Below are 144,179 nucleotides of genomic sequence, written 5' to 3' on the forward strand. Positions count from 1 at the left end.
ATACACAAGCTTAATGTTATTCCCATCTGTTTTTTTTTATTTTATTTTTTCTTAAGGACTATTTTAGTAGTTCCTTTCTGTATCTACATATGTACTTAACGTGGAATGATTTCAAATAAAAACGAAATAAATCAATTTTTATGTTCGTGGTGTTATTATTCTCTTATTGCTCCCATTGTTGCTTCTACGTAGGCACGGATTTTATTACGAATAGCATTAAAGTAATTACCTAATGCCGGGACAGTTTTATGGGTCAATTTTTTCGAAAGAGTCACTCGGTTTATTTTTACAGTCTAGATTAGTAGAGCACCATAGGCTTTGCATACGCGATGTCAAGATCACGGCGGCGTAGAGGCGTAGAGCCGCACCGCCGCACCGCCGCGGGTGACACACCACCCACTGTCCCCCCATTCACCCATCCCGAGCCACCCTCCGCCAGCTACCCCCAAACGTTCGCACCACGCATGCTCCAATTATAATCTGCTTAGGGATGTCTTTTGTCGAATAAAATTTGTTTAAGAAAAATTAAAACATTAAAATAATATTAGTGTTACATCTGTGTGCCGAACGTAATGTAGCACGACATAACATCCGAATGGTTTTACACTTACTGTAAACCCATTCGATTGGTATGATAGAAAGCGATTGCTTTTCACGTCAAATGGCATATACAGCTTAGAGAGCTTCTTTCGAAGTACAAGAGCTTTCATGTGTCTAGCGCGGCGAGTGACAGGGTTAAGCGCGATAGCCGGCCGTAGTGGATAACTCGATAGGTCGGAGCGGAGAGAGGATAGGGCGGCATTATCTGGCCGTAGGCTGCGCGCGCAGTAGCGTCGCGAGGAGGGCTTCAAACGGTGCTCTGAGGGCGAGCCGGCCGCGCGTCCCTCTGCCGCACTCACTCCGTGAAACACGCTCTGTGCTCGGTACGCTAGCCGCACGCCGCTCGCCGCCCGCTGCGGCCTGCCCCGCGGTCACTGACCGATACCACCAATCGCTACCACCGACCATCCAATATACCACCCGACCGGCTGACGCGAGTCTTACCCTTGCCATCAGGTAGTGTGTGTAGCGTGATCCCTGCCGTAGACCATACAATAACCGTGCTTCCGGCGGTTTTGTTTTTTCTTATCGTTCCCGGTATTTATTGTTTTCTGTGTGCTTACGGACTGACACGCTCAACCGGGCCCCGTGGCCTATACCATTCACGGTATAAGCGTGATGTGTGACGTTTAAAGGACTGCCTGAAATCACCTGAAATTTCGGTATTTATGAGATATGTTGATAATATCAATTATACAAAGGTTTATTTATGTATAGAAAAAAATCTTATATATTAAGTTTTATTTGCAATATCGTAGTATGAGCTCATGCCATAACAGTTAACAGAAATATTGTTAATCGCTTGGAAAATCTTAAAGTCGTAAAGAATTAATTTATCTGCATCATAATTTAATAGCATTTTTCTTCTGCTAAGTTTGTAAAGTAAAAACATGAAGGATGTCAAGCACAGTGACGACAGCGCTTTTAGAAATTTCAATTTTACGTGTCAAATGCTTTGGAATTAGTTATGGTTTTGAATATTGCTTATCAATAAAATTAAACTGACTTGTTAATTACTCAGTTTAATTAAATTTTAAAGTTTTTCGAGGGGTTTTCCGATCTCGATATATTCCTGAATTAAATATTGGTGTTTAAATGTGAATTTATTATATTTTAATGAGATTATAATTTTACCAATACATAATAGTAAGATGTTTTATTATTTAACGTATTCTTACTTCATTTTATCTTTACCGTATTTTAGTACTCATTCCAAGAAAAAATTATAAAAACAATTAAATTCTATTTTAAAATTTTTGTAACACAACTAGTGCGTGTTTAAATCAATTTATTTTAATTTTCTTTTTAAATGTTTCGATATTCACTTTAATACATTTTACGAATCTCTTGTATCTTTCATTTTTTCGTATTTCGTAAATATTTTCGTAATAATTTTTTAATTAATAATACAGTCAAAATCTGTTATAACGACATCGAAGGGACTACTCATATTGAGTCGTAAAAACCGATAGTTGTAACAACCGGTGACAGGTATTAATAGGAAAGATATGTATATAACATTCAGCTAGGACCTTTGATTTTGGTCAATTTAACCGGTATGTTGTTCTAAACGATGTCGCCATAAACGGTTTTGACTGTATATATATAATGTATAAATTATTAATTAAAAAATAAGTAGAAATGTTATTTTAATTAACAGAAAGTATTTTTTAGCTGAGTTTATTTTTAGCTCGGATATAACAAATTGCCGGCTTGCGCTTGCAAGATATCCGAACAATCTTGACCTCGGACCCGGCGTCAATTATGTTCGACTTGTTCTGGCAATTATATACTTCGTCTAAATTGCTGGAAAATTCGTCAGTCATTATAGTCACAAACGTTATATCACGTATGATTTTAAACGCGTCTTCTCACGCTTATGTTAAAACGACTTTTTAAAACTAATCACTAGCAAGAATGACTTAAATTATATAATGATTAAGGTAATAATAATAAAAAATAATAATAAAAATATTTCAACGTTAACTTTTATGAAACATGGGAAATTTTGAAATTGTCAAAAGTTTTTTTTTTACTTACTTATCGTTTGACGCTGTCCTACATCTAAATGTCATGAAACCACTACATTATCCAGTGTACATGAGGTCCTTCTATGCTTACAACTTACTAATTATAACATTTGCGATTTTAAGGCCACGTTTCCTGGTATCATATTAAGTTGAAATAGGAAAAAAGTTTAAAAAGTGAAACGCTCATTTGTTTTTTTTTATAAAAAAATCACCTTCGTCTTGTTTAAATACTAATTAAATTGGTCCCTGATTGCATATATAATTTGAATAATATGATGTGATTTTTATTTGAGAGGCGATGTTTAACAACAAAACTCCTAACAGCGATCCACTGTAAAACAAACATTTTTAATACAAACTGAATATCATTATTCGTAGCATCTTAAATTGCTATGTAACTTTTTGGGGGAAAGGAAAAGACTAAGAAACAGAAGCTCATAGGTTCGAATATAGTAACTCTTATAAATAGAAATTGAATAAAATTGAACGTGAGCTTAACACAATATGTAGACAATTATATTCGTCACACGAAGTACAAAAATAAAATGACACGCACGTATTGTTATTGCCGGTACTGGCCTAATGTCTTCGGCTAATGCAGCGGTGGTCCGACAAGAGGACAATTTCCGGGCGCGCCCTTTCCCCACCTTCCCGCCATTATGCCCTAGAAACAATTCCATGACCATAATAATCATTAATGACACCGCGGAGCTCACCTCCACTATTATCATAAGTTCAGATTGATTTACTTTTATCGCTTTTTATATTTTATTCCGACATCCACGTTCTATTACAATGTTTGTTTTGGTTACATTACTAAATTAACTATAATTTTAATAAAAATACTAGAAACAAAATTTTTTGAAAAGAAATTACAAAAGCTAAAAATCTGTTTCTTTTTTATCTGTACGAGATTAAGCGCATAGAAAGAAAAAAAGTTCGTTGACAGATGGAGGGCTCGATGACAAATTAACTGTTAAAAATAAGGTGTCAACGGATGGAGGAAAAAAACATGCATAAGAATTTTATTTTCTTCACTTCTAAACTTATATTTCGCGAAGAAGTTGTTTTGATGCAGTCCAGTCTATCGCTTATAGCGCGCTCGTTCAAAAAACGAGCAAAGCATCGCCCGTCGGATGTAATATAACTGAAAACGTTTGATCTTATATTTCTTCATTGGCAAATTGTCGGTGCACTCACAAGATTATTTATTGACTTTATTTATGGAGTTATTTCAAAACTAAAATGTGAGCAGTGGTATTTGTGGCGGGTTTAATTTTTATTTTATATTCTATTGGTTACTATTTGATTTGTTTAATTTCCGGACATGTATATTTAATATAGCTGTATAAATATATAAAAAAGGAAATGTAATTTAATGTAACGTACTAACATACATAAATGAGTAAATTGTGCATACATTTTTTAAAAGAAACGTAACAATGGAATACGAATATAATACTGCAAAAAACCTTACTTAAATTGCAAAAAGGGTAATTAGAAAGATATTAATAATGTTAATAGTTCAATATCGAACCAAAAATGGACCGCAATTGTAATCAGCGAACCAATGAGCTATTGTATTTCATTACCCAAAGCAATTGTAACTGAATTCACTCATCATACACAGCAAATGATTGATGTTGAAACAATGGGCCGCGTCGATGAGTGGATCTGATTCGCACGCGAGCTGCGATCTGCAAGCATCACTCCCACGACAATTACACTAAATTATGTGTGCGCCAAATCATATAGTCCGAAATGAGGCATAAAATGTTAGCCGAGCTCCGGCGTGTGTAATTGCCCGACGAGCGACGAGAATGCGGCGAGTCCTGCCACAACCTCCCTGACTCTAAACTAGGAATAAAGTGCTCCGTGAGCGTTGTCCTTAACTCGTTAATTACTCCCGGAAACTTAATGTACGTGTTGCAAATTTCACTAACTAATGCAGACGACACAAAAATTGTCATGTCGCTTTAATTCCGCGCCACTTCTGGCACTCGACCGAGTTTAATTGTACCCATTTGCATGTAATGTACATTTTAATTAAAACGTGGTTATTGGAACGAATTATTTTTTGTGTTCGAGCTTAAAAGCTTTATCATTTTTTTTACATTAACTATTATGATCTACTATCAACTTTATTAAATTTACAATAGTAAATAATGGTCAAATAAAAAAACATTTAAATACTAACGAGTAACATTATAAGTTATACGTAAGATAGAAACAAATCGTATCTACTATTCGCTTTCGAGCAATCATATATAAAACCAGTTCTAGGATTAGTAAAATAGACGAAAACATTTGTAATAAACAAGTATTGTACCCATAATTTGAATTGTTGAATTCTTTGAGTTTCGAGACAAAAAACTTATTAACTATATATATAACTTAATTGAACTGGAACTTTTTCAAAGTGCAGTCTTAACAAAGAGTGTTGTAACACTCATCTCCTCGAGGCATCTATTAAGACAGACAGGAATGGTTTCCCACAGGCACAAGCCGCGGGCCGCACTCGCCTCGTCACGAAATCAATATCGTCTTTTATCTTATGAAACGTGCTCCATACGCGTACACACACACAGATGCGTCGCCAGGGCTGCTAACGCTAGAATAAACGAACAAACATAAGCCAAGATACCGATAATTAATCCAAACTTCTCTCCAACATTTATTTGTTCCTACGCTCTTTCAAACTCCTGGCATTTAATTAATGTCTAATCTTAAATTTGATATCAATTTCATCGTATAAATATTTGAATTAAACTAGTTTACTACTAGAAAGACTTGCAATATTATTTTAAAAAAACTTTCCTTACATTTTATCGTCGACGCCGAGAACGCAGATGTCAAATGTGAGAAGATTCATTGACATTTTTTGTATCCAAGAAACGGAAACCTTTACGCTAATTAAAATAGCTGAGTAATTTTTTTGTGACGCATTTAGTTGACGGGTGTCGAAATTTATTTGGGACAAGAACCGAGATTAATTTGGTTCGTAAGAAGCGGGCCGTTAATGTTCCTATGAACACTTGTAAAACATATTTATTAGAGTAACTGCCCTCTCGAGTGAACTACAAAGATCTTATAATTTAAACAATGCAGCGTTAATTGCTCCAGTGTTATTGCTTACGTTGTTTGGACGACGTAAACTGAGTTCGAATTGTTAACAACCAATAACAAATCTATTTTAAGACGTGTGACTTGTGAAAAAAACTACGTAGGAGGTGAATGGATGTAAATTTTTGATGTTATTCCTTTTTAACAAAAATTTCAAATATAAATCTTCTCGCATATCTATAAATAAAAACTGCAGACATACATGAGTGGATTATTGTAGAGATAAACAAAGTGGTGTAGCTGGTTTGTCAACTGGCATAATGATAGTAAACATGCTGTCCTGCATAACTATATTTATAACCTTTAAATAGATTACTCTATGGATTTCTTTATCACACCAACATTACGCGAATAACGGTAGTAGGTACAACAAGTTGAAACGCAAGAAAAACTCCCTCTTCAGGTCTCTTAGAAATACTCCCAGATGTCTTTGCCATGGGAAAGCATTCGTTTGCAATGCCGTTCCCTTCCTACTTGCCATATACGGCCCGCCAGCAATCAGAGCAGACATAGAATTATATTTCAATTCTGAAATCTATCTATAAGTTGTTATTTCACTCTTTATTACTTTAAATCTAAATAATACAAGGTTCAGGATACAACATAATGGATTAAAGATAAATCTTAATAAGTTGAAATTCATGTCGTATCACATTTTGCGTCGAGTCGACTTCCCGTACGATTCTCAATTGCTGTAATCTCTTATTGATCTTTGCTATTCTGCAATAAATAATCCTTAATACGACGTAACATGACGCTTAGCTGAGATATTTGAGTTCTATTCAATTTTAATATAGTGATTAAAGTCTTACCTTTACCAACTGGATCAATGATTCATTTTATGTCTTTGCAATAGTTATTTGAAATGCTTTTATCTTTGATGTAATTTACGACTGATCTTGTTATTTATTGACGTTAGGAACACTCGCTTGTTTTTAAAGTATATTATTATAAATAGGAAGGAAACGGTCGTACATCAAACACCTCCGATATCATATCGTAAGTGTTATACGATACACACGTATACGTATTACCTGCAGTTATTGTAAAATTTGTGAAATTACAAAAAAAAACACATTTTTTGTTTTTTAAGTTTAATTCGTTAATTGACATTGTAAAACATTTAAAGACTATTATAAGCTGGCAAATTTGTTTTGCCTTTGCGAATTTATATGACCTTGAGAAAAGTTTCCCTTCGTTTGGGCTTTAAATTCCCTAATGTTTGTCGAAACATACTGAAATCTGGCAAGAGATGCTTAAATCAATTTATTATACAGGTACTCGGAGACACTTCTACATCGGGCGTATTTACTTGCTTGTACATAATATATGTATGTACATATATATAAAGATTTGCGTAGATGTTTGCAAGACGTATGGGAAACTCTAAGCTTCTTTTTTATATTCTCATTCTGCACACTTTCAAGATAATTCGAACCCATAGGACAGGTATTAACATAAATTCTTTGCTACCCTTTTCTATTTGAATCACATTTTTTTAATTCAACTTTTTTGTAATACGTTCATGATTGACCGTGAAGTTTACTGTATCAGACTTTTAAAGGAAATCCTAGATCATAAATAAAAATAGTGTTGGGGTGACGCGATTCAAAAGCAAACATTCCAGTGAAAAGGGTAACGGGTGCACGTATTTGTCGTCAACAATATATGTAAGTGTAATTGTTTGACATGCAAAGCGCTGACTGAGATCAACCAGGCGCTCAGCACCGGCTCGGCTCGGGTTGAGTTGGGGGAGCCAAGGACTATGATATGCAATTTACGTTAAGCCTACTCTACTCGCGGAGCACAAAAAAAACAAGCGACAATACTGACGTTTTCTGAATATGTTTCATGATTCAGAATTCAAATGTCAGCAAATGTCCTATTTCGGTACAATAATGTTTTTTTTTTCGTTTGAAACAAGAGCACGGGATGAATACGTAATGTTGCGTATGACAAAGTTATTTTGCATGTTTAACATATGAATCTGAACCGTAGTAAGCGTTGTCCATACTCTTTTCGAATCACGTATTGAAACAACGGTATTGTTGATAAATTTGTCATAGTAATTAAATATGTACGAGTATATAGTCTTATCGAAATCAGTTCATATTTCAATGGCACACTGGGATATTATTATAACAATAACCATTTTTTTTTAATCAATGTATACCATAAACGGAAGCTTCAATATGCTTAACGCGTTTCTTTGAAACCTCTAATCCCTAAAACCTCTCTATTCACACCTCGCACAATACGTTCTTGAAAATTTATAAATTTAACCGCATCACGCTGTTGTACACGTTCGAGCGCATCGGGCTTTTTTCATTCTGTTGCGTCAGGTCTATTACTTACATATTTTGTGTGCTTTGGTATTTTTTGTTCCCCGTCTAATAACTCGGCGAGCTTTTGTGGCACCTCGGCGCGGGCGCAAAAACTACAAAAGACGAAGGGTCGCGCTCTCGGTGCGGGACCGAGTCAAAGCTCGCACGTTGCACGACGCTAGCGCGCAGCGAGCTAGTCGGTCGGTATTACTCAACGGGGCAGGTCACATCGGGACTCGCTCGTATCTGCACATCGCGACTCGCTCTCAAATAAATCGGTTTTCAGATCAACGTTCCAGTGTTGAATCAGATATGACGAATACGAATATTTAAGTGAGATAAGACTTTAAGTGGTGTTTAATTTAAGAACTGTATAAATGAACGTTCAAATAATAGTGTAATAAGATGTGACAGAGGGGACGCGAAATAAGTGAGATGTTGACTGCCGCGGTCAATATCTAATCGTGTAGTGGACTAAGAAACTGGATACTGTCGAAAAGATGACGATGAAATCGCTGAAGTACAGCGAAAGGGACGAAATGATGGAGGGCTTCAGCCCTGTCCCACCGCCACTGCCGCGGCGCCAGCCCGTCAGGAATATCTACGCCGAGCCCTTCGTAGACCCTAGGTAAGTGATTCTTTATTCAAATAAATTAAACACATTTTCTACTCTCACACACAAGCTTGCTTTTCAAACTGAATTTATCACGCCGTTTATTAGATTTGTTATTGTTTTTTTTTTACTATTTATCTTGATTGCAATGTTTTATTAGCTTTCTATCACATTCCACTAGCTGTTTATATTTCTAGATAACAAAAGAGATTGGTGCGATGCTTTGAACATTTATACGCGACATAAATTATAGAAATCAAAAAAACATTAGGCAGCGGTAAGATAAAGCTTGTAGCAGTCATCGTTAAGCCATTCACGCAATAAATTACAAAGCTTTTGATAAAACCGACGACTTTTAAAGCTCGACGTGCAACAAACGCACGCTTTTGAACATACAAACCATAGAAAACTACTAAACTATTTTCAGATGCGCATTAAATTGATGTTATATTCATACAGAACACGAATATTAATTTCCAATCAAAATATCATAAATTGGATATTTTATTCTAAAACTTTGCAATATAAGAGGCTGTTTATTGGGTCGAATAGGTGAATCAGTTGTACTTGTTTACCTTTACAACCCCAACTTTGTCCACCCTCTGACTCGACAGCGCAAGGCTCCTCTAGGCAATAATAAAGTGCCCGAAGCCAGAAAACATCATATACCGCGCTATTGTAAATACAGGCGGCATAGAAACCCCACAAACCTTCATCTAACATTATTATTAAAGAAACTTTTAAAATTAATTTTCAAGACCTTGTTGGGGTTCTCCTCGAAGTCGAAATTGTAGTTATTAAAATATGTTCAAGATATTGTCTTGTATACCTTATCTTACTAAATATATGTCATATTTAGAAGTTATCTATACTGTAAACTATCTTATTTATAGAGAGGAAATATTTGATTGTTTGTTTCTTTGCATTGAATAGGCTCCGAAACTACAGAAGCGATTTGAAAAATTCTTTAACTTTTGGGAAGCAACACTAACCCCCAGTAACAAAGCTTATATTTATTTTCTTTTCTTTTTTAAACTGCTAGTCATTAATAAAAAAACATTTATGCATAATTTATTTCTAATTTAATAATTTAGAGTTCAAAATAATACTCTGTCGGCTACTGACTGGATTTAATTCGGAGGTACTTTAATTGGTGTGATAGTAGACTCAATACGTACAGTTCTGATATAATAACATAAAACAAGACCATTTGAAAATGTTACATAAAAAGCTACATTGAAAAATATGTTTATTCATTCTTGTATCGAACACAACAGAGAATGACTGGCATTAATGTTACAATAATAAACAAGAGTATCAATACACTATACAGTTCAGATTATGTGGTAATAGCGGTGAACTAGATAGGGAAAGAGCGGATGTTCGGTGCTATATTCCACCATAAATCATATTTTTATACTTGGCCCGAGCCACATCGCCAGCGGCACACATTCGGCAGTTACAGCCATCTGCGACACCCCAATCGCCGCTCGGCTTAATTTGGACAGATACGGAGGGCAAATCCCTTATATTAATACAACACAAACTGATGCAAAATATCCGCATTATTGCCAAAAAATACATTGTTCCCTTATTTGAGGCAAAACGGTTCCTTTGTTATTACACTTTTTACGTTCCGTATACGTATACGTTACAAAATTCATATATAAATGCAATTATTTGATTTATGTCCACTTATTTGTACTTTACAACATAAATGATTAAATAAGAAGGCTGTCTAAGAGTTTTCTTAATTGTGGACAACCTTAAAGCACAAAAAGGTTTTCATTTGAATATCTTTTATTAAATCTATCAAGTATATCAAATATAAGCTTGTAAAAGTATATAATTGCGTACATTAAACTGAAAGGGTAGTCAAACATTCACAATTCCGCTTAGATAATGATAGCAATTGGACACGCTAGCGCAGTGATCGATAACGGAAACTAAAAAAAATATACTCCTCACCGCTACGAGCAGTTTTATAAAGAATGTAATTTCCTTTACAATGTGCTAACAAGGCACAACAAGTCAACTGCATATAGCGACGGTTAAGTGCACGCAACAATGGGAGGCAGATAGCATCGTTTGGTGCCCCTAAGTGTTCGGCGCGCTTCGGCGCACCAACAAATAAGGAAGTGCTGTAAAGTGCATGCCCTTACCCCTCATTAATACTTTTATTTGGTGTAAACAAATAGAACCTGACAGTTAACTCTTTGGCTAGGCACATATGCGTTAGGTGAATGTACACTTAAAGCTATAAAAGTCTAAAGTTAAAGCTTTTATTTTCTATCACTTAAAAACTTAGATACAAGAATCATCTTAAGGTAAATTTACATATATAAATTATAAATTTATTGTTTTAGTATAAAGTCGGAATAGTTATTGAGTAAATAAAAGTTGTTATTCGAAAAAACCTTCGAATGTACTTTCATAGTCAGCTATCCGTAGCGCTCAAGTTTGTGAATAATAAAACGGACTCGCAAAAGTTGAAAAGCAAACCAGATTCACAAAATCTTTTGCTTCGTATATTTTAACTTTGAAAATTTTCAAATATCCTTCGTCTTTGAGAAATACTCCTTAAATCAAAACTTGCTTATTGTTTACATTAATTTATCTTTTAATCTAATTAGCATATTTCTTATATTTCCACTGAACGGTACGATGTTTGCCATTTTGTACAAAAACTTTCTAGGACATATTCAGCCTAATGACATCTAAAAATTATTGTACATGATGCTGTTTAGATTACATGTGTATTTTTTTTTATTGCTGCGATTTAGAAATCCAACCGCGAGGGTCTTATATCCCACTGTACTCGTTCTCTCTTTAACTGAGGTCTCCACGGTCAAACCTGTATACATAATTTCAAGCAAAATCTGTTCGAAGCAACAAAGGGACAAGCCGTAACTTCGATCCAAAATAAGAAATCGAATGTTGTCTGCCTTAAATATGGTAATCCAAAAAATCGAGTAGACTAAAAGGAATTGGCGAATGAATACCTTATTCAAAGGCGGGATTGGAATAAATAAAATATTGAAGCACGTATAAAGTTTACTTTGTATTCATTTTCTTTTTAATGTAACTTGTCCTTTTTACAAGTTTTATTAATATTACTAAAATGGATTATGAAAAAGACTAAATAAAAAAGTAAGAACCTAACCATATAGGAATAGTATTGGAATATTTTTTTTAACAATTATAGATTACCTCAATTCTCAGTTTTATAAAGTACAAAATTAGGTCTAATACTAATTCAAATATCTTACAAAAACATTTCAAAGGTGAATTAATTCATAATTTTATTAAAATATTTAAAAACTTAAACCTTTTTTATCTTACGCAATATCCAAAAAGCAGTTTATTCAAATTGAAAAACATTATTAAACGCTAATTGAAATACGATTGAGAACTTGTATTAAATCATGTGTATAATAGAGTAGCAAATACAGGCTTTGCAATCATTACCCACGCACTGGAATGATAAAGTCTATTCAAGCCGCCAAACTAGTCCGTTGTTAGATTCAGACAGAACAGTAGTGGTTAGGTAGTAATTGAAGATAGTTAGACGCTTCTAATTTTGCGCAATATTGCCAGCATGTTTTCAATGGACCAGACAACTGACAGTCTTTAGGAGCATTTTGACTAAATTGTGTTCTTCTCTAGGGATACTTTGAGTTCTTAATTAAATTTTAAATGTATCTTTCTGCAGACAAAGGAGATAAATTACAGTTGTAACAGTTCAGTATTATATTATCTTGTAAAATTTAAATCAATTTATCTGATTATAGTAAAATCCGAATTATCAGAAAATGTTACTTTAAACATTATTTCGATTAGTTATTGTGATAGATACTTAGAAAATATATTAGTTGATGTAATTTTAAATCATAACTTAATCAACGAACTTAAAGAAAAAGCTTTTAAGTGAGCAACGAACAGACCACTTATACCCACGCTACTTGACTAAAACTTGATCCAATTTAGATTCTAAAAAAAACATCTCCAGTATAATAATAAGACTCTCAGAAAAGTGTATAATGTTTGATATCTCTCTCACACTGCTTTCATTTATTAAGTTAAATTTACTCTCTAATGCTTTTCAACGGCTTAACACAGTTATCGATTGTTCTGTAGCAGTGCCCATCTTTTTATTAATAGGCCAAATAATTAGAGGAAACGCCCCATCAAGGCAGCGCCGTGCCGAGCTCTTGTGCGCACGATAAAAGGGGCAGTGATGTTCCGACGCCGCTCGGTACAAACCACGCACTGGTCGCCACAGGAAATTCAATTATCTTCTTTCAACTTTAATGCACAATATCGACACAATCATTTCATTTAGCTGAATCTTGCCGCTTCAATCGTTCATAATTGCCTCCACCGAGCTTCACGATTACGTCGAGACATCTGGTCTTTGTTAGTGTCGCCCACTACAAAAGTTGTGTACTAAACTTTGAAATATATAGTTCATTAATGTCTCATAAAACTTTAATAAACTTAGTTTACAACTGTAATATTATTTCTATATTGCTATGTTACAATTTGGTAATATTGAGTTAGGCATAATTGGTTTAATTAAGTTGTGAAATAATCATCTAAAAACGCATTTTTATTGCTGTTAATCATTTTCTAATAATACTAAAGCTGTAGCTAGATATTTGTTATTTACTACCTCAGATACTATTTGTAAGAAATTTCGACGCCATGAAATACACGTGTGTTTCTATTTTCGGTTTGGAATTTTTAGTATAGATTTATTAGGTACTCGGCGTTGAGTGAACGGGAAGGAAACTTGCACATCAGGAAAGATATTCGGAAACGTGTATTATGTCCATTCTGGAGCGCAGCCGCCCTACATTTCAAATATTTCTATTGTGAATAAAGGCTTGTTATCTGTAACGGGACGTTGGACTATATTTTATGCAGAATTTTTTGTTATGGAAAATACAAACTTACACAAATGTTTTCTATATAAGCGTATAAAATGTTAAGTAATTAATTTTTACGCAATACTACACAAACAATTTATATTTTTAATTCCGAATAATAATCAAAATAAATGTTATAGGAAATATATAAGGAAATTTAACGATTAGTTTTAGTTTTACTATGTATATTGTGGTTAAGAAGAACTGTGTCATTATATTAAAATAAAAAAATACAATATAAACAAAATCCCTCGGATTGCCTTCAAAATAATCATAAAAGCGTGACGTTGTGTTTAGGGCAAAGGATAATCCAGGATTGTATACACAACTACCCCGCTGTCACAAAGATAGACATAAATCTTTCAAGTTGACATCGATCGACAGCGTCCTGCGTTCCGGAGCTATCAGCGATGTTTATGTGTTTGTGTGTATACGAGAGTACACGGTACACGCACACACAATCACAAAACCCACCAAACCCTCGCTTATCTTCTTATGGTAGTAAACAAACCACTTTCGTTTGAATAATTCACTCGTGGAGGTGAGGCCGCGTGAATACAATGACGACACTGTAATAGTTTCCGTTTTGAATAAGAGATGCCCATTGTCTCCGACCAATATTGATTGGGTTCGCCTCTATGCGCTACTGATGCTAGCTTTTGTAATCGTCTTCCGTTGGAACATTGTTTAAGATTTTCGTGTCGAATATTCAACTAAGCCCCGCAATGGATAAATATGTATGACGTTGCAGGCCTCTCTGAACAAATCAATTTAAAACATCTTTTTCCATTATTATTTATGTATTCAAACAACCTTTTTTAAGAAATAATCATAATTTATGTCGTTTTATTTTCGTATAAGTCAGCTTTACAATTCAGGTTTTACGTTATCGATAATTTACTGTTAAAAATGACCACTTTTAACATACGAGTATGTAAATAAATTACTTTCATTTATATGTCAAAAGGTCAATGAAATACGAAAAGAAGGAATGAAGTAAGTAAAAAATACGTCTCATTTGCTATGATTTCATATAAGATGCCATTTATAATATTGTTGTTAGGTGGTCTCAATTTCAAATCTTGAGGACCTAATATCCTTTTTTGAACAAAAAGTATGAAGAAAAAGTTATCCAAACTTCTCTTATTGAACTTGCAATGTAAATTCAAGTCCCTACGGATTTAAGATCATTGAACGTATTCTTAGAAAATAATGAAGTTCTAAATATAGCGTGTAATATTTGTATATGACAGGCGACGCATACTCAATGTGTGGCGGTGACATGTCAGTATATCTATCACAGGAATCAACGTCGCGCGGGATATTTCGGTGTTACTGGCACATGGTAGATCACCACCGGACGCTTATCGGCACAGGGTATTTTAGCCTAACCCGTTTCAAAAATAAACAAACCGCCCTGCCGCCGTCCGAATAAATACAAACCTCGGTTTGACACCGCCTCCTATAAATAACTGTAATGAATAGGCGGCTGCCATGACCGCGGTAATATGTAATGTCGACATATCCTCACTTGGATTTATTTCGTTCCTAATTTGAATATTTATGTATCAGAAGTCCATACGCAGTCTTACTCCGCGTCGTGTAAACAAACAGTCCTAAAAGCTGTGTCGTAAAAAAGCGGTCACGAAACGATCCCATGAATTAATCTAATTCCGGGGTACTGGGTTACATGGGGAAGCACAACATATCAGACAGGAAGTTAATATCGTATGTAAGGGACTACTTAGAACACTCCATTCTGTCGCTTAAATCGATCATAGTTTTTAATTTCTGTTGTAGAACCGAGATAGTTGTGCGTGTTGTTCGTTCGTCTCCGTATCTAGAGATGTTGACGACACGTGGCAAATGATATTTGAATGATAATCAATACAGCGTCCAATTGGTCAAGTGAAGGTTCGTTAACAAGTTTTTGAGGAATCGTATACCGCACTATCGCAACGAAAATACTCGGTAAAGTTATATAAAGTTGAAAAAATAAACTTTTGTTGATATTGATACTTCGAGCATCCTCTAAAAGAGAACAAATTAAGAAGTAAGCGGGTATGTGTAAACGCTTACCGATAAACTTATAGTTGATATTGGATTCAATATGGGTTGGGTGTTTATTGTTATCTTACAGTTCCATTTTCCGTGCGCATCAGTCCAAGGGCGGACCACACAGGATGGATCCATTTGTCTAAGTTCCATACTCGAAAGATAACAAACGCGCTGCACGCTCTCCGCTGCACTTATCTAAACACTCGGCCCGTAGAGAACACAAACAAAGCTTCGCCCTAACTTACTTTTTTACCACGAAACGCCTTTTCTTTTTACCCTTTAGGAGTTCGCGGTACCGCGTGCCTCGCGTGTCGAGTGCCTTTGTTTCTGTCCGGAAATTCATGCATTTTGCCGCAATGTGCAGTTAAGGGAAGACACATAGGTACGATACCAGGGAATGTCTTTTTGTTGTTTTATTTACGAACGTAGCAAGCACAACGTACAGGTTAAAAATAAAATACTTTTCTTACAAAGAGCAACTACACAACTGCGATTTATACATATTTAAAAACCAAAAAAGAACATATAAAAATTATATCACAATATTTAAATTAATCGACATTCAACTTTAAGAAGCCCAAAGTCGTTCTTAACTTACTCTGAAATCTTAGTTCGAAACCCGATAATTATATATACAGCTTTCACACTTGTAATAAAAACAACAACACAGACAAGTACCTAAGAAAACGTTGGAAATTATTCTAATAACAGTTTTGGTCTTGTCCAAGGTACACGTCATCGGGCGTGACTAACGAATGGCTTGCCCTACAGACCCTAAATTCCGAGTCGTAAGTATCAGTGACATCGACAGAGCCGACACAGACTACGAACATTACCATAACTCCACCCGACCCATAAACGTAATTAGAGACACCAATAACATCCGAACGCTCTGAGATATAATAATCTGTTTTCATTCCAAGGGTTGACGATTCGAAGGGAACGTTAAATGTACCTATACGATCTATCAAAACTTATTACGACTACCTATCTTGAATTTTAAGTACGATATCATCAGCATTTAAAATATTTTACTAGTAACTCACCTATTCTTTGATGAAATAATATTAATCAATAGATTTTCTCAGAAAATAAAAGTTCAGATGTACATCAATTACATATTTTTTCGATCGAAATCTATTTAATATCTTATAATAGCCAAATGCCATTGAATATAATTGAGCATTAGAGGGCGTTACAGTCGATACCTTTGTAAATATTCAACGATCGAGCTAAAAGATCCTTTTTTCCACTAAAGCAACTGACCGACGAGTTTCGTCGTGTCACTAATATTTTTATAAGCAATGTAATAATAATATAAATAATAATATGTGTCGTAGTCTGACATTAGAATATTCAGAATGGCTAGTAGTTTAGTGGAAAAAATCTAACCTTTGCAATACAATCGCTGCGTAGAAGGTGACCAATGACCCAATAACCATTATCTGAGACACATTCGAGCGTGCAAATAGTTGCAACATTTTTTTTCCTTAGGGAACTTTAAAATTTAAATAAACGAACATCGCTTTGGCCCTGGAATTAAATTTATTTAAAGGTGTCGACGTTGGACAACAAACAATTTTAAATATTACAACATTTTACTAATTAATTAACAGTCTTCTCATTAAATTTTAGTGGAAACTACTATTTTATTTGTGTGAAATTTTTAAAGATTTATTGAATTGAAATTAGATTAGATTAGATTACAAAATTGAATTTAGGGTATTTCGATGTTATGGGGCGAACCATATTCGTTCGTGACTCCGACATGTAATATACATTACAAGAATCAATTACCAATTAATTGAAAACAAACCGTCTATACTAACCGCACACCCGTTGTTATAATAACCGTCAAAAATATCAGAAGGGCGTTTTCATTTGTGAAATTATTTTAGGTAATAAATTGCGGGTTCATCAAATGGTTCGTTTTAATGCCGAAATCGAAACCGAGCATGCTTCGGTGATAAAATATAACAACTCCGTTACGCTTCATACTAAATTTCATGAGCCATGCAAAAATTGATATGAGACAAAATGTGAAGAGGGCTTGATACAGATAGGGGATTTATAATGTGGGATACGGGTAGTGTAGTGTGAACTACCCTGCTATCTATTGATTTTGTTGTGATCTTATATAAAACATTTACGTAATACTTTGCCTTTTTTTTCGAAATACGATTGCAAATACTTTTGATCGGTAAATAAATATTTAATAAGTGATTATTCTGATAAATTATTTTTCTGTCTATAAAAGAATTGTTAGCAACTCTTTTTCTCAATAAGTAATTTTGAGTTTACGTTAGTTAATATCTTTTTTTTTAGATAATGCAATTTTTTTAAAAAAAAGTTTTTTTCTTTAGGTTTAATTTCCTTTTGTTCTGAGTCCTCCACTTATTTAGCTCCTATATCGTCAATACACGACACTGCAATTTTCTCGTAATGAGCCATCGTCAGTAGCGTACAATTTCTACATTCACTTTATTTTTACGAGTGTCTTCAACTCGATATGAGACTTCTTACTGCATTTTTATTGTAATACAAGCTTAGTTTTGAATGTCAACATCATTATATACGGACGATAAAGTTTTATTAGCTCCACAGTGACATCGAGTGGGGAATACGTCTGAATTATACGAACCTAAATTACGTACACTAAAATTCCGTACACTAAAATGAAGTCAGTCAGCACTGGGAATTCAAATGAGATAAAGCCGCGCAAATGTCTTATTGATCGCTGTGAAATGGATCTTATTTGTCATTCATTAAGCCCAAATCGAAGAGATGCTGGTAATGGGCCCATTTATATCTTTAGGTAAGACTGCGGGGGAAATAATGAAGTCCATTACGATTAATTCAAAAGATTTCTTATACATAGTATTGACTAAACGACGCTTGACCTCTATCCCGTGTGATACTTAGCGATAACGAGCTTTAAGAAGATATTCGAAGGGCAAAAAAGGCGTGAAGGAATTAAACAAATTCGTAACACTTACCGTGGGTTTCTGAGACCAAATTTTCCGTTTAAAACATATTGTTTTCTGTTTTGTCAAAGATAATACTTAAAAATAATCTGCATTACTGACTTATTAGTATTATAAGCACGTGACATTTAAAAATGAAATTTTTCCTTCCGCTATATTGGTACAATATAAACAAACCAAAATTGAAAATGTTTTCTCGACCCGTATCAGATATGTCTAAAAGCTAAAGCGATCCATTATCGTTCGATGCGTCGTTCCTGGTGGGAGGGATGGAATGTGATAAAATTTTTCAATCAGGCAACCGCCGAAAAATATTTACTATGTAACCCGAGGCAACAGAGGAGAGGACAATATTGTGGAGCGGTGTGCGATAGGCGAGCGCCCGCGGCGTCGGCTCCGGCACTCTTCCTACTCTTTGCGCCTCTGTCGAAATAATATTGAATCGGGGTGAAATACGACCGGCCAGGGGCGCCACCGCTGCCGCCTGCGAAACGTTTTTCCGTATCGCTGAACAATGCCGACAGTTTACTTTAAGACTTGCAATTCTCACTGCGACGAAACAGGTTAATGGATATCTATTGTTGAATCAAATCGTTTTGATAATTCTGCCCACCACCGTATTTCTTGATTTTTTTTCTGCAGTATTTATTTAACTTTTTAATAAAAAAACTAAACACACTTAACGGCTACATTCCTGCATTATAACTAACAAGTGAGTTGTAGTTGTTGACTCGAGTAAGACGAGATTAAGTGCTGCTTTCTTGACTTCTAAGATTAGGGGAATGCGCTTGCATTTTTTTCATTTCTTAAACTCTTTTAATACAACACCAATTTAATTTCATTTTGTAATAATAGGATGTATAGTATTTATTTTCAAACTACCGTAGAGAAATATTCGATAAATAATTGTTAGGTAAACGTAACCGTCAGTTGTTGCAATTGGCTGGCGAACCCCTGCCACGCAGGCGCTATTGCTCTAATGGAAAATTTATCACTATCTGCGCGTGAGCACAATTATTTAGACGCGGATCCCCGCGGTCTAGGACGGCCGGTAATTGGCCGCTTATTCTGTATCGCGTCCATTCATTTGAAGCGATAAAGCTGCCGGAGGCAGAACACGGTGGTAGCTCGATGCCATCAGATATCACAGTGAGATAACAATATTTAGTGCGACGCTGTAAATATGAAATACCGCAACCATTGAATAATTTAAGGCTCGTTATTTAAAGTGATTTATAACGAGCGATCGATATCGGTTCGCGTTTTAAAATTATAATAGATGTAGATAACTGCAACGTACAAACTTGTAGTTCGTCGGTTAAGGTGAAACGTTTTCATATTTTTTTAATGTTCGTATTAAAGCTCATATAGAAAAGCAAGCATTTGCAAATTCTAATATTTGTTACCTTTTGAAAATGAGAATGTCATGAAAGGTTCTCGAACATCAAAGCTTTGAATTTCTATAACACATCTTTAGCGACTACGTAATAAGCTTCTTAGATGATGTATTTCCGAGAAAATTATATTTGCTAAATTTAAGCGAGCGGTCGCGCAGCAGGCACGAGCCACTCTCCCATTCATGAATCAACTTCAACATTACCTAACGTGCCCCGAGCTAAAACAAACATCAGGCCCGTGAGAGTTATTAATAAGGAGGGAGTTCAACGTTTTCGAGAGTGCAACGTACAGAGAGCCCTTCGACTCAACTCCGCTCAAATGCAAATTTATCAAAGAATATCTCATGTCACGCATTTGTTGATATCCGCCTTATGGAAATAGACCTTCCAACTATGCGTACCTGAATAAATTTCATAAATACAAAGAATAACATAAAAAGCAACACAAAACAATATACGCACGACCTAATAAATAATATTTGTATGTAACGTAATAAACCAGGAATTTCCCACGAGGAAAAACATGATAGAGAAAGTAATTCCCTTACAAATGTCACAAGTCAATGTTTATACGCTTGTACTTTTTAGTTCACTTCGTTACTAAAGTCTGTATAATTTTTGTTGTTTTGTAGCTTCGTGTTTCATCGAACGGGTTATAAATATATTATCGATTTTTAAAAATTACTCAGCTATTAACTGGTTAAAAAAAGTATTCCGGGAACAAGATTCCATTTAAAAGGTCATTATGACTAATGTATTTTGGTAATCAGTTGGGTGTGATCGTGGACGGCGCGCGGCTCCGCCCATCTTCATTTTTATCCCATTCTATTTTTAATCGTATAACAACATGAGGATGATATTAAAATAAAAAATCATATTACAAAGATATCATCAGACATATGTTAAGATAAATTTGAGACTGCAAATTGTTGGGTTTACTTTTATATTTATTGTAATACTTATTTAGTTTATTGTTTACCATCAATGTGAAAAACTGCACTGAAGAAATGCACAATGATATCTTTTCTCTTTATATTGGAACATAAATAATGAATATGAGCATATTTTGACTCATTGAGTAGTTAATTTTTTTATATTACAATAAAAACATACGTAATTGAAGTAGCTAATGTTTTGTTTTCATACCGATATTTCAATTCAAAGTAAACTCGAGATGAACCAGTAAACGAAAAATAAACAATACCCGATCTGTTATTCAATTTTTTTCCATTGCAAATCTGGAGTTTTTCCCAAGCGTACGCTTCGACAGTATTTGATCAAAGAAACACTGGCTCGTGGAAAAATATAACCGGACTGGTCGTGTATTTTCAATCCTTTTTTTCTGGAATCATTTCTCTGTATAAATTGGGCCAACAATATTTTTCAAACTTAATTAAACATAGAGTAAATATTATTTTATATATCACGCTTCTTCAAAAACAATCAATAAAAATATGCAAAAAAGATCTCAGTCTCGTCCTTAATAATTAGGTTAAATTCTCCTTTTTTTTAATCTGTCGTTTGAAGACCGTGATACTTGAGACGTAAAGAATAGCGGATACCGATCGCAATCTGCCTACTCTAGCAATCCTAGATTAGCATTTTAACGGGCCACAACGATCATTTTATCCTGCCCCTGGTACAACGCAAATGACCGAAGAGGAAATTGGCAGAACGGGTCCGCTATTGTTATACATTACGTTTTAAATTGGGGGCTTTCTTAAATTTACACCCATGACTTGCAGCGCAGGGGTCGTTGGAACTGCCATCGATTGATTTATACGCCGTCGTATCCTCAGTTATTTGGTCGCACATGTCGCTGTTAACGTAAAAGAATGCCATTATTTAAATGTATTTCTCGATACTGGTGTAAGCGATTGCCGCATTGTTGAATGCAATAGTACGACAACCATCGTAAAATTTAACGCTTCTGTAATGCTTAGCAGTTATACGTTTAACAGTCAGTAATCTTGTTGTCTTGGATATTAAAAAAACTTTATTTAACTTATTTCATTTGTAATTTTTAATTATTCAAATTTGTGAAAAAGCTTTTGAGTTTTAGTCACATGACGAGTGTCCGGAATTTATTACAATGTATTGTCTATGCATCTTATTAACATAACTGAATTTTCTCGAAGTACGGAAATCTGCGAGCATTGTTTAAATCAAATAAAACAAGACTGGATATTCACCATTTGAAATAGCATACAACAATAATAACAGGCATAAATACAACACTTTAAATAGCATCTGTCAGCTGTTACTTACTGTATTGTTTATATTCCGAAGAACATCAAATAACCGTGTACTAAATTATCAACCTCCACAAGATCATTTTAATTGCCCTCAATTCCTTTATTCCCAATTACAATGCGGCATTTTAAAACGCGAACAATCGACAGCGTTCAAGGTTGTTCATTGTCTTCGTTCAATACAGGGCAATTAGTTCGAGGACTCAAAGCTCCACCATAATATTACAATGTATGATTCATTTTAATGTTGATAGCATCTCCAGAGCTCGCCCCTCGCACTAAATGTAGGGGGCGGACGTAGAGTCGGCTGAGGTAAAAAATAAATAGGTTGCGATACACGTGTGTATCGGAGGATTATACTTTTTCGATATAGTTTAATTGAAATTCTTTAGTTGGAATTTCACACATTGTAATTGATTATTATCATTATTTTGAACTTCACGGATAAGTATTAATGTACATCGTTCAATGAATAAAGCAGATCTCAACATTTATATTTATTTATTTATTAACTCTTATTGCTATTATAAATTATACAGAAAAATGACTAAAAAATAATTGTGATGACTGAAAAATGACTAAAATGATGAAATAATCATTATACTAATCATATACTGAGTTATATGATTTTATTTGTATTATTTTATGTATAAACTTTAATTTAATTAAATTAAAATAAGGATTCACGTGACTGTGCAATTATTTAATTTAATGATATAAAAAGGTATTTCATATTTCCTGCTAAAAATATTACCATACAAAATGCGCATCACGAAATTAACTTAATTTGAATTATTCCGACGTAATCGCTCTTAAGGTAAAATCGTCTTTCTTATTGGCTCATGAACGCGAATTCTAAAGGTATAAGAATTATTCAACTTGTCCTTGTACATTTGAAGCCTCCTTAACTTTTCTGCTGTGGACTATAAGTGCGAACTCTGGCTTATTTATTAATTACGCAATTCATTCAGTCTTTTCAACTTATTTTTCTGAATTAAAGTAAAATTATTATCAATTTTTATCAAAATAAATAAACTTAGATAAAAAGGATATTTTAAAGCTCTTGATATAACATAAATGGCAAAAGTCAACGTTATACGTTATACCGGAATCATCGGAAGCTATTTTTACAAATAAAACATAAATAAAAAGCTCTTTTGTATAAAGACTTGCAGGTAATAAATATAAAAGTCTTCTTAAAGGGACTTCAAAATGCTAGGCATTTAAAACAAAGCTAGCGGCTTATATCGATTCATTTTTGTACCTAGGGTTCATGGCAATGCATACACCCTCCCGGATCAGGGAATGCGGCATCCCTTACATAATATATCTATAACGAACCGCAACAATGCTTTCGAGTCTTTTGGCTAATTTTATGTTACTCAATATTTATTTTAAACCGTATATTCATATATTTTACATCTCTATACTATAAAAAAAATTGGTTAAAATCTTCACAAATAAATCGAACATAAATAACTTCAACACTAATTAATATAACTATATAAACATCGCTTAAAAGCTCCGTTAAAATAATTAATTTTGAAAATTTAACAGCATTTATAAAATTTTAATTACAAAGATTAAGCGAAATCTATTACGACTATGATTGATATTTAATCTCAAACAACTTCATAAACAGTCAATTCTAAAGTTCGTTGCATCATTTACATTCCATTTTATAGAGTTTAATTTCTCCGAGGTCAATGCCGTCCCCGATGTTTGACATCAATTAAACTTTGAACGTTTAACATAAAAATAATTATGTAATTTATTAACAACGTCGAAGCTGTATGGAAATAATTTCAACACACCTCCAAAGCTAATCCGTAGCAGCATGAACGGATAAAATAGTTGTTTATTTCTATTCACTGCACACCTTCTGATCCATTGGCGACGTCGATTTAGTTCTAAAAGCTTTGCTAGTCTCCGCAAACCTATATTTAAGTACAGAAAGCAATAAAAGTACACGATGCCTTTCATTCCAGCACGACCGTGCGAGATAAATGGACGGTAACACCGCTCAAGGAGACGCGTTCTCACGGCCCGTGCCCGTGCGGTGCCGCACACTTTTTGTTTACCAGTTAGAGGTCGGTGCATCCCGTTCCGATGCCTGATGTTAGATGTGACCGTTGCACGCGCGATTACCATCACAAAAACTACACGATCGAGCGAACTCGCACACGAACGAGTTCTATCGCTACCTGCTCAAGTTTGCTCCTTTTTTAGAAGCCATTTCACTATTTATGATATTACATTACTGTTGTTATCAAATGAAAGCTTTTTGAAGTAGTATGCAAGGATTGTATGACAAGTATGCTCCGGTTGGTGTAAACTGGTCGAGAGCTCTCGCGTTAATTAGACGTGGCTCTCGGCGCAGAACACCTCTCCTCATTATTTACCGCTTCATTAAGAGCTCACTTGCGACCGACGCCTGTCAAAATTTGAACGGACGCCCGTCGGACGCCTCTTGAAATATAGTCACATTGTTCTGCAATAGTGACAGTCGGCGCCGCTAATTGTCTTCGAAAATTCTCTCATTCAACAACACACCTCCATTGACGAATAACTCGTAAATAGAATAACACCGTTGCAAAGCAGAATTGAGAAGTAAGTTATACCAACATCGTACTTAACATAATGCGAGTCGGCAAAGAAATTTCCTTGTACAAAAACAAAACAGTTCACTTTGGTAATACCGGTAACAGGCGGAAATGATGTCCGACTAGTAATGACGCCCACGCGAAGTAATCAACAATAAAAAAACCAAAATGAGGATGGATTTAACGAAATCAATTTCGTTTACAGTTACAAATGATTCGTATAATAAACTGTTAATCGACATTCTCCGATTACAGAACTCGGATTCAACTAACTGCAACAATATTATATTAATCAAAACCCACGCAAATAAAATCAACAAAGAATTATATTTAAGAGAAAAGATAGTCATGATTTGAATTAAATAATAGGTAATTGACGAAAGAGATGTGATGAAAAAATTTTATACATTCAATTTATATACTACGTGATTCCGTCCACGCGGAATTAAATAAAACTTAAAAAGTAGCCTATGTGTTCTTCCAGACTACATCTGTGCCAAATTTCATCGAGCCCTTCCGGAGATACCTTCAAACAAACATCTATCCAAACGTACGCATTTATAATATTTAGTAAAATTTTGCATTTAAACATTCCCTGTCAAAAATATCTTATTTTGTAACGCTACATATCTAATTTAACTTTTTTATAACTTTATTTTTTAATCTTTGCGAGTAAAATGTTCAAACGTCTTTACAATAACCGCTACTGTGATTTCTTTTTACGATTTCTTTCTTTCTTCTTGTACCTCGGGCTTCTTTCAAAGAAAATTATAGTGTAGTGGGTCCTCGAAACAAACCCTTTGCGAGTCACGCTCCGGCCCCGCTAAGTTCTGGCCGATTATTTCTACTTTCTTATTACTGCCAAGGCAGGGGTTATTACGTTAGCGTCAGTTGGTGAACGCTTCGGACAACTGATACACCATATGTTGACTGCCTTTAAAAGTTTAAATTTAGCCATGACAGCGAACTTCGGCTAATTGATTAATGACCTCTCGGGGCGGACGTGTTTGAAGGGCTTCATCTTTTTTTATAGAATCCAAATCTCTAATAATGATACGTTTTGATTGTCTAAAAGGATCCATAATAATAAAAACACCATATGGTCGAAGACACAGATTCGCTATGCAACAGTTGTTCGTAATCTAACCTTTTTTATGTAACCGCGACAGGTTGTTGAGTGAGGATAGGAAAGGAAATTCCAGATTTTTATTCCGATACTTGTATGGAACTCTAAAAACTTTACAGCTATGCGGCGCGAGTGTGGGAATGGATTTGATATGTTGATGATGATATGTGTTAAAGAATGCTTTGTGGAATGATTGAAAGACTTAACATTTCTTTATTATTCAATGAATTATCTATGAAGTAAGTAAATTATTTAGAAAAAACATAGATTCATTCTTTTTTATTTATAATCTTTATCATTCATCTATCTATCTATATATATAAAAGGAAGTCGTGTTAGTTACACTATTTATAACTCAAGAACGGCTGAATCGATTTGACTGAAAATTGGTGGGCAGGTAGCTTAGAACCAGGAAACGGACATAGGATAATTTTTACCTCGTTTTATATTTTTTATTCCGCGCGGACGGAGTCGCGAGTAGAAGCTAGTTTATAATATAAATAAATCACGTAATCCCAGTAGAAAAAAATCAAACAGAAACATGAAGAAGGAAGGAAAAAAAATAATTTAAACATGATACACTTTATTCGCAGCTTGAATTTCCAGAGCCGTGGACTGAATGAAACACCTAACGAAGCCTGGGATATTTCATACGTCACAGTGAACGTACATTTACCTTACTGTGGATTCTTGACAGCTCTAATTAAGTATGCGGTAATAATTTATTACTGGCTGTATGTTAACTCATTCGTTTTTAAAACGGCATATTATAAAGAGAAGTGACGTAATTAAGCTCAAGTTGCGGAAGGTCATTTTTTAAATCAAAATAAAAGTTATGGTATAAGACCACAAGATTTCTTACTTATGATGAATTTAATATTAGCGCTATCTATTCTTCATGAATACACGAATTTACTTTGTAAAAATAAGAACTAAAACATGCATTCATGGTTACTAGTTTACTGTCTTAATAAGTACTTTAACATTTGTGCAGATTGGTGAATATGAATAAACAACTAACTCTATCACGTTTGTTGCAGATTGGCAAACGCGGGCATGGCTGGCGGCATGAGCGGCACGCTGGGCAGCGGGCACTGCCAGCTCGCAAACCAACCGCTCGTTATGCCGGTATTCCCGCTGCGGGCTACGCAACCTAGCCCAGTGCCCGTATACTCCCCCTCTCGCTTCCACATCGACAAGCGCTGTCAGCATCGCTGCACATGGAAGTGTCTCGCCATCGCTATGATCTGCCTTTGTGTCATCTTAGCAGCGATGCTCGCTTACTTTATAGGTGAGTAAAATAAACATCAGTTTCCACTGCCAAAATCCTACGAAAGCAAATTCTTGTCACTCTTATTCTTTTTAGAAATATGTATTATTATTTGTGAGGTCTTATTGGAATAAAAAAAATCATTAATCGAAGCTTTGATAATAAAATCTATACCAGTAGTTATTGATCCTTCGATAGTTTTAGATCCCCACTGCTAGATCAGACGGCAACATTTTTTTTTTATTAATACAAAAAATAACATCATACAAACTCCCTTTTGCATCAAACAAATCCTACTTTTTTCTTATTTAAGTACAAAAACAAATTCTAATCTAAATTATATATTTGAATTAATGCACTTTATAAATTGCGAGAAACATGCCGTTCGTTTCAACGTAACAATCTCCCTCTGGATTGAAATTTAATCTCAGCTGTCTATTGTTATTTCAGTACATTCAGATATTTATTTTATTCAATGTGACTAACGCAATGAATGAATAAATTGGTTTGTTAATATTTTGTTTAAACAATATTTTTTTTCTACTAAATACTACTGAATTTACTAAAAATTCTTATTTGTGAAGTACATTATTATTGGTTTTTTTTTTATTTACCAACTAACAGTATTAAAATAACATAATTCTCAAAGGTTTCTAGACTATGACGTTTAGAAATTAGAATTAAAACTGTTTATAACAGCTCCAAAAAAAGTTTATATGTGTTGAATGATAATTATATTAAAATTACGAAAATTATATTACTAAGAGAGTTGCACATTATTTTCTTTAGTTTTATCATGTAAGTATATGTACTTGAAGTACATTAGTGTATAAAATTTAAAACCCAAACTCCATCGGAACTATTCAACTATTTGAACCCCCAACTGTTAAGTACAAGCTACCCAATAGTATCATAATTATGAACCCTCAACGAGTAAGTTAATCTATGTTCTAATACAAAGCCACAAGAAAAAGAACAATTTATCTAAGTTCATAAAAAGTCAGCGGGACGTCCGAATGTAAATCGTTAAGGTGTTCCTTTAATAACTCACATCCAATGCCGATCAAATTATACGCATTATAAATCTCTTTTAATTCGTTAGCTTTAGTGAGTGGATTCCGTTTGGACTGTCATTATTAATTCCTTTTAGACAATGTCATCATTATTGGAAACGACTGGTACAAAAAATACATTTTATAGGACGTAAATACAAAATTGATTGAGGCTGACGTTGTTACGCATTTTTAGTAGCAACACGATGATAAAACGAAAATCTTTAAAAATATCATTTAAAAATTTAGTTGAAGCGCAATACAATAAGATTGGATTTAACATACAGTATATTCTATAGGGAATAAAGAAAATGCCTTCAAGAGATAGTTGAAAGCAATTTAAGAGCTACAAATATTAATTTTATATACGCGAACTTTAGATTTATAGTTAAAATATTCGAGCATTTTATTTAAAAGCTTAATCCACTACAGTAATATATTTCATTGTACCAACACAACATATGTAAATGAGTGGATTAAACATCGATGGTGCAACGAAAATGGACGTGTGGCATTAGTCTCTCGACATACTTTGTTTAGGTTTCAAACCGGCGTATAAAAAAAAACTATTCAAATATTTAAACAAAAATAATATAAACGACGGCTTTCGCTTATGTGTTAGCGGGGTAATAAATAATCTTACACTTCCACGTCGCATATCATTTTACTAGGGATATATCAGGCCCGGCCTATCCGCGAAACGACCAATCATAATTTACGTATACCATACCTAAAGCTCCATAAATCGCGAAAGTAATCCTATCTCGATTTAACCCAGAATAACTTTTTATTTGCGACCCGATAAAATATCTTGTACGCAGGCACCGCTTTCATAACCGAGATGACTTTTTTATTTGATAAATAAATAACACGTATATCTTTACATGGATTTTGCGTTTAAAATTTATTGCAATTGAATATACTAATTACTTTGAAATTACTTAATCACAAATTACATGGAGCTTGGTAAAAACATAAGAAACTTTTTTTCGATTTTAAAATTTATACGTCCCAATAAGTTTACGATTACTTACTTAGTATCTCTTTCAGGATTAGGTTTAAGTCTTTTCTGTTACTGACTATTTGTAATAGTTAGGTATTCAAATAGTTTCATTTTTATGAAGAGAAATGGCCGTATCCACCTTTCTTTATATATCAGCTAAGTCCTCTTCGATGGGCCTGGTTTATTCATAAAACTATTTCTGTATCTAATTCAGTTGACCGCATGCGAGTGTTCGTAGCGATAAAACTTCAGACCGCAGACACGTTTAAGAGGTCGCAAAAATAGCATCAAAGTCGATTCCGTCCGCAACAGAAGTGATAACTACATCTGCCCTACATACGAACACTGTCTATGCCACAGAAGCTGTTTACTATTAGAACTTGAATGAAGAGACTCTCTACTAGGTATCCTTTAGGATATTCTACTTAACTTAACTTACAAAAGAAAGATTTAATAATTATTAATCTTACTATATTTATACATTTATGTATTATAAGATTACTACTAAAATTAAAAATAAAGGGCCTTACCATAAAAAAATTTAGACAGTGGTTAAAATACATTTTAGCTTAAATCCTTTTATACCGTGACTAGTACCCGGCGCTGATTTTTGACCAATCATAGTTATTGAAACATTATGCGTGGACTTGCGAAATGAGATTTTTATCAATAAATAATGAAGTGTTGTACCAAATGCGTTGTGATGATACAAATTTATGGTGAAACATATCACCATGTTGACGTCAATAATATCAATCAGGGGCAGTCAAAGGGTTAAAACACGTGTTTAATTAATCAATGTCAAACAGTATTTTTGGAGTAATATAAAAAATATTTAGTTTTAATTTCTTCGAGTCGGCGGAGCTTTAAAATTACTATTTGTAAACGTGTAACTCTTTTGTACGCTCATTTTTCAATTACGTCTAAAACTCTAACCTAATTTGAAATTCAAAATCAATTTCACGTGTCAGCAATTTTTATTCTGCATTTAAAAATAGAACGAGGTATAATGCATATGGTACGAGTACGAGCCGGCGAAGCCATTTTATCACGACGTCACGCAAAGCTCCTATTACGTAACTGCGGAACCTTCAAAGAAACAATGCGCTGTGCTGCGAGTTACGACCCCGCTACATGCTGGAGAGATATTTTAATTCCATTTCTAGCAGAAAGGAAACGAGTTGTAACGTTTAGAACTTTTTCTTTTCCTTTGTGCTTTATAAAAGAGATGGTCAAGTAGCCTTGTGGACCTCAGTATTTACGCACTCTTTGAAAATAGTAATTGGCCTCTCAAGTCCATTGTGGTTGACTCACAATTCAAAGAATAGAAATTGTCACTGTTAAACATGCAATAGTTCATGTCAAATAGCCATTTTGAAAGTATAATTTAGTATTCCATTGATACAGAGAATTCAAATAGTTTAGTGGCTCGTCAGTTGGGAAACTACACGTAAACTGTTCGTTGACAGGATTCTAGTGGTCTTGTTCAGAGTCAACTTTAAAAAAAAATCTGATTACTAATTTTTATGATAAATACATGTTCTAGGCTAAGCCAAATGCCTTATCATCTTATGAAAATTCTTTATATTCAATTAAAAAAATATTTCTCAAAGCAGACGAAAGCTTTAAATTTTGCCATGAATGACCAACGTCATTCAATTACTACGTTTTCATATAAAACATGTATGAATTAATTTATTCATTCGCACTTGCACATTGGATTCAATCAAGGGTCTGAATAGGATCGGACCCAGTACCTCAGAGTTTCGTTTGCCAGCAGCAATGCAAAGCAAATACTCAAAACTGAAAATGGATGTTATTTGTTTTGAAAACTGTTCGGACGTTCGAAAGTTAACGGAATCCATTGGATATGCTAATTGAATCAATTTTGTGCTGCAACCCGCATGCTAAGGCGGGAAATTGCACTTTAAGTTCTTATTTGTTCCGGAACAGATAAAAGCAAATTTACTCTCGCCATTAAAGCAGCGTGTTGTGAAATTCTAGTTTATCTTCTCTTAATTGTTAATTGAATTTTATTTAAATATGAATTTGCGAACTGGGTGTTACTTTCCACTCTGTACACTTTTTGCCTTTATCTCATTCATTAACACTTTCAAATTTTATTTAACTCTCTGCTTTAAATATTCTGGCTTTTTTATTTATACTTATGTAAGTAACTGACTATAAAAACCATAAACACGTGTTACAATTGAAAAGTACAAAACGTAGTAATTTTGGCAGATTTTGGTAAAATATTTAACTAACGCAATGATAAAAATAAATAAGGTTAAAAGAAAAAAACATTTTAGAAATAAGCTTATATTATGTTCTTGGTAATTAAAATAATTTAAAAATTATCATAAAAAAATCGAAGTGTTATATTTAAACGAACCCAAAGTCGATTAAGTTTTGTCTATTTATTAAGAATTTCATATGGCCACTTTCCAGCTCCATCATCAGACCAGTGTTATCATTATATTGCATTGTTACGCGACTTATAACTGTATGCAAAATTTCTACTCTATCGCTAACCAAGAAGTGGTTAAAATTTAATTTGCAAGATTTGATGACAAACATTGCGACAGGTGTAACTCAATATAAGCTTGTAAAATAAGTAATGAATTACATTGAATTTGACTTATGAACACATACTCATATCACTTAAAGTAAATTTTGGTTGGAAAAAACTTTATTTATTATAATTTTACAGATTTGCAAAATATATTGGTACTGAAGGCCACGATAAAACGCTTGTATTAACATTACAGTAATTTTCTTTGCATACCAGCGTATTCAAATAGTAAAAAATATGTTATGTTAGCGAGAACATAGCATGTTTGCAACTACAGTTTCAATTTAACTTAACCCGCAGCGCAGTTAAACTGTTCCAACAAACACCAAATAACGCGCCGCCGGCACGCCACGGGAACAACTTCCTCACTTTCGGCAACTCATCGTCGGAAAGAAAGGCTTTTCACACACAAACTTACAACAAAACAATTGCACACGTTGTTTGAACGTTATTAATATTGCTTACTTTGTAGCGTATACACTAGTTGGAAGAGTTACCTCTAAATCAAGTGACACGTTATTAACTCGCAACTTTTTCTTAGGGTTAAGACTATTTTAGATTGTTTTTAATGTTTCTTTCAAAGTGAATGTGAGCAACGACATTGTGTTAATGCAAGTATCACTTACAGTCGAAACCGACAGTAGTACTAAACTATAGTCAAACAAGGAAATCTGGCCCGGTGAGAAAGGCGCTACTAGGTGTTGTTATACTTTCTTGACGTAGAAAGAAAAGCGCTAGTGAGCCCACCGGGTCAGATAACGTTTTCTGTCTTTATTACCGACCCCTGCCGACGTTCGATTTAATTTGTTTTTTTACAAGTCAATGTGTAGATATAAAAATTTATGTAAATATCATTATCAAGTGTTACGTCTTTGTCATTTTCTCTTATTATGCAAATAAACGTTGTTAACGAAACTTGGGGGGAATGCACTTAATTATAAATATCTGATAAAATGTTTGGCAGGTGCAATGCCACTGGCAGCAAGCCAATTTATTTTACGATTTCATTTATTTCGACTTCTTATTTGCAGTCCACAATTATCATATTTCTGTTAATTGAAATTATTCTATTGAGCAATAAATTGAATGAAGTTTTATAAGTTTTTTTTTAATATATACATACGAAATAACGTAGATTTCTTCAATAACGTTCTAGTTGTTTTTATAAAAGATTTGTGCAGCTAATGAGATTTTTCAATTCGAAAATATAAATTATCAATTCCCCCTCGAAATGGCACTTAACAGCAAAAAGTTAAATAAACCCAATAAAACTACGCAATCTCACATTTATCTAAGGTAGTAAATGATCTTTATCTTATCTTTTCTAATAAATTTCTCTCGTAATCAATTACTTCGCGTATCGCACTAATACAATTTATATGTTGAGTTTAAAGTATGAACAACTTTAATATATCTCTTCAAAGTATTATCCAATTAAGAACGAAGCTAAACTTGGCCGGAGAGAAAGTCCGACTTCGGAATGGAACATAAAATGGAACATTACATTTTCTTCGTTTCTTTAAAGTAATGTAATGAACCGGACCGGAATATAAGGTGTCTTAAGTCAATGGCTCTTATCGTATCGGATCGCACTTCGTTTAGATTCCCATTAAATTATAAGAAGTCGAGATAAGGTATGCATGTCGTATAAACTTTGAACCGGCGGCGACGTTACCGCTTCAAAACGGAATTCGTTTTTCTAATTAAATGAATTATGCCTTTATGTAATGTCATTTAGATTTAACAGTTATTAGGAAGTAGATCGATTTATAAAGAAGTTACTGTAAAATAAATTTTGTTTATATAATTTATGTAATGTACCGTTTATTTTTTAGTTTGGTCTGTATTGTTTTTTCGCATTACTAAGTAAAATAAAAATTGAAGTCTGGATTATTTTTTACGAATCCCATTTTTGTAAAGCATTATAAAAAACGTATTCGTGTTATGTACTTTGTCTAAAAAGAATATAAATTTTACAAAATATGTATAGTTAAAAAAACTGAAGTAATCTTCCAATCTATTCTCATCCTTGTAACTCTTATCTGATTTTAAAGTCACGAAACGCTTTACGGCTGTAAACTTGTTGAATTCATATAGAATACCTAAAACTTTGTGATGAATCATAAATATGGGTTTATTAACCTTGAAATTGTACTGTTTGAATATCGAATTATACCGTAGTATTGAAACAGAGAACCGAAATACAGAGCAAATATTGCATTGCACGCCTCCGGGCGGGCGTTCCGGATAGATTGGTATAGCGTTCCTGTAGTTTATAATCCAACATAAATCTACTCTGTTTCACTGGTGCAATGAAAAAAATGCGCACCATCTGTTGCACCCTTCATTGCGTACATGGTGTTCAATAAATGGGGAACATTGTCGCGTCAAAATTTTTAATGTAATTGAAATTTAGAGGGCCCCAAATGTTTTATTAAAGCTCTTTCTTGTGTTAATGTTGAAACTAACGCTTGCTATTAGATTTGTAATCAACATTCCCCGTTCGGCATAAAAGTCAGAAAGATGACATAATGTTGTCTGAAACATGTTGACTTTTAGAGCTCAGCAAAATGTTGTCTTTTCGATAACTTTTATTAACTATTATTATATTATTATTAACTATATCTAGAAAATGTTATCTTTCTGATATCTTTTTAATGATCTCTAAAAGATGGCGCTAGATGGCTCATAAGAGAGCTTTATGTTAACTTTATGTTAACTTTATGTTGATTTTTTGGTTATCATTTCTGATATCAGATCTTGAATAATGTTAATATTAAGAGAACTTTATGCTATCTTCTTGCCGAACGGGTCGTATAGAGACGAAGAAAAATCGTTTGTTAATGCGCAAAGTGCATTAGACATGAAACATTAATCTCGGACGCGCAATGCAACTGATTAATTGGGGCTGCTGGTGCCCATTTACTTTGTTTTAACTTTTTATTCGCTTAGCAATTAGAACGCGGGATAGATTCTATTCATGTTCATGTTTTAGAAATTCATGTTTTAGATTTTAAATTGTTCGTGTATTGTTTGATTGTTATTTGGTCAGTGTATTGCTTCGAAATTGTTCGAAAATCCCCATGCGTGTTTATATTTGTTTGGTACTTTATAACAGCATAAATATTGCTTTTGTTACGAAGTAAAATCTTTAAATCCAATTTTCGCTCATAACTAACATAAACGAAAGTGTCCACGCTTCTTATAAAATAGGGCAAGGCGACCTCGACCCTCCCGAACCAGCGAATTTCGATCATAGACAAGGATGACGTTATAATATGCGCTGTGTAGTGAAAGAGACAGATGACACACGAGCGGCAAAGAGATTTATCATGTGACTAATACCGAACGCATCGACGGGGCGAGCCGCTCCATCCCTCGGGACTCCATCAAACGAGTTTCATTCCCCCATGGCACGATGCAATCTATGCTGAATCGTATTACAATAAATTGTATTAACTCGAAAAATAGTACAGATAGCAAACATCGTCCATCTGCACACAATCGTCCCGTACATCGAGAGCCGAGAGCCCTCGCTTCCTCCTCGAGACCATTCTATACAGAAAATTTATAGGTTTTACGAGGGATCATCGGCAAAAGTCGCGCAACCACATTGCAATATTTCATTTCTGTGAGCGGAAATTACGACATTTCAGGCCGTTTTGATGTAACATAACATACTTTACGAGGCATTATACGATTATTAGCTGTCTTATATATTTTATTAAAGATCATCGGTTTGTTACAAAAACATTTAAAATGAGTCGAGTTTCATTTTATCAAAAGTTTTTACTTATTAACGTACCTAGACTACTAAATCGTGTTGTTCTGGATTAAGTACCTACATAGTTACTAAATGCATACTTGTTCAGTTGTTTTTACGTATATACATAACTCCAAGAGCTGCGTATTTCGCATGTCCTTGACATAGTTCTCCAAATTCTAATGGCCATGGCACATTTCTTCGATCTTTGCGCAAATATAACGACTGAGGGACAAATTTATTTAAGGTTCCTAAAACAACTATTACGATCGATGTGTCTTATATAAAACCGTTAACATATTTATAAACACCGCTTTTCAATTATTTATTTGTCTTGTTTTAACTGAGTGAAAACAAAAGAAACTGTAACTGTGTAATATTTGTTGATTTTAAATCCTATTATCAAGCAGAAGTAACTTAAAATGTAAAAAAGCTTTAAGTTTGTATTCAGTAGCCTGCGATGAACAGATATAAAAATGCAATCTGTATCGACTAAGTGAATCACGTGAGTAATCTCTGCACAGCGAAGTTGGATTTAAAAATTACTCTCGCTTTAATGCACACGCTCGCTTTGAATATAAACGAGGTATTTACAATATCGAGCTCAAAGTCAATAACAGTTATTGCCGTTTGCCGCTAACTGACGTGGACGCCCTTTAACTTGGATATCTAAATTGTCCGAGTTAAGGCAAACGGCCAAATGGCGTCAATGCATAGTGATCCTTATCTGAAAGTATATCTCGGGGATGTCGAGGGTCGAGATGATAACTTAATTGCTTAACACCGCCTGGGGTTATCCGCTGACTTACGAGCATGTGAAAATTACTGCCACGTTTCATTCGTTACATTCTAGATATATTTAGGGTTACAAAGGACGACTGATTTGACTTATAAGCAATACAAATTCAAACAAACAAAAAGTTTTTAGAATTTTGTACTCCTATTCATATTAATAGGTACTGATATGGTAAATATCAGTTACCATTACGTACATATACAAACTACGAAAATCTGGTAATCATAAAGATTGAATTATGGCTCTAATTTCGCGCAATATATCTAAGCAAAGCACCCGCCCCCCAGGTCCCGCGCACCCCCACACCCCGTCATACAAAGTAAACATCCCATCTACAAATCCACCACCGCCGTCGCCGCTCGCAGTCTTACCAAACTAATAAATGTACACAATAAATTCTCTTTGCATTACAATACCAGAACCATTCGAATGCCCCTTTCTAACTTTTTGTTTGCAAATTTTGTTTTTAAAACGTTCACCAAGGAGGGCGAAACTGAGTTAAAAAAAAACATCCGTGGAAGCAGAAAAAGGAAAATTCATTTGAAAGTTTCCAGGTTATTTTCAAAGGTGTTTCACGCATCGCTTACCCCGTGTTATTGGAGCCCCGAGCTCCTTCGTTAGAACCGTGAAAAAATATCCAATTAGTCGGAGTGGCACGAAATTCGAATCGATTCGATCTCTGGCAACTGTCATATAATGAGAAGACAACGACATCCCCGGCAGCAAGAAATAGTTGGGTGTAAGTGAGACTCGAACGGCCAGCCACCTACGTGCTCGGTGTCCGCAGGCCCTAGCCCCCGGCCCGTGGCAGCGGCGCCGATTGATTCGTCACACCGCCACGATACGCGCCTTGCTCGCGCTGCGCCTAATTAAAAACCGACGGGACGTCACGACATCTATCCTATCCAATTCATGTTCAATACTGTCACATTTCTATACGTCATCTTTCAATATGGACCTACCTTAAAAATACTATTGTAGAACATTATATACTGCTGGACAATAGATTACTACGGACACTATATTTAACTTATTTGTCTGTTCTTCTCTCGATATGGACAGACACTTTTTTATTTATTTAAGAATATTTTTCTTTTGTTGCAGCATTATCGTCAATTAAAAGTAATATAGACAATTCTAATTGTATCCTGGTACAAGACGTAAAAGCGGTAACACACGCACAAGGAATTAGAGATTCATTATCTACATCGTCACCTTCGGATGGTAATAACCTGAACATTTTTCTGTTCTGTCTTTTATAATTATCAGTAACAAGATTGTAACTAAAATCTTCATTTTAGAATCAATATCAACTTCCTCACTTGGCGGTTGGTCGACTACAGCAGAGGCATCAATAGAGTCTGCAATTATTCCTCAGCAGGCGCAACAAGCTGCACCTCCGCCATGGTCGCCGGCTTTGGAAGTTAGAGAATTTGATGAATTACACAGCGCTACAATACCCGCCTACCAGTTTTGGAGTTCTGAATTCCGTAACAAACAGCCAGCCTACGTCAGTCTCAACTTCACAGTACCCTGGGGAGCCAATTTTGCAGTTTATGGTAGAAGAAACGTTGCACCCAGCGTAACTCAGTACGATTTCGTCGAATTCATACGTGGAGGCAGAGTCGACCACAGGCTGCGCAAAAGGAGTACACACCGAATCAACACATTCGATCATAGCCTCGATAACTGGGACGCTTTACTGGGCACCATAAGCCCGTTTCACAGGTGGAACCATACGATAAGCAAAAGATCGACCGATATGAGGGTTAACGTCAGTATACTGCAGTATCTCGACACTGGAAGATGGTTTATCTCAATATACAACGATGAACTCCAACCCCACAGCGTTGAAATGATTGTATCGGAGGCTGAAGGGGTCACTAATTCTTGTCCAGATGATTGTTCCGGACATGGGTCTTGCTATCTTGGTAAATGTGATTGCATGGATGGATTTGAAGGCCACGATTGTTCTAAAAGTATGTATTATAATAATTAGAATGATCTTTACTTTCTTCAATCGATATTTCCCATCTAATTTAAAATTTGTTTTTAGGCGTTTGTCCTGTACTATGCTCTGGACACGGGGCTTATGCGGGGGGTATTTGTCACTGCTCTGAAGGCTGGAAGGGAGCCGAATGCGACGTACCTGCGCACGATTGCGAGCCCGCTGATTGTTCTGGTCGTGGACAATGCATCGCAGGTCATTGCCATTGTAAACCGGGGTGGAAGGGACCAAAGTGCGATGAAGGTGCTTTTTTATGTAACTTACAATTGAAAATAATTTTGTGACAAAAATAACTGAATGACTAGATTTAAAATTATTTGTATTTTAGAGGATTGCTTGGATCCGAGTTGTGGTGGGCACGGGTCGTGCGTGCGCGGGCGCTGCGTGTGCCGCGCGGGCTGGCGCGGCGCCGCCTGTAGTGAGCGTGACGCGCGCGTGCAGCGCTGCTTACCCGCGTGCTCCCAGCGTGGCGTTTATGATCTCGACGCCGGCAGATGCGTCTGTGATCCTCTGTACACTGGCGATGATTGTTCTCAAGGTAAGACATCTATGATATAGAAGAAGACTCGCATGTATCGTACAATTTTTAGTTTTTAAACTACATACGGTTATTTTCTAATTACAAGAAAAAAAATCATGTAATATACAATAGTAAACATAAGCTCTTAAATATTTAGTCATTATTTTTTTACTCAACTGTAATAAAGTTGATATAAAGTCTTGAGAGTGTCACAATACTTTTTACAACCAAAATACTATGAGTCTTTTTATGAAGAAAAATGGATAGGCCGTAGCAGGGTGAAGTTCGTAGGCGGAAAGTAGGTAAATTTCATTACGAATTTTAATGAATGCAATGTGCGGAAATTAATATTTTTAAGTGCGTGCATGTACACTGATATATTCACTGAAATTAATCAATAATTAAGTTTTTTTAAGATCATTTTTCGATTTTTATCAATAGGTTACGCTATATTTTTTCAGTTAATTGCAATATAACCGTGTATGGCACATGATATTTTAAAATATTCTATGTATAACAGTGGTTTGTTCCTTGGATTGTGGACCTCACGGCGTTTGTGCGGAGGGGGTGTGCCGCTGCGACGAGGGCTGGACGGGGTCACTGTGCGACCAACGGCCGTGCGACCTCCGCTGTCACGAGCACGGACAGTGTAAAAACGGAACATGCGTTTGCACGCAGGGTTGGAACGGAAAACATTGCACGTTACGTAAGAATTCCTTCTAATATTTTTTGTATCCTTTCGTGTTAATAAAGCTTTTAGTTTTGTTTAACATTCATGCACAGGAAATAATGTAAATTTTCTTAAAATGTACTTAAGAAAATTTGTTTACATTCAGCCGGTTGTCCAAACGGTTGCACTCGTCACGGGCAATGCCTACTAGAAGACGGCGTGTACCACTGCTCGTGCGCCGACGGCTGGGCCGGTACCGATTGCTCCATCGCACTAGAGCTGTCGTGCAACGACAACGAAGACAACGACGAAGGTATGTATCCGTTTCGTAGTGGTCTTTGGTACTGTTCTTTCAAATAAGTCGTATAGCAGCTTTCGAAAACGGAAGCGAAGGTTTGCCGTGTGATTGCTGGCGTCTGACGATAGCACTACCATTTTGAAGATGGCATGACGGACTGCTCGGACTCGGAGTGCTGCAGCCGGCCGGAGTGCGCGGAGCACATCATGTGCCTCGCCTCCAACGATCCCGTAGAGGTGCTGCTCCGCAAGCAGCCGCCCTCCGTCACCGCTTCCTTTTACCAGCGCGTTAAGTTTCTCATCGAGGAGAACTCAGTTCAAAGTTACGCGCACATGGACGAATATTCTGAGAGGTAAGTGCACCAAAATTGTTTACGTACACCAAATCGTAAAAAAAATGTAAAAGATATCGTTTAGGTCGAACATGTTTAATGTAAATTCAGCGATATCTCTTACGCTTTATCAATTTAAAATATATAACTGAGAGTCTTGCACTATAGAATAAAATGAAATTTTCATTGTCATACAGTGATATATATCTTTGAGTGGAGGAAATAAAAATCATTCCATAATAAAATTAGGAACTAGCGCACCTATACCATTTTTAATCCCGCTCATTTTCCTCGACCTCTCCTGAGGATTTGGTGTGGTTATTTTAAGTTATCTCATGTACTTTATAAATTTGTACTTTCTCTATTAATATTTATTTTACCATCTGGTGGAAGTGTTTTGATTTTCCTGCGTTTCGTCGCGTGTGAAATAAAGCAATATTATTTGCGAGCCCCGCATGATTTTTGTTTTACATTTACCTTAATTTTTGTTAAGTTTTGTTTTTAATTATTTTATTTTTCACACCAGATCCGATGTGTTGTGTATTGTCTAATGTTTATCCTTTGTGTGTGTCTAACCCTACCTGTTTGTCTAAACAAAATAAATGCGTCTAATTGTAATGTTTAATGGAATAATACGATTTAATAACGCTCAAAAGCTTCCGAACAGTTTTGTTTGTCTTCCCGTCGAGTAAATTAAACAGTTATTTTTATAAGGATCAACAAACACAACTCGAATCATGACAGACTATTACTTAAAATAATACGTCGTGGAATCTAAATTATCTGAAAATTCGTTTTCTATTTAATGTTTTTAAATCTGTTGTGATTCCAGTTATTATTATCGATTCCAAAGGTTTAGTCGTTAAATTTTCGAATAACAAAATTAATTAATAGAATATCTGATATCTCGAAATTTTAAATAAGACAAAGCAAAACTGAATAACAATAGTAGTCAACCCACCTCGCTTAATATGCAAAAGCGCCTAAAAAGTTTGTTTGCATTAAAACACGAGCCGCTTCACTATTTTGTTTCATTTGAAAAGTCTAGAGGTTATATTGCGTTCTGGCATTTGTTTCATTAAACCTTAACAAACGTAACACTTGACGAAGCGTCTACGCGCACACCATTCGGCAGGCTCGTCTGCCCCGTGCCCCTACCCCGCGCCCCGCGCCTTGGCCAACAATGTGCCTTTTATCCGAGCTTAAATTTATTTTTAAAAGTCTTTCAAAGAATATATGTGTAAATTAAAGTGGTGGTGTTGTTCTAATGCAAACGGGCTTAGTATTCGAGCCGGTACATTCGCAATTTGATTCGTAAAGAGCATTTAAAGCAAGTGTTAAAACGCAAAGTAACCAGTGTAGACGTGCGCAGTCGCCGGATTGCGAAGTCGGGGTGGTGTTGCACTGAGGGATGTAGGTATCTGTGTAGTAATCTGTCCTGTCTTTCTGTGTCCCTGTGCCGCCGTGTGTCCGCCACTCCTAGCGAGTTCTGGAATTCCTTTACACCATGGTAAGTGTCAGTCAGCCCGCCCTCGCCCCTCAGTGTTCAGTATCTGTCAACCTGTTCCCTTTTGTTGCGACTCCTGCATATGTGTGTTCGCCGGCGCCCGCCGCGTGTCCGCTGCCCGCCACTACACGACACGGCATGATACGGCATGACACGCGAACGGCGCCACTGATGCTTCTCAATTTTTAGTTCACTCCTTTGTCTGTATTCGTTTCATTCTCTATGTGTATGTAACATCTGTATGTCTGTCTTGAATGTTGCTTGTGGTCGGAGCAAAAGTCATGTTAAATGATTGACGGCGCAAGCCGGAATTTGTAGTGAAAACTAAATAGTGATAAATATTCTTATGACTTGCCGCGACCACAACTGTATTTTGTAATGTTTATTGTTATCGTCTACTGTGCTTATGTTACTTACTATAGCTCACATAGCATACTTTTGCTATACTATATAACTTAGGAAAATCATTTACGCTTTCACGCAGAACGTAATTAACACATTTCGGTAGGAGTAGGGCTTGTGAAATACTAAACGAGACGCGAACTTTAAAACGTCGATTGAGCAAAATTTCAACGAACACGCAAATTTAGCTTCAAATAAACGTACCCTTTTATGTGTTCCTTACCCTTTGTCTGCGTCTTTCATCTGTGAACCAAACCCTTACCCCCTGCCCGAGCTCTCTATGTGTTTAGATCCTTACCCCTATGACTAACCGAAACACAATATTATGAATGTATACTTCATGACGAGACCGCCGCAATCTCGCGGATATTGTACATTACCACCATCGCTTCCATCAGTTGGTCATCTCTAACACTTTATTTGTATTATCACTGTGAAATTGGTGCAAATGACTAAATATTCATTTTCTAATCTTAGTTTAAATATCTACTTAAACAAATATTTTGTTGCACTTTTCAGATTACTGATTCAGTCAAAACTTGTTGTGTTGTACTTAATCGTGAATTTATAAATGTCTTTGAGTTTTAATAATTTTAATATTTTCTTTCAGTTAGACTTATTGAACCTGTTATGTACTTTTATACATTTGGAACTGTTCCTTTATTCATTTTATACTAACCAAATACACTTCTACTATATTAAAAATGGAATCTAAACATGTCTTTTCTTTCAGAACAAACATAAAATGTTTAAATACATATGTTAGTATGGTTAAAAATATACAAATAAACAAACAAAGTCACATAATCCACAATACAAAAATGTGGTTGCCATTAAGTCGCTAGATACTCGAAGATGACAGAGAAACTTTTTACAAAGTAGTGAGTTGTGAGCGTGCGCTATTGAAACGCCCTACTAGATTGCCGCTGATGTCGTGGTGCATTCATAAAAACAAAACACATACAAGTGTAGGAGCAATCAGAACGACACAAAACGACAGCGGTAGGCGGGGTGGGAATGGGCCGCCGTTACGATCAGAATAGACTTGGAAACTTTAACTCGGCAACATCGAGTGAAATGAGCTGATTTTATATAAATAAAAACGTTCATTGACACTCTTATGCAGACATTTATGAAACAAGCAACTCCCCCTATGTTCCCTGGGGTAGTTAACAATTAAATTCATATAGACAAGGTTGCTGAAACCATTGAACAAATTTAAAAATCGATTCAATTTCGTTCGAATTTCGAATTTCGAGTTTATCCAGAATTAACATTGGAAACTTTTCTCCTTCTTATTTACGTATAGGTACTTATAACGTACTTCGTTATTGAATGTTCTTCAGTTTGTTTCTTACAATTGGATTATTTTGTATTGAAATTAATTTAAGTTTGAAGATTTTGCACCAATTTCCAGTGTGTAAAATTATATCGTATTACTTATAAATGAAAATATTAATTGAAAGATATAATATGGTTTGTGTGGCAGCTGTAACATGCATTATAATATCTACATACGTATCTGTCTAGGTAGATTTCTGTTATAAGCTTATCATTTTTTATACCTTTACGAAAGTTCAAACAGAAACCTGCCCTAGATTTAGCTGACTGATCCTGATAAGAGAATGTGCAATGCTAAGAACTTCTTTTGTTTTTTTTATAATTCAGTTTTTTATTTCATTCTTTCACTTTCACAGAATTTACAACAAAATTATTAAACGCATTAGCACGAAAACTTCGCTCAGTTTGTGATCGGAGAAGTTTACAGGGCGATATGCTTCATATTTTCAATTTAAAGATTGTTTCTACTTTAATTACTGTATAATGTTGTATCACTACTTATTTACTTAACGTTTAATATAAACAAAGCTATGTATTTTTATGATCATGTATTTTATTTAGTTATATTATTCACACTTTACACTTAAAGATTTACGAAAACATATAGGAAATAATTATTTTTATATGTAGATTGTATTATTTATATAACTCTTATTTACATACTATTATTTATTGACAATAATCATCAAATCAAAATTTCTTTCTCATCTCAACCATTAAGCTATAAAGGTTTCTCTCAGGTGTGATCGGAGATGACGTAAAATCATATCTTATTATGATAAAAAACAACTTTGTAAGCATTGTTACTGGTATCTTTACCTACCCCGATAGGGTTAAAGGCGTGCCTTGGGTATTTAAATAGCCCATCATTAGTACCTACATGGGGAAGCAGACGATAACCCTATGCTGTTGTGCAGTTAATTGGTTACTAATAATATTTGATAACCCAACAATCGATAACCCAACAGTGGATAACCTTTTAAACCATGGACGGTAAAGACTAAAGCGGGTAAATGATTGGTTGATTAATAAAAAAAAAGTTTAAACCAAGTTGTCTAAAAGGGTTTTGCCATTTTTTCATAGAATACAGTGTATATTGTACTGAATGATTGAAAATTAATTTCCTAGAATTACTTAAGAAAGCAGCAGTAAATTATATATCCTCTATATGTCAATAGATTTTTTATAATATGATACGTAGACAAATAATACCTAATCTACTATACCTAAGTTTAAATTAAAAGCTTTCATATATGTAAATTGTTTAATAACTATGGATAATTAAATTCGATAATTTTTAATGTCTTGATTCTAATCCCATTTGTGAATACGGGACGGATAAAGAATAAATAAATTGTTTTTGAAATAAATAATTGTTAAACAAGCCATAAAATTTGATACCGTAATCGAAGTCAAATAAATGTACTCTGCTTCAAATAATTTACAATAAATCTAAATAATATTTGACAACGCAACGTATATATTTGGGAAACTAAGATTAATCAAATGAGCATCTCTAATTTAATTTATGCACACAGATGTTCGCGCAAGTTGCTTGTTTTATTGCATATAACGTTCGAATCAACCCGCAGCCACACACAGGCTAAACATAGCACAGGAAATGTTTGTGATCTTAAGTTTGCTATCTTGGAAAATCTACCATCTGTGCATCTAATTACATTAAATCTTTCTTAATCTACAAAATAATCTATCCTGATTTATATTAAGTGTTTCTGAGTTACATTTGGCATATTAAAACCGTAACGTTTCTTTTTTCATGTCTATGTTTTCTTAAAGTCGTTTAAAAATTCTATATGTCTACGCAACAGTATTTTTTTACTCTTATGTTGAATAGAAAATCGAATTAAGTACAAAAATTAGATTCACAAAAGTATTATATTATTGGACAATAGTAGAACCAAAGACAAAAATTGAAAAAACTTATAAATATCAAAAGTGCGTCTACAATGTATAGAATAAAACCGACCGTATCATTTTTTTCATCATTTAAACACTTTATTTCTTTAACATTCATTAAATTTTTAATTTAATAAAATACTTATCTTACAATTATTTTATGCATAAGCTGTACATATGTAGGTATGTATTACACCTACTCTAATATATGTTAATATAATATAATATTATATTGTACAACACGTTATTTTATAAACGAGTACACATGAATGAGCCTTTTGGTTCATAAACCAGTAACTAAGTAGGTTAAACGAAAATAACCTGTGAAGCATATCGCCTTGTACGCTATACACTGCTCCCTGGTGGGAAACTGACAAAACATCCTGTGCAGCCGTGTCTCGGTGATGCGCGGCCAGGTTGTCTCGCCGCAAGGACTCGGCATCATCGGAATACGGGTGTCCGTCGACCGGGAAGCGCGCTTCGGCTTCACCCTCACTAGACAGGGAGGATGGTAAGTAGTCACCTATTAATGATGGTTAGCTCAGAATCTTACTAACATAAGAAACATTTTAACATAGATCGAAGCCTTTTCGGTTAGAATTTCAACTTGAACTGTTACTTTAAACCCTACAAGGTGTTTTAATAAAATAAAAAAATAAACATCAAAAGTGGTCCTTTTATGTAATTTAAACACAAGGTTACCCTTTTTACAGCTATAAAAAGGTAAATGGTCCAGGTGAAAGTAACGGAAGCCCGCGCAAAGCACATAGTAATGCGGCAAATACGAACAATTAAAACACAGCTTGCCTCGCCTCACAGTGGCACCCTTTGAATATACGACACTTTTACTCCTGCTATTATAATCCATAAAAGGAACCAAAAAATGTCAGATTCCTTGAATGTTATGTTTATTTTATTAAATAAACAGACAACTTGTTACAAAACTTATTTGAATATGTAAAATTATTTAACTTGTTGCCTCTGTATATTTGAATGGATCGAACTTAATTAATAAATCGTTTAGTGTCGGACACATTTTGTGAATTCGTGTTGCCTAAATTATCCAGCTTCATCTAGTCAATAGTTATTTCTAAAGATAAATACAATTTAAAATTCTACATTTTATGCACTAACGATGTTGAAATATTATACATAATCCACATATTTATACACTTAATGTGTTATTAAAATAAATAAACACACACCGTCGCGTGACAAACAGAAATATTTGTACAATAGTTAAGTACAATCTATATGAATATTTTAACTAAATACCGGTTATGCGTCATTAATTTATTATAACCGTGTCCGAATCCCGACATGATGAATTCTTTCTACGTAATCGACTTACACGGCAGCCGGAACGAAAGCTTCATAAACACGACGCGAAAGAAGGTTTTAAAAAACAGACTACCGGGACATTCACCTAACGTCTACCACAAAAATAAAAAAAATTCAACTATTTAAATGTCTATTTCATGTAATAGTCAGATAGTCCTCGATTGAAAAATAATCGTATCAAGTTATTTTAAGACTACATAACATTACTATACCAAAGACCTTTCGTTGCATTTTTTATTCTAATACATTCACGGGAAGCCGAAAAGGAATCTTATATCTTATGTTTCATTTAAATTACATACATGTTCAAAAATAATGTATGATCACTAGAAAATATACAGAGTCAAGAAAAATAGCATTTTCAAATTTAACCTACAAATTTCTGAGACGTAGTACCACAATACCGTCTCAAATTTACAGTATTACACAGTAGCGTAATTGTTGTGAGCATGCGCTCTGAAACTATTACGTAAAAGCTCGTATTAAAATGTAAACACAATTGTAGTTAGTTTTAATAGATCTGAGAAAAGTTTCGAACTATTTTATAGTTTTCTTTTTCTTACTACAAATAGGTTTTTTTTCATTATCTAATTCAAACAAGGATTTAGGCAGCTTGTGCCTTTCTAGAATAGATGTATCTATCGTTCGTTGAACATTACCGAAAGTAAAATTAAAGGTGAATTCTATTTGTCAATTAAGTGTTTTAATGAATGAGTAACCTGTGTTCCGTGTTACGCATAGAAACAATAAAATAACATAACCTTAAATAAATAAAAAAACCCGACTGACAGTTTCCAGTGGATGAGAGAAAGATTTTAAAGTTTTTAACATAAAGTAAATAAACTCTAATGTTACATGTAACAATTTCTTAGTTTAGAATATACACGAAAATAAATCTAAAAATTTATTTAACGACGATAAAAATGTTTTGACAAGTAAGATTCAAACTTGTTTTTCAGTAATTTTGAATTTTACTACCTTCATCCACTTTCACTCTCACACTCCGGGGAAGAAGACACTAGTCAAAATCGGTTCAGGCGTTTAGGCTCTGGGCTGTCGAAACGGAATTTACATACATACAAACCCACATGCATAAAATTAAACTTACGCGCGAAAAACTTTACCCTCTTTCTCAGACGGGTAATAATAAAGAGTATCTGTATAAGCATACTTTTTTTTGCAAATATGATACCAAAATTATATTAATTTTTACATGACTTCACTTACGTACGTACGTCCTCTAATCCCCTATTTCCAACTATTCCAGGTTTGATGTACTAGTGAATGGCGGTGGAGCTGTGACGTTACAATTCCAGCGATCCCCCTTCAAGCCACTCCGCAAGACTGTCTTCGTGCCGTGGAATCAGATAGTAGTGCTGCCTCCAGTGCAGATGGAACTCAGCGATGATAGCGTTAAAGTACCGACACCAAGGTTAATAAGTCAATATAACTATACCATAAAAATAAATCCTCTAAGCATAAATAATTATAAAAATAACAAATTACTACAGAGTCATAGTGACGGTGATGGATTTTTGTATTCTACAAACTATTTATTGTTGGTACTTGCTTATGAGTAAAACATACACGTTAAATTACTTCCGAAACAAATAAACCCACCCTATACTTTTATAAATTGTGTCGTTATAAAAAGATTAGCGTTCTAACATAATAAAGCAATTAATGTATGTACAGGGCTCCGCCGAGACTGGACTGGTCACCGATGCCGCAATGGTGGGAGGCGGAGAGGCCGCCATGCGCCGCGCACGACCACGAACGGCTGCGACCCGAAGTGGTGGCCATGCCGCCCCTCGCGTCGCCTGCCGCATCCTCCGCTACCACAACTACCGTCGTATATCCTGAAGCTCAAGTACGCTGCTTGCTTATGATAGTCGCCCATTTAAAATATTGACAATTGTTAGAAAAATATTAGTCGACACAGCTAACGTATAATCTTCTATTCCAGATTGTGAGTGAGTCTATCGGCATCCCTGGCTCGTTGGTACAGCTGACGTATCGGTCGTCGCAGGCGGCAGGTTACCTGTCGTGCGTGCATGTACAGTTGACTAGACGTGTCGTGCCCGCCTCGCTCGCGCGTGTCCACGTGCGTGTAGAGATAGAGGGTTCGCTTCACACGCATACATATGAAGCAGATCCTGATCTCACACATATATTCGCGTGGAACAAACGGAACGTCTATAAACAAAAGGTACGCGTAATAACAAATTTCTCCATGATATCGAAATATCGTTAAATGTTTCAAACAAACAACTCTGTTTCACTATGAGAAACATATAGAGATATGTGAGGCAGTTGACATTTTGAGACGAATCTTTACTTACAAACATTTATTGGTTAACAATCTGTTTCATTTTTACAGGTGTACGGGCAAGCGCATGCGAAAATCTCTATAGGTTACGAGTACTCATCTTGTTCATCCATCGTGTGGGAGACGCAGACGGCAACCTTGGCAGGCTTCGACGTCGACATCTCGGATATCGGCGGCTGGGGCCTTGACATTCATCATCATTATAACTTCCATGAAGGCATTCTGCAAAAAGGCGACGGTGCTTTATTGCACCTGAAACGCTACCCTCGGACTGTACAGGTAAAATTGTTAGACTACTTCTAACCCCCAGTCATTTCTTTAACCGTTCTTTGTAATTAAAAACGTATACTAACGCTAGGAATAATGTGAATACTGGCGGAAATGAACACAATTTATAAAAACGCACAAAACAAGTACTTACTAATATGAAATCATAATTTTTAATTCCAGGTTGTAATGGGTACGGGTCTACAAAGATCTTTAGAATGTCCCGATCACTGCAATGGAAAAGCTGCAGATTCGCGCTTACTTACACCTACAGCGCTAACGTCTGGACCTGATGGATCACTTTACGTTGGAGACTTTAATTTAGTACGACGCATAACACCAGAGGGTGTTGTTACCACAGTTCTCCAGTTAGAGTGAGTATTTCTACCACAAAATTACCTTAACAATTACTACTTATAAAGAAAGCAACTAAAAAAAATCTTTTTTTTTTCAGAACCACCCAGGTTGCATATCAGTATTACATTTGTATATCCCCAGCGGATGGATACCTGTACATATCTGATTCCGAAAGACATCAAGTTCGAAGAGTGTTAATTCTAGAAAAGGTCAGAGATCCATCAATGAATTCAGAGGCGATTGTCGGTAACGGTGATCGTTGCGTACCAGGTGATGATACTAACTGCGGTGACGAAGGGCCTGCAATCAAAGCCAAGTTGGCTCATCCGAAAGGTAAAATCGTAAAATTGGCTAATTATTGTATGATGTCTTGGAATTAACAAAATAAAGTGTTAATAAACATTTTTCTTCTTTTTTAGGGCTTGCTATTGCAGCAGACAGAACGATGTACATTGCTGATGGAACAAATATCCGAGCAGTTGATCCGAATGGAATAATTCACACATTAGTAGGTCATCACGGTCATCACAATCACTGGTCGCCGGTTCCCTGTCGCGGAGCTATTCCTCCATACGAAGCTCAGTTGCAGTGGCCTACCGGTGTAGCACTATCTCCCTTAGATGGCTCTTTGTATTTCATAGACGATAGAATTATTCTAAAACTTACCGTAGATATGAAAATTAAAGTAGTAGCGGGTCAACCATCTCACTGTCGTTTAGGAAGTGATGGTAAACCAATTAGCAAAGCAACTAATAAAACAAATACGGAATTTAGAGAAGATTCAAGTCTTGGAACGATACTAGCCATAGGCTTCGCGCCTAATGGGATTTTATATGTAGCAGAGTCTGATTCCAAAAAGACAAATACAATCAAATCCATTGATCCTTCTGGTAAAATTATGCACTTTGCCGGTAAATTACAAGAAAATATGAAAGAATTAAGTTGCGAATGCAACACTTCCCTTTCGGCAACGGTTGTTCCAATGAATCCTCGAGATGAGGGAGCAGGTTGCCCTTGCAAGCTGAGTGTAGTTGCTGGCGACGAACCACCAACGAGTACTGAAACTTTACTATCGTCTAATGCCAAATTCCAAACTATTTCTGCTCTGGCTGTTACCCCAGATGGTGTATTGAATGTTGTCGATCAAGGTGATTTATTGAATTATTTAGTTTTCATTTAATTTCTTTACATTTCCATAATATTCTGCTGCAATATCTAACCAAATTTATGTTGCAGGTTCGTTACACATATTAGCTTTAAAACACTATTTACCATCACATGATGAAAACGGAGAATTCCGAATCCCGTATCCTCCTACGTCAGAAATTTATGTCTTCAATCGATATGGTCAACATATAACCACGAAAGATTTGACTTCTGGTAAAACCAGATACTCATTCTTATATTCTAAAAACACAAGCTTTGGAAAACTATCTACTGTGACTGATGCTTCTGGTAACAAAATACAACTACTCAGAGATTACAGTAATATTGTAAGCTCAATAGAAAACACTCAAGATCATAAACTCGAACTAAAAATATCAGGCATTGGGTACCTAACAAAAATAACAGAGAAAGGCACATCTGAAATAGAATTAGATTATGACGCTAATACCGGATTGCTTAACAGCAGATCAGGGGTAAGCAAATATCAATTAAACTTCCTAAGTCAATGTCAATAAAAAAAATCTATAATGTGTTAATTTTTTTTAATTTTTTAGGCCGGAGATACTGTTATCTACAACTACGATGAATTGGGTCGAGTTACAAAGATAATAATGCCATCCGGAGAACAGGTTCACATATCTTCTGGTTTAGCTAAAAATTATGGCCTAGCGGTGACTGTTTCTAATCCATCAAGCACGATTCCTGTAGGAGTAGCAAAGAAATGTGAATATGTTTTACATGGCCAGTCTTTCAAACAAATCACTATCAACAATGGAAAACAAGTAACAGAAGGCAGAATTTACACGAACAACACTTTAGTTATTGAAACACCGTGGTCTGGTAAATTTGAAAGTGTAGCCGCAGCTAAACATCCACTACTCGAGGCGGCTTTACCCATTGAGGCCGAGATGCTCCATATGTGGTCACACCAAAGTACTACATTTGGAGATGGATTAGTTAATAATATGTATTCCTTATATTCTTTAGTGGGAGATGTCAGAAATCCACAACAGACACTTAATCGCGAAATATGGGTCAATGATTCACGAGTGCTTATAATTGAGTTCGATCAATTCAAAAGTCGCGAGACGTTCTTCAATGCTGATAGAAATCCATTATTTACGATTGCTTACGACGTGGCTGGTCTACCGCTGTCTTTCACGCCGCATGGAGCTGGTGTACCATTAAATATTTCATACGATCGTTTCTATCGTATCAATGGCTGGAAATGGGGTGTAACAGAAGAGACATATAACTATGATCCCCATGGTATGTTGTCTGAAATAACAAGTACGCAAGACGGCACTAAATTTATATACTACAACGAAGCAAATCTTGTGTCGAAAATTACTTTAGCAAGTCAAAGAAATTTCAAATATTCATACGATAAGAGTGGTGGCCTGACACACGTCATTCTACCGTCAGGAACGAATCATTCATTTAGTGTGCAGCCATCCATAGGATTCTTAAGAGTAACTTACACTCCTCCGGGATCATCCAAAAAATACTTACAACATTACTCCCATACAGGCGAGTTATTACAAACAGTATTTCCGGGAGATGGCGCTCGTGTTATTTATAGATACTTTACAACTAATAAGGTATCAGAAGTTGTTCATGGCGATGGGCAAACACAAATACACTACGCTGAAAACAGTGGACTTCCTTCCGAAATACTTCACGTTGACAGAGATGTAGACTACAGATGGGAATCTACATACGCTGGCGGCCTCTTAATGGAAGAAAGATTAGATTACGGTGCTAAAACTGGACTCAGTAATGCGAAAATCATTTATGATTACGACAACAATTACAGAATAATATCTGTACAAGGTCGTATCGGTGGACAGACTCTCATACCTCATCACATTGTTTACAACAGCAAAACGGGTGCGCCAGAAATATTGGGTCAATTTACAGTATCCAAACAAAAGTGGAACGAGACATCGGTTTACGATGGCATTGCAATGTTCTCGCGCGTATTGAACGAACAATTCTTAGAAAAAGAAGTTACAGTAAATATTCATCGTATGGAAGTATTCCGGATGGAATTCTCTTACGATAAACATGGAAGAATATCTCAAACCAGAACTCATACTAGAAATGTCGGTGTTAATACTTACACAAATGTTAAGAATTATACTTGGGATTGTGATGGTCAGTTGACCGGACTGGAAGCTCAAGAACCCTGGGGATTCAGATATGATGACAATGGAAATATGTTATCGTTGACATACAGAGGTAATACCATTCCTATGGAGTACAACGAGATGGATCGAATAATTAAATTTGGCGAAGGTCAATACCGCTATGATAGTCGTGGCTTGGTATCACAAAACGCCAGAGAGGAACGCTTTCAATACAACTCCAAGGGCTTACTGATTAGAGCGACCAAGCGAGGAAGATTCGATGTTAAATATTATTACGACCATCTAGATAGGTAAGATTAAGAAGTATTCTTGTATTCATGTCGTTAATTCAATTCGCAATAAAGCTTACTCTTAAACGAGGTTTACGCTAAACGTTACTCTTAAACGAGGTTTACGCTAAGCACCATCTGCGCCCGGCCACCTCAAGCCCGGTGAAACTGTAAATGCCTCTTCAAGGCAAACAGTGACTACTCTGTCACAAAAAAATCGCAATAAAGCTTTGTTTAACGAACTATTTTCTTTATAGATTATCGACAAGAAAAGACAACTTTGGTAACGTGACTCAGTTCTTCTACACAAATAAAGAAAAACCTCATGAAGTCAGTCATATTTATTCGCCCCGAGAAAACAGATTTATGACTCTAGTTTATGACGACAGAGGGCATCTGATATACACTCAGGTAACCAAAATGTTTGCACTATTTTAACCAATTCTGCTTGAACTATAAGATTTGTATCTAATTTAATATTTTCAACATTATAGGTCGCTCGACACAAATACTACATAGCAACTGACCAATGCGGTACCCCAGTTATGGTATTTAATCAATATGGGGAAGGCATTCGAGAAATTATGAGATCACCCTACGGGCATATTGTTTATGATTCTAACCCTTACTTGTACCTACCAGTTGACTTCTGTGGAGGTTTATTGGACCAAGTAACATCCTTGGTACACATGGCTAATGGAAAAGTTTACGATCCATTAATTGGCCAATGGATGTCACCTCTATGGGAGAATCTTATCGAAAGAATACATAACCCAACACAATTGCATCTGTACAGATTTAATGGCAATGATCCCATAAATGTTCGACCCCAAAACAAAAAACCAATCGGTAGGTATAATTTTTTTTTAATTTTTAATCGATCATATGTGAACAGAAACTGATAGTCTCTGTAATTATTTGCAGATCATATGTCGTGGCTTGAGTTACTGGGTTACGATACGAAGAGCCTGGCGCCGCAACTTTATCCCGATGAACTACCAGGAGGCTCCGTTATGCCTAGTATTCCGCGTGGGCGTCCTGTATGGGGCTCCGCACCAGTGGATAGTAATCCCGGTTTACCATCGGCTATGTCAATACTACCGAGCGTCTCTATTGAATCCGGTTTCTTGTCTCATATGTCCAACAAGAGAATAGCTGACTTTAGAAGCTTGTCCATACCAGCCATGTCAGCACTTAAAACAGATGCTCTCAATTTGGCACCAAAAAGAATCGGTTCCGACTCCGAGCCGCCATTCGGACGTGGAATTTTGGTATCTCGAAATTCAAGAGGCCGCGCCGTCGTCACCACTGTGCCCTCGGCTAATGCCATCTATCGCGACGTGTACACTTCAGTTTTTAACCGATCACATCTCCTGCCATTCTCGTTCGTGGTCCACGGAGACCAGCAAGACGTGTTCTACTTTGTCAAGGAGGACACGTGGCGCGCAGCAGACGATAAACAGCAGCTCAAACGCATGCAAGGCAAATTAAATGTTACGTTCCATGAAGTAGCTGAAGGAGGAAGATCCTACGCGGACGTAAAAATTCATGGGCATACGAGTATCGTGAACCTGCGGTACGGCACGAGCGCGGAAAGAGAGCGACAGCGACTCCTGCACCACGCTCACGCGACTGCGATCAGGAAGGCGTGGCACAGGGAGCGTGAGGCGCTACGCAGCGGGCTGGGCGGCTCGCTGGACTGGTCGGCCGCGGAACTGGATGAGATCCAGAAGGCAGGCTCGGCGGCGGGCTACGAGGGCGAATACGTGCACGACGTGGCGCGCTACCCCGAGCTGGCCGAGGATCCTTACAACATCCGCTTCGTGAAGAAGCGCAGCGACCGCGCAGAGCGGCGCCGGCGGAAGCGCGAGGACTGCCGCGCGCCCTGGTGGCTCTCCCGGGACGACCTCTGCTAGTGACATGCCGCCATCCATATGCCAAATCGTGTGAATGTAATTAATTGTCGTGGTTGTTAGGTGAGGAATGGTTGCGTGTGTGATAGTAAGATATATTTTGTAAATAGTCTCTATTAATTGTTAATTGTTGATGTATGTATGTACGGTAGACGCGAATCCCTATCGCTATGTAAATATTAAATTTTAATTTGCAGGGAGAGAAAGGACCTTTTGAGAGGACTGATATAAAAATAAATGTAATGTATGTATAAATAAGACGATTTATGTGAATATGAAATTATTTATACTTATTTAAACGTAAAAAGCTTCGATTGTGTCCAATGTTCTTATAAAATTTAGATGAAGACTATTTGAAAGAATAATAAAAAAGCATACTTTTTTAACCAAAACGAATGTGAAGTTTTTGTTTTACCTTCAATCCTTCAACCGGAGATGCACGGTATAAGTTTACACCAGAAATTAAGTTTCTATTAAACTTCCAATCAGTGTATAGACTGTTGACGATACTTCAATGAACAAAAGCTATCCTAATTCCACTGCTGAAAAAACTGTAAACATATTTTGTCTCGTTTTTTTTTAAATATGTTTTTGTTCAAGTATTTCACCAGTGACACTTAATAAATTTATAGGGAGTTCCGCATTTCTTACGTACGGTCGAATTCAATAGAAATGAGAAATTATATTTACACATGTCACTAGCTAACAATATCATTTATTATCTATGATTGTGTTTTGGAATGTTTCAACGTTTAAATTAATACCAATTTGTCTGTTTAAATAAGTCTCGAAAACAGCCTTATAAAGGTAAAATTGTTAGGTTTGTTATAATTTCTCAATTCCATTGAATCCGACTATACGTATTGCAATCGATTCCATATTTAATATTATGACCTAGGACTTTTATAAATTTGACAGCCAGTTTTTAAATCTGATAAAATTTATATTAATATCACGACCGAATCTTTTATTGAAATAATGTAAAATATAAAACTGCCTTTTAATTGTACTGACCACAATTTTCAAATATAAACAATCTAAATACATTTTTACATATATAAAATATTAGCAAAATCTATAAACGAAATGAAAACTTTTAAGGCTAACAAAATTAAATAAAATATTGTGTAAAACTTATTTATTATATTGTTTGAAATGTCAATATCTGAACAACGCATTCAAATTAATTTTTACAATATTACTTTTTTACAAAAAAAATCATGTCAACACATTCATATAAATTTTTATGATACATATCTATGCAATAAACACAAGAATGCCTATCACGTCTTAGAATTATATTTACATTAAACTATGTTAGAACAAAAGTACTTATCGTGGGTTTCCGAGATCAAAACCCCCTTTATAACATATTGCTATCTCTGTTTTTCCAAAGATAATGGTATGACGATATGTTTTACACAGAGATTTTTTTCTCAGAATCCAACGGTTAGTTGACAGATACCGAAAACTTTATACAACCATCGACTGCTTTGTGTATAAAAATCTCCATTAAAAATATTTATTATATCTTATAAATTAACATTTACATTCGGATAAAGTTTTGAGTTTATTTTTTTACAAAAAGAAACACTACATTGAGCTACAGGTTCGTAAACAAATGAGATCAACATTACGCACGATGGTACAATATACATGTCCCGCATTTTGTGTGGCTTTTGTGTACAAAATTATCCATTATTCCCAATGAACGCTTAAATATTATAAACAGTGAATACAGTATCGCTAAGGCCTGTAAATTCTGGAAAAGACAAAATACTAAAAAATCTGAAGCTACTGACTTAAAGGTTATTTTCGGAAAAAAAAAAACTTTTTCTCACATAATCTACATTTGTTGCTATCTATACTATACAATTTTATTTCGACAAAATCGCTATAAATTAATCGATACAAATAATAGCCGCCATGTATGTATTATCTTTATAAAATTTAGGCGTTCATTTGAAATATACATCTCATTCCAGCAATCCAACAATTACGACATTCTTTAAACAAATGTCAAAACAGACCAGTATTAAAAAACAACATATCGTTGCGATGTAAAAAAAGCTTATGTATGTTTTATTTTAAAATTGAAAGAATAAAAATTTAATATCGCATCTTAGTAAATCGACTCACAATATAGGTTATTAATTTCATATGTGGAATAACAATTTAAATATTTTACAAATTGAAATAGGTCTCCATTGTACCACGTCAAATGCTTCGGTATTATTTAAACCCAGTATACCTTAAAACAAGACTCTTCTAATTATAATTGTTATTTTATTCATTGAGTTTATTTCCAAATATAATTTTTTATTGACCATCTCTATGAACACCCACCTAACATGCTTCTATCATTAAACGCATATGCAACAAATACGAACAAGTTTTGAGGTTATAAATTGCATTATTTCATTACAATACTTTAAAGAGTCCATAAAAATAGGAAACAGACAACTTTTTCATAAGAATGTTAGTGTTATATTCAGACAGTATGATACCGCACTAATAATAGGTTAGAATTACATGCAACAACAAATTAAATGGAAAAATATTCCAATATATTAGTGCAAAAACATTTCTATTATGAACACATATAAATTCACATACACATACAATTTGAACTGCAGGCGTTATTTACATATATATTTTACATATTTATATGAAATCAAAGATTTCCTGAATATATACAATTAACCACGCCAGACAAATTTTATAAAAAATCTAACTACCAACAACAAGATTTCATTATAGTTAGCCGTGGGTTTCTACTACCAAAAAATTTATATTAAAACATGTTGCCGTCTCTCTTATTCTATTGGGAAAATAAGATAAGAATATGTTTTGTACCCGACTGACAAAGAGGGTAATGTTCGCGCGTATGCAAGTTTGTTTTATATATGTGTGTCAGTCGATTCGTCTTCTCGAATTTCATAATATTACATGAACAAAAACAAATATATAGTGAACATGAACGATGAAGTTCAAAAAAAGAAAAGAACGAGTTTAAATGTCGCTTGCAATAACAATTTTTCTTTTAATTTAAAATTTTTTTCGGCGTTTTCCAGTATATTCTAAAATAAGAAAGTGTTACATATAACAGTTTAAATTTTAAAAAAATCATTGTATTAAAATCTATTGAGATGGCACCATTTCATCTGTTTGAGCCTCGGTCAGTCGGGTTGTAATTTTTTTTTAATTAAGTTATTTTATAGATGTTTCCGCAGTGTTAAGCCACGGTAAAGTTAATCAATGGCATCTTAATTTTTTAGGAAGCAAGTCGCCTTAACCCACTTTCCGCACACCTACGAAATATTTATAAGTTAAATTTGACAATTGAAACCCAATCAGGGTCTGTATTATTTTGAAAAAAAAAGACCTTATCAGTGATACAACAAGAAAAGAGAGATATGATCCGTCTTATTTACAATTTATTTATGTCAATGAAACTAATTTTCCCGGAACTACTTTGAACCAAAGAAAAAAAGAAACTACGATAATCATATTTTCTTAGACATATAGACAGACATAAGATAGTTTCAATAAAGAAATACGCTACAAAGTTTTGTTAAAATGTTCTACCTATTTAAAACCGACCTCGGTTGAATTGATATGAAAATTATGACGCCAACATACACATGTCCTTTTCTTACGCCGCCTATATTATATCTTTCTTCTCTGTCATGTAACGAAATGTGCACAACGATGACGCATCCTTAAAATGTCAGTGGAGTTTGATAGTAAAGCCTAACTATTCACTAGTACCTCAAGAATACTTAACGAATACTAATCTATTATTGTACACTTGTTTTACACGATTCAAAGTCTTGTGCGAATAATAAAGTTTCAAACAACATTCTTATAATGCCAAATTATATCTACAAGTTGCAAAGCATCTAATATGGCACCTTTGTTTAAATTGTTATTTATATATGTTCCTATTTATAATATAAACTTACTCTTTGCAGATTTTCGTGTATTTATATAAACCTCATATTCGTTGTTAGTTCATAAAATAATATTTTTCGAAAAATATTCCCGACCAGAGCTATTTTTTTCTTTAAGGGCCTTAATCTTAGAACAACCGAGAGCTTGCTGGGATAGTGAATGGCGTAAAATAATTGACTTAATGAAAATTAGGTTTATGTGGGTTAAGGAACTTCTAAACTTTACAGTAATTAAACTTCGAAATCGTTTTACAATTAAGATACTTATAAGTTTTATCAGTTCGGTATATTTTTATATTAAATTGATTTATTGATTGCTTCGACTTTTTATTTAATAGCTCTTCAACTATTGGTAGAAATAAATATTAACAAACTTACACAAGCAAAACATACATTTCATTCAACAACACTTTTCCCTAATATCAATTGCTACAATATATTTATATCGAATTGCTCCTTTTCACTAACCGTAGATATATTCTATATGTAATGACTAAATATTAGACCTTTTAAAAAATAATTCATCAAAATATCCTTCGACGATAGCAAAGATTACGACACAGATTGATTAGAAGTGTATTTAAATTAAAGATTATTACCTTGTTAGTGACAACGTCAAAATAACTTTTGAATTTTTATCAATAAGTACAATATACAAAGTTAAAATTATTATAACGATTTCTGCAATAATAGGCAGCACTACGATATTAAATAGATAATACTGATTATACATAAAAGCACCCAAATTATTTATCAATTTGTTTTTACAGTCATTTATTAATTTATGTTTCAAACTGTGAAGTGAATTCGTAGGATTCTAAAATAACGAGACAATCATGAAAGTTTAAAAAGTAGTGGTATAAATAATATAAGATATTGTGTTATTATGCAGGAAGAATATAAAACTTACGTGTTTTGCGAACTCTTCATGTTATCACCTTTCCGCTTGTCCTATAATTTTTACAGAGAGCGACAAAGCTTTACAAAATTTTTGAGTAATAATTTCATGAAACATCGCTCATATTCGAACTCAAGTATAATTTTATTTGACAAAAATTTGTTAATGTTTTTTTTACATGTCCGCATACTTTATATAATAAAACATTTCATTGTCAACTTTCTAAATCATAATAAGAAATAATTTTATTAAGTACCATATTTTCCAAGCTGTAAATTTTATAAAAACAATACGATTATTTACAATTAAAAAACTGGTCGTAACAAGAAATAAAATTTCCATTTACGCAACGGCATCATTAACTATTCACACTTTTGTCATGGTACAATTACGCTCAACTTCCGAGTTGCCATAAATAAATAAATCAGTTTAAAACAGACTTTTAATTTCAAATTCGGATTAATCCGAATCAAATAAGACCTTTTTTTAAACTAAATAAAGAATTTTAGAAATGAAAGTCGACTATTTCAAAATAAATTCAGATGTTTTCTATATCGATTTTATTAACACATTCATTGTTACAATTTTTGCACATGAACATGCACGACGATTAAGTTGCATTAAAAGTGTTAATTTATGAAGAAGACCTACATTTCATACGAAAAAATGGTAATTTACATTATGAAATACTGGAATTGATTCATAAAAGTCTGAATTTGAAATTAAAAACCATACTTTGAATGAGAATGGTTATCTTTAAGGAGAGAATATTTGACCATAGGCATTTCAGTACAGCCTAGCTTTTTTACTATGATTGTTTGATTTCAATGGTGCCAGCACCTGATTTTTTAAATATCGCATGACGCCCAAACACTGAGCCAACTACATTTGTGACTTACATTAAAAAAAACTCATGATTGTGTAGATTATAAAAAAAAATCGGTAAGTAATCACGGACTATATGAAATTAAAATCTGTATAATTTGAATTTACAATTATTTATATTAAAATATATTTAAAAGAGCAACTAATGGTAACATTTGACATATAGTTAATGTAAAGTCGACATTTTACGTCTTTATGAAAGTAGTTGGAATATGCAAATGTAAGAATCCATAGTGTCTTAGTATTTTACAGTAAAAGGACACAAACGAATACATTGAGTTGCCATGATATATTCCCCCCCCCCCCCCCCTAGTTAGTACTTGTGAAAGAGTAGGGGAGTAAAACTGAAAAAGGAACTGAATAACGAGGTAGTGTTTTGAAGCGAATAAGACACCAAACAAAACACTAAAATACTAAAAAAAAAAATCGTTCTAGAAACTTTCTTGTACTTCATAATCTACTTATAGCATAACAGTCGTAGATTTAATAATAAGAAAGCTTTCAGAGATAGCAAAAATAATAGTGGTAAGAGAGTTTAAAAGAAGTAAAATAATACCGGAAAAGCAATTTTAACACCTATTGCTAAAGATATAGGGATCACTTTGAATTCTTACAATTTACTTATCTTCGTGCATACACATTTTATAGTTATAACTATCTTGAGTGTTTATATTTACCTGATTTTGATAGAAATCGTATAGTCTAGTCAGTTTGTTATATTCAGTACATTTAAACTCACTTCACATTCGTAAATACTCTCACCAACACAATTGTTTATTGTTTTGTTCTACTATTTTATTATAAAATAATTTAACTAATATCTGCACATATTTACACTTTATTCTAATAGTTCGGCAGTGAGCTTTCATTAAAGTATTTACTATGAACTGTCCGGATTCGATTTCCGTCTCACTTGATGCGGATTCAGCGTTTGTGTTTGAGTTATGAACTGTGCTGTGCCTGGGAAAAAAAACATTTTACATCAACAACACTATTTGCTAATTAAAAAACCTGACTGAATTTATCCGAATACGAATCGAACTACATCTCACTCGTCAAAATAACTTCATTAGTTTATGCTGCAGAGGGTCACAACTAAACTTACATATAAATTCAGATATAAAAAATTGCGTATGCTAGAAAAAAATTACTCTATTAAGTCTATCGGGTTAAAACAAAACATCTTTTCTATTTAAGATATAAAGAATTTTTTTATATTACAAAGTGGCAAACGAGCAAGCGGCCACATGAATTCGCCGAAATGGCGAAGCGACCGCTGCCCATAGACATTCACAATTGCAGATACGTTCCCTACCCTCAATCGACGAAGGAGGAGAAGCAAAAAAGAGAATATTTAACCTTCCTATGCATCTCCTCCTCCATCAAATCCACCTCCCCTTCCCATCCTTTCCTTATAAGAAAAGATTGTGAAGGGAAGGAGGACTAAAATTAGGCCTCCGGCACCACACTCATCAGACTGTACGCGGAATTACTTCCACTTCACGCCTGTCTTCTGTGTGGTCGTGGTATTTCACCTGGCGAGCCGGACAATTCGTGCAACTGATGTTGTTGTTGCTGGCGTCTATCACTATTACATTACTGATTACAAAAAGATAAGTTTACTGACCTGGTGTAGGTTGCGACGGTCTGGTAGATGTGAGCGTGGGCTGTGCGGGGGCGGGGGCGGGGGCGGCGGCGGCAAGGGCGGGGGCGGGGGCGGGGCCTGCGGGCTGCGGGGTGGGGGCGGGGCGAGTGAGCCGCGTCCCCCGCGCGCCCCGCACCACCTGCACCGCGCCGCCCCGCACCGCGCCCTTCACGCCCCCCGCTGACATTAATTGTGCTGGATACAACAAAACATATGACATTTATGCACTCTGACATGCAATCCAGTAACTAACTAACACTCACTGATAAAACATAAATCTGGCGCAGAAATTTGGTGCAGATGTAGAACATAGTCTGGAAGAACACATAGACTACTCACTAAGTTTTTTTCGCACTCAACTACGCGGACGAATTTACAAGCGAAAGCTAGTACACTAACTCACTGCACTAACCATTCCTATCAGTCGTTTTGTTTAGTCTTTTTTTAGGAAGCAATTTTATTATACTCTATTTGATGCAGAAAATTACTCACCTATAGGTAAGGAGAGTACGGAGGGTTGGTTTGTGAGTACCACAGAAGTGGTGGGCGGAACTGACACTAGCAGTCCGCTGGGCGCGCCCGACACGTTTAATGACAGAGATATGGGCGCGGGCAGACCCGGGATTTGAACCTGTACGTTCTGCAACCCTTGGATACCTTGCAAACCTTGAAGCGACGTTAAACTCAAACCCTGCAATAAAAACACCAAATCCATCTCTTTAATAATTAGGACAGTTGCCAAAAAAATATTAAAATAAAACATTGTAACACACATTTGACGTTTTAGATGCGTTTTTTTCTGGTATATTTTTTATAATTTTGAATACATTTCGAACGTTACGATTTTTCTATTTGATTTATTATTCTTTTAGCAAACGTTTGTGATTTTCCCGTGTATTTTGCACTATGTTTAAGCCACAGATTTGTAATAATATCGTAAATAGATAAATACAAATAGAGAACGAACAGCCCTTATATACAAACATGCAAAGCATTTAAAAAACGTATTTCAAACTCAAAATTAAAAAAAAAATTATAACACATAGAATTCAATTCTAATTAAAAACCAAAAAAAAAAAATAACGGTAAAAATATTTACATCAAGATTGATGCAAATATGTAAGGTAGACCGAAAAATTCTAGTAATAGTTCATATCATGCTACAAAAAAGGCTTGCCATGTCTATTTACGAGATTAATAAAAGATCTATGGTCAGAACGCCCTATCCTAATGAGCCAATTATGCATCTACGCGTCCCATTGTATCGTTAGTCAAAACACAAACTCAAAACAAAAACAAAAAACTTTTAAAATCGTAGTCATTTGAATTATTAATAGACTACGAGGTTTAATATAAAGCTACCTGTAAATGGCATACAGGTTGCGCTTGTGTCGCGGGCGTGGGGTCGGGGCCCATTAGCCTCTCTAATAACGCACTCTCACTACTCGACACGTTGGTCGACTCATTGTCACAAGTGTACCCACTCATAACCTGCAAAAGACACTACGTTTCAAACAAAAATATACCATCGACAATACCATAAAGAGCGACATCTATTTGTCTAACGTTTTCATGAACCATCGACTAGCATCATCTAAAATATTCTGTAAGTAAACCACGACAGTAGTGTAGTTTAATTATTTATGAATATAAAAGATATTTGCTTTGCTTTGATTTACTTTGTTTGTCCTAAGCGTTATCTTTTTTAAAAGTTTTTTTTTAATGTTAAATGTAATTTATTCGAAGTGACTTCGACGAATGACGTAACATTAGCTTATGCCTTATTAACACTTCGCTCTTTAACAATAAAGTATAAAAACAATTATAATAAACGAGAGTCGTTCATTTTTTATACGGGTAACATATCCATAAAAATTGGTTTATAATATTTTATATATTAATCTATTTATTTTCGTGTCCGCATCAAACTCTACTGTAAAAAATATTAGAAAAACACACTTATTGTAAAGGTTGTATTTGGATATATGTATAGGTACATTATAAAAAAATGTGTTTGTCCTTTAAAACGCGCTAATCCCAGAAACTATTTTTCGGATTACAAAAGTAGTTAAAATTAGAAACTACCCGAAAAAAAAGTCATCTTATTATTTTAAAGTAAATCACAGTGAACGAAATTGAGTTAAACGACATGAATTGTAATTACCTGTTGAGTATATGTAGGTATGGAGTGCGAGGCTGTGGTAGTTGCTATGAGCCGCGCACCCGATATAGAAACAGTCCGGCCTAGCAGCTTGTGGGCGTCGATGGCGCCTTCTGTGGGCGCGGCGTGGGCGCTGTGCGTCACGTGGGCGCCCTGTGTCGCGTGTGTCATGGCCGCCGGCGCGCTATTCAGAAGGTTGAGTATCGTTGCATTGCTATTTGCTGTACTCACAACCGCCTTCGCTGCGTTTTGACTTGCCGCTGAAATTTTACACAAAAATGCTATCATATTTACAAAGCAATTAGAGCTCTTCTTTTGAAAGTTAATTATTTTTATTATGAACCTTGTTGGAACTGTTGTGCTGAATTCATTAGACTAGTGACAAGTGCGCTGATGGCGGGGTTCGTTGTTCGCGGTTTACTAACGGTCGCCTTTTGCTGCGTCGTTGATGTATTCGTATATTGAATATTCTGAACCTGCAAATATTGAAGGTCATTTAGTCTTACGAAGAAAAAAAAAATCTCGAAAAATTTATTATTTTTAATTTTATTTTAGGTTATAGAACTTTAAATAAATTATCCCCTTAATCTCATAACAAGCGTATAATTTTTTTAAGCTTTTACTTATTGATACCAGTTTCTGTGTAGCTATACTCACCTGTGATGTCCCAGCAGAAGACATGAGCGGATGCTGTATATGTATAATGGCGGACTGCATCTTCTGAGGGTTTAAAGGTTGGGGCGGGTTGGTCAACTGTTGAGCCAGTAACTGATTTGTTGACGCCTGCGACGAGTGGATATCGTGGACCTTTGAAATAATTAATTCATACATTATTAAATAATATGTACTGAAAAGATATAACTAAAGCAGAAATTCGAATATACTTGTGGAGAAAGACGAGGTGTAGTCGGCGAAGGTTGCTGCTTGAGTGTCACTTCGTTAGCGACCACAGCAGCCGCGGCTACGTTGCCCACGTTAACGTTGCCCACGCTGCCCGCAGGCACGCCGCCCACCGCTGCCACGTTGCCCACGGTCGCGACGTTGCCCACCACAGTGCCCACAGTTGCGACGCCGCCAACGTTGCCCACTTGTTGTAGTTGAGCCTGCTATTACATTTTTCATTAGTTTTTAATAAATGACGCGATTTAACAATTTATATTCAATTGAACAACAAAGTGACTTACATTTTAAAATAAATTTCGAATATTTAATATTAGACACATGAGTGTAATAATTAAGCTAAATAATTATAATTATGTACACATCAAATTGTGTGAAATAATTACACCTTCACATGTGTGTAATACACATATGAGAAAATTTACCACTTAATGTCTCCACTAACCAGAATGGGCAGCTGTCTGACATTCGCGTGGGCATTGGGCGTGGGCGCTACCGCGGACGTCCTGTAAAGCAAATTTGTAACTTTTGGGCTCCATATATCTTCATATAAATATATAAACTGCAATATTCTCAAATATTGTACTACAAGTCTAATACCAGTTGTATGTACTCAAATTATCTTACTTTTATTATAAACGCGAATGTTTAGATGGATGGATGGATGTTTGTTTGAAGGTATCTCAACAGCTAAACATATGTTAATGAAATTTGGCACAAATGTAGAAGATATTCTGAAAGAAGACATCGGATACTTATTAAGTTTTGTTTTTATGTAGCGCGGACGAAATCACGGGCGATACCTAATGTGTAATGTATACAATAATAATCTCTATTACTTACACAACAGGGACGGTTGTTGCGTGCGTTTGAATAGTGGAATTGTTAGCAGCCGCTGACCTTTGTTGTAACAATAGTTGCTGCCCCTAGAAAAATAATAACAATTATCAAGATACTGTAATAGATATTTTTAGCTATCTTCAAAAAGAAGGAGGTTATCAATTCGACTGTATTTTTTTTCTATTTGTGTTTCCGCGAAGCTCCGCCAATGGTGCTTGGATTTTGATAAAAATTATTTTAATCGAACGGTAGTACTTGCAGATGGGTCCCATTTTTTTTTATTATTTTTTATCAATTACGTAAAAACGAAATGGAGACTAATTAAAGGATCTTGAAAAGAAATAAACATACAAAAACATCTAGGAAGTGATATAAAAAATTAAAATAAATAAATAATAATGAAATAAGAAAAAAAAAATGAAGTTGGCATTACATTTTTGTTTACCATTTCTCTCATGCTACCCGTGAAGGATACCCTTGGTAACTGTCCGGGTACTATATGCTTTATCCTGACTGATTTACGACCTTCTTCTGTAAAAATCTCCGTAAACTGTTGTATGTACTTATTAGCTTGAAGTCTTGACCCTAAAATTAAAAATAATAACTACTTTACAAATCTAAATAGAAATTGTCTATCTAGCAAATGTAATTAATATTATAAATGCGATAGTTAAAACGGATGTATGGATGTTTATTAAAAGATATCTTCAAAACGGCTTAACGGATCTCGCTGAATAATTTCAGCGAGATCCGTTAAGCCGTTTTGAAGTACATCTGTACCTAATGGCACAGATGTAGAACATAATCTGGAAGAACACATAGGCTCATTTTCTTAATTTTGCGCGGACGGAGACGTGGTCGACAGTTAGTTAAGATCATAAATCTTTTTCTATTTTTCAGTAGCCCTATTTACTTATGGACTAATCCATATCAGACTATGTAAAAAATAAAGATCGATCCATCCTATAGGAAATAGTATAAATAATACAAGTTAAAAATAACAAAAATGTATCATTATTGATTATTAGTTATATTTTATTAGTTACTAATTTCTAGTATTAAATATATAAAAACATGACTTACCTAACGTAAACCGACATGCTGATCCATTTCTTTCACCTTCAACATGATCTCTATCAACATAAAGCTCTCCAAGAAACTCCTGATCAGACGGCCTTTGTAATATCGACAGCTTTATATGGAAGAAGCCGGCGCTGGCGTGGGGCGAAGTCTTCTCAGTCTCGAGGATGTACTCCTCCACGAGCTGCGGTTGACAATCTGACGTCGGTCGCGGCCGTTCGTAAGCTCGCGCTAACCGCAATGGAGCAGTTGCTTCCGATGGCAAAATTAACGGTACAGGATCCATTTTAGGTGGTTCTATCGGTTTGAACACCTATAAGAAAAAAAGAAAATAAATAAATAAATATATACATCAAAATGCTGCTAAGTAAGATCCATACTTATTATGTAATATATATGCTATGTTAATGATAACAGTATAAAAAATTAAAAAAACATTTACCTCGGGTGGTTTCTTAGGATATTTCGAGGTGAGTCTAGTAAGAGGTACGGTTTGTCTGTTCTTAGCTCTTTGCCTATGTATTAATTCCAATAACTCTAAACCATGGTAGTGTGTAAATTGATCTAATTTTCTTTTTCTATTCACTGCCACCTGTAATTTTTTAAATAGACATAAAAATCTAATTAACAAAAACAATTTATTCAAATTATTATACACCTGTTATGTCAAGTTCATCGTATTATATTTTTCTTTACCTTATTTGGTGCAAATGCTGTACTAATCTTAATCAATACATATTAATAAAATTGCAGGGTATGTATGTAACATCGAAAATAATAAATCACATTACATACACGTGATGAATTTGCGTAGCTATTAACGAAAAATCAATTTTAATAAATTTTGTATGTCTGTACACAAGGCCGCGTTTGTTCTGGGTTATTTCCGGAACAGCTAGACCGATTTTCAAAATCCGGTACTTCACGGGAAGGTAGCTGATGCATGTGGGCATATTTTAGGCTACTTTTTTAATTCTAGCCTGACAAAGTCGCAGGCGACTGCTAATTTAATATAGAAATTCAGTTACTTACTTGAGAAAACCGCCGTGCTTGCCGCCGTATCCTAGGAGTATTGAAGAGTCTAGGGGCGGCGTGCAACCTGGCTGCTAGTAGACCTACTGCAGGCCGGGGATCTAGACATAGCGGTGGTGCTGACGCATGCACTAGAGCAGCCTCAACCGCTTCCAGAGCTCCCCGCTCCTCACCCAACCAACCACACTTGCCACCGATACACATGGCATCTGTGATTATACTCTGAAAAAAAAATCATTAAAACAAAACTGTAATAGTAATTAAATATAAGAAAAAAAAAACAGTTTTACAAAAATAAAATATTTTTCCTGCAAAAATATAGACAATATTTTAGTTGTAGTAAATAATAAGTATGTGGTAGATTCCAGCCCAAGATCTTATAATTGCCGTATTAAAACCACATTTACTGGTCCCTTGAATATAATATAATCAATTTTAACTGTATATTCCAATAATTTAACAATAAATTAGAATACTATAGACAAAATTCCAATCGCTTCTATATAATATAAAACCTTTAACTTTATTAGGTAATAGTTCATATTAACTTCAAATAAAATAATTTAAAATTTAACCTGTAGAAGAATTACCTGATTAGTTGGCCTAAGTAAGACATGATGAGTATCACATAGAAAACTGGGATATGCCTGTCGATAGTCTCGTATTTGGGCAATTATACAGCCTGAATAGAAAAGTGAGGAGTGTTCCGATTCTAACAGATCAAGTAGAACAACTGGTAATTCCTCATTATCTATATAACTTAGGAGTTCTTCCTCTTCGTAAGGCCAACGAGGTGTCTCTATTAATGTCTCCTCTTGATTTGATATCTGGTTAAAACACTTTACAATAAAATTATAATTAAAATTTTGTATTGAATAAAATTAGTAAAAGAATAATAGAACTATCAGTCATATTTCTGAAAAATAAAAATCCATGTACAAAATTTCATTGTACTCGCTGAAGCATTTTTTAAGGTAACTGCTATTAAACATACAATATTAACTTGTTTATAATATTAACCAAAAAGATATAAAATATTAATGCAAACAAACAGGGGATCTAAGATTATATTTAATTTTTGATTAATAATTGATAAAAAAATATTTATAATTTAGTTGATTACAACAATACTTGAATAATCATAACATGGTTTAAAAAAGTAAAAAAAAAAACTCTACATAATTTCTCTCTCTGTATTTGCATTGTTTCCTAATTCCTGAAGAAATACTCATAATTCCAACCTAATATTCCCTAAATAATATATGTTTAAAGTTGTGGATGTATGGAAACTATATATGAGAACTGTTCTATAAGTAGCGCTGCAAGTTCAAATCTAGTATCCAAAGCTGATAAGATTTAGTTTTTATTACATAAAATACAAACATGTAAAACACTGTAAAACCAAGGATCTTGGTAATGAAATATTTAAATTAACCACAAAACAAAATTTATTATTTAAATTGAACCACAAATTTTTGTCATAATGTAAGAAATACATAACATTACACAGCCCTATGTTAATGTTTAACTCTTTAACACTATTTTGAAATAAACTATTAACATAACTTTTGAATGTGCACTATAAATAGTATAAATAAGTTTTTTTATACTTACATTTGCATCAGGTGGCTGTATATATTGTGTATTGCCATTAACTTTTAAAGATAATGAATATCCTTTATTGCCAGGATATAAATTAATTATTAAAGTATTGAGATTATATGTTGCTAATAACTTCTCTAATAAATATGATGTGGTTTTAAGTCCTTGCTGAAAAAAAAATTATATTCATAAATATATTCATATCTCTTTATTTCTATTAATATTAAACATGTATTATCTAGAAATAACTAACAAAGGTATGGTCATAAATATAAAATTAAATCATTTTAATAATCTATAGTATAACATACAAATATTATAGACCTTATTTGTATGTAATTCTGTACATACAAAATAACAATATGTTTCTACATTTCATATTTCATTGTAAAATATGTTTACATTGATTACACTTATCTTTAAATTTATCTTCTGCATCAACTTACAACTCAGTGAGATAAATATTTAAAAATAATATTTGTATGTCTATACAAAATATTTGTTAATTTGTATATCAGCTTTTGAACACTTAACAAAGTAAATTAAATTTATATTTAAAAAAATAGTTTACAAAAATAAATATAACATCCTCAGTTGTTAGGAGTAATGAATGAGTCTACGGAGAACTACAGTGTATGCATATTTTTCACAGTAATCAAAACCCACTATTATAAATTAAAGAACTACTATGTAAATGAGTTAAATAATTTTTTAAAAATATTTTAATTTGCTGCAGTTGTAATATTTTTACAGTATTAATACTCACATAATTTATTTGTGACGCTTCATCTCTACTTAACTCATTATACAACTCATGAAGTTTTTTAAATAAATCAAATTTTTCTGAGCTTTTACTGGTAGATATAGTTGTTGAATTTCTTTGAAACTTCATCCTGCTGTCATCCACTGTTTCTGCTAAGTGTATTTTTTCATGGGTCCAAGTCATTTTATGGTCTGGGACACCACTGTCAAATTGTGTTAAGTTTGCATTTGCATGTTTTACCCGATTAAGTATAACCTGAAATTTAGATATAAATAGTTGATTAATTTTATAAACGATTTTAAATCTAGAAAACACACCGATAAACTACTATAACACTTGCCTCTGCTTCCAATGCCGCGTGAATTAAACCATCCATAATGTCATTAATTAAAAAGAAATATATAAGTGGCAGTTGCGTTTTTAAAAGTATTATTTCATTTTAACAATTTAGGCCTGAGTATTAAGTCATGATTTATAGAAAACTAATACGCTTTATTTATGTTTCACACTGCATGACAGTAAAATAACATGTCCAATGTCCATCAACATTTTTGACAGTTCTGTCGAAAGTTGTCAGTGTTGTAAAACAGATAGCACTATTTTTTCAAAAATGAACATCTCTACCTACAGAGAATAAAGATGTGCTTTGTTTGTTTTAAATTTTTTTATATCTATTAATTTAAATTCATTATTGGGTGTATATAACTAAACCTGAAAATATTTATTGCGATGATATTAACAAAAATATTAGAAAACACAGTAAATCTATAATGTCGTTTTGCAAGATACATTTTATACAAATTTAAAATGCTATAAAATATAAAACGAGGATTGGCGAGGGTTTAGAAATTAGTAATATGCCCAAGTAAAGTAAACAGAGAAAAGTTAAATTTCATATGCGGTGGCCATTACACTACTTAATTTTTTTTTTCAGATGCACTCTTTCAATATCATTTAAATATAATCAAGATTTTTCTTCGTTTACATCACTTAAAAATAGCAACATATTGGTTTTAAAATATATATATATATATATAAAATTATAGCTGTACTCGCGACTTCGTCTGCGTGAAATACTGTCTTTGGGTAGCATTTTTAATGACTTAGGCTCATTATTTTACTTAAAATGTTAGCTGCCGCCCGCGACACTGTTCTTCCAGACTATGTTCTACATCTATGCCAAATTTCAACGAGATTCATACAGCCGTTCTGGAGATATCTTAATCTGAGCTTCAAACAAACATCCATCAATCTAAACATTCGCATTTATAATATTAGTAAGACGGACAGCCTAAAAGTAAGCTTCTAACTGTAAAAATGACTATACTTCCATATAAATTTCCATCCCTACTTTCAAGCTTCTTTCCCTTTTTTCCCGTTAAAAAGTAACCTTTGTTCTTTTTCAGGCTCTAGAAGTCTAGATTATCTGTATACCAAATTTAATTCAGCAGTTTTGGCGTGAAAGCGAGACGACGACAGACATAGTTACTTTAACATCTTACTAATGTTATAAATGCGAATGTTTGACGATATCTCTGGAATGACTCAAATAGATCTTGTTGATTATTTGATTATTAGGCACAGATGTAGAACATAGTCTGGAAGAACACATAGGCTACTTATACTTATTACTCGTTTTTTTTTATTTCTAGTTTATGATATTAGTAAGGATTGACAAACAAATCTATGGGTATGCACTCAGTAGAAATAGTTTTTTTTACTACTGAAATCCAGCTTATAGTCATTGATTACTTAGTACTTCATATACCAAAACTACACTGACGACTGTACAAATAAACATTAAAAGACCCTGGAATACGACAGAAAACCTGATATTGCAATAGTGGGAGCTTTTTATCTTTTATGGCTTAAGAATGAAGGGCAATATAAAAATTATTCCATAACAAGAAAATATATCTGAAGTGCTCAAATTATTGCTCAAAGCTTGCTGTTACTTTGACTTTGTCCCCAACACATAATTATGAAAACACAGAAAATTACAAATAAGGAATAACATTGCAAATAAAATTTGTTAAACATAAAAATTACTTTATTAACATTTCACTAATTATCATTAGAAGCCATATGCCTTATGAGATTGGAGATAAACTTATCAACTTTTCTCACATCTTGTTGCACCTCTGTTTTGTATTGTAGACACTGAAAATGAGAAATCTTGATTTAAAAACATACATAGAAATAAAAAGTATTGATTTGCTTAAAATGTATAATTATTTGATGACTTTCTTTGTTTTAATCAAAATCCAAAATTAAGTACACTGAGCAATTTCAACTCCATATATGACAGCCATCAAAATATTTAACTTTGTCAAAATTGTAATAAGGAGAACTGATATTGCATAATTAGGGTAGCTAATGATGCACAGCTATCTAAGAAAATAAAATTCTCCAGAAATATATTGTAATTTTAGAAGAAAAAAAGGACAAATTGTGTCTTTTTATTTATAAAAATCAAAACTATGTAATATTTTAGATAAATTTCATAATACTATTCAAATCATTATAAATCAATGAATATTTCTCTTATATTCATTTGAAAGTTATTTACGGACGAACTAAATTAATTAATTACTGTCGATTTTCAAAAGGCAGTAGTTTTTGCTACGACCATAGGGTTGCGGCCGTAGACCGTGGATTTCGCAAATATGTCAAATCAAATGTTGGTTACTGCATTACAACAATTAACAATATTGATAGGAGCAATTCCATTTTTTATTGCAAGTGGTCCAATCCAAAGCAAAGGTTCCATAATTCATTGATTCATTTTCTAAATTTAAAATATAAATTAATCATTTGGCATAGAAAACACAAATGTAAATTCTAACATGTCAACTAAGTTAATTTAAAGAAATGTAAGACCAAATTTATGATATGGCATTTATTATACCTTTTTATTATCGGTTATTTTCACAAGAAATACACCCTTGGAGTGTGAATACTTCATACTATATCTAGTGTTTATTGGATCACGTAGGTACAACATCTCAGCAGACCTCTCAAATTCTTCCCAGTTGGGTATAAACGTCATTGTTTAATAAGTATTTTTTCAGTTATGACGATGAAATGCCTTAGAAGGAAATGTTTTAATATAAGATTAATGAAATAAATAGACCAGAAAAATTGAAAAAAATAGCTTAGAATGAAAACAAAACACGTTGACACATATTTTGACTTTGACAGTAATTGACAAACGACCAAGATGACATTGATAATCGTGGATATTTTTTTTATAGTCTATGACACTGACGTCTACACTTGGATATAAATCACACTTGGGCTATAAATCGTGGGTTTTGTGCCTATTTAGTATCGCAAATATATATATATTTGCGATATATATATATAAATGTGAGTAATGAACCTCGAGCCTTGGTCTTGTAATAAAATTAATTGAACAAATAAATACTATTAATAATTTTAATGCATTTCATTTCACACACTTCATAAGCATCAGTTGTCAAACTTATCATCCTTAAATAGATACACTGTACTTGGAGATTCCTCCAATATACTCCTACGCGCACAACATAAACGAGCGATGATTTCCTGTTAATAAACGTATTTGTGACAACTTAGGGTGTGTTCCGATATGCACTGCGACCACTGTAGAGTGTGACGTCAATTCAGTATACTGTGAAGCCGTTCCTTTATAGCCAGTTGTACTGGTTACGAGTTAAAACGGAACGCAATCTCGTATACTGTCAGCCGCATTTTTTGACGCGACATTCAAATGAGTGTATTCAAGTTTTCTAGTACATTAAAAAAAACTGTTTTGGAGTACTGTCAAATTAAAAATATTTTAATTAATATTAATTATAAATTGAATTTATAATGTAATAAAAATAAGTACTTTTTCATAAAAAGAATATGTTTTTCATTATCAACACAGTCTAATAAGGTTAATTTTTGCAATTCTTCCATTGTTTTATTTATTAATCCAAACTAATTACAGAACTTTAACATTTCTGATTAAACTGTAGTTTTGTTTATAAGATGTGAGGCACTCGGGTGGTTTTGACTGATCACGTGATCAAAGTACTGCGAGTACCTTACCTCGAAAACGCCAGTGCTCACAGTAGAATATGGCGGCGATTTATGACGTCATATATTTCCCTAGGGTACTGCGGCAGTGTACTGGCAGTCCATAACGGAACGAATTTTTCTACAGTGATAGCACTGTGCAGTGCTCGCAGTGTATATCGGAACATACCCTTAGAATTTACGAATTTTAATTTGACTGACGTGGTCACTGCCTACTGCCTACCCCTCTGAATTACGGGCGTGAGGTAGTCGAACAAACACGCTACTTACGCATAATGGAAACAATCAGAAAATAATCGTAAAACGCTAATACTTTTATTTAGAGTTAAAGCTGAGATTCATGGTTAAATATTTAATTTCAACAACATAACTCATGCCTGCAACCTAGCGATGTAGGCAGTGAACATATTTGGAGAAAGTTATGTTAGCGCGGTCTTGGATTGGAACCCTTTCAAAACCTTGCCAGTAGAATAGAAACCTTCAGAATGTTTCGGAAAATTTATGGAACTAATTTGTGTCTTGTAATGGAAATAGCAATTTTATTGAAATAAAAAATTTATAATTTTTTTGCCATGACATTGACATTGTTGACTGTCATCGAGTTATCATAGCATTTTATTGGAATTGCGGCATAGTTTTTAAGTTCGTATTAATTTGATGTGTTAATATGCGGAAAATATTTATAGCCTCGGAGAAAAAAATGTATAGAAAAATAATGTAGACGACGTTGAATATACTGGATTTAATTTTGAAATGACATTAGTCCGTTGGATGACGTAGCTGAGTTGTGTTGCAATAGCAATGAAGATTGTGGCGCCCTTTCGATAGGGTTAAAGTATTTTTTTGGTAAGGCTATCTTACTAATATTATAAATGCGAGAGTTTCGATGGATCGATCGATGGATGGATGTTTGTTAGAAGGTACCGGCTTAATGGATTTCGGTAAAATTTGGGAAATCTATAGGAAATACATTAAAAATGTTTTTTTAAGTCACTAAAAGCCAGTATTAATAAAACATTCAATTCGAATTAAGAAGTCAATTTATTTTACTGTTTTTGCGCTTAGTAAAAGCCTTTTAATATTCTGTAAAATAACCAAAAAAAGACATAAGAAGAGAAACTGATCAAAGAGTGAACAAAAACACAACGAGAAAAGCCACTACGTTTTAATATTTGATTATTTCCGTTTGCAAATCACTTCATTTATTTGTGTCGTAAAATAATTGTAGTAAAAAGTCGATTAACTAACGAACAACATTCGATATAGCAGTATAAAACTATTTCTTGTTTTGTGTTCATTTACTCCTTGATTTCTACTCTCTCTGTTTAACTAAATATCGTTTATTGATTCCAAAAAGTTTTTTATTATGGCAACATTTAACAAAAGCGCTAGAGAAGAAAATCAATACAACAGTGATGTCTTTTTAAAATGAGAACCTGACAAAACATTACTTTTAATTAATCGAATAAAGTATTTTATTTAAAAAAATATCTGTTGAAGCTTGATGCTCATTTTTTATTTATTTACATAGTGATGAATATTCACTTAGTTACGGCGTGGTAGAGCAAACTGCGTGTTTCAGTATCTGCTTTAATCGCAGAATATCTACAAAAGGTTAGTAAATCCTTAAAATATTAGAATTATGTTATTTTTGGTCATAATCATTTTAAGTACTTTACATATTAATGTGAAACATCGACCTTCGCCATTGTCTGTGTCTGCATCGTGCATGGTGCATTGCGTTTTTCGTATGTACTTAAGCTGTAGGTATGTACATGTATATTCCGATCAATTCAGTTACATTTGTTTTGTTTTTATTAAATAAATTTATCTAAACATAAGTTTTTTGACAGGACAGGATCGAATTGACATAATTCACCATTAAAAGAACAATACTTTAGGTGGTATCAAATCATGATTATCAAAGGCGCTAATAAAACAAATTATTAAAATATGTGCCCATTGTTTTATAGTATTAGTTTTTTTTTTTATTACAACTATAAAAGCACTATAAATTATGAGCATAAAAGGTACATAATGTGTACAATGTCAGTGGCTGTCTAGATAATTATTTCATTTGCAATTATCTAATAAGAAATTTCACATATTTTTAAGTCTATTTATGCACAATTAAAAAAAAAACAGCTATCAAATGGAGAAAATATGCTTTATATTTAAATAGGATTATCTTATTATAATTATAACAAGACATAAAGAGATTACAGTAAATTGTTAAACTTTGTAGTTATTATTTATTAAAACCTGAAAAATGAAGAATATTTGGTACTATAGTAAATTCACTATATCACTTTTTTGATGTATATAAGTTTTCCATTGCTTTCTTTTGCCTTGTTTTAATGAATGTAGCAAATAAATGACTTTTGCATGTTGTCATTAAAAATGACAAAGATACACAATACTGACTATGTAGTAATGTTTTACCATCAAATCAATTGTTTTTGCTATTCAAATGTACTCTTTAGTCTTATGTTGATTTTAACTTAATCATTGTTTTCATTTATGTCATGTTCTTGCTCACTAATTTTTCTATGCATAAACATTTTAATTTCCTCCAAATTTCCACCGAAGTCAGAAAGCGTTGAATGGTCCTTTAAGGATTTAGGAGGAAGAACATGAAAGGAATGGATGAAAGGATAGAGCTGTAGAATGGATTTGACCTTGGTTGCCACTTAGATTCACATGAAAAACAGAAAAAAAAACTATGGAATTTAATACGTTATCTAAATTTAATTTAGTACAAACATTTCCTCTTATATGTTTGAATTAAGGATATTGAATATAAATTATTTTTTTTTTGCCTACAACTGTAATAATCTACATGTATGTTTATAGGCTGGTATGATGTAAGAAAACCATTTTATTTTCAACATATTTATTTAGTTTAGACTGTATAAAGATACTATGATTAAGAATTTTTTTTTGGAATACAATGGACCTTTTACAAATTATAATTAAGTATTAAATATGAATGAATTGATGTCGTGGTAAGAGGTCAGCACATATATTTTTTAATATTCGGTGGAAATTATATTTATAATAAACAATTAGTGTAAATGGTACTGGCAAGTTGTGGGATAATTTCATAATTTGCTTAGGCAAATGATTGCAAATTGCATATTGAAAAAAAAAAATTAACAGTGACATTATGGTAAATTAATAATTCATTGATATAGTTGCACTGTTATCAATGTTTGCCTGTCTGTGTAGTAGAGAACAGTACAGTATGATTGAATCTAAGGTTGAGGGGTTACAAAATTGTGGATGAAATATTTTTGTTCAATCACCCGAACATGGGTATCAAATGAAAGTGCTTGATCAGTAGAATATAGTGCACTACAAATAAATCCTATATGGTTGCTACTACATTTATGCTATCCCCCTCAATATTGGTATCATACCATTTACTGTGAAAATGAATTGGTTAAAAATGGAAAGGAATTGACTAAAAATATTTTTAAGTGATTGTTGTTGATCAAAAATTATTACACAATAAATATTTAAAGCACATGATAATTATATTGTAATTAGTAGTGTTGTTTGTTGTTGATGTTTCTGTTCCCTTGTTGCCTCCTTGAAATTTCTACATGTGAACTAAAATAATTTGTCAACTTTTTTTTATTTCTATTGTAAAGCTTTTGACTTAGGAACATTTTTTTTTACAACAGATATGCTTTTAAGTGAATTTAACAATCATTTATATTTTGTTTGAAATAAGTATTTTCAAAACATTCTAAAAAAGGTTGAGGTTTTGGTTCTTTATTTTGGTTTTTTATATGAATATAGTCAGGTTATCATCATTTTCAATGAAATAGTCATACTGTAGGAAAAAAAGAATAGAACAACACAAGACACATGCAATATGGCAGAATATCAATTGTTTGTCAATATTCAATAAGTCTCAGTGTCTTTCTGTTAATTTTACTTATTGATGACTCTATTACTATCATCACATTCCATGGTAATCTGAGATTATTCATTTCTTCCTAGATTTATAATTATTTGTGGTAATAAGGGTGATTATGTCTGAAATCTTTTTCTTGTATTACTTTTATAAAATTTATTAAACATAATTTTTAAAATGTTGTTGCAGATTCTTGTTGAGCAAGCCCACCACAGTTTAGATTCTACACCATCATAATTATAAGTGAAAATGGAGGAAATAAATGGGGATATTTATGGTGATGGGTTAGTTAGCCTTGGGGAAGACGGTTCCTTAGAATCTCCTGACAATGGCAAGCAGGAACAAAACTGTAAAATATGCGAGTGAGTTTTTTATTTTATTTAAAAAAACGAGTTTTTTTTATCACATTTTTTTAGTAAAATAAGAAGCTTTAATATATTATGGCTGAGTAATATATGTACAGTTTTTAATAGTAATTGCTAACACTGAGGATGTATAAAATGTTATTAGTTATTATAATTTGTTGTATAATTTTAATTATTTTTTCTCTAATTTTTGTTGTATTGTTTTGTAGTAACAAGCTTTGCAGCCCCCGAGTTTTGTCTTGCCTCCATGTCTTCTGTGAAGCTTGTATAGACAAGTTGATGGTGAATGAAGCAGGTGATTCCCTGAAGTTTGATCTGGCTGTGGAATGCCCCCTGTGCAAGCAGGAAACTAAGGTGCTAACCTGATATGTTTTATAAAGTTTTAACATGACTTGCTTTTATTTTTACTTATCAATTGGTTTCATATTTGTTGTACAGATGCCTGGCGGAGGAGCTGCATCACTACCTTCTGATTATGTTCTCACCAACATCTTGGATGTCTCTTCTATGGATCAATCCGTGGTATGCACTTGCTGCAAAAGTAAAGAACCGGCTGTGGCAAGATGCACTGATTGTTCGCATTTTCTATGCTCTAATTGCAACTCTGCACATGAGTTCATGAGGTGCTTTGAAAACCATCGAGTTGTCCCTTTTGATGCTCTCAGGTCTTCTAAGGAGAAATCAGCTGTTCACAAGCCAATATTTTGCATTCGCCATGTCGGTGAAAGTCTTAAATTCTATTGTTGTGAATGTGAAGTAGGCGCTTGCACCGAATGCCTCACGGTTGATCATAAAGTGGGCGAACACCGTTGCGAGAGGATTGTGGATGCCGAACCAAATCTTCGCGCTGAATTACGAAACTTTATCATGCAAGCGAATGCCAGGGCCGAAGCAGCCGGCAGCGCCTCCTCTAAGCTCGACGATGCACTCGGAGACTTGCAGCGGCAACGAGACGAGGCTGAAGGCGTCATCAACGAAGCCTACCGCGCTTACAAAGCCGCCCTCGAGCGGCGCCGTGAAAAGGCCCTCGAGGAACTCGAACGCTTACATAAGGAACGGGAGTTGAAAGTGATGGATTTATTCGATCGCGTCGACAAGACAGTCCAGAGAATCGAATGCGCTTGCAAGTTCGCAACGCGCCTGCTTAGGCGCGGCGACGGTACCGAGATTGTAATGCTGAAGAAAACCGTCGCCTCGCAGTTTGCGCGTTTGTTGGAGGGATCGCCAGAATTTGATATTGATTACTCATTGGAATTCGTAACAAAGTTGGAAAAATTTGATGCTATAACCGAAGAAACCTTTGGCACCTTCCGCACTGAGACTACGCGCGCCGAGGAGAGGAAACGTGCTTGCGAGGTTTCGTCGATTATGCCCGTTCCATCGAACACGCACTCGCCTGCCGTCTCTTTAACCAATGCGCCAGTGTTCGATGACTTTCCCCTGGGAAATGTTAGAAGAGTGACCGGTGTTTCCGGGCACGGAGGCTTAGTGGGCGTTCCCGGAGTGGGAGGAGTGCCAGCATTAGGCGTACCTTTGCCCGGAGTGACCAACACGGGCGTGATGCCGGGCGTCGTGAATGTGAACAGCGTCACCGGAGTGGGCGCGGTCCCCGGCGTCGGCGGAGTGTCTGCCCTGCCATCCATGGTGGAATACAATTTGCAACAATTGGCAAGCATCGCCGAGAAAGATGTCCAACAGACGCCGCACGCCTCGCCGGCACCACCGTTCACTTTAGCCGAGTTACTAGCCGGTGACCTTAATTCACCCCAAGCATATAACAACCTGCAAGCCCTCGCTAAACTTGGACTTAACACTGGTGTGTACAATATAGACATAAGCAATTTAGTTTTTTGAATTATTTTGTAATCATTACTTCTATTACAGAGGTGAATGGATTTGGAAGCGTCGGAGGTGTGGGCAGTATCGGGCCGGTGGGTCCCCGCGGCGTGTCCCCGGGGCGGCCGCTGCTGACGGCGGCGGAGGAGGCGGCGCTGGTCGCTCCCCCGGCGCCGCTCGTCCGCGCTACTAAAGCGACACCTATGCATATACGGTTCAAGTTCGGACAACTGGGCGGCGGCAAGGGGCAATTTAACTCGCCGCACGGATTCTGCCTCGGAAATGACGAAGACATCATTGTTGCCGATACCAACAACCATCGTATCACAGTCAGTATTCCCATACATTTGATTTCCCAATTTCTTCATCGATTTATTTATTCCTTCACATAATATAGGTAGTTAATGCAATGTCACATTTCGACTATACTCTACTTATACTACATATACTGTACATGTATGTGTTCACAGTATTCCATGCGTGGCAAGGTCATATACGTATTTGTCCTAATTAAGATCTCACGTTTACGACGCGTTCTATATATCTTTGTTCAACCATCTTTTCTTTGAAAATATTTGTTTTATTTCAAATCTTTTCTGCATAAATAATGAAAGATAGACAAAATCTTGATAAAATCAATCAAATAAAAAGTGGTAGACGTCAGCAACAACAACATCCGTGGAAGTGGAAGTAACTCCGCGTTTCGTCTGATGAGTGTCGTGCAGGAGGCCTAATTTTAGTCCTCTTTCCCTTTCCACCCTTTTCTTATAAGGAAAGGATGGGAAGGGGATGTGGATTTGATGGAGGAGGAGATGCATAGGAAGGTTAAATATTCTCTTTTTGTGCGTCCCCTCCTTCGTCGATTGAGAGTAGGCAACGCATCTGCAATTGCGAATGTCTATGGGCAGCGGTCGCTTCGCCATTTCGGCGAATTCATGTGGCCGCCTGCTTGTTTGCCACCTTGTAATATATAAAAAAAAGGTCCATAACTAACTCATTTGTATTAAAACTTTTTTTTTTGTTGGAAGGTGTTCGACAAATCTGGCAATCACAAGTTCAACTTCGGCGTGGCCGGCAAGGAGGAGGGCCAGCTGTGGTACCCGCGCAAGGTGGCCGTGGTGCGCGCCACCGGCAAGTTTGTGGTGTGCGACCGCGGCAATGAGAGGTCTCGCATGCAAATATTCACCAAAAATGGTCATTTCCTTAAGAAAATTGCTGTAAGTATCAAACATACAAATATACAAATTCCGCCCTGACTTGTTTTGCCTCCAAAGACATGATGTGTTATGTTTTTTATAACATGATATGACAACTAATATAGAAAATGTTTGTCATGAACCCATAATAGGTTGTAGAATTTAATTTTCAAAATTTAGAAATTGTACGTTATCCGTTTGAAGTCAACTTGTTATATTTAGAAAGAACTTAACATGTTCACTGCCACCGACTGCTAATTCACTATAATACATTACAATGTAGCACTGAATGTGTTAAACATCAAGTAAAAAAAAAACGAATAATTGTTTAAGGTGCGTTTCATCGATATCGTGGCGGGGCTGGCGGTGACCGCGGAGGGTCTGATCGTGGCCGTGGACAGCGTCACCCCCACGGTGTTCATTCTGTCGGAGGAGGGCGACCTCATGAGCTGGTTCGACTGCAGCGAGTGCATGCGGGAACCCTCCGATATCGCTATTAGTGGTGAGATTACTATTATAACGTTGTATACAAAGCAGTTCATTATTAGTTATTAGTCATTATTTCGATATTAATAGTTTATTTGTATGAATGTTTGTCTTTCTGAAATTTCGCATTTATGTTGGACATAGTCTGGAAATAGTCTTCCACCATAGGCCACTAATTAAGTTTTTTATTCCACACGGACGAAATCACGGTCAAAAGTTATATTTTATAACAAGTTTTAATTTTTATTTCAGGCAAGGAATTTTACGTATGTGATTTCAAGGGGCATTGCGTTGTTGTGTTCGACGACGAGGGCAGGTTCCTGCGTCGTATCGGATGTGAGAATGTGACCAATTTCCCCAACGGCATTGACGTGTCGGATGCCGGTGACGTTCTCATCGGCGACTCGCACGGCAACAAGTTCCATGTCGCGGTCTTCTCACGAGACGGCGTTCTCGTCACTGAATTTGAATGCCCTTATGTTAAGGTATGTATGACACCACATTTGTAGAAGTCGACCTTTTGACTTCTTAGCACGAGCTGTTGCAAGAACTGGATATCGAGTTATTCTTTGTTGCGTAGTGTTAATGTACGTTGTTTTCAGGTTTCTCGTTGTTGCGGGTTGAAGATAACTTCTGAAGGTTATATCGTCACTCTGGCTAAGAATAATCACCACGTTCTAGTCCTGAACACCCTATATATAGTCTGAGGCATATAGCTCGGCGTCAGTAAGTCTGCATACGACAAGATCTCACATTTATTCCCTTTATTTTTATATTTAATTGCTGATTTTACAAAGCTTAACTTTTTGCTAAACCAGTATTTGACTACTTATTTTTGTTATTTTGTGTTAAATTCGCATTAGTCTGATAATGCATCATTGTTCACAAATGCAGTGAGTTACAGTGATCCCAATTTTTCCTATAACTTAATTATTATATGGATTAAGTTGTTGATGTGTAGAATTTTAAGATTAAATTGGTATCACTGCTCTAGGATCGATGTAATTATATCCAAAGCACTGAATACTTTCGTACTGTTTTGGTTTGTTTATATTCATGTCTCAGTTTATATTGCGGTTGCATTTAGTTATAGTAACAGAAAATCCAAAGGTTAGGCTAATAATATATTCATTTTACTTTATACTTTATGTTCCAGTCAAAATATAAGTTTTACATATTCGGTCTCGGATCTATATATAATACCGTTTTATCTGCCATAGCTGTTAAATTTGTATTTTATCGTCGCAATAAGCCAAATGATAGTTTTCAATATCTTGCATAGTTAACATTTAAAAAATATTAAGAACTTCAGTGGCCGGTTGCAGTTTTTTTGTCATTCTACCAAACTGCTGTCGTATAACTCGAAATTTAACTGTTGACTGACTGGAGTTAGTTTTTCTTTCTAAATTTAGCAGCTGGTATGGTTCCTAGTTCGAGTGAAGTTAAATAATACATGTCAATTAGAGGTCCGCGTAGGAGTGTCGCCTTAAATATGTTGCGTTGCTCCGAAACTACTCTGATGTTTGTAACACAATCACACGTATGATCACTTCTATAATGAAACTGTACGCAAACATGGCGTATTTTACAAATATATAGAACCACTTGTATCTCATTTGCTTATCGTTTATTGACTTTATTTGGTAACCGTGGATTTCCGCTGCCGAAACCCGGGTACAAAATTATATTGGTTTCTCTATTTTTTCTAAAAGAATGAATGGGATGGCAATAAGTCTTTGTACAGGTCGTGTATCGGCTGTGAAAACCTACCGTATAAAAAAAAACATGTCGGCGGAGACTCATTGTGTGATTGTGTTTACATTTCTAACGCACAATTGAGTTTATTGTTAACAAAATTTTTAGTCGTTATTATGACCAAAGGAGGCGACACTGTAATAACGTGCCATCTAGTTTAGGTTAATTGCGTATACAATATTATATATTGTCCGTTAAATATATTTACCATTTACAGAATTCTTGTGTCTATACAAAATGTTTTCCATGTACTCTTGTTTTGAGAGCCTATATTTGGAAGGTTTGTCCTGGTTAGGCTATTTGATGAAGATATTTTAGGATTTGGTTGTTATTAATGAAATTAAACTGGCGAAGGTTACGACTCAATAACATTGCAATAATTTTGTACAACGTAATTTGTGTAGTTTAAAATTTTTTATCTAAAATTAGTTTATATGGCATTTTCTTGTACATTCAGCCGTATACAAATATACATACAATATAAACGGCGGACGAATTTTAAAATGTAGCGTGGACTGAAAAAAAATATATATATTAATATTTTTACTTTACTTTTAAAAGCGTTAAACATGACTATTCATGGGGTATATTATTTTAGGTAATAATTTTAATATGGCAACAATAACACCGGGATATATGTTTTATATATTTGTGGGGTATCTTATTCCGTTTTCATTGCTCAAAGTTGTTTTTTTTTGTTTGCGTTAATTGTAAATAAAATATTTATAATCAGTCCACTGTCAGGTATATTAAATGTTTTGTTGAATAGATTGGGAGGAGCTCGCGCAAGTCTTAGACGATTGGTATTCATGAATGTGCCATTATAAACATTTTGTTTGTATAAATATCTATATATATATGTTCGGAATTCGTATACAGTTCGCCAAAATTATATATTTTTCTAGCTAATCACATTTAATATTCAAAATTGAGATTCATAATTTTTTAGATCACTGCGTGTCATTTATAAAATGCGTTATTAAATTTTACATGATAACATTGTGAAGGACCGCCTCACTTGCTGTATTTAGAGGCGCGTCGAATTAAATAAAGCTTGGTAAATGTGTGGTATATCCCGATTGTAATTCTAAATAATGGTCAATTTCATCGCTCGAGTGTCTATTGGTTAGAATATTTTAATGTTGTCTTCCAACTCGCGAGCTAAATTTGTACACGTATTTTCAATTATTAAATGTTACCAAAAATTTTATCTTTCACCGTTATATACCATTCTCGTTCTCTATATAATTAATTTATTGACCATTATTTGGTACTACAATGTAAACTTTAAGTTCCAAGTTTTCAAAAATATAGTACTTAACCAGACCACCTGAAATATGTGATATTTTGTTTATATATAATTTAATGCCATGCTCTCTAATCTCTTTTTCTGCTAAATTATACGAACAGCCAAAGCAATTATACTTTGCTCTTACAGATTTTAGCTCTAATAATAATAATAATTTGAACAATTTAAGTTCCTGATTTTGTAAGCAATAGTCGTATGTGCGGCGATGTAGACAACTACACGAAGACAATGTGTCTCGTCGCATACGAGTGTTGCTGGGCCATAATATTATCACAAGCTTATTCTAATAATTCATTATAAATATATAATCTAACCTATGTACTTAATTAGTAATATTTGATTTATATGTTGTGTTTTGGAACAGTTTTAAAATGTTTAATTACATAAATGACATTCTATGTGTGATATCAGCAATATAGAGACAACAACGGAGCATATACAGTGAGATGTTACTGGTTTCCTAGTACGAATATGGTAATTATAAAGTTTTACATCGTAAACTAATGGCAAATTTTCAATTATATTTAATAAAAACATTGCCACTAATTACTTTTGTCAGATCTCAGAGTATACTTTTTTTACTCGTATCTGAAATATTTTTTTTTTTCATTACCAAATTAATATTCTTTTGAGGTTCGATAGATTTGAAAGGATTAAATAGGAAGATGTGGAGGCCACGCCCACTTGGTGACGTCACGAGGCCAGTACGCTCTCTGTATGCGCTCCGTGTACTTCCAACACAAGACTTCAACATTGTGAAAGACAGTTTGTGCCGCAGGAGGAGGGGGTTAGAGAAGGGGGGTCAGGGGCCACAAGCCAGCAGTGATAATTTGAATTTTGACGTTGAGTCTGAATCCTCTATTTATTTAGTGAGTAACTTTTGGGTTTATTTTTCATATTGTTTTTTTTTTAAGTTATTTGTTTCAGGATTTTTGTCCCGATAGTATTAGGGAATTTTATTTTGTTTATTTTAACTAGGTTAAAATGAGTCTATACACCCTTCGCGGATGATAGGTGTGATTAATACTCTGATTTTGTCATTTTACTGTTTCCTTTTAATATGTTCCGGGCCTATATTTAAATAGTATTTTGGCCAGTGTGTTTTTTAGGCCTTTAGATTTACGAATTTTTACTGCCAAATTATTTTCATATGATATTTGTGCATGCACATTGTAATTATTTTATTGTATATTATACGTAAAAATTAGTTACTAATTGTTGCCAATTTTATTTTGTTTTTATTAATATTCAGGGTTTAATATTATATAATATAGAAATTTTTATTTGTTGTCCATTGATCAAAATTCTTGAGTTAGTGACATATTTTAACCGATAGGAAACTTTTGAAAGCCCCAAAGGGAGCGTTTGACGCTATTAATTATATTGCTTAGGGTTGCATAAAATTATTAAAAGTGGTGTGATAGGTTTTGGATAATTTTACAAATTATACTATTTTATGTGTGAATTTCAATATTAATAAATTTGAAGTTTAAATATCATATTTATATGCGCAATTTTCAAATAATATTGTCGGCGTTCATTTGCCGTATTAATGAAAGTATTATCTTTTTTTATTATTATAACTTGTAATTATTTTGGTGATAATCGTTGACAACGTTTCCTTTGTTCTTGCCATTAATTAACGTAGAAGTGAATGTAGATGTTTTCGTAGAAAGTAGTAGTTTACGGGGCGGGTCGGGGCGACGGCGCGGGGTGGTCGCGGAGTAATGGCGGGTCAAATGGTATCTATTGTCCTTTGACATTTCTTGATAATAATTGTATCATTAGAGTACATTACAGTAGCCTTTCTCGGGAATCTTTAAAGTTACCTATATATATACACTTTAAAACAATTTTTGGTAAATATATTTCTCTTAAATCTATATTCCCTTATGTATCCAGCAATAAATGAGTAGTTGTAGTTATCACATTATATGGCACTGAAGGCTGCATCCTTATCCGTTTAAAGCTCGTTATTGTTCGTCGTATTTCGCCGTTGTTTAAAACATTTCTTATTTAGAGGGTTTCGGATAGATTTGGAATAATTCGCTTGTAGACGTATTCAGTGCCAATTAATGCGATAGTCGTAGGGTTCGCAGCGCACAAGGTGAGCTCTTAAAAAGTTACCCTCCCTATTGGAGGTGGGCGTATTGCCTAGGTTTGTGGCACGAAGCACAGCTCGATAGTTTCGGTGGAGTTTGTGGAGGTAAATTTCAATAATATATATTTATTAGTATATATGTGTTTCGGACCGCGTAACAAGACTTGGGTGGGTTTCGGCGATTTTAATTTAAACTCATTTAAGTTGTTTCGGTCTGGTTAGGACACAGTAAGCTGATCACCTGCTTGCCCGACAAGTATAGTGATCTCTGTACTACACAAGTTGTCGTAGGCGGCGTGCGAGGCGCGAGGGAGGCCGCCTCGCATCGCTCCTTTTCCACTCCACATTTCAGAACAACATTAAACATGAGGTTGTGAGCTCTGTTCCCATTGGAATTATTAAGCCACATGAGTGCTTGTGCAATAAATATCACAGTTTGGATCTAGGCTTTTAAATTATTATAGATTATATACATTGTTGAGCTGATTATAAAAATTTAATATATTATTATACCTTTTAATATTGTTAAAGAATTCTAATTGCATTCCACGTCTAGAGTGAACGAATTTGTGAAGACCATTTTCAATCTTACATACATTATACATGTTTATTATTTTTTACAAGTGTAGGATTATTAGCAGTCGCCAATGTTTTTCCTTTAGTCAGTAAAAGTACAAATATTTTAATATACAACTCTTGGTATTTACGTATTGTAGTTTCTTATTTTTAATTGATTTGATTTTTCTAACTGTAAGCATAATTTTTTTCGTGTTGCGGCCATTTAGAAATTCTTCAAATTGTTCGGTAAAAACAAAACATATCATACCAAATGTATACATTTGTCACTTGACTCACTCAGCCTAGCGCACGCGACGGTGTGGACAGAATGTACATTGACATTGCCGTCATCGGCCCCGAATGTTTATGTACACTTTGTACATGTTTGTCCAAATGTGAGAACTGTATTTGTTTTTATTAAAATTACTAATCCCCGTGATATCCTGTATTCGTTTAGATTTACGTAAAATGGCTTTTGTTTTCAAATTAGATTTAAGTTATATCTTAGGTTATTACAAACTTGAGTTTTTCGTTTTATCTTTTTATTTAAATTTTAATTTCTATTGTAATTTGCATGTTCCGAATGCATATTTTAATTTAGTTCCAAAGATTTCTTATTCTGATTTACGACTTTTATTTTTAATTCATGATACGAAATTGACATTTGTGGAGTGTGCATTGGTTCTTGACCTTCGGGTTTACGTGAAGTTTTTGTAAAGTTGGTGCAGCCGAGCAAATGTCTATTGTATTCTCGTAGTAGTATATATATTGCTCAATAATTTAAATCTGTTAAAAGTATTGTAAAGTTAGGTGGCGGCCAACGCGAAGTCGTACTCGCGTATGGCCGCAGGCTGCGGAGACACGAAATATCTAACAGACAATACCTTCCGTGAAGATTTGAAAGCATTGTAAATGTTAAAGTTTAATTAGATGTAGTCTGCCTCGAAGGCGTGTTGTCGCGGCGAGTGCGGCCGTCGGCAGCTATCGGCCCCGGCCGCTGGACACGTTACACTGGTCTGCTTCTACCGAGCCGGACACGCTCTACCCGCTACCTACCATACCCATTTTACTTTTGTAACCGAGTACTTGCACAACATACCCACGTCAAAAGACGTGGCCGCGAGGGCTCGGAGTGCAGTCCAGCAGATGATGTGTCCAGCGGAGTCGACTTGCGCAGTGGTGGTCGATTGGTGTATTAGTATTTTTGTCCCACTCTCAACGAAACTTGTTATTCAATACAGGAGTCTCTGCTGCATTGTGCCTAGATCTTAGAATTATATTGGTAACGAGGTAGAGTTAATCTCAAATATTTTGGCTCTTTGAATATTCCATGATATTATTTTGTTTTTCATGAAATGTATTTACATTATATACATACATACACTTAGTAATATTGTATACATTAATATACATTGCGTAGTTTGTAACTTGGTTTTATTATAAAATAAGATGCCCAACTCGTTATCTACAGATTTTGTCCACGACGCGACGCCTCAAGCTGTAGGGGAATTGATTTTATTGTTCGGACTATAGATAGCTTTCGTTGAACACGAGTGGACGGAAAAAGTTTATTTTTAACTAGTTGTTCATCTTAGTTTGACCAAATTGATTGTCCGCCGAAGTTACTTGAGAATTTTGTAAGTTGTTGCAATGGTATTAGCGCAGCATTGCGTTGCGACGATACGAAATTTCATGTAATTTAGCGGAGTTAAGTTTTTGTCGTGTACTGTGGCCAGGTTAATAACATCACAGAGCAGTATAATTCAGAGCCTGCCTAAAATATATTTTTGTCATGATTTTATTTAGGTATATACATGTTATTATTCACATATTACAGTTTTCTCAATATTAGCTTGTATTTTAATTAAGAAATAATCATATTTAACATTGCCAGGTGATCAGCAACCTGCACTTTAATATTTTTGGAAACTATTGAACTTAAATTGTACTGACTTTATAAATATATTTACTTCAATAAAGATTTTCCATGCCACTAAATATTCTTGTTTTATTCCAAATTCAAAAACAATTGCGCCTTTAAGATAATGTTGAATTACAATTCACCATCCGATACGATTTCATCGTCACGTGACTCGTGTTATTTATTGTAGCTCTATGTATATACTAGCTGTCGACCGCGACTCCGTCCTCGTGGAATTAAAAAATTTGATGGTCTTATAGACTATGTTCTACATCTGTGCTAAATTTCACCAAGATCCGTTGAGTCGTTCCGGAGATACTTTCAAACATCCATCCATCTAAACTTTCGCATTTATATTAGATAGGAAGATTTGAAAATGAAACAAAAGGTCTGACGTTCACGTGTATAATAAAAATAAAATACATTTGCACTGGTAATGGATACATTGTCACAATCTTTTTGTAGTGAGCTATTCGAGTTTAAGCCGCCATTACTTACTACAGTTCTATCTAAAGCTGGGTACTAACTAGTTACGTGTCGTAATGTAATATACACATCAAGCATGTTACGAGTTATAGCTTCGCTGGTTTCCCCGTAACTACGTACTAACTGCATGAATGCTCGTTTAACATGTTACATTACACCTCATAACATGTCAGTACCCAACTTAAAGCTTGTTTTTTTAATGCAAAAACCCACTATTTTTATCCAACAATTTTATGAATAAATTCATGTCAACTTAAATTTTATTGAATTGACTTGATTGTACAGTACTATCAAACTTTTATAAAATTTAAAGCAGTAATAATTTTTTTAAATTATTTCTACATTAACAAAGACGAAAAAATGCAGTTGTGTCAAATTTATTTTCGTTTAAAAATTCTTAAACTCACATAGGATAAAAATATTTAGGTGATGTAAATATAAAATGTACTTAATCATCACATGCAAACGATATCATGCATATGTTAATAACATGGAAAAAATATATAATTCCTCTAATGATTACTTTAAGTATATCTCAGCAGCATAATCACATATTTATGTCTTAAATAGATTTTATCTATTTATTTGTAATAAAGCACTTTTAAGTTTATTTAATTGAAAAAATATACTTAAATCATTTAGGTGCAGTGTAAACGCATTCCCCTGCTATCCAAGTCGATAGTACTTTGACAGTTTTAGGGTCCATTATAACAAAATCTGCGTCACAGCCGTAGTTTAAGTTGCCTTTGATATGTTCAATACCGAGAGCTTTGGCTGGATGTAACGAAGCCGTCTCTAGCGCATATTCTAGGGAACAATCTGAAAGAAAGTAACAAATTATTAACTGTAAAAGAGAGATGAGTCAAGTGTTGTCCATTTAATATATATTTCTATATATATATTTTTTATCGATATATCAAACAATGGCAACACTTTATAAAAACATAATAAAATTACTCTTGACTAGTCTATACAGGCTTTGTAAGGGTGGATTTTTACTTTTAAAATAGCAGTCGCCGGCGACTTCGTTCGCGTGGAATTAAAAAAATCTATAGTAATAGCCTATGTAGGGATAGTGTAGCTTCCCAGCAGTAAACTAATTTTTCAAATTGACTCGGTGGTTTCAGATCTTATTCAATACAAACAATCAAATCTTTCCTCTTTATAACATTAGTATAGATATAGCTTACTAGCTGTCGCCCGCGACTCCGACCGCGCGAATTAAAAAAAAAACTTAATAAGTAGCCTGTGTGCTCTTCCAGATTATGTTCTACATCTGTGCTAAATTTCATCAAGATCCGTTGAGACGTTCCGGAGATACATTCTAACAAACATCTCTCCATTTGTACATCCATCCAAACATTCGCATTTATAATATTAGTAAGATGACATGTAGGTAAGATCCAATATACCTGTAGCTTCCTTAAATTTAATAATGCACTCGTCGAGGGCGCTAGTGCTACCACATAGAGTTTTGGTGCCGACTACGTACGCGCGACCGTTCTCAACGCTAACAGACATAGGCCCGATGGAGTAAGTGCCGTCGGGCAACCCCTGAGCTGCCACCGCGTCACTAACCAGAATTAAACCTGTAACAAGAATTACAACAAGTTTTACAACATTGATTTTTTTTCCTTGCAGTTTTAATTTAAAAAAATACCCACCATCTGAGTTAGTTCTGCACGCTATACGAAGCGCCGCTGGATGAGTGTGAATGCCATCAGATATGATACCGTAAAACACTTGCTTCTCAGTTGTAGTAGCAAGAAGTCCAACAAGACCAGGGTCACGGTGATGGAACTAGAAAATCAATAATAAGTAATGAAACAAGTGCCTGAAGTACTATCATATGTTTTATTTACCCTGACAGAACCATAGATATACAAATATGTACGGTTCTATTTGTGTACAGTTTTGTCAGAATGTATGCAACCCGATTCAAAAAGCATGCATTTGTCAGCTTATACTGAGTGTGTAATTACAGTTATGTAAGATATAAAATATGTTAGTGATTTCACTTACTGGAAGCATTGCATTGAACAAATGTGTTATCAAATTGGCTCCACATTTAACAGCTTTTTCACCATCGGCTAGATTAGCTGTGGAATGGCCAAGAGCGACTTTGATTCCAAGACTTGTAAGTCCCTTGATTGCATCTAAAGCTCCCGGTAGTTCTGGAGCTAGGGTAACTATGATAACATTATTTAAGGAGCCATAGATATCATAGAGTGATTCTAATCCCTGAAAATATAAAAAGCTTAATTTGTTGTCTCTTGTTTAATTTATTGTCTTATCATCCTTTAGTGTTGTTAAAAGTTTTTAGATATTAGTATTGAACCAATCTAATCAAACCATATTCCCATTGTAATAAATTGGACATATCGACGCTGGAAAGCGTAAACGCTGTAACCCCGAAAGTATGAATTTTACAGAAGAGCCAAAAAATCATAACTCGTGAGCTGATACGCCTACAAGCATGCGATATTTAGCAATGTTGTGTAGTTTGTGCTAACCTATAATAAAATCATTATCGTTTGATAAAGGTTTAAATTATTAATGTGTGAAAAACATATTCGCGATTTCAATGGTTACAGCGTTTATGCTTTCCAGCGTCAATATTTATGAACCATAAGTGAAGAGTTAATGTCCACTTAGTATTGGAATAAAATATAATAATTAAAGTATAGAACTTAATAGCTAATAAATGTATTTATATTGATTATAAGATGAGACACTTATAGCTGTGTATATAACAGTGTTGATTAAGAGTTCAATGAACAAGATAGTAAGTTATAAATGTAGGTCATGATATGATATCTATAATTTGCTTTTAGAAGTAAACATTGCAAAATAAATTAAATCTGCTCTGGATATTTAAACTAAAAATGTCATCATCCATTACAAAAAAATAATACTATGTTTTTACAATGTTACAGATATTTGAAAATAGTATTTCTATTTGTATTATAAAGTTCAATAAAAGTTAAGCTCTTATAATTATTGTTGAGAAGTTATAAGTTAAGTTAGAAGTTATAATATTGAAATAAATATAGTCATCTTGCTGACCATGAAGTCATGCACAGTGTGTCATGTTTCAGTTGGTACTGTTTGTATGAAAGGTACTAATAGGGTGTTTCAAGATAGCTGATAAGATAGTATGTCAAAAAAGGGTGGCATTGCAGCCACACTTTCTATGATGTTGAAGAAAACAGTGGATATTACTTTGTATAAGTTTTCAATACACATTTTGTACATCTCTTTATGTTATATAAAAGTATAATTTTTAATCAAAATAATTTATTCCTTACCTTATACGGATTAATAATGTAGTCATCAGAATGTGCACCTTTCTTTTCTAAGCTTATAAAGGGTCCTTCAAGATGAACTCCCAATATTGTTGCTCCATGTTTCCCACCAGGAGTCTTCTTGATACGAGGAAGAATTGAAGCATATTTCTTTTTGTCAGATGTCACCATTGTCGGGCAGAATGATGTGACACCATGGGCCAGAAGTTCTTTTGCTACTTTGTAAACTCCTTGTTCTACATTGTCATAATCAAATGAAAAGTCAATACCCCAGCCACCTGTCACAAAATTTTTTAAATGTTTTATTAATATGTCTCCCTTAACTAATAAAAACAAAATTACTTCAAGCTATTAAAATACGATTTTTCTATTTACCGTTTATTTGTATGTCAATAAATCCTGGAGTAATCAGTAAATTATCACAATCAATGGCAATATCGGCTTCTGCTTGTTCTACGTAAAATACTTGCTCCGGGTTTACTATTTTACCGTCACGTATCCATAAATCTTCCTTGATGATTTTTCCACCACGAAGGATATTGCAGTTATGGAATCTTGTTAAACCGGATTTAGGTTTCATCTTAAAAGGAATTAATTTAAAAATAACACAAACACTTGCTAGGACATCAAATACTTAAATGAAAGCCTGCACGTAACGGTACAGAGATACAGTTTTTATCGAGTTTATGTTGAATGAACTTCAATGTAAAGCATTTCAATGTTGGAGAGGAATGAGGGCAATATGTAAATACTGGTGAAGTGTTTTCCAACAAAACAGATATTTGAAAGTTATTGTCAATTGTCAAATTGAAATTGATGATGACAGTGACATAATTACTCTTTTTAACATTCTTTACGCTCAGATTGAAAATAAAACAGTTACTTTATTTAAAAAATAGCTGTCGCCCGCGTACATATTACTAGACTATACTTACTATACTCTTTGGTCACCCGCGTCTCCGTCTGCGCGGGCCTATGTGTTCTTCCAGACTATGATCTACATCTAAACCTAATTTATTTATTTATTTCATCTAGATCTGTCGAGATGTTCTGGAGATACGTTCTAACAAAAATCCACCCATCCATCCATCTAAACATTCGCATTTATAATATTAGTAAGATAGGATATTATTTATGTAAGACATAAAAAAATAATATATTTTTTGTTTAAAGCTTTTTAAAGTATGAAATGTTTATAGTCATTTATAAAAATTTGCTGCTATATCTGAGAAGGCGCTGCCGAACTCCTGTACATAATATGCACATTACTAAAGGAGATCATTACTTTTTGTATGGGATTCAGACCCGCACAAAAATTATTGTTGTTTGTTGTTGTTCACTGACAGATCTACAAGTCAATCGTAAGACCTGTCTTATTGTACGGTACTGAATGTTGGGCCACCAAGGTTTCGGATGAAAGAAGATTGCATGTAGCTGAGATGCGTATGCTAAGATGGATGTGTGGTGTGACAAGAAAAGATAAAGTTAAGAATGTGCATATCAGAGGAAGTTTGAAAGTAGCGCCAGTTATCGAGAAATTGAGGAGCAGAAGGTTAGCGTGGTTTGGACATGTTATGCGGAGGGATGATAATAATCATATAAACAAAAAAGTAATGAGATTGAATGTGGATGGCTATAAAGGTAGAGGAAGACCAAAGAAAGTATGGATGGATTGTGTGAAAGGGGATATGCGTAAGAAGGGGGTAAATTCAGATATGACGGCTGATAGAGATGTATGGAGGAGTAGTACATACTGTGCCGACCCTCCATAGGGATAAGGGCAGGTTGATGATGTTGTTGTTCACCGAGTTAACATATGATACGATCTCTAGATTACAATCCTACTTATATTATAAATAGGAATGTTTAGATGGATGGATGGATGAATGGATGGATTAACCAAAGAGCCGTTCATTTTGACGTTAACCGCCGTATCTTCAGATATTGCACTGCACTATAACTAACTAACTTACTAGGGTGACGTAGCGACCCGAAGTGGGCCTTGGCCTCCGACAAAATAAGCCTCCACTTTCTCCAATCTCGTGCTGTCCCAACCCAGTTCCGGACTTGGAGTTCCAGAAGATCTATATCCATCTCATACATCCAGTGATACCTGGGACAGCCAACTGGGCGCCGACCACTCGGTCGTTCCAAGTATGTGCGTTTGGCACTTCGAACATCATCCATTCTTTCTAAGTGGCCGAGCCAGCGGAGTCGTTGCGCTTTTACCTCTAGATAAATAAAGTAATCGTCTATTTTATAAGGAATATTTGATTCCTGGCCATAACAATAATGTGAGCTCGAAAAATCATCTCTTTTAGGGACTAATAGAGACGTTACTAAAATTCAAAAGTTGCATAAAAATATTAATTCCTCTTCTAATATCTTCGGACGATAAGACAAGCGAGGTTGGTAGTAAAGTGCTCTTTGTGCATAAAGGATTGTAACAGATAAATATGTTATTGTAGCGCCTATAGCTACGATACTTTTTTATCATTATGCAATAATTAATAAATTACTTATACTAGAAAAATGATGAAATAACATATTAATAGTAATGCAAAAATGTATTGGACTTAAGAAGCTTCAACTCAAGATTTTTAATAACTTCGTTTTTGTAAGTTTTTAATGCTCGGACGAGATATAATACTTATTATTTGTCATGTGTAACACAGTGAATGAAAATCTCGTTACCGCAACTAAAGTTTGAATGCGATCCATTTTCTACGAGGTCAAACTACGAGTAGGATCACATTATAAAACTTTGCAGTTTCAAACTAAATAATCGTGGAAAAAAATTGTAATATTTTATTTATTATTGATTGAAAATATATTTTATTGAACTTCGCTATGTTAACAAATTTTATTTCACCGTACTAAAGCTCAAAATTATTCATTTACTTTGTAATTTAAGTAGTTAATGTTTAAACAACGTTGCATATTAAGAAATAGTTAATTTTTAACTAAACGTTGGAATTATTTCTTGATTGTAAAAAATATTTAGATATTCAAAACAGAAAAAAAAACAAGACTTATAACAGTATCGTTCGATATATTTACATAAATATTTAAATAAATATTTTGAACGCTACTGTAACATATGTACTATGGTATTTTATATAAAACATTCTTTCTCTAACTTCTCTTCGTCTTATAAATTGTTAAAAAAGAAACGTAAAAAGTACTGTTTTTATAAAGAAAAGGCATTAAGAAAATATTTTTCTAACTTAACATCATAGTCTTCGTCACTACGTATGAAACAAGATGAAATAGATGTGTCAGAATAGTACTTAATAGAGCGCCGAGATATATGGAGGTTTCGAAGCGATGCGACTGCGCGGACCATTGAAGAATAGAGCGCGTAGCTCGTAGAGTCGAGCTACATCAGTCGGGATTCAGTAGCCGGAGGCTGTCGTAGCACTATCTGTCTAAGCTACTACGAAACGTGACGGTTACATATACGATTGCTTGAACAATTTTAAAGTGAGTTAGTGTCAAGCAGAAAAGTGAACTTTGTTTTATAACTGGAAAAAATATATTGATTACTACCCGAATGGAGCTTTGTTTATTGGAAAATTTATACCCGAGGGATTCAAAGTTTCGGTACGTTATTTGAAGCTCGCTAACTTTGAGCGTAAGCGTTCATTTGTTATATCTCGCTTTATTTTTTTATTTTATACTGTTCTTTGCAACATGTGTATTTGAGATACTGTATCTTTATAGATCGATTTAATTTTTAATTAAGACGCTCATACTTAACATTGTTTTACTATTATTGGAGTAAAGATGTAAGGTTAGTTAAGTAGAAAAACTAAACGTAAAAAACTTTTAAGCCCTTTGATAATTATTACCCTTTAAATTATATCACTGGCAACTTTATTTATTTTGTACTTTTTCTTAGTTTTTATGTAAAGTTCTTAACATCCTATGCTTAAAAACAGTCATTACAGTTGATATTCTTAAGGTCTATTTTCGCTTATACGTAAATCTATGACAGTATATGAGAAGTTGTTATACAAAGTTTCAAGTAACGAAGGTTTCATTTATTAACTGAGTTAATAGAATAACAGTGAGCCTACATCGTATCGTTGTCGACAAAATCTGTATTAATATTATGCACCGAGCGTAAAGCACATTTTGACATTTTGACGATACGATAGCGATTGTTACAAAAATTCGTGCTAGGTCCACTGTTAGCATTATATTTTATTCAATCGAAAACTATTGTCACCAATGGAAATAGCTACTCGCTTTGTTTAGTTGTAAAAAGGCCATTCCTGAGCGGACGTTCGATAAATATTTAAGTGAATGTAAACGAATATGGAATGGATAAAAAAAAGCTATTGTATAGATTTCATTTATTTGGAACACACGACTTACAGTTGTTTAATTTTTAATTAATTGTCATATTTTTAAGTCGATTTTTGTACTACAAATGTATAGCCGGCTACAGATATTCAGCTTTAACTAAACAGTCAGACTATCGTCACACTATGTATCTATATGTAGGCAAACTTTTAACTATGATTTTTTTTAATATTACAAGGTGGCAAACGAGCAAGCGGCCACATGAATTCGCCGAAATGGCGAAGCGAAGGAGGAGATGCACAAAAAGAGAATATTTTAGCTTCCTATTCATCTCCTCCTCCATCAAATCCACCTCCCCTTCCCCTTTTATACAGTTCCTTGTTTTTTTTTTACTCATATGCGTTTTAACTGATATAGTCCGACCGTTTAGTTAAAACCATACATGTGTGAAGAAAAGCTTAAAATAGCTTATGGTGAATATTTGAATACCTTATTGCTCGATAGTTTAGGGAAAATGCTATAAGGTTTAAGTCTTGAGCCTGGTGGCCTGTACTTAACGGATACTTAATTCTTTTTGAACCTTTTCTTAATACTTTTCAAGCGGAAAATTTTTTTTGTCTTTCGAATTACTGCTACGTTGCTTACGTTATTTTAATTGTAAATACTTATAAAAAGTAGGAGTTCTTATAAATATTACTTTTGTAAATATTTAAAGCAAATCTTCGTCACTACTTATAGCCCAGTCTATTTAAACTTGAGCAAGAACAAGATTAAATCTCGATAAACCTGATCTTCAAAGAAAATAAGACGACCAAATGTAATTAGTTAAATGGCATTTCGGGTCTAAAACGTTCATAATACAGATTCAGATTACATTATAAACTTTCCTTCCAAGAAAACTTAATGATTGCGGCGAAATATTACATTACACGAATATCTATTACGTGATCACTTTTGATAAGAATTTCAGAGACCTTGTCCCTGTTTATCTAAGGAATCAAGTGTCTAATATCAGACATTATAGAAATGTTTGTATTTTAGTAATCCATATTCATTCATTAACTTATTATCCATGTAATGCATTTTATAAAAAAATAACAAAATATATTATATAAAAAATATAATAAGGCTGCGGAATCCCATGACTCAAGCAACCAGTGTTGATGGCTACAGAGACAGAAACCTCCTCATTATGCGCGCGGTTTACAATTATTATTGATGATTAAAAGTGTAAATCTCCGTGATACTGTTTTAATTTAACTTATGCTGGTAATTAAATGAAATTAATGAATTTAAATAGAAGTAAATCATAAACGTATAGATTGAGTAAACATTTGAGCTTGAAATTGATAAGTTCTAAATTAGGTGAAAATTCTATGAAAGAGGCACGGTTCAGCCATACTAAGTTACTATTAATAACAAGAATAAAAGGAAAAATAAAGGGCTATAAATCGACGGGTCTTATGTATAAGGGCCAAAGTAAGAAATTGATGATTTTTACTTTTTTGTGTTAAAAGCTACCTCTTAGTTTTAGTTAACAATATGCACTAAACAAAATACACATTGTAGGTGTAAACATTACTTTTTTGGTGAAGTTAAAGGGCGAGTGCGGTTTTTTTTTCTATATGATTGAAACTTTGGTAGCTGGCCCTTAAATTTGCGAATTGGCACATTAGCCCTTATAAGTAGGAGCCATCGAAATGTGTATTAACACTCGCTATTTAAGTAAACACATCAAAGGGCAAATTCTCTATGAACGAGCAGCTTTAATAATGTATAGCACCGTTGCCCTCGAGGCCTCTGCAGCTATTTGGTAGTAACTCACAGATGATTCCGCGTGGCAAGCGGCCGACTTTCTTTATCACAACAAAAGACGCCTTTAAATTCGTCGTAAAACAATGCACAATGAATCGATTTAAATAAAAAACGATTTTGAATACTACACATTTAAAGCGTAAATACTAAGAAAAAATACAACATAATTGCGTTGGTAGCTTTGTATCTTGAAAAAGAAATTAGACGGTCTTTAAAGGAAACCTTAGTACTAGAGTCCGTAGTATAGTAGCTATAAACACACGCGCATTCTTAGCTTTGTTCATTCTGTGAAATTTTTGACTCGATGTGGGCGTTCATTTCAGTTCACTTGCATTAGAAATTTCCCTCTCGTGTTTTTCTTTAACCGTGAAATTTTACTGACGGAACACTTATATTATAACGTTTTGTTACATCTATTTTTTTTTAAAGAAATGAAAGCATATATATATATATAAATATTACATATAATGTCTATTATGCTATCTTACTACGAATAATATTATAAATGCGAATGTTTGGATGGATGGATGGATGTATATTTGTTTGAAGGTATCTCTGGAACGGCTCAACGGATCTTTATAAAATTTGGCATAGATGTAGAACATAGTCTGGAAGAACACATAGGCTACTAATAAAGTTTTTTTTTAATTCTGCGCGAATGGATTCACGGGCGACAGCTAGTAAATTCTTATAAAGAGATATTCTATCCTACAAATCCTCACTTGTTCATAAATTTGCACCCATTGTGTACGTGATGAAAATAATTCAAGGCTCTCTCTTATTCGAAAAAGTATAAATTTATTTAGCATACTTTATGGAAATGGAATTTAAATGAAGATAACACATAATTACGGAGTACATAATATGGCTACGAGGTTAACTAAATTTTATTATTATCTAGAAAATACTAAAGTTAATCGATGTCACTTAATAGTATGTGGTCTTTTTTTACCTCGTGATATTTGGAAAGCCTTAAAAAGATTTTGGTGGAAGTAAGTTGAAGTAACACTGGTTGAAAAACAACTGATTCGGTATGTTGTAATATAAAATATTTTAAAGCTAGCGCAAGAATTTTCTCCACCTTTTTCCTTCACTTAAAGCTCTTGAATGTTTTATACGGAACTTTACGCGCTTCAAACGAATCCTTCTGAGGATTTTTTTATTATTCTTCTCGGCTTTTGTTACATCCACAATTTGAAATTTATAATTTGTGCCTTCATATTATAGTTTTATCGATATAGGTTAAACAGGTTTTGTTAACGGTAAATCACTACGATCACAATTTCCGTAGAGTAAGAAATGTATTCATTTAAAGGATTTATATGACGTACTCAGATATATCTCAGAAGTAATTCAAAGATATGTGTGAAGTCAACTAACCCACACTGCGCCAGCGTGGTTGACTATGGCCTAGTCACCCAGAGTTAGGGTAGGCTTCGAGCCCTCGGTGGGGACATGTAGTTGAGCTACACTAGGTAATGGACGATCCCTAAGGATAATTTTTTTACAAGATACGAAACACTGTCACTGCTTAAGCAACCATTAAATGACCCGGACACAGAGAACGCCATTAAGTCTTAAAACAATTTTATTGAGATAAGTATAGCAAAAAATAAAAAAGACGTCCGTGTCGGTTTCTGACAGTGACTTAAGCGACGTCCGCCCTTTCGCTGCCTCCTTGCAATTGTCGCTACTTAGTCTCTATTTAAAATTATTCACATTTATATTCAAACACGGTAAAAATCTCTTTTATCAAATTAACGTGAGTAAAATATATTTTACCGTAACATTAATCATTTCCTTCCATTCTTCTCGTTAAGAAAAATGTATTCTATCGCAAATTGAAGCGAAGGCGAACAATAGCACAATAATTATTATTTGCGAAAATACCCACAGAATAAATACATTTTGCTCTTGGCTACTCCTTACAATTTGATTCACATCAACAGCACAGTAAGTAACAGTTGTTGCCGAGAACGTTGTATTTTTTTTTTCGCTTCTAATATTTATTGTGTAATTTTCATGTTAGTATTTCTAATTGTGAGCTGATGTATTGAGCTTTTTACTTTACAGTAAAATTTTCATGTTAATTAATTATTTTGTGATAAAATTAATTAATTAATATCGTTGAGAGTTTCGAAATATTATTGAAGTTCGAATACATTATGGTGTCATTCGGGGCTTTTGTAGCATTATTGACTGCAAAAAAATTATGTCAAGAACCTCAACTAAATTGATTGGGGCAACAATTGCGAATGGTTTAATGGAATGGAATACTTTATGCGCTATGTGCATAATTATTTTAAATTGATATGAATTTAATTTAATTTGCCTCTTAGTTTTTTTAATAAGTTTACTAGCTTTAAGACTTCGTTCCCGCCGAATTAAAGAAAAGACTGAGTATAGGTATCTATATCCTATTCCAGACAGTAATTTATCTCAGTGCCACATTTTATACAGATCCGTTTAGCCCTTTTGGAAAAACAAACTGCAACACTTAGATTCGTTTAAGGCTTACTTAAACTAAGGCATCGTGTAGTTACTGATACTTTTACACTTAGATTTAGTCATTCTTAAATGACTCAGTAGCTCTTAACTTAATTTATGTATGCTTAACTTTAGATCGAAGTTGGAACAGAAAATAGAGTGTTACCTGCCTTAATTCTGACATACCAATTTCAGCGGTTCCATCAATCATGCCTCTCGTCTGTGCCCTCACGTTTGGAGTGTTTAATGTACATCGCGTACGTTAGCACGTCTTAAAATAACAGTAATCCAACCGCGAAATTGAAAACTTCTTTGTGTTCACGTTGGATTCCGAAGCTGAATGTAAATATTGGTACTACCGCTCGGCATTTTGAAGAAGTAATTTAATTTAATTTACCAAAAGAAATTATAAGAGTAATGTTTATTTATGGATTTTATAAATTTATGGATTTAGATTTCTTTATGGATTTTTCTGTATTATATATCACAGGTTAAAATATACGCGATTTAACTGCGATGGGCTTCAACTCCTATCACATTATGAAATAAATAAACTCGCCAAAATGCTTAAAGCTTTTTTTATCCATAAGTATCCATAGTCGAATTAAATTCGTGCCAAATTTATACGTGCATAAAATGTAAGTACATCGTCGTATTTATGATAAAAGTTTCTATAAATGTCTCAGCTTATCTATCGACTCCAACCCAGGATTAAACCGCCGCAGTGTTCACGCACACGTGGTCACTGTTTACTGGCGGACTAAACTAGATGAAAACCCCAAAACCCAACTTTATCCTTGTGACACTCAGGGGAAGAAATCTAAATGATTAATCTCATCTGTCTATATCGGATCAGACGTTTAGGTTATAAGTGTTCACAATAAAAATTGAAAAACTTACCTTAACCTTTTGCACAGTCGGGAAAAAGACATTGAAGTCGTTTATTTTTTTTAACAGAATTGCAATATAACGTGTTGGACTGGGAATAAATGATCGATACGTTTGTTTTGCAGCGTAAATTGTAATCCAATACGGAACATACTTCTTCGTCTGTGCTATCTTTCTATCTACGGATTCTTTGGTTTATTAAATAAATATTTCACAATTTGCCGTATTTTAAAAATTCATGTTTGTGTAATAACTTAAGTACGAGTATAAGGAAATGTCTCTTGAAATAGAAAGAAAGTAAGTATACGACATTAAGACGAATATTGTTTTTTTGACACTACAGTTATTTTTATATCAAAAATTCTGTTATTTCACAATTTAGGTTATAGTAATTTAGTTGTAGTTTAGTCGTCTATCTTGGCCGATTTATTTTCAATTTTTTTTATATGATCTACCACACACAAAAAAATTACATTGCATAAATGAATGAGTTCATTTTACGCCTTCTCTATTCATGCTATATACATGCAAGTACTGTAATAATTCTATAAATAACTTAGAAGTACTGACAGAAATAGCAAGGCGCTTCTCACTTTAAGTCGATGGCAATTCATCTATAAATAGTTTCCTAGGAGAACGAACTAGCCACCCGGAGTCTGTGAACTCAGATAAAGCTTTAAAACTACTTAATGGATTTTGATGTGGTTTTTACCATTATTCAAATCACCCGTTGAGTGAAAAGTTGTAAACTTACTTTAAGGTTTGCAACAATTTCTACTTTAAATTGTATCGAATGATAATAGAATATTAAAGTTAAACAGACACGTTTTTCGATTAAGTCAAGTAACAATATTACAGCAAGTACCTTGATTGTTTTAACTGCAATGAAAATTTTATTACTTAATATACATCAGTGTTAGGTTAGGTTAGTACGTACATATTGTTTAAGAAAAAAAATCAACGTCTATTTTAAGTTAACTGATGTACCGTGAAAGTAGAGTGAACTTAAATTTTAATCTTAAAATTTGTAATTAAACCATTGGAAACCTATATGTTTACAACGTAATAATATGATACATAATAGTGATAGACGCCAGCAACAACATCTGTTGCACGAATGGGTTGGCTTGTCCGGTGTAATACCACGAATACACAGATGACATGCGTGTAGTGGAAGCGATTTTGCGTTTAGTCTGATGAGTGTGCGTGCCTTAGGCCTCATTTTAGTGCCTTTTCCCTTTTCTTATAAGGAATGAATGCTAAGGGGAAGTGGATTTAACGGAGGAGGGGACACATAGGAAGAGGGGATGTACCCATTTTCTGTGCTTCTTCTCATGCATCGTTTAAATGTAGGCAACACTTTTGCAATTGCGGATGTCTATGGGCAGCGGTCGCTTCGTTATTACGGCGTATTCAGCCGTTATTTTGCTCGTTTACCACCATATGACATTAAAATATATGATATATTTACTGATAATATATGATATATATTTACTGATATATGTATGTATTAGTGGTTGACAATAATGATTGTAATTCTAGGTGAAAAACAAATATAATATACCAAAATATGGATTGCATTGTGTTTTGTTTGAGATTGAAAATATTAAATCATTTATTAGATGGTTTGGCATGATATAGTCACTTTTAAAAACGTATTTTTCTTTGTGAACGTTGCTTTGATACATATTTTTTAATATAGAGTCTATCTAGAATCATAAACAAGAGCAACAAAATCGAAAACTCTCAATAAAGAAAGTTGCTCGTAAACAAAATAAAAATGTACAAAGTCAGAAGCGTATTTCAGTAACATAATACGTTACGGTTTTAATATATCAATCAAAGACTTTGCAATGAAGTCAGATGAATAACTTGTTTTGAAAGACACGAGACGTCAAAGTTAATGTCGGCGCTGTAAGGCATCTTGTTTTCGTTTCGCAAACGAGATTATTGGTTGCCTTTGTGATATTTAAAAATGAAAAACACAAAATTCGAGTTGTCATATATTTTTATTTAATATGTAAAATTTTTGCCACGTCGCATTGTTTTATATTCATGCATTTCGTTCGTATCGCATTGAATGACGTAAAGTTTTATCGTTTCACATATTCGCGGAACGCCACTAGCTATCATTTGTCAGGTATTGTATTCCTGTGGGAGAAAACATTTATTTTGCTGCGCTTGCAACAATTTGCATGTGGACGTCTCACATTAATCGTGCGATTAGTATTCAAACAATGTTTTGTATGACCTAATTAAGAGTAGATCAAATTAACAAGAACATTGACTCATAAAATACAAACAGATAAATTGTTATTTACAATAAATACACTCATCTTATCTGATCTGTCATCTCATTGAGGGATTCATCAATGCATCATAATTTCACTTTTAAGAATAGGAAATCTTGAGATATAAGGAAATGTTCAATGGATGTAATGTCCGCCCAGACGACGCCGGTTATTATTGTACCTTAATCCGAAGTCATCGCATTGAGACATCAAATAGGCTTTTAACTTCACATTTCTTTTTTCATTTGCTGAATACCGTAATAAGCTTTTGAATTCCGCTCATTAGCCGAGGCAGAAGAAAAACACAGCTTCATAAATGTGAAAATCCAACGGCTAACCTTTATAGCGTCGGCATAATTTAACCGGGATATTACTTTGTATAAAATCGTACGGCGCGTTTTATTACGGAAACGAAGTGAGTGGAAAAATGCTATTTTATTTATACCAGCTAGCGTATCACGAATTATATTAACATACAAATATATTTTAGAAAAGTGAAGTTTTGAACGATGTGTTTTTTGAATGTTAAAATAGGTTTTTACCTTTACCAAAATCCGCGACCGTTGCATTTAGTTTGCGCGGAACCTGATAATGAGGTTGGGCCTCGCATTGACCCGGCTGAGGGGCCCGAGGTTGCGAGCGGTCACTCGTGTATGATATATGTGAATTTTTATAGGCTCTTTACTATGCATTAAATACTTCATGTTGACATTGATATAATCATGATGGCACATTTATTTTATAACTGTAAAAGATTTACGAAAACAGATGACGTTAATACTTTTTGACTGTAATAAAATATATGAAAACTCTATTCAATTGAAATAAGAGGTCAGATTAAATTGAAGTCAGTTTTGTAATGTTTAATAGACATTATGGTAAATTAGTTGTAATAGTGTTATATTCAGAGTATTTGTGTAGACCCGACCGTGAAGACATTGTAGGTTCCAGGCGTATATTTTTCTAAATGTTCTATGTCACATGTACTACTAAAACAAAGTTCGATTTAATTTTTCCTTATCAGTGGACCGAGCACATATATTTGATAACCGCCGTCGTATCGTTATTGAAAAAAAAAAAATTGTATTAAAATTAGTGTATTTGGCGTAAAGTACATTCAAAATCTCATTCTGATTATGATATAGTTGACGATAACAATACGAAGGCTATTATCACAAAGATTTGTGCTCGGCCCACTGATCTACTCGTATTTCCTTTATCGAATATAAAAGGTGGCACCTCACTTATCGTAAAATACGCTCCTCCGTCGTTGTTTGGGATGCCCTAGTGTTTTCACAGACTCAAAGTTAAATTGATTAAATTAAGTTAAAAACAAAGAAAGAATTTATTTGTCTAATCCTATAACGTTTAACGAGATATATACCGGTTGAGATATCAATACGTCACCTACTAAAAGACGAACGAAAAATACGTTAGATGGTAACTTCAAATATACTTTCTTTTTGTAACTGTGCAAATATTATGTCTCTTTCAAATACGTTAATGGTATTTACCTTCTCTATACTTAAAAGCGTCCTTCGCGTATCGTGTGTATCCAGTCCGTAGGTTAATGATTTTATTTTTTGCGGGGACTTTAATTAAAATATAAATGTACGAGAACAGGAAGGTAATGATGTTTAATAAGCTTTTGGACGACAATGGGGACACTAAGGGCGACAAAGGTGGTGGCAAGGGACATCCGAGAAGAGAATTTTATGAATATTGTTACCTGTTTCCATAACATTACGGTTTCATAACATTACGAATAAGCATTTTATAATGCGCCTTATTAAGAGTCAGAACTCCTCAATAATAATTTTGTTAACAGTTTGTTTGGGCAGATGTTTCTAATTAACAGATTAATCATATACTAATATTATAAGGAGGGATGGATGGATGTTTCTTGTTACTATATATCTCCATATCGGATAATCGGATCTCGATGAAATTCGGCACGGATATATAGTCTGGAATATCACATAAGCTACTTAGTTTGTAAGTCAAAGTTTATTTTTTTATTTCCGCGCGGAACAAGTCGTGGGCAAAAGCTAGTAAAACATAATTAAATTTCAAAAAGCGGTAAAGGAATTTATTGAAACCGCGTTTTTTTGGGTCCATAAATTTATTACCGTGGGTTTCTGAGATCAATAATTGAAAACGATCGTTTTTATATTGCGTTAACGTAAGTAATTATTCTTCTAAGATTATCAGCTTTACATGTATACGGCTTTAACTATGGCGGATGTATTGTCGTGAGGATTGTTACTGACTTATTGGCTAAGTCAGTAACTATAATTCTACGTTAGTATATACCATTCTAGTAAGAACTTATTGGTTCATGTTAATACTATAAAAATTACTTATGTCCACGTTTTCTCATAAACCTAAAGTTGAAAATGATTTAATACGTTAGTATTTTTTAACCAAAAAATAGCAATTAATTTCGATGTGGGAAGAAAAAATTAAACTTTTTTTTCTGTTAAAAACGTCCGCAACAACTTTTTCCCAAGAGCACTTTCATTCTTTAGCCATTAATCATTTGTCAGTTCATTGCTTGTTTGTATTTCTTAGCTTTAAGTTGGATGTTTACGTATAATCTATAACAAAGTGGAAACATTTGCAAAATAGAAAAATATAGAATAAAACTATTTTTTTTTTATTTTTCTTTTTCATACAAAAGATTTAACAAAGAATTTTATCTCGCCAAGCTGTAATGCTTGTTTTCATTTAATAATTTTAACATGTTACCATAGCAGAAAATAGTATAGAAATCTGCCTTGCATAAGACTAATTATAATCAAAAATATTGTTATCACATTAATTATTAATATTAATTAGTTTTATTATTGTATTGTTAATGATTTCTATACGTCTGATGTACTCATATACCACATCTCTTCACTAACTTCAATTTAATCTTTAACCCTTCCCCCGAGGGCTGTTATAAGCCACCTATATAATGACCTTCCTAATTAAATATTCCGCCATTACTTGCCGGCGGTCGTACCCTCACAATATAGTCGCTTAATGTTCGCAACTTCAAACATACAAACGAACTTGTAACTGAATTTAAGCGGCTTTTATATTTTTGGACATTACAAGCCAAATTGTGAATATGGTATAAGGTAAAATTTGTAAAGCAAATCTCTTTCGAGTATTTTAAATTAGAAATGATTATTGAAATTTGAAAAGTTATTTGTGAACGGGTGTTTCGGTCAATCTGCCCAATGGGATTTTTTTCCCATTGGGCAGATTGGTCGGTAGGACAATCTGCTCAACGGAAAACACCCGTTGTGAACTACTATCGACCACAAAAGGGGTTAAAATATTTCAGTGGTTTATGGGATTATAATAAAAGTAAACTAAGCTAAAATAATATTTCCAATATCTATAATAATAAAAAGGATAATCGATTACAATGAAAAAGCAGTAAAATTAGATTTTCTGATAAACGTCTAAAACGATAAAACAGCTTTGGATGGAATAATAAGTTTTATGTGTTCTGAGAACTATCTCGATTTAATCAGCAGCTCGGATTTGTTCGGAGTGAGTAACAAAAGCATTAAAATAATGTCTCTCATTTACCAGTGCCAACGAAAAAGAAATGTGAACTCGATTCAGCGTTCGAATTGCATTCTGAATTTATATTCAGCGAGAGGACATTTGTCAGTTGCTTGAGTGGAATAGAAATTCATTCTCGTAATAAAAATTTTACTTACCTGCAATTCACGCCTCCGCAGACACATATTTTTGAAAGTTTCGAATTCCAAGGAAAGTTTACAAACCTTTGTTGGAGTAGAATGCTCTAGGATTTTGTGATATCCCAGCAGAATTTATGCATATTTTAAAATGTAAAATGAAATGTCATCGTTCTTTAGTTGATTAAGTTTAACATGGCTCGAACTAGCGCGACTCAAGTATGGGACGTCCGGCCTTTCAACTTATGTACGTGCAGGGGTTTTATTTTGCGCCCGGAGCTTTGTTGCAAGAATACTGAGCTTGAAAGCGGGAATCGCGCTGAATGTTAAACGGCCGATGAATGGATTGTACGATATCCATTCGTAATTTATGCCATAAAGATATCTATCTAAATGTTCTTTCAGCCGCCCTCGGTATTTCTTTTCTATTGTTACAATAGAATTGATAACAATAGATTGTCACATATGAAAATCAAAATAGGTATACCACCCTGTGACCTAGAAAGGAATTACGATTTCTTTCAGTTTAATTTGTTTACCTTGACATAATTTATAAAATTAGATGGAAAAAGTCAATAGCTATATGCTCATGTTATATTTAGCGGAGCTCGCATGGCGGAGCATCGAAATGTATATAAGGAATTAATAATAAGCATGCGTACAAACAGTGATAAGAGAGCCTTTCCGTGCCCATTTAATACTTAATGCTATGTGAGAGAAAAATGTATTCTGGCAACATTGCTGAGGGAAAAGGGTGAATTCAAAGTATTTTCAGATAACTAAGTTAAAATAGTGTAAAAAGTAAATTTTTATTTGGATGAAACATTTCATTTTGAACAATTTAAGTTAATACAATTAACCTTACTAAAATAATGTAAATCGCCCTTTTAATAAAATTACATTAAACAGACTAACTTTAATACATTAATGGCTTAATGTTTTTGTAATACGAGGGTAGTAAAAATAATATTATTTTATTCTTTACCATAATTAACAAAATAAATCAATATATTCTCGGAACGTGAAATATAAATGTACATTTGCCAATAAATATAATTATATTATGAGTTGGAAATACGGACCTTTTCCAATTTCTCAACAAGATCCACGAAAAAGGTCTAATGAAATTAAAATGTTTTAAAAGGTTTTTGCAACTGAATAATAATGGGAGCGCGGTTGTCATTCGGAGCAGTGTTGTAGACAGTTCACTTGGCCCCAGGGAGGATTTCTGAATTAAAACACCCCGACGGTATAAAGCTTAAGGGTTGCGAGTTTTATTTTGTTTTTGTGTAATTTCTTTTCTGTCAGTCACGTAACCACTGTAGTGTAAATAATAATTATTTCAAATTGAACACAATATTTTTCATATAATTAATTTAGACAGTATTTTTGAAAATGAGTTCTTACCTTTATGCCATAAGTCAGGAGTTCATTTAACGTAGTTAAAATATATACATGTTTTGTGGATTTAAGTAAGCTCAGGAAGTCAAATTGGTAATTGGAGATGAAAATAATTTGGTGATTTTGAAGCTATCCTCCGACGTAATTTATAGATTCGTTCTTTATTTAAGCGAAGGTATAATGAAAGGGTAAATGTTTTCCTTTTTTTGCTGTGTTTTCTTTGATTAAATGCCAACGAATAAAAGTTGTTTTAAAATACGACCGAATTTACAAAGAAGGAAAGGGTAACGGTAAATATTCCTTATATCTTATTTATTTATGTACATGCAAGTAAATTAATTTAAATAAGATAAAAAAAAATCTTCTTTATTTAGATTATGAATTACATTAGAATCTTCCTTGTCTTTCAGATTTTTATAATTTCGATCAACGTCAACATATATTATAACTATAACATATGCTGTAAACATTTTTCGTTTTAATAATAAAGATTCTTTAATGCATACTTAAATGATTACAATATCAGTATCGCCTTGGCTTCTTAACTAGGTTCACCTGTATTTAAGGAGCCAATGACTTCCCTTTCTATTGCACCATACAAAATAGACAATGAGTATAACAAATGTAGCAAATATATAGGATTTATTTATAAATGCAGCGAACGTAAATCTTCCGCAATGTATTTATTTAGTTTTACTTGCTCTCCTAGTGTAACGTGCACAAAACACCTTTTTATATTATTTAAAACTAGCTTTTGCCCGCAACTGCCTCCGCGCGAAATTAATAAGTAGCTATGTATTCTTCCCGACTATGACATTTGTGCCAAATTTCATCAAGATCCGTTCATCGCTTGAGAGCCGACAAAGGCGAGTTTTGACACTGCGTAAAAAAAGCGCCCGTGTGAATACGGTCTAAATTTTCTTGATTTTATCTTTTTTCTTTTCTTTTTGATTCAAAAACATATCTTTGTCTCCTTGTAAGACAATGATAGGGATAACAGTATGTAGTTGTACATGTTTCGGTAGTGTTTAACTTCGGCAACTTTACCTTGAGTTTCTCAAGTTAAAGTTCAAGGGTAAACGTTTATTTATTGTTAGCAAGTGTTTGTATATTAAAAAAAAATTCCAAGGATCTGTTTGATATCTAAAGAATGGCCCGAAAGACCTACCAGATTGTAGTATTCACTTCACTTCGTATTAAACTTTTGTTTTTTTTGGTCTTAAATTTGCTACGATTTTTTGTTCAAATCAATTTTCCCGTAAAGGTATTAATTTTCCAGACTATCAAAGAGACAAAATTTCGATAAATTTAATTTTTGAAGCTTAAATATGAAGTTATCTTTATCGTTACACTTTTCGGTCGTTTTTCAAATTAATTATCTAACTTCGGCAAAGCGGAGGAAATCCAACATTTCATTGATTGGATGTCTCATCGGTTCGGCAGTGACTGATGATTATTCGGTTACAGGGAGTTTTGAATAATAGTTTTGAAGGCTGTTGTAAAGAGTATCTAATGAAGTATAAAACATTCATATAATTTTTTTTTCTATTAACTTTATAGTTGTAGATATATTTACCATTTCTGTATACGTAAAACTAGCATCGTGTAGTTTGTTTACATCTAAAATTAGAAAATATTTAAACATAAATCATCCTAATATGTGGGTGTGGGGAGATAAATGTATGAAAGGGAAATACACCCTTATTTACAAAACACATTAAAAGCTGTTAGTTGACACGTTGAACACCTGCTGTGTATAGGATTACATGTGTCAGGGAAAACCTTACCTTATCTTGCTTTATAATATATCAAAGAATATTTATTGCAAAATAAAATTAAAAATTAATTAGAAAATGTACTGTTTTATGAAAAAAGAATTATTAAACATTTCTGTAAGATGTCACACAATGTCAGATGTTAGTGTGCTTTGGACGTCAAAGAGTTCTTAGAGTAAATTGTTTTGTAATAAACCTTGAGACTCAGTTTTTGTGTGAATTTTTGGCACCAGAAACTTACTTAAAGATTACTACACATAAGTGTATAACGACATTTTTTATGTTATAAAATCCTCAGTATACCTAATAAATAGGAAGTTAACATATATGTACATAATTTGTACACGTTCAATATATTATTGGGGATAAAGTTTCACAAATAGCGAAGTATCGTAGAAAAAGACCAGTGTTCCGAATTAATATTACAAATGGCGAAACCATTGATCGAACTCCGCCAAGTTTCCTAATCTTTCTAAATTGGCTTCACTAGTTCATAAATATAATAGGAAACCTAATAAAGATCATTTTTACTTGTTAAATAAATTTATTTGCTTATGTGTTCAATCTAATTAGCTTTTTAGTTTTATACTTTTATAACGAAGACTAGTTTTGAAGAACGTTGGCATCTTTGATTTTTGCGCAAATAGCACTGTTTTCCAATTGAGCCATCGGTGAAGAATAAGTTGAAATGTCCAAATATTCTATCATAATATAGATATTCTATCATTGGATAGAGATAAATTTTCCAAGTCAGCGGCCAACCTTCAAGACTGAAGAGGCACTGGAAGAAGAAGAAGATAATAATATATGAAGTGAAAACTTCCTTTTTAAGGAAATTACGGGAACGGATGCGAAGAATGTCAATGTGAAGATAGTCAGGTAATGCATACAGTTATTTGTAATTAACTGTCCCCAGCGACTCCGAGCGGAACAAAAAAAAACTCGCCAATAAGTAAGTAGCTTATGTGTTCTTTCAGACTATTTTCATTATGATCCGTTCCGCCATCCGTCTATTGAGCCGTTCCGGAGATACCTTCAAACAAACATCCATCTATCCATTTATCTATCCATCCAAATTTATAATATTAGTAAAATGTAAAAATAGCATAATTTATGTAGTTAATGTTAGCATGTCGGGATCTCATTAGTAGAGCAACACGGGCCGTCGCTCGTATGACAGATTGTGTGTTGCCAGAAAACCAATTAAACTTGTCCACAACACTGGCCGGTACAAATTCGGTAAGATTAATTGGTGACTAAACATTTGTTGTAGAAACTCGACGCGTGGTCGTTGCTTGTTTCGCGCGATTGCCGCGAAAGTTTAACTACTATAATTGGGTCATCCTTGTTGCAACTAAACACACTTTAAGTTACGGAAAGAAACTTTAAAATTAAGCAACTTTATAGTATATTTATTAATCTGTTATTTTGTGATGTAACACAACAAAATCAGTTTAGATTTATACTAAAGTTGAAAGATTTATGATCCATATGAAGAAGAACGACTGAAAAAAACAATATTGTACTGATCACAATCATTAGAGAAATGTTGTGATCTTAATTGGACATTGTGCTTAGCCGTAATGATCAATAAGGGAACATGTTGACAATGTCACAACGAGATCAACAGCGGCAAATACATTTACTTTTTATCCGTTCTTAAGCTGCGTAATTGAAAAAGGTAGATCACAAGTATATAGAGAAGTTGTCATTGCAAGATTAATTTAGTTTCTTGTAACGTTTTAATATGTAGGTATAAATAATTTAATAAACACTGAAGTGTATTATTTAAGAGTCAATTTTATTGTGTAACAATAATTAGTAAAAACACCAATCGAAGCGTGTCTGTACTACGATAATTTATAGTGTGCAAATATTTTTTTTGCAAACTAAACATTAAGATCTCTGATCTTCTCCCTTCAATTTGGAAAGATCAGTTAGTGTCTTGTCCAAGTTTGCGTACTTTTTTGGATATAACAACTAAAAATTAGTTGCTCTATAACCCACATCACTTCTTAGCACATAATTTTAGTTATAGTGTTAATTTATGATACAAAAAGTTGAGCGAGGCAAACTGTTCGCCGGCTGCGACACTGCGAAGACCACAAACACTGCTGTCGCGAACCACGGTGCTTATTTATAACAAAACATATAAAACTGTTTTTATTACTCTTTGTTTTTTGTCTTATTCCGTTTTATTGCTGTTACGAGATTTCTTGCAAAACAAACCCGGCAAGTATTGTGATAATTTCAAAAATTACCAGTTATGTTATACCATAAAGTAATCAATAGTATCGGTTTAATATAATCAGTGTAACTTATAAGCAACTTGTAAAAGATTAAACTGTTGAAGATACTTTAAAGAATTAACAGAAAAATTATTTTATACACTGTGTAATGTTTAGTTAGGTTTTTTATTTCGTTAAGTAATTAATTAATATTATCTCAGTTTTTTAATTTGCCAATCCTATGCTGTTGGATTTTCTCACCTTACTATCATAACTCTCTCTGTGTGTCGGTCCCTGATTTCTGAGGATCGTGGTCAGCATGTGTAGGGCCGCATCTGGAGCGGATGATATGCCTCCACCGGCTCCTGTCCAGCGCGTCTCTCACGACGGTATTAAATTTTGTGGACGACAACTCCTTCATTTGGTCAGTCCATCTTGTTGGTGAGCGGCCGCGTGATCTTCTTCCTTGAGTGTTGCCAACGACAATAAGTTTTTCTAGACTTTCGTCTCCTCTGCGTATCATAACTAAAATTCACAATAAATATTATTTCATTATATAATTAATCTTCAAACCTAAATCTATTATCACACCCCTCATTATTTGTTCCAACAGTCTATATATATATCGAAAAAAAAATATTGTTTCACTTTAATAATTCTCATGAGTTGAGTTAACATCCGCTACATTTGAAGCACGTCACGCCACCTGGATGCAACTTGTTTCGCTAACGAGTTCAACTCGTGCATTATACACCATAAGTATAACTTCAACATTACACGCGTTTGTTTTTTGTTAAAATATTTAACTAGTTGTAATTTTATAGGTAAAATTCGGTAAGAATTTTATGTTATTGTAAGTAATTTGTAATCCTATGATATCACCTCATTAGTCAAAGTGTTACTTAAGCACTTTAGTCACTTTACTTTAGTTACTTTAGTACGCTGATTAATGAAATAGCCACTTGGGCAATCCCTTAATTCTTATTTATAATTTTAAATCTACACTAAGGGTCCTTAGGTATTAACGAGTCTAAGTTCGGCACTCCGGCAGTTAATAATTTATGTGGGGATTAATAGTGACATAAGAGAATTTGACATAAGTAATGTTTAAGATTGTATTATTAGACAGTAAATTATGTGATTCAGTTCTCTTAGGCGTATCGAATACAGCGAATATTAACTGCCAATAAATTACATCATAATGCCAGGCTATCATCACATACCAAGCAGATTAACACCTTCGTATATACATTGCATTAATTTTACAAATTAGGTATCCGGGAAATCATTAATAATACACTAATAACAAAGAGGAAAGATTTGTATTTTTTATTATTTGTGAAGAATAAACTAAAATTTTATTAAACCGATTACAAAAATTGTTTAACCATTAAAATGCTACAATACTCCTGAGTGACATAGATTACCTACATTTCAAATATAATGTTTAACAAATTCGTAACCTCTCGTACAAATCTAGGTCTGCTAGTCATGTTTTAAAAATTAACTGACAATTTTTTTCTTTGCAAGATTTCAACAGTAATAGACACCTATTCTGTTATTAGATACTGCTATAAAGAACCTTGTCCTTGTTCAAGTTGAGTTTAATGTAGAGATTAAGTTATTTAACGTGTGAATATTGTTGACAGGTTCGCGTGATCGCGGCGTGATGGAGACGCGTCGGTGAGGGCGACGGCGGGCGCTGCGCACCGCCTGCGCCCGCCCATGGCCACCCTCTCAATAACAAGGTGCTAACTTATTTAATTTTTCTTTTCCGCGAATTCAACAAATCTTCTTATTTTATAAACTACTTAGATGTAATTTTCATTTAAAACGGAAACTTGGCTTTGAGATGTTTATTTTTAATACATGTATTGTATAAAATTTTTAGTCTTACACTCTTACCGTTGTGATATTAAATAAATAAATAAAATAAAATAAAATAACTTTTATTTCGGACCAGTTACATCCATATAGTGTTAGTAGAAAATAAAATTAAACAACAGATCCTACGACTATGTTAGTAAAATAGAACAGTTCATATTTAAATTATTTTGTTACTAGGTTATTGTTCGAAATGCATCTACGAACAATTCCTAGTAACAGCGGAGAGTCAAATCTCCATGCTATGGTGCCCAGGATGGAGTTGGAGCTAGCTCTCAGTCTGCAGAGCACCGAAGCAGACTTTTTTCTTATGATGGCATGGCATCCATCAACTCCTGCCTTAGCAAGCATACCAGATGCACTGCAGAAACGAGGCAGCCCCATCAGCATCCTGAATCCATTATTGTATTGGACGCGTAAAGCGCTGACAGCCCGCTGCGTATAGTTGGTCCAAAGGCTGCACGTATAGAACACTTGACAGTAAGCTTTGAAAAGCGTTACTTTTACTTGCTTGCTACAACGAGCAAACCTTCGCGCCACCATATTACATCGGACTGCCAGCGCCCTACGCTCCCTCTCTATATCCACTTGATCCTTAAGGTCGGCAGTCACATAATGACCTAGATATTTATATTAACTATCCCCTTATTACAGGTGGAAAAGGTTGGAGGAGGCCTATACTCAGAAAGGGGTCCAAATATTGGAACAAAAAGGCTAAATAAATAAAATAAATAAATAAAATCCCCTTATTTCCCTGTAGTCTTGGATATATAAGTCTACAAAATAATTTTATTTTTCTAAATATTACCCCTAGTCTTATCTATTAGAGAATTAAGCGAAAGATGATACTGGTCTATTAATCAATTTAAGAGTAGTTATAGGAGCTATTGGTCCTGTTAGTCCCCGTGCCTGGGCGCCCCTTAAGTCCTGAACCCAGGCGCCCCGCACAACTTGTACTGCCGGGTTAAGACGTCGCTGAGAAGATATTAGTTTATCATATAAATGAAAGTGTAATGGTATGCAGGTTGTTGGTGCGGTCGTTGGTGGTGTTTGCGGCATGGAGCACGCTCGCAGCCGCAGTGGCCCGCGCCCAGCTGCTGACGTCAGCGCTGGTGCCCGCTTGCCCCGCGCAGTGCATCTGTCTCTCACAGTCTCAGGTAAAATATCATACAATAACCATTAACCGCAAGTTTAATGGTCGTCGTTTACAAGACGTCCCTTTGTAAGGGACTAAGTTCTGCGGGTAGACACCTCATCGTCATGAGGTTTACAACGCGCAATCAACGACTTATACTTTTTTTAATTGAAAAAAATTTGTTGGTATAAATGATACATCCAACAGATATTACTATAAGGAAACAGAAAATGATAACCAAGTGTTGCAGATTATAAAGTATATGCTTATTTTATTAAGTTTTCCTCACTAACATTAAGTATTTCTAATTACTCTATTTCATTTTCATAAGATGTAACATCCGTATTAATAATGTTATTTAGAGGTGCTGTTACAGCGTCTGCTACCTTGGCTCTTTGCCAAAGAAATACATGATAAGGAAGAAAATAGGAACGAAACCTCTGCAAAAGGTTAACACATAGTTTAGAAAATATCCAAAATACAGCTTTAAACTGATATTGCAATATCTTAAGTACCAAATATCAAAAGCATAGGTTTTATCATGTTTGAGAAAAAACACAGCATGGAGTTACCACCAAATGAGTTAATACTTTTGTGAAGATTTAGGCTTACAAATCATTGGATCTCATTAATAGAACGAAACTAGTCACCTATTAGTTAGTAGTATTTGTTTCACACAGACGAATTCGTCGGAAAAATTAATCCTTAGGTAATGGTCTTTTGCTTAAGGTTCTTAGGTGACTTTAATTTTGATGCTGTATCTGTTAGTTTAATAGCGAAGCTGAAATTAAAAGAATCTCATGGTCTTTCTTAGAGCTGATTACTTTTCCTGAAACTCTATTTGTACAAGGAATTCTCCAAGATGATTTTTGTTTTGCAGGTAGTATGTAACAGTGCGACGCTGCGCGGAGTGCCCGCCGCACTGAGTTCGAGCGTGATGCAGCTGTCTCTGTCGCGCGCCGACCTGCGCGTGCTGCGCTCGGACGCATTCGCGCACTTGCGCCAACTGCGCCGCCTGTCGCTCGACGCTTGTAACCTTACCAGGATCAAGCCCTTCGCCTTCCGCGGCCTGCCGCGACTCAACGAGCTCTTTATACAGCACACTCCACTTACAACTGTCGACGCGTTCGCCTTCGCTGCGCTGCAGAACATCACCTCGATAGTACTAAGTCACAACAAAATCGCACAAATCGAGGGCTACGCTTTCGCCGGAACCAATTTTATAAAACTAATATCTCTTCGAAATAACCCTATCAAACGAATCCTCGCACATGCTTTCTCGGGATTGAACGATGTTAATCAAATAGAATTACCCTCCGGCATAAGATCTATCGAGCCTCAAGCTTTCGCTGGTCTCGAGGGTGTTGGTGTGCTGGAGCTGGCGTACATGGATCTACCGGCACTCGTTCAAGATACTTTCTTCGGAATGACGCGCATAGGGCGCCTCGCTTTGAGGGAGTCCGATCTGGGAGTTATACGCGCCGGTGCTTTTGACGGTCTCCGCATCGTAGATACTCTCGAGATGTGCAACAATAAAATCGACGGTATTGAGGAGCTATCCTTGATACAGAACAATAGTGTCCATACGTTTAAGCTGACCGGCAATCATATGCTAGAGTCGCCGGAAGCGGTCGTGTTGGAAGTAGATATTGTTGTAATACGCGGGAATCATTTGCCTTGTGAGTGCGGCCGGGATCCCATGGCCAATCCTTTGGCTCTATCGCAAGAATTTGCTGACGAGAATTTTTGTATATCGCCTTTAAAAGTCCGCGGGAGGAGCCTGTCGAGTGCGGCGGGAGCGGCGTGCCGGGGCGAGGGCGGCGGCAGCGCGCGCGCGCGTGCTGCCGCGGGCGCAGGCCACGCGCCGCGCTCTTTGCACCCGCTGCTGCCGCGGCTCGCCCTCACCGTCGCCGCCATCGCTTTCTTATCCAACAGCTAACCGCCCCCGGTGTTCAATTATATACGTGTTATATGTGTGTGTAAATATTGTAATATAAGTGAATATAGAGATGCGAAATTTTACATTGAATGGGTCCGTTCATTCAGTATACGTTGGACCATGATTAAAACTTGCCTTTGGAAAACTTTGCGTTTCATTTGTGAGTGTATTCAAAAGTAAGAAGAAATCTTTCCTCTGGTAAACGTAGCGGGCTTTTATGGAAAAAAAGACTAAAAAAGTAGCAACGTAATGTTGCACAGTTTTCTAATGAGCGGTGATATTTTGCTTGTGGAAGGGTTCTTGCAGTACATATGATATGAGAAAGCAACAAAAGTTTTCTTATTTACCTATACCAATAGTTTGTTAGGGAGAACTTGGAAACACGACCTCATTAGTCGGAACAGGATTACTAATTGCATTAATTTCCTTGGGAGAGAAAGTTGAACTTGAACTTAAGGTTTGTGTTAGGTATTTATAATGTGCTCCGTTAGAGGTACAATATATTCTTTCAACGTGATCGTGCAGCACTGTATCGTTTTTAGTGTGACAAGCGGTGACCTGATTTCCGTAAAGCGGAGTTGTGTTTAAAAATTAAATTTAAAATCATATAGCACAAATATTACGAGTTTTAGTAACACTGTAGAAAGTAGTACTTAAATATGTACGAGTATTCACATACTTTCCTCAAGATACTTGTAAGTGGTTCAACGTATTTTAAAATATCTATATAGTGTAAAAAATCTACGTTTATTTTCACAATACTAAAACTAACACATTAATTAAAATACATAAAAAAGCATACTTTGATTCTTTGAACAGGTCGTTTAATAATTAGAAGGATCTCGACACTTTTGTAACTAGAAGAAACCCAGACTAATTAGAATGAGAGAAAACAGAATCTTTTAAAGAAATCTTTTCAGGATAAGATTTCGTACAATTTAGACATTTTCTTAAAACAGACAAAAATAGCTTTTTAAGAAGCTCCTTTAAGGTGAGATTTTATGTTCTCTAATTATTTCTCATTAACAACATACAACAAGCAAGACGTATAGTTGAATTCAATGGAAATGATAAATTGAATTTATACATTTTACTGGCTGATAATACATTATTTATTGTCTATTTATTTATTTTGGAAAGCTTAGACAGTGTTTAAATTACGCTTTAGCTTAAATGTATATCGCAAGCTGATCTTAGACATTACTAGAAATCATGATTATTAAGATGTCCATAATTTATTTCACACTGGCATTTGTCCGCTAATCCGTCCGCAGGTAATTAAAAAATAGCTACTGGCGATACGTAATATAAAACATGATCTAGATCTCAACAACTTTGATTAGTGTATTTATCTATTCCACTTCAGCTCATTATACGTCTCCACCGAGGAGCTCGGAGCCTATCTAATTTAGGGGTGACTGGGGTAGGCCATAGTCAACCATGCTGGCCCAGTGTGGGTTGGTTGACTTCACATATATAATTTCTTCTCAGATATGTGCAGTTTCTAGATTAATATACATATGTAAATCGAAAATTGAAAAACACATTTGTACATGACGGGATTTGAACCCAGGACCTGTAGATTGCAAGTCAAGTGCTTAACCCCTGAGCCACCGACGCCCTATTCCACTTGACTGATGTTTATTTAAATGTAGTTTGTTACAATTTATGTAAAAGCTCGTAGTGCGCGCCAGGTGTCGCAGGTGAGTGTACGTTACGTAATACTAATGTTAATCCTTTATATTGTATCTATCTAATGGTGAACAATTTATCTAAAATGGTTAATCAGATCTAGTTAAGAGATTACATATATAACCACAGACATTTAATTGTTTGTTCTTTGATAATTTAATTTAATTGTGAATAAAACTCGCGTTATTTGATAAGTACTCGTGGCTGACCTTGACTACGACTAAAACAAAAAACATAATAAGTAGCCTGTGTGTTCCAGACTATGTTGTACACCTGCGCCTAATTTCATCAATATCCGCTGAGCCGTTCTGGAGATACCTTCAAACAAACATCCATCTAGACATTCACATTTTTTATAATATTAGTAAGATTGTAAACAGAATTTTGATCGAAGTATATTTATTACGAATTATAAATGTAGGTCAAATATGGTATTTTAAACGAATGTAGCGTGAATTTCCAAGCGGCGAAGCGCGCTGCAATTATTTAAAACGACGTTTTGTACTGCTGTATGTACATGATGTCTGCATACCATTATTTAAACGTCAGTTTTTATGACAGTCATTTTAACGTGCGAGGCATTTCATAAGCAGATTTGGGAAAGGAATTCCTTGAAAAATATTGGTTAGTGGTTAAAATAATCCTCTAACTGTTGGTTTCTGAGATCATAATCTCTCTATAAAAGATATCGTCATCCCTGTCATTATTTTTGACAACATAGAGAAAACAATAATGTCTTAAATGTTATTACGGTTGATAATGTATATTGCATAGGCATTAATATTGTGAGTATCACATTTACTTGCTACTACGTATTCATATTCAGATACGTAAAAAGTTTAATCAAGTGATGATGTTTAAGGGATTAAATAAAAATTCACTTTTTTTAAACTGTTATTTATTCATTATATATGAAAAGGAAAGACGAAGAAAAAAACATATTTGTCATTGATATTTACAAAATTATAACTTGCTTCCTTTTCTATGTGACATATAACTAAAATGTATTGAAACTCCTTAGACAGATGATATCGAAAAAGTATTCTGCCTATAAATTTTCTGCTTTAATAAAATTGAAGGATAAATGATATTGTTATATTGTATTCCAATTTAATTTAGCCTTTAGTCGTTGGTGCTCAAGTTTGAAACAATTCAATCAATATGTGACGTGGTGCGTATGTGAATTAATAGGTATATTCGAAAAGGATTAATTTTGTTGACAAAACAATCAGACTGAACGGTTTTAATAACACTCCAACTGTTTCCTGGGAAAACTGATTGCTTTATAATTTGTTTAATTTACTATATTGCTATTTATTATGTTACCTTTAATTGATTATCACGTTAATTTTATTCTTGGTAAACATATTATATTACATTGGTACTACATAACAAAAAAGACATATTGAACCATGATGGTTTTTAAGAAATAAACATGTTAGTTTTATGCGAAAATTGTATGTAATTTTAAACATGTCATTGTGTAATGCCACCATGAATAAGGCATAGAACTACTAAAAGAACAAAACTATATTTTGTATTGTAGAACTGTGTTAATTACCCCAGCGAATTGCACTGTAGTACAAACAAAAAAAATATAAACCCAGTTCCTAAACTACGTGTCTACTGTAACTATTTTAAGTAAGAGGGTGATATTACAAGTAATATATCATTAGTTGGTGTTCAAGTTTACAACCGGCTCAGGGCCGAAGCCGATTCCTGTTTGCACGTGTTGAAACAATCCGGCACGAACTGCTCATTAGCCGATATCGATCGCCGCTAAACGCCCGACTAGACGAGGAACTCGTACGATAAGTAACCAATTATTACACCCTCTTATTAAACTTAAACAACTGCAGTTATCTAATAAATATGTTACAAAACTATCAAACTAAGCGAACTCTTTGTGATGGCAATAAAAAGGATTCGTTGGGAATTATAGAAGGAAAGGAGACGGCTGGCCAATAGTGAGACAAAGACGATGTGGCGAAAAAGTCTGACCTGACTATGTGTAACAATGTCCACCGTCAGACTTTTTAGAAAAAACGATTAAAAATGATTTGTTATTATTATATCGATTTTTACTTTTTTTTAATAAAATTCCTTTTTTTAAATAATATCAAAATATATTATATAAAAAAGATACACCACCGGTTTCAGAATTCCATGACTCAAACAACCAGTGGTCAGGGCTGCAGAGACATGAACTTCCTCACTGTACGCGTGTTTTCCAAAATCATTGCCTTTTGAATGTGGACTTTACATCGATTTATTATTATACTAGCCGTCGCCCGTCACTCCATCCGCACGGAATTAAAAAAAAAACTTAGTAGCCTTTGTTTTCTTCCAGACTAAAACATCTGTGCCAAATTTCGTCAAGATCCGTTGAGCCGCTTCGAAGATACCTTCAAACAAACATCCATCCATCCATCTAAACATTCGCATTTATAATATTAGTATGATTTCTTTTATTAAATCTACAAGCGATTCCCTTAGTTAATTAGTATAGGTTTTGAGCAAATAATAAATTATTTCGTTTGATATTGAGATCAAAACAAAAATATGGAATGTACAAACACTTTTCTTTCAAATTTCCTTTGAAATATCCTCTTAGTGTCAAGAGGTGTGGGTTTCGCGCAGCTTTGTGAACCGAATGTCTAAGTTTTTACTGAAGTTGAATCATTATCTTTGGGGTCTACATTTAAAAAGATAAATTTTGTTCAGAATTAGTTCTGTAGATAAAGTTAGGAAGTTGAGGAATTAAAGTTATTTTCATAGCTTTCTAATAAAGAAAAAATAGCAAGTTAAAAGATATTAGTAATATGTAGGTAGTTATTTAGTAATGTCGTTGACTGAACAAAGAAATAACTTTTATAGTATCCTCTATGGATAGAAAGAATGAGTAAATTAATTAAAAGAATTATTATTCATACTTTCGTGAGACATTATCATTAACTTAACGGAACGGCTAAAACACTCACGTATATATAACCGGTGTCGGCACCAGAACTATGTTAGAATTCTTATTGAAATAAACGTACTCGGTACGTAATATTGTAAAAATAATTTCACTTAGCTTATATGTTTATGTAATAGAGTCGTGTTTTAAGATGTAGTCTGTAAAAATTATTATATATAATAGATCAGAATCATTCTGAAAATCTCTTTATTCCAATGTTGATGCCATTTTTAATCTTCAGTAAAATATTATTTTCGTAAGCTAACAAAAGAATAAAAGACGACTTTTTTCTTTCGCTTGAATTGAAAACGAAAAAAACGTCAACAAGTGATCCATGTAATTGATGGGTATTTCTTTCAGATATAAGTTATTAAGAAAATTGGTTTTAATTTTGTTTCAATACCTTTTCAGTGGGCTGAGATTGGATTAGAATGTTTACAAACGTTATAGTACATTAAAAATAATTTCTACTTATTTGTTTTTTTTTTACTAAAATAATTTAAAACAAATACATAGCAAAAGTAAAAAAAAAACGCTGATGCGAGAATTATTTTTTGGTAATGTAATTTGAATTGAACTTAAAAATAAAATTGTTTCAGTGTTCTATTATGAGACGGGTTCTGGGATAAGCTACTATAATTCTTATGTATTTAAAGTGCGTTACATATTACTAGAACTAGTACTTTCTTTGAGAAATGAAGTTAACGTATCTAAAGCGTGAATGAAATATGACTAAATCCGAGGCGTAAAACAGATTTTAAGTATAATGATGCCTTTAAAATTTGTCACTATAAAGTAAAAATAATGTGCATACGACTATGTATGTCATAACATTTACAATAGAAATATTTAATTACCTAAGATTAAGTAATATTTTAATTATTTTTTGTAAAAGATCTGTCTATAAATTATTCTACTTTATATCTCTGGTATTTGTAATAAGGTTTTAAACAGCAGGGAATGATTATTTGTTGGTCTCGAATAAATTAATAAATTGGATTTATAAACACTTCAAATATAACCTAGATTTGTTGTTTCAGTGAGTGAGACTAGATATTTTGTAAAAAAAGTGCTTATACCAGAAGTATTTTTTGGTGCTACACATTTAAGGATAAATCCGACTCTAGTTTACGTTCATAATATCAATCACCGGGGCAAAACGGGTTTAAAGACGCATTTAACTAAATAGTGTCTAACTGTATTTTATTTTGGATACATTAAAACTTGTCAAAACATTAAATGACATTTACGTAATTTGTTACTGGCTGACTTGTATTATTTCTCATTTCTATAGAATTCAACTTTTTAAGCTTTTTAATATTAATCTGTATCAATGAAAGTGGTTCTTGGAGTATGCGGGCATTCACAAATTGTCGCTCGATCGATACCTCACCATAGTATAGCTTTCGTGCGTGTGCAGTTTAATAAAACGTAAATTTTAGCTTAACTCACATAATATTAGTTGTGTTAATACAAAAGAATGTTATTATCATCTTAATGTAATATTAGTCTCAAATGATTATTGATAAATAGAGTCAATATGTACAGTATTACTATTTTTCACTACTTCCTGCATTGTCAAGTATTCAGTAAACGATCAAACATGTTTGACAAAACTTATTGCTGTATGCATTAAATACTTCAAATCAAAATGACATAATGAAAATGAAGATATGACAAAAACATCGTTTATAGGATGCTTTATAATGAGATTCTGTAGTATAAAATTACGTTAAATTTTATCATGGTGCTGTATTCAAATCGAAGCAATAACTGATTTCACTTTGAACTTGAACGAGAGCCGTTCTCATAGTGAAAATTTTTCGCATTCAAAAAACAAGTGTCGATTATCGCATAATTACTTATTTACGATGCGACCAACGTTTGACCTTTCACAACATTAGCGAGTATTCGTTACGTATTCTACGGGATACTGTTCGAGTCCGAGATTTCGTTTTATGAAAAAGAATAACTGCATGTGTGTTTTTTTAAATGAAATTCTAAAGCTAATTAGTTATTTACATTACTAGGGTTTAATTTTTCTATAACTATCATTTACTTACATCCAGCCTAAATTTGTATTTGTCATATGCATACAATTATGTCACGTATAGTAGTGACTAGTCAAGATTTATGTACAAGAATCATGTAACTGAATATTTAGGAGCACAGTTTGTCTCAACATAAGGTAAGCATTACAAAATAAAGAGCGTCTTGACGAAAATGTATGACGACAGTGTAGGGATATGTATCATATCGTAGGTACTGTCTCTTGGGTATCGTAAAGGGAGTTTTAAGGGAAATGTACCATGATAAATAGACTAACGAGTGTACCGTATTACAATATACGAGATGAGTTTAAAATTACTGCTGATTAAATTTTACATATTTTTTATTTTATATTAAACAGAATAAAAATACACAGTTACAACAAAAGAGTCTATAAACCTATCGTGGGTTTGTTCAGACACTTTGGTACTGAATGTAACTGAAGGTAAGTATAGATTTTTTTAACATCAACTAAGTGAGAAAAAAGTAAATAAGTTAATCAAGCACGCGTGCTTTCGATGACCTTGATAGAATAGAGTTATTTTAATATTTAAATTTAATGTTATTACTACAGAAAAACTATTTAAAAGTCGATATTTCAAAACTCCTAATTGGGAGCGTACTAAGAAGCAGGTATAAAAACTCTAAAATACTTTAATCCCTATTTTTAACTCAATTATTATCGATTAAATTAAATTCTACACTAGAAATTGAACTCTATTGCACTTTGTAAATTATATTTTGGTTTTAACTTATCAGCCACACATTACGGTATAGCCAATATATCAGAACCAAAGTTGCTCTTTGAACACTTTGCACTAGAGCTAAATCGCCTTATCATATATCAAAGTCAAAGGAGTGCGGTGATTGGAATAAAATATTCCATATAATGCCTGTATTTATACATTTAAATTTGAAGGTGTTTACTACTCTCTTCCTGGAAAAATGATTTTTTGAAGGACATAAAAGAAATGGCCATTACAAATAGTTTAAAGGAGAGTAGACGTTGACTTACATATTATGCTTATGCGCAATGGAAAACACGATTAAGTAAACAACGAAAACCTATTTATCTCGATTGGGTGATATTAGGCTAATGAAATTGATACAGTTTAGAATTAAGATCATTTTAGCAAGGTTTAGGTATAGAGACAGCGACTCTTCAGTGAAGGCAGTCAGTTGATAAAAAGTACAACACCATTACACGTGGAATAAATTTCTGATGCGGTCAAACTTTAAAGCCTGCTAAAAGTACAGGTTTGTTATAATTAATAAAGACCGTGTTTATAACATAAAGTAACGCCCACTTGAACTAAATAACCGTTGAACGTAGGCATAAATCGCTTGGCCCTACTTGAAATCTCAGTTCTCGTTCACGTATTGATCTCGAGTGTATTAATGATTGTGGATATGCGATATTCGCTCTACTTAACTGTATCACATTGCTTCACGGTTTTTGTACGTTTTAGTTTACTCTATAGATTGTAAGTTTACAAGTACCTAACGTTACATAATTTATTGTACACAATGTGAATAGATCATTAAAATTATAGATGTATAACCTAACCATAATAATAAACAAGAAAGTCAGCTCTAATAAATGAAATAGTGCCATCTACTGTCTACCCTTTATGGGTATCAATTATCACCTAGGTGTTCGCGACGCTTGTTAACCCGATACTTTTTCTAAAAAAAATACAAAGTATAATTTTTTTAAATTAAACTAATTAATATCAAGTATAATATACGGTAAAATTTCATGTCATGACGCGTAATAATGAGATATATTCACCGAATTTATGTACAAAAAGTTAAACAACGTAATTTACTTATTTATTTGAATTTTTCCTCATAATTTTTTAAATAACCGTTTCTGTAAAATAGGTTTATAAATTTTTCACTAAGCCATTATAAAAGCTGGACACGAAAAATGTTAAAAAACTTGTGGAAGCTCTGTGAAAGTACAAAACGAAACGTTTAGCTTTTTTTATCGCCGGCGCCATTGAGCGTTAATGTCGTGCACTGGACGTGACTACTATTGTTTTAGAACGTTTTCACTCTTTTAATTTCTTGTATTCATTTTACAACTGAATTTTTACCAACCTTAATATTGCTCTTCCCTTTGTTATTTTGTGTAAAGTGTACATTTCAAAGTTTGTATAGGAATAAATGTTTTATAAAAAATATTATTTATGTCGCTCTGAATTTGTCTTTAAATCTTACTAATATTATAAATGCGAATGTTTCGATGGATGGGTGTACGAATGGTTGGGTTTTTGTTTGAAGGTATCTCCGAAACGACTCAAAGGATTTCGATGTAATTTGGCACAGATGTATAACATAATCTGGAAGAACACATGGGCTACTTATTACGTTTTTTTAATGCTACGCGGACGGTGTCGCGGGCGACAGCTAGTAACCTATAATGACACAATTAGGGAAATTGAGAGGGTCAATGCCCTTTTGACAGCAGTAGAAAAACTCGACCTACGAAGAATGTTAAGGTTTTTGTATAAGGTAGCAGATGAGCAAGGGGCCACCTGCTTTCGCTAATCGTAGTTTACCACTGCATAATACGAAGATAACAAAGCCTATGGATATCTTTAACAAGTTGTCGACGCATCACCTACCTTAAATGGACAGAGCAGGGGACGTATTGAAAGAGGATATTTTCCTTTCAAATACATCCCGTTACCTGCCTACTCTAATTCCCCTTCCCATCCTAATAAGTAAAGCGTGGGAAAGGTAAAAGACTGAAATTATCTTTCACTTCACGCCTGTTTTCTACAACAAATGTTGTTTTTGCGGGCTTTACCTCTGTTATAGGTGCAATTTAAAATGAAGGTTATAGTGACAACTTAAAAATATAAAATATAAAAGATTTGTAATCAGTAAAATAAAGAATCATTGTACAACATTTACTTGATGGTTCTAAATTACCAAATAAATTCTTAATCGTTTTCCTCCTTGTACAAATGAATCGCCATTTTCATTGTGCTGTCCCTCACGTATTGGCTATTGTAAGCGTTTGTTCTCAACTCTATTCCAACTTTTATGTTTATTGTGTGTTATGTTTTCTTTTTGTGAACTTTGCTCCAAATTTTTGACGTAGCTTTACAACAATACCATTACGTTAATAATTTACTATTTTACCTTTATATATATCACATATTGTTGATTTGTCTTGTCAGGTAGGTTTAGATGTTTATAAAATGGAAACGTCATTAAATAAAAAAAATTACGTATCTGCATATTACACTTAACTTTAACTATAAGTTTAGTTGTATTGAGAAGAATACTTTTGCGAAATTATTGTTTTTAAAATATCCTTTGGCAAACTTTGTTTTCTAGAACACGGATGGAAAATGGAATGACGCATAGAAAGACCAAAATTAACAATGATACTTGCCTGTATATTCGAGAATGATTCGTTTTTAACATTTAATATTTAGGTATTTTAAATCTGTTTATTTTGAAAAACACTGTGAATAATGTTGGTTCAGCTCAAGTCTACTTTCAAATACAGCTGAAATGCTATCACTTAATTAGCAAAGCCTGCGTAACCGGCTCTACAATCCTTTTTACGGTTGAATAACAAGTGTACGAGCTGTTACTGCAAAAACGGAGCTGTGTCAGTTAACGTTGTCGCATATGTAGGTTGTTGTATGTCATGTTTATGATATATTTTTACTAAGAATTACTTTTATTTTCCTATTTTTTTAACTTTATTTATTTTCTGATCTAGATTGAAGTCCTAAAGACCTGTCAAGTAGCATCGATGTTACGAAATGAAGTACCATCAAATGACGTATCTTCATTTATTCATAAGAAAAGCACGATTTTAAACTTAGTAAGTAAAAATCGGGATCATTAAGCCTAACGCTTATTCTAAGAAAAAAGGAAGTAGGTATATAACATTATATAGTTCTAAATACATCGTGATAAGTTAGCTTAAAATCTTAACCATATTTTGGTTAGGATTTTAAGCTTAATGGACATTTTAGAGATCGTAATCAAAATTGGGTATAAGAAGATATGTATTACTAATTGAAATTTGTGTCATCCGTTAATGTACATAAATATATTATGGCGGTATTAATTCATTTTAGTATTAATAGATCATTTAGTATTATCGTATGGTTGTGTGCGTTTGAAGGATGAGTAGAATGGATTAATTTCTGTGACAAAACACGCCGGCTGAACTAATCCAATGACGCTTGGATTGTTTCCTGACTAACTGATCGACAAGTTTATAGGATTTGCTTCTATCCTGGTGATAAAAGATTACTGTATCATTAGTGGTGATTTAATACTGTAAATATTTGTATTTTATTACATTATCCACTTATTCTGACAATTACTTTTACTTACAAGCAGATTGGAAGGGATATAAGATTATGATGGGAATGACCAAGAGAATAAAAATATTTTTTTCACCTTGATGCAACTTGTTGCGGACGGCAACTTTTTTAAAATTAGTATTATTTTTTTATTGCGAAAATACCTATTATCTTCTGTTATTTGTATTGTAAGTAAATTGATTTTATATTTTCATATTCGTATTTATTTACGTTTGAGTTTGTATTCAAAACACCATAATGCTAGTATTATGTTATAAATGTAGAATGTTTACGTTGCCGGGTAGAGTTTCTCGGCGCACTTCCCTCGAGCATAATTATGTTCCCCCGACAGACTCGTGCTCTTGAAGTAAACTCTTAAAATGCAATAAAAATGCAACTAAACAAATTTACCTTATCCAATTGTTTTCTAATATTACAATGAAAACAGGAATGCTGATAACATGATAAGAGACTGGAATGGAGAAAAAAAAGTTATGTTAAAAAAATATTTTGCTGCCGAATTGAAGTTAAATGTTGAAACTACGAGTAACAGTACAAAAATCTTAAATTTATTTAGGAAATAAGATGAAAATTTTTCTTTAAACACATCACATGGTTTTACATTTTTTACTTTTCAAGCTAAGGCTGTTTTGAAAAAAAAGATTATTGTTGTGTTAACGTTCATCAAGGTTTATGGTATAGGTGTTTAGTAAAATCACTTTTATTACACTCCTTTCCTCCCAAGTATGGCTGGCTACATGGAGGCGACCGGCCGTAAAAACTTAAGCCAAAACTTTAAGGTTTATAAAATCTTGTGTGCGACCACACGTGAGTGGGAAAAGGCCAGGGAGATGATGACGACTTTCATAAAATTTCTTTACCCATGTCAACAAGAGAATAAAATATTTATGATCATTTAGTGACAGTAAAATATTGAAATTATATTACTCTATTTATTTTCACACCATTTAGACGGCAATAGGATGGTTGTGGGAGTGTTAAATTAATTTGTTTTCTTATAATCTTCTTTGTTTCTTATTTCTAAAGTACGTCTCGTCAGATGTGCCGTAATTATTGTCCGGGGGCCAGATATCAACAATCTTCACGTTGCGAGGCGCAAACCTTATGTAATTTTAACATGAAAATGTAGCTTTCTTTAAAGGTATATATTTTATATCAAGGATTTCATTAATGTTACACCACTATTATTCTACAGTTTAATGCAAGAAACATAACAAAATCAGTATATGAAATATATTGAATTATTATTTAAAAAAACATATTAAAATGTAAAACTGGTAGTAAAAATAGCATAAAGTATAAATACACTGTGGGAGAAGACAAAGCGAAACGTTTTTTATTTTTATAGCTGCTCCCATTGAGCTCTAATGTCGCCCGCTGCATATGACTGCTATTGTTTTAAAACATGTACAGTCTTTAAAATTCTACATCCAAGCTTTTTAATTGATTCAAAATGTTTCTTTATTTTCTTCTTTAAAAAATACATAAAATATGTATGTATTTTACGATTTTCCATATGCTTAAATAGTTTGCTTATTGTATTCAAAAAGTTGCCACTGTGATAAAAATATTGATATATGTTTTATCCAACCTAACCTAATATAGTTATGTTATTAGATTTTAATATTTTAATTTTAATTGTTTTACCTCAATTTTAGAAAAAATACCTGTCTTTTTTATTTTATTTTTACTGTATTTTAAGTATCAAATTGTTTTAGCGTTAATTAAAATTATTTCTTATAAAAATAAAGAAAACTAAAGTCTTTGGCCCAACCACGCCAGAGGAGAACGAGAGGGCGGCATAGCGCCGTCCAAAAAATACATAGCTATGTTTTCATTATGACAAATATGCTAAGACATGTTAGTATATATAAAGTTTCACTTAAAAATAAAAAAATTAAATCGTATTGATTGTTTCCAAACCTGTTTATTTAACAATATTGACGCATACAATATCGATGATAACAAATAAAAACACATAAATTAATCTTAAAATATCTGATGTGAGTCAGAAACTAAAGAGCAAAGTACTTTAAGTATCAGACGTTCTTTCCTAGACTTCCATTAATTTGCCCGTCCGTTCAACTCACAAAGTTTAGCCTTACATTGAAATGCAAAAATAAAATAAGGTTTTTTTTTGTTGAATTTATTACAGAAAATCTTTTTAAAGTTTGTTAGCTTACTGGTGAAATTAGATTTTGTACTATTACTACGTATATTTATTCTGAAGTGGTCTTAAAATGTACATTTCATATCAAATATGATGAATGGAATTGAATTCGTACTGTCACATTGATGAGAGTTGTTTAATTATCTTTAGGATTAATTTAATATAATTCATTAAATTTTTAAACTTTCGTGAGACATAATAATTTATTAATTAAGAACGGCTTAACTCACATGTGATCGTCCAGTGACGGCACCGACTAGTTTCGGACCCGTCGGGGGTCCATCTTCAGGGCGAGTGTTTATTTTGAGGACTTCGCGGTCGCGTCGCGTCTCGCACTAACGCTCGACGTTTCGGGTCCGAAACTAGTCGTCACACGTGAGTTAAGCATTTATTCATTAATTAAAATGATTCATATTCATTAAGGGACTGATTAAGTAGGCAAATAAACAACTAGTGTGACAGTTATTGATTGATAACCAAATGCTTGAATGAAAATTATTGGGTAATAATGTCACAATGTTGCCAATAATCTAATACGTTTTATTTATTTATTAAGGAGGTACACCAATTGCACGAACAGGTACAAATAACACAGAGACATAAAAAACAGAGGAACATACAGATAATAGGCGTACACAGCATTCAACCTTTTTTCACTATTCACCATTTCACCTTTAGAAGGTGCTTGATTTCGTTACAATATCGAGTACACATAAATACAACACAAAATTGGAATGTAATCGCTAGTTTGTGTGGAGGTAGAATAGGAATTTAAAACGTCGTGGTATCAAGTTTACAATTCCACTTTAACTGTGACCGTGTTTCTGTTGTTCGATCAGATGTTTTTAGATGCTAGTTGGTTCCGCTGCATGGCATCTTATCCCTTTGAACGATGAAATGCTTCATTAACAGCAAATACGTATGAAGTTTTCTTTTACACACGTAATTTTTTTTCTCAGTTCTATTTATAAAACATATTGTTTAGTAATAAAGCAGGGTTCAGCCACCATAATATCTTATATTAAGGGGTGATGTGGTACTACAAAACAGAAAGCAACCTTTATCCGAATCTTTGCTGTACGCACTATGAACGAAAGTTGAAATCTATTATCTATAAACTAGTTGTCACCCGCAACCGGAATAAAAAACTTACTAAGTAGCTTATTTGTTCTTCCAGACTACGTTGCCAAATTTCAGCGGCATCCGTTTAGTTGTTCTGGAGATAACTAATAACAAATATCCATCCATCTATACATATAAACACTCGCATTTATAACATCAGTATTAAGGCTGTATCTACGAACTAAAAGATAACGTAATGAATGTTTCCCGTCAAAATAGTTTACCATATCGTCGGCTCGTGATCCGTGTGCTGTGCTGACATGGTTCGCCACTTCTATGATTGATTGCGCGGCTGAAAAGTAATTAAAGTTGTCTACTGCACACGCCATGCCACGAATAGACCTTTTCATTTTTCCTTAGACCTAAAAGGCTTTGACGTTGTGGTCCATATCATGGAAATTAATTAACAAGTTGGCAAAGACTTTCAAGGTGAATCGTGGAACGTTTCAAAACTAGTTTGTATTGATTTCATATCTTTTATTCATTTCATATCATACCAGTAGAAGTGGTATTTATGTGTATTCGCAGTTCTTAAAATTTTCCATTAAAGTTTATAAGGTTGAATGTTTAAAAAAGACATTTTATGCTGGTAAATGTTCTGTTAAATCTTACGTCGTTCAATTATACTTATCGAACGATCGATGTCTAAAACAATAGATATGAAGCCTTCTTACACATTTTGAAAGGAATCACGAACAATAGCCGCTGCGTTCACTATAATGAAAAACCTCAATGAGCTCAGTGACTCGAAAAAAAAACAAGAAATGATTCAACGATTATTCTTTGCAACCCGTGCTTTGTCTACATTATTGTCATTAAGTAAATTGTATGTCAGAGAAAAGGTCGCATTACCTGTGCAATATTGTTAAGCTTATAAAATTAATTATAAGGAAAATACAACAATAATTATGTATAATATAATAACTAAAATGCAACAAAAACTACTTTATGTATATTTTAGCCGACCCTTGAGTATCCATACAATTGTCTGTGTCACACAATATATATGTGGTAGAAAATGAAAATATTATTTTTACAGTTCTTATAAAAAGACTGTTACAAATACACATGCATTGAAATGAATTATTAACATTTCTTTTAATTAACGGTAGGGAATTGCAAAATCAATATGTAATGCTCTCCCAATATACAGTATGATTGCAAGATTTCCCCTTAAAGATCAACTGCCAATCTAGAATAGTGTACCACACAACGTTTCTTCCCATTTCAATAATCCTAATTTTTGCAATTTCTATACTTTTGTCTATCTTTAATTAATACTTAATTTATACCCCTTTTATCGAACAGTCAACCGGAGAGATTTAACCAAAGATATAATATGAAAATTATCTTGTTTTTTGTGGTTTTGATATTTTACTTTTTATATTCCAAATTTTCGGAATTGAATATAACTTATACAATAAGGCTTTTAATTTATATTAAATCAGTTTTTCTCAATGATTCTATATTCAGAAATCTTGGTATATTTTGAAGGTAAAAATTATGCAAACACAACACATAAAGTCGTCGAGACGCATACCCAAGTCGAGTTCGCACACTTCGTGCGGTCTATTAGTTGGGGTCCCACTTGAATTTTAGATTAGGAAAATTTCGGTCGTTGGAAAAAATTAGAAAAGATTTCCATGACTATCTTCCAAATTTCGTAAACATTTTTTAACTTCCAAATCTCGGTTAATACTGAGTTTACAATTTTGATAAGTATTGTTAAATCTGTTTATAAATGTGACTGGTTTCTTTATATGTTTGTTACTGTTTCTTTTATTTCTTAACTCACATACACACAATCCTATATATTACACACACAGTTTTTTTTATATTACAAGGTTGCAAACGAGCAAGCGGCCACATGAATTCGCCGAAATGGCGAAGCGACCACAGCCCATAGACATCCGCAATTGCAGATGTGTTGCCTACCCTCAATCTACGAAAGAGGAGACGCACAAAAAGAGAATATTTAACCTTCCTATGCATCTCCTCCTTCATAAAATCCACCTCCCCTTCCCATTCTTTCCTTATAAGAAAAGGGTGGGAAGTGAAAGAGGACTAAAATTAGCACCACACTAATCAGACGAAACGCCGAATTGCTTCCACTTCACGCCTGTCTTCTGCGTGTAAAACTTAATAAGGTCGAGTGGAATGTTTTGTCCCGCATGTGATTGATTGATCGGATTAAAGCAAGCAAGAAATTACTTTTCCACAGGAGAGAGGCGAAGAAAATTTACATACGGTATTTATTTTTCAAATTGCCTCAAATTTTTTGTAGAAGTATAGTATAGAACAGTGTAAGTGTATGTTGGATGCAGATGAACGTAAAAGTAGAGGGAGGGAGGTATTACATATTTAATGAAAAGAAAACAGTGTTGTCCACAAATTTATGATAAAATATGAGTACAACTGTTGTTTTATTAAAATTAGCATTAATTTATAAAAATAGAACATTAAAAAATGTGGTTTCTTTTTTATATGAATCCCATTGTTTTCGGTTAGAAAATAGTTATAAGTCTTTCCATGGGTCGTCTAAGAGATTTTTTGATAAATTAAAAGAAGAATAAAAATTACAGAACATTGTACTCTAAAACAATAGCGGCGAAAGCGTATGCAGCGAACCTCTCCGAAGCCAATGAGGTAGCAAAAAGAAAAAACTGACCTATTCCCGTTCTCTTAGTAGTTTTTAGTTTTATTCGTATATATAGAATTTTCATTCATCTATTTTTGGCGTTTTTTTTCGCATTAACTTTAAAAAGATTTATGTATAATGGAAACATACCTTTCTACATTCTACAAAAACAACAATCTAAGTTGCATATACATATTTAGATGATTTTCAAATAATTTCACAAGGAAATTGTAATTGTCATCCCTTAATTCAAATTACTTCAATATACGAGTAGCTTTAGTACCATAAAAGTGTACGGAATGAATGAACATGCTTAACTTTAGAATTAAAATTTGCACGGTTTGCATTTAATATAACTTCCTTTAACCGACAAGCTCGAAACATCCACAGAGAAATACAAATAAATTTAAACTTTGGAAACTCTATAATTGTTTTCACTATGCAAGTTGTGTATGAAAATGTTTCGTGCAAATATAACACTAGTTCTGACATATCTTCTTCTCTTTTCACTTTAAAATTCTGTTAAAGATTTACTTTAAATTGTATCAGATGTGATAAATTAGCTTTGCCTTATTTATCTGCACAACACCAGTGCATTAAATGGTCTAATATCTATCCAATTACTAAATAAAATGTAATTAGGAAAAAGGAGAAGCGTCTCAGGTTCGCACCGAACAGAAATCTGTACCGCTGTCTATCTTACTAGGTTCTAGGTTTTAATATGTTTAAGTAATTTAATATACTGTAAATATATTTAGCGTAAGAGTAAGAGTGCGGCTTGGTAAGAACGTATAAGTCGGGCGGGAAATGTAATATTGCTACGGGGACGTGCGCCAAGAATCTCGGCGGTACGGCGTAAACATATTGCAATTTAAGTTTTTACCAAACGACTGCGACGTTATTTTAAGCAAGATATATGAAGAGTTTTATGATGACCTAATAAAGCTTTGTACGTAAGTTATGATGCAATTACAACGTGCCAGTGTTAGTCTGTCAATAAAAAATAAATTCATTTTAATGACAAATCATAAAAAAAAAATTCAGATGTTTCGTGACGACTTTTTCTTAAAAAGAGGGGTTGTTAGGGAAACCATGTTTCCCAGAAATCGATTTATATCTTTGATATAAATTAACTGATATTTAAAATCTACACATTAATAAAATTGTATTGTCTGTTTTAAATATCATATATTTTTTTTCGTACATGTTCGGTACAGTTGCACTGTAGTTCGCTAGTTTTGAACTTGGCGGTTTTAATTGTTAGAGAAGGTAGGTCGACTCATTTTTATTCTCCCGCACAAGCGGGTAGTTGGAAATCCCTCTCCGCTACGGACGGGCGCGGGGCCTGCGGGGGGCTTGTGGGGGAAGGAGTGAGTCGACAGAGCGCATCGAGTCAGCATAAAAAGTGGTCGGCAGTTGGATAGCTCATCGGACGTGTCTTATATTTAGCGTACAGGGTCGCTAAGTTTACGGTTCCGCGTTCGGTTCGATAAAGGACGCGTCTATAGGGCGCTTACGGGAAGCGGTGCATCGGGTGCATCAGGAGTGCAGCATTGCTGGCGCCTTTAGACTGTATGACTGTGACCTTTTTGACTCGACTGACACCGACAGAGTGACCAGGCACCTGCAGGCGGTGAACGGGGCATCGAGTAGGTGAGTGCCACTTCATATAATTACAATATTTACGCCAGGCTTTGTGATACGTAGTTTAAGGCAGGTTGTGCCGCGGGACCCGAACCCGTCGTGTACGGCACAATGCGATGGTAGCAGAGCGTGGTTAGGTTAACACGTAGGTTATAACCGCGTGGTTATATTCGGGTTACGTGTTTTTCGGGTACGTATTTGCATTGCTTGGCGAAATATTGTAACGTCCTTCTCGCGCGGAATATAACGGAATACAACGGAATACAGAATATTATAACATATTACGTCGTACAATATTAGGTTTTTAATCAGGTCGTTTATGATAATTCTTTATTGTACGATTGCTACGTAATATTAATCGGCCATTAGGGTTCCGTTTGTTGATTTCTTATAGTTTAGATTATTTAATTTAGGGTTCTCTCATAATATTTAATTGAGTAATTTCACGGTTTTTTCTAGTATATTTAAATTAGGGCTTTTTTACGTAACGGTTTTTTTGTAGTTTATGTTACGGTGCATAATTTAATTTGGTGATTTTTTAATTTGTTTTTTTTTTATTACGGTTAATAATTTAATTTAGTATTTTTTTTTTCGTTTGGTAGTTTTTATGTTACCGTCGATAATTTAAGTTGGTCAGTTTTCATTACGGTTGGTTTTTTTAATTAGGTAATTCTTTATAACGGTTTTCATACATTTGGTTAAGGGGAGAATTATCTACCCACCATTTAGATTTTTTTTCCTTTATCGACCATTTGTAGTAAGCGGTTTCTGGAAGCGTCGATAATTTTCTACCTTCGTTTTTATTTATTTTTTAATTTTTGAACTTTATTAATTATGGCCGGCAAATATACCGCTAGGATAACAGGGGTGCTGAGATGGCTCGGCTCAGCGGTTTTGAATATTTCTAGGCCGGACCGTGCGCAGGCCCTTATGGCTAGATATCAGGTTCTAGACGATCAAATGGCGGATCTATATGCGGCGTACCGTGGCATTCTAGAGTTAGGTTTAGAAGCGGATGCCATGGCGAAGATTAATGCTGACATTGATCAGGCCGACGACCTGGCTGATCAAATTATTCAGGCTGTTGGTTGCCTTAAGGGGTCAAGCGCTGCTGACGCGCGCGTTACTGCGGAGTCGGAGGCGTCACCAGCGCTCATGAGTAGATTGCCGCTGCTCGATTTGCCACAATTTAATGGTGACTTGGAACAGTGGGTTGCTTTTAACAATTTATTTGAAAGCATTGTTCACAGTCGTAGGGATTTGACCCCTGCTCAGAAGCTTGCCTATTTGTTGGCGTCGTTAACGGGAGAGGCCAAGGGTCTTGTCCAACATTTAGGTCTTGTTGACGGTAATTATGATATCGCCCGGGACTTACTCAACCGTAGGTACCAGAATGTTCGGCGATTAGCAGATAGTCATGTTGCTGCTATTCTAGGCCTACCGAGGATTTCGGTTACGCAGTCGTTGCGCACACGGCTTCTTAACCCGTTGTTAATAGCGGTCAACGGTCTCAAGGGTTTGGATTTACCTGTGTCCACGTGGTCGTTTTTATTATTACATATAATTCTTTCCAAATTACCATACGATTTACAACATAGATTTGAACTGGAATACGGCGGGGACTCCGCCACTCATCTTCCCAGCTTTGACAACCTAATTTTATTCCTGGAGGATGAGTGTCGTCGATCGGAGAATGTTCCCCCTCCCCCTTCGGGGCCTCCCGTAGTTGCTCCTAGAGCGAGGCCCGCGGGTAACGAACACCGTCCACCGGTTTGGGCGCGTAATAGGCCACGAATGTTTAACGCAGCGGTACGACAGGCACAGGACGTTCACTGCAGTTATTGTCGGGATACAGGACACGGTGTTACGGGTTGCCCCAAGTTCCGGGAACTACGTTGGCAAGCTCGACGCGGTATTGCTCGCCAACGGTTTTGGTGTTATTGCTGCTTGGGGAACCACCTTGTCTCGCACTGCCAGTCCACTCGTGCGTGCGGTCAGTGTGGAGGTAGGCATCATCTCCTGCTGTGTGGAAACCGCAACGGCTCGCACTCGCCAACCACTCAGGGACTTGTAACTTCCTCTGTTCGTAGTAAAAATGCGGGGGAACAGTGGTCTGGAGCTATGCAGCGGACATCAGGTCGCCGTGATGTTAGGTCTCCACCACGGCTTAGGGCACACCACGAACGGCAACGTGTTCAGGGTTCACCAGTGAGCACGGGCGGGGGGCCGCGTGATTCTTGTAGCGCCCCTCAAGCTGCGGCAAAGGAGCCTGGTGCGGCCGGCGCTCGCTCGCCACTCCACTTCTTGGACTGGCCTCGGTTGGAGCGTCGCCGACCGTGTCGATCGGATCATCAGGTGATAAGTGATCAGGATCGCCCTTCCTCCACACCACATATAAATAAATCTTCGCAGGAACGATAATTCGTTCCACTTTTCCATCGCAATGCATCTCATCGCTTAGGACGGTTTCACTGTCCACCGCTCAGGTTCGCGTCGGTTCTCTTCGGTTTTGGACTCGGGTTCATAGGGATGCATTGTTTAAATACGGTCGGTGGAACATTTACGGTCGCGGATCGACCGGGTACGGATTACGGATTTATTCGCGGAACAGGTAAAGCGAATTGGATGGTTACATAGATTTTATTAGGCCACTTGGTGGTAAAGCGAGCAGTGGCAACTCTCCCCAAGCTTGTTTAATTTTGGGTTTCTAATTACGGTTTTAGACGCAGCCAGATATCGTCTGGCTGGGGCGGGGGACTGTTCGGTACAGTTGCACTGTAGTTCGCTAGTTTTGAACTTGGCGGTTTTAATTGTTAGAGAAGGTAGGTCGACTCATTTTTATTCTCCCGCACAAGCGGGTAGTTGGAAATCCCTCTCCGCTACGGACGGGCGCGGGGCCTGCGGGGGGCTTGTGGGGGAAGGAGTGAGTCGACAGAGCGCATCGAGTCAGCATAAAAAGTGGTCGGCAGTTGGATAGCTCATCGGACGTGTCTTATATTTAGCGTACAGGGTCGCTAAGTTTACGGTTCCGCGTTCGGTTCGATAAAGGACGCGTCTATAGGGCGCTTACGGGAAGCGGTGCATCGGGTGCATCAGGAGTGCAGCATTGCTGGCGCCTTTAGACTGTATGACTGTGACCTTTTTGACTCGACTGACACCGACAGAGTGACCAGGCACCTGCAGGCGGTGAACGGGGCATCGAGTAGGTGAGTGCCACTTCATATAATTACAATATTTACGCCAGGCCTTGTGATACGTAGTTTAAGGCAGGTTGTGCCGCGGGACCCGAACCCGTCGTGTACGGCACAGTACACATGATGTATTTGCGTGGCTGATAAAAAAACCTTTTTTTTAAATTTTTGTTTGTCCGTCCGTCGATCTGTCTATCTGTCTGTATGTCTGTCCGCAAGATCGCGTTTGTTCCAGGTAATCTCGGGAAGGTCTGGACAAATTTTGGATGGGAAGATAAGCTGATATACGGGAATATTATAAGCTACTTTTTTCTTTAATTCTGCGCTGACGAAGTCTCAGGAGACCGCTAGTAAATTTATTTATTATAAGTAAGAAGTAACAAAGAAGACAAGTACGAAGTGGAATTCGAGTCACTCAGTGATTCTGCCGGCGAAGCGCCAACAGACATCAACAACTGTAAAGTAAGTGCAAGTGTATTGCAGGCTTTACTGAAACTGTGGAGGAATGTAGACTGGAGAAAAATATAAATACAATAATAAGACCTACGTGCTAAAAACACTTCTTTTTAAATTTTATGTTAAATTCACTGATTAATTAAATACAAGCCGTTCCTTCAAATAGAATTACAAAAATTGAGTGTTTATTTCGCAAATTTTATTGAAACTTATTAGCAGGCATACTCACTGGATGACGACGTTGTAGTGTTTCAATGACAGAGCCAGTGAATTTCAAGAGTTGTCAAAGTACCAAAATGTTTGTAGACGATCTATTAGTCAAAGACACCTTTATAGGGACTTCCATTATTTCGCTGCCTAACTTAAGTGCACTTAGCCTTAGTTACTAGTATATAGCTATAGCTAAAACATTACCGAAAATAGATACAGACAGAAGGGCGTGAAGCGGCATCAACCTAAAAAATTAGGTTAGCTTGGTTTAAAGTTACAAAAGAGCATTTGATCACTTAAAATCGTCTTGTTAATTTATTGTCTTGTAAATAAACCTACAAATATTGCATTTTGCTTTTGCGTTGTAAAGTTATCATATTTTATTCTCTTATAATACAAAATATAAAACAAATTTAAATTTAGTCCAGATGATCATTTATTTAACTTATTTCAAGTTATATTTTTGATTCAGCGAAATAAATGACAGGTAAAAGTAGTGAAGTATTTGTCGAATGTGTCTGGATGTACACGAATTGATGCGATAATTGCAGTGTTCATAAAAAGTGATCATTATGTGCTTAGACAATGATGACTATAAAACTATTATTATACTTGTTGATTTAGTTTTTATATTAAAAAAATACGTAGATAACTTAAGTTCAGAATACAAATAAAAATAGATAAAGGTAATTATCATTAATTAATTTATCTTAAAGTAACTTAATTATATAATATCATCAATCAAAATCACTAAAACTGACTTTTGGGAGTAATTTGTTCGCTTATTTTCTTCATGATAACAAAGCTCCGTTTAACAATGGATATTTAAAAAAAGCTGTTTTTTATACTCCATACAATATATAAAAAATACCATCATTAATAGATCGCTAATTATTAGCGAATACTTTAGTTTTTTTTGGAACATTGGTATTGTAAACAATAGTAACAATAGATCTTATGCCTTTTGTACTTATTCATAGATTTTTAAAACAAAAGCTTGTACGATCACTACAATAAAAAGACCATGACCTCGATGATTTATGAAAAGAAAATGATTCAGCTACTCCATTTTGAAGCTACGTTATTGTATATACATAAACATAAGTATTACTACTATTATTTTAAAAGAGAATCTATCTTTTGAAAAAGCTAACGTCAAAGTCGTATTAAAAGTTAAAAATCGTATTTAATTATTACTATAAACTAGCTTTTACCCGCGACTCCGTCCGCGCGGAATAAAAAATAGGAAACGGGGTAAAAATTATCCTATGTCCGTTTCCTGGTTCTAAGCTACTTGCCCACCAATTTTCAGTCAAATCGATTCAGCCGTTCTTGAGTTATAAATAGTGTAACTAACACGAATTTCTTTTATATATATATATATATATATATATATATATATATATATATATATATATATATATATAAGACTACCTTTTACCCGCGACTCCGTCCGCGCGGAATAAAAAAAATGCACACAAGATAAAAAAAAGTTT

At 34.3% G+C, this 144,179-nt stretch overlaps 6 protein-coding genes across 8 annotated transcripts; 3 read left to right on the forward strand and 3 right to left on the reverse strand.

The window, feature by feature from the left end:
* Positions 1-830: 830 nt before the first annotated feature.
* Positions 831-55,670, forward strand: LOC106708841 (teneurin-a). Of its 3 annotated transcripts, XM_045678077.1 has the most exons (25): positions 831-923; positions 8,364-8,705; positions 16,405-16,464; positions 27,079-27,329; positions 37,599-37,718; positions 37,796-38,473; positions 38,551-38,745; positions 38,831-39,040; positions 39,543-39,728; positions 39,859-40,005; positions 40,135-40,342; positions 41,805-41,831; positions 45,880-45,999; positions 48,097-48,261; positions 48,525-48,699; positions 48,796-49,038; positions 49,210-49,437; positions 49,609-49,799; positions 49,880-50,115; positions 50,202-50,930; positions 51,019-51,422; positions 51,504-53,389; positions 53,626-53,779; positions 53,863-54,217; positions 54,293-55,670. In XM_045678077.1, exons 2-25 carry the CDS (start codon positions 8,578-8,580, stop codon positions 55,282-55,284), a joined length of 8,088 nt encoding a protein of 2,695 aa, XP_045534033.1. In that variant the 5' UTR covers positions 831-923; positions 8,364-8,577; the 3' UTR covers positions 55,285-55,670. The 3 variants fall into 3 exon arrangements, with proteins under 3 accessions (XP_045534033.1, XP_045534034.1, XP_045534035.1); XM_045678078.1 differs by lacking the exons at positions 831-923; positions 41,805-41,831 and having other exon boundaries at positions 8,289-8,705; XM_045678079.1 differs by lacking the exons at positions 831-923; positions 16,405-16,464 and having other exon boundaries at positions 8,289-8,705.
* Positions 55,671-61,897: 6,227 nt separating this feature from the next.
* On the reverse strand, positions 61,898-71,596 carry LOC106708598 (transcription factor SPT20 homolog). The gene is made up of 18 exons (XM_045678028.1): positions 71,381-71,596; positions 71,044-71,295; positions 70,290-70,445; positions 69,266-69,502; positions 68,676-68,897; positions 68,086-68,235; positions 67,647-67,956; positions 67,009-67,148; positions 66,567-66,649; positions 66,169-66,229; positions 65,708-65,929; positions 65,481-65,630; positions 65,167-65,299; positions 64,827-65,083; positions 64,025-64,153; positions 63,155-63,353; positions 62,741-62,857; positions 61,898-61,977 (listed from the first exon to the last, which is right to left on the reverse strand). Exons 1-18 carry the CDS (start codon positions 71,414-71,416, stop codon positions 61,898-61,900), a joined length of 2,934 nt encoding a protein of 977 aa, XP_045533984.1. The 5' UTR covers positions 71,417-71,596.
* Positions 71,597-73,072: 1,476 nt separating this feature from the next.
* Positions 73,073-74,223, reverse strand: LOC106708918 (signal recognition particle 9 kDa protein). The gene is made up of 2 exons (XM_014500519.2): positions 73,949-74,223; positions 73,073-73,200 (listed from the first exon to the last, which is right to left on the reverse strand). Exons 1-2 carry the CDS (start codon positions 74,087-74,089, stop codon positions 73,105-73,107), a joined length of 237 nt encoding a protein of 78 aa, XP_014356005.1. The 5' UTR covers positions 74,090-74,223; the 3' UTR covers positions 73,073-73,104.
* Positions 74,224-76,525: 2,302 nt separating this feature from the next.
* On the forward strand, positions 76,526-85,169 carry LOC106708917 (brain tumor protein). Its single transcript, XM_014500518.2, has 9 exons — positions 76,526-76,716; positions 79,214-79,386; positions 79,599-79,743; positions 79,828-81,205; positions 81,274-81,554; positions 82,254-82,442; positions 82,755-82,923; positions 83,160-83,392; positions 83,510-85,169. The coding sequence occupies exons 2-9, from the start codon at positions 79,274-79,276 to the stop codon at positions 83,612-83,614; spliced, it is 2,613 nt and encodes an 870-aa protein (XP_014356004.1). The 5' UTR covers positions 76,526-76,716; positions 79,214-79,273; the 3' UTR covers positions 83,615-85,169.
* A 6,391-nt stretch (positions 85,170-91,560) lies between these two features.
* On the reverse strand, positions 91,561-95,105 carry LOC106708721 (N-acetylglucosamine-6-phosphate deacetylase). The gene is made up of 6 exons (XM_014500268.2): positions 94,718-95,105; positions 94,346-94,620; positions 93,060-93,278; positions 92,702-92,837; positions 92,450-92,626; positions 91,561-91,856 (listed from the first exon to the last, which is right to left on the reverse strand). Exons 1-6 carry the CDS (start codon positions 94,920-94,922, stop codon positions 91,672-91,674), a joined length of 1,197 nt encoding a protein of 398 aa, XP_014355754.2. The 5' UTR covers positions 94,923-95,105; the 3' UTR covers positions 91,561-91,671.
* Positions 95,106-97,746: 2,641 nt separating this feature from the next.
* On the forward strand, positions 97,747-120,191 carry LOC106708599 (chondroadherin). Its single transcript, XM_014500136.2, has 4 exons — positions 97,747-97,945; positions 116,883-116,981; positions 118,142-118,274; positions 119,133-120,191. Exons 2-4 carry the CDS (start codon positions 116,959-116,961, stop codon positions 120,189-120,191), a joined length of 1,215 nt encoding a protein of 404 aa, XP_014355622.2. The 5' UTR covers positions 97,747-97,945; positions 116,883-116,958.
* The last annotated feature ends 23,988 nt before the right edge of the window (positions 120,192-144,179 follow it).

This window comes from Papilio machaon, chromosome 5, assembly GCF_912999745.1.
Source record: "Papilio machaon chromosome 5, ilPapMach1.1, whole genome shotgun sequence".
Classification (NCBI taxonomy): Eukaryota; Metazoa; Arthropoda; class Insecta; order Lepidoptera; family Papilionidae; genus Papilio; species Papilio machaon.

What these genes read in the sequence shown, in the direction of transcription:
- LOC106708598 (XM_045678028.1), bottom strand. Translation starts at nt 71,416, where the DNA reads ATGGATGGTTTAATTCACGCGGCATTGGAAGCAGAG. An exon ending in ATCCTAAGAAACCACCCGAG is followed by an intron (nt 67,957 to 68,085) that starts GTAAATGTTTTT and finishes TTTTTCTTATAG; the next exon opens with GTGTTCAAACCGATAGAACC. An exon ending in CGGGTAGCATGAGAGAAATG is followed by an intron (nt 66,650 to 67,008) that starts GTAAACAAAAAT and finishes TTATTTTTCTAG; the next exon opens with GGGCAGCAACTATTGTTACA.
- LOC106708721 (XM_014500268.2), bottom strand. Translation starts at nt 94,922, where the DNA reads ATGAAACCTAAATCCGGTTTAACAAGATTCCATAACTGCAATATCCTT. An exon ending in TATTGACATACAAATAAACG is followed by an intron (nt 94,621 to 94,717) that starts GTAAATAGAAAA and finishes ATTTTGTGACAG; the next exon opens with GTGGCTGGGGTATTGACTTT. An exon ending in TAAATTTAAGGAAGCTACAG is followed by an intron (nt 91,857 to 92,449) that starts GTATATTGGATC and finishes ACTTTCTTTCAG; the next exon opens with ATTGTTCCCTAGAATATGCG.
- LOC106708599 (XM_014500136.2), top strand. Translation starts at nt 116,959, where the DNA reads ATGGCCACCCTCTCAATAACAAG. An exon ending in GCCACCCTCTCAATAACAAG is followed by an intron (nt 116,982 to 118,141) that starts GTGCTAACTTAT and finishes AATGGTATGCAG; the next exon opens with GTTGTTGGTGCGGTCGTTGG. An exon ending in TCTGTCTCTCACAGTCTCAG is followed by an intron (nt 118,275 to 119,132) that starts GTAAAATATCAT and finishes TTTGTTTTGCAG; the next exon opens with GTAGTATGTAACAGTGCGAC.
- LOC106708917 (XM_014500518.2), top strand. Translation starts at nt 79,274, where the DNA reads ATGGAGGAAATAAATGGGGATATTTATGGTGATGGGTTAGTTAGCCTT. An exon ending in TAAACTTGGACTTAACACTG is followed by an intron (nt 81,206 to 81,273) that starts GTGTGTACAATA and finishes CTTCTATTACAG; the next exon opens with AGGTGAATGGATTTGGAAGC. An exon ending in TTGAATGCCCTTATGTTAAG is followed by an intron (nt 83,393 to 83,509) that starts GTATGTATGACA and finishes CGTTGTTTTCAG; the next exon opens with GTTTCTCGTTGTTGCGGGTT.
- LOC106708918 (XM_014500519.2), bottom strand. Translation starts at nt 74,089, where the DNA reads ATGACGTTTATACCCAACTGGGAAGAATTTGAGAGGTCTGCTGAGATG. An exon ending in AAATAACCGATAATAAAAAG is followed by an intron (nt 73,201 to 73,948) that starts GTATAATAAATG and finishes TCTCATTTTCAG; the next exon opens with TGTCTACAATACAAAACAGA.
- LOC106708841 (XM_045678077.1), top strand. Translation starts at nt 8,578, where the DNA reads ATGACGATGAAATCGCTGAAGTACAGCGAAAGGGACGAAATGATGGAG. An exon ending in CAACGAAGACAACGACGAAG is followed by an intron (nt 40,006 to 40,134) that starts GTATGTATCCGT and finishes ACCATTTTGAAG; the next exon opens with ATGGCATGACGGACTGCTCG. An exon ending in TGGAATTCCTTTACACCATG is followed by an intron (nt 41,832 to 45,879) that starts GTAAGTGTCAGT and finishes CATCCTGTGCAG; the next exon opens with CCGTGTCTCGGTGATGCGCG.